At 48.0% G+C, this 144,179-nt stretch overlaps 1 protein-coding gene and 1 long non-coding RNA gene across 2 annotated transcripts; one reads left to right on the top strand and one right to left on the bottom strand.

Annotated features, from left to right (window-relative positions):
* Positions 1-30,820: 30,820 nt before the first annotated feature.
* On the top strand, positions 30,821-141,803 carry LOC148477368 (BOS complex subunit NCLN-like). The gene is made up of 16 exons (XM_088456850.1): positions 30,821-30,878; positions 31,417-31,566; positions 34,153-34,343; positions 36,245-36,387; positions 36,899-36,992; positions 38,679-38,762; positions 40,723-40,827; positions 46,759-46,846; positions 52,887-53,026; positions 55,122-55,297; positions 61,912-61,999; positions 63,777-63,815; positions 69,313-69,476; positions 123,988-124,041; positions 141,570-141,654; positions 141,744-141,803. The coding sequence occupies exons 1-16, from the start codon at positions 30,821-30,823 to the stop codon at positions 141,801-141,803; spliced, it is 1,719 nt and encodes a 572-aa protein (XP_088312976.1).
* On the bottom strand, positions 72,213-98,835 carry LOC148477369 (uncharacterized). The gene is made up of 4 exons (XR_015872518.1): positions 98,798-98,835; positions 97,413-97,508; positions 75,231-75,308; positions 72,213-72,705 (listed from the first exon to the last, which is right to left on the bottom strand). It is a non-coding gene; the product is annotated as an uncharacterized LOC148477369 (long non-coding RNA).
* Positions 141,804-144,179: the final 2,376 nt, after the last annotated feature.

The raw sequence follows: 144,179 nt of genomic DNA, 5'->3' as shown, positions 1-144,179 counted from the left end.
AACATCAGCCACAGCTCATCCAGCATAGAGACGCCCACTACTGCTATCTCACATCCATAATACCTCACAGTCCTGTGTATACATCTGTAACATCAGCCACAGCTCAGCCAGCATAGAGACACCCACTACTGCTATCTCACATCTGTAATACCTCACAGTCCTGTGTATACATCTGTATCAGCTACAGCTCAGCCAGCATAGAGACACCCACTACTGCTATCTCACATCTGTAATACCTCACAGTCCTGTGTATACATCTGTAACATCAGCCACAGCTCATCCAGCATTGAGACGCCTACTACTGCTTTCTCACATCCATAATACCTCACAGTCCTGTGTATACATCTGTAACATCAGCCACAGCTCATCCAGCATAGAGACGCCCACTACTGCTATCTCACATCTGTAATACCTCACATTCCTGTGTATACATCTGTAACATCAGCCACAGCACAGCCAACATAGAGACACCCACTACTGCTATCTCACATCTGTAATACCTCACAGTCCTGTGTATACATCTGTAACATCAGCCACAGCTCAGCCAGCATAGAGACGCCCACTACTGCTATCTCACATCTGTAATACCTCACAGTCCTGTGTATACATCTGTAACATCAGCCACAGCTCAGCCAGCATAGAGACACCCACTACTGCTATCTCACGTCTGTAATACCTCATAGTCCTGTGTATACATCTGTAACATCAGCCACAGCACAGCCAGCATAGAGATGCCCACTACTGCTTTCTCACATCTGTAATACCTCACAGTCCTGTGTATACATCAGTAACATCAGCCACAGCACAGCAAGTATAGAGACACCCACTACTGCTTTCTCACATCTGTAATACCTCACAGTCCTGTGTATACATCAGTAACATCAACCACAGCTCAGCCAGCATATAGACACACACTACTGCTATCTCAAATCTGTAATACCTCACAGTCCTGTGTATACATCTATAACATCAGCCACAACTCAGCCAGCATAGAGACACCCACTACTGCTATCTCACATCTGTAATACCTCACAGTCCTGTGTATACACCAGTAACATCAGCCACAGCACAGCCAGCAGAGAGACACCCACTACTACCATCTCACATCCGTAATACCTCACAGTCCTGTGTATACATCTGTAACATCAACCACAGCTCAGCCAGCATAGAGAAACACACACCTCTGCTGTCTCACTTCTGTAATACCTCACAGTCCTGTGTATACATCTGTAACATCAGCCACAGCTCAGCCAGCATAGAGACACCCACTACTGCTATCTCACATCTATAATACCTCACAGTCCTGTGTATACATCAGTAACATCAGCCACAGCTCAGCCAGCATAGAGACACCCACTACTGCTATCTCACATCTGTAATACCTCACAGTCCTGTGTATACATCTGTAACATCAGGCACAGCTCAGCCAGCATAGAGACACCCACTACTGCTATCTCACATCTGTAATACCTTACAGTCCTGTGTATACATCTGTAACATCAGCCACAGCTCAGCCAGCATAGAGACACCCACTACTGCTATCTCACATCTGTAATACCTCACAGTCCTGTGTATACATCTGTAACATCAGGCACAGCTCAGCCAGCATAGAGACACCCACTACTGCTATCTCACATCTGTAATACCTCACAGTCCTGTGTATACATCTATAACATCAGCCACAGCTCAGCCAGCATAGAGACACCCACTACTGCTATCTCACATCTGTAATACCTCACAGTCCTGTGTATACACCAGTAACATCAGCCACAGCTCAGCCAGCATAGAGACACCCACTACTGCTATCTCACATCTGTAATACCTCACAGTCCTGTGTATACATCAGTAATATCAGCCACAGCACAGGCAGCATAGAGACACCCACTACTGCTTTCTCACATCTGTAACACCTCACAGTCCTATGTATACATCTGTAACATCAGTCACAGCACAGGCAGCATAGAGACCCCCACTACTGCTATCTCACATCTGTAATACCTCACAGTCCTATGTATACATCTGTAACATCAGCCACAGCTCAGCCAGCATAGAGACACCCACTACTACTATCTCACATCTGTAATACCTCACAGTCCTGTGTATACATCTGTAACATCAGCCACAGCACAGCCAGCATAGTGACACACACTACTGCTATCTCACATCTGTAATACCTCACAGTCCTATGAATACATCTGTAACATCAGCCACAGCTCAGCCAGCATAGAGACACCCACTGCTGCTTTCTCACATCTGAAATACCTCTCAGTCCTGTGTATACATCTGTAACATCAGCCACAGCTCAGCCAGCATAGAGACACCCACTACTGCTATCTCACATCTGTAATACCTCACAGTCCTGTGTATACATCTGTAACATCAGCCACAGCTCATCCAGCATTGAGACGCCCACTACTGCTTTCTCACATCCATAATACCTCACAGTTCTGTGTATACATCTGTAACATCAGCCACAGCTCATCCAGCATAGAGACACCCACTACTGCTATCTCACATCTGTAATACCTCACATTCCTGTGTATACATCTGTAACATCAGCCACAGCACAGCCAGCATAGAGACACCCACTACTGCTATCTCACATCTGTAATACCTCACAGTCCTGTGTATACATCTGTAACATCAGCCACAGCTCAGAGAGCATAGAGACACCCACTACTGCTATCTCATATCTGTAATACCTCATAGTCCTGTGTATACATCTGTAACATCATCCACAGCTCAGCCAGCATAGAGACACCCACTACTGCTATCTCACATCGGTAATTCCTCACAGTCCTATGTATACATCTATAACATCAGCCACAGCTCAGCCAGCATAGAGACACCCACTACTGCTATCTCACCTCTGTAATACCTCACTGTCCTGTGTATACATCTGTAACATCAGCCACAGCTCAGCCAGCATAGAGACACCACTACTGCTATCTCACATCCGTAATACCTCACAGTCCTGTGTATACATCAGTAACATCAGCCACAGCTCAGCCAGCATAGAGACACCCACTACTGCTATCTCACATCTGTAATACCTCACAGTCCTGTGTATACATCTGTAATATCAGACACAGCACAGCCAGCATAGACGCCCACCATTGCTTTCTCACATCTGTAATACCTCACAGTCCTGTGTATACATCTGTAACATCAGCCACAGCACAGCCAGCATAGAGACGCCCACTACTGCTATCTCACATCTGTAATACCTCACAGTCCTGTGTATACATCAGTAACATCAGCCACAGCTCAGCCAGCATAGAGACCCCACTACTGCTATATCACATCTGTAATACCTCACAGTCCTGTGTATACATCTGTAACATCAGCCACCGCTCAGCCAGCATAGAGACGCCCACTACTGCTATCTCACATATGTAATACCTCACAGTCCTGTGTATACATCTGTAACATCAGCCACAGCTCATCCAGCATAGAGACGCCCACTACTGCTATCTCACATCCATAATACCTCACAGTCCTGTGTATACATCTGTAACATCAGCCACAGCTCAGCCAGCATAGAGACACCCACTACTGCTATCTCACATCTGTAATACCTCACAGTCCTGTGTATACATCTGTATCAGCTACAGCTCAGCCAGCATAGAGACACCCACTACTGCTATCTCACATCTGTAATACCTCACAGTCCTGTGTATACATCTGTAACATCAGCCACAGCTCATCCAGCATTGAGACGCCTACTACTGCTTTCTCACATCCATAATACCTCACAGTCCTGTGTATACATCTGTAACATCAGCCACAGCTCATCCAGCATAGAGACGCCCACTACTGCTATCTCACATCTGTAATACCTCACATTCCTGTGTATACATCTGTAACATCAGCCACAGCACAGCCAACATAGAGACACCCACTACTGCTATCTCACATCTGTAATACCTCACAGTCCTGTGTATACATCTGTAACATCAGCCACAGCTCAGCCAGCATAGAGACGCCCACTACTGCTATCTCACATCTGTAATACCTCACAGTCCTGTGTATACATCTGTAACATCAGCCACAGCTCAGCCAGCATAGAGACACCCACTACTGCTATCTCACGTCTGTAATACCTCATAGTCCTGTGTATACATCTGTAACATCAGCCACAGCACAGCCAGCATAGAGATGCCCACTACTGCTTTCTCACATCTGTAATACCTCACAGTCCTGTGTATACATCAGTAACATCAGCCACAGCACAGCAAGTATAGAGACACCCACTACTGCTTTCTCACATCTGTAATACCTCACAGTCCAGTGTATACATCAGTAACATCAACCACAGCTCAGCCAGCATATAGACACACACTACTGCTATCTCAAATCTGTAATACCTCACAGTCCTGTGTATACATCTATAACATCAGCCACAACTCAGCCAGCATAGAGACACCCACTACTGCTATCTCACATCTGTAATACCTCACAGTCCTGTGTATACACCAGTAACATCAGCCACAGCACAGCCAGCAGAGAGACACCCACTACTACCATCTCACATCCGTAATACCTCACAGTCCTGTGTATACATCTGTAACATCAACCACAGCTCAGCCAGCATAGAGAAACACACACCTCTGCTGTCTCACTTCTGTAATACCTCACAGTCCTGTGTATACATCTGTAACATCAGCCACAGCTCAGCCAGCATAGAGACACCCACTACTGCTATCTCACATCTATAATACCTCACAGTCCTGTGTATACATCAGTAACATCAGCCACAGCTCAGCCAGCATAGAGACACCCACTACTGCTATCTCACATCTGTAATACCTCACAGTCCTGTGTATACATCTGTAACATCAGGCACAGCTCAGCCAGCATAGAGACACCCACTACTGCTATCTCACATCTGTAATACCTTACAGTCCTGTGTATACATCTGTAACATCAGCCACAGCTCAGCCAGCATAGAGACACCCACTACTGCTATCTCACATCTGTAATACCTCACAGTCCTGTGTATACATCTGTAACATCAGGCACAGCTCAGCCAGCATAGAGACACCCACTACTGCTATCTCACATCTGTAATACCTCACAGTCCTGTGTATACATCTATAACATCAGCCACAGCTCAGCCAGCATAGAGACACCCACTACTGCTATTGGTGCATACACACGATCAGATTTTTTCTTCAGATATGGACGATAACGATTTAAAAATCGTTCAGTCGTTCATATCTGAAGGAAAATCGTTCATATCTGACATGCCTGAACGATGGACGATCAACGATGCGCGTTCCCGTTTGTCAGATAACGATATCTGACATCTGATGGGTTTGCAGTCAGACTTGGACGATTCCATTCATTTTAATGCAGTCAAAAATCGTTCAATCGTTCAAATCGTTCAAATCGTTCAAAACTTTGGTCAAATCGTCCACATCGTTCAAATCGTTTAATCGTTCAGTCGTTCATCTGACAAATCTGACAAGTCTGACAAATCTGACCGTGTGTACGCTCCATTTCTCACATCTGTAATACCTCACAGTCCTGTGTATACACCAGTAACATCAGCCACAGCTCAGCCAGCATAGAGACACCCACTACTGCTATCTCACATCTGTAATACCTCACAGTCCTGTGTATACATCAGTAATATCAGCCACAGCACAGGCAGCATAGAGACACCCACTACTGCTTTCTCAAATCTGTAACACCTCACAGTCCTATGTATACATCTGTAACATCAGTCACAGCACAGGCAGCATAGAGACCCCCACTACTGCTATCTCACATCTGTAATACCTCACAGTCCTGTGTATACATCTGTAACATCAGCCACAGCACAGCCAGCATAGAGATGCCCACTACTGCTTTCTAACATCTGTAATACCTCACAGTCCTGTGTATACATCAGTAACATCAGCCACAGCACAGCAAGTATAGAGACACCCACTACTGCTTTCTCACATCTGTAATACCTCACAGTCCTGTGTATACATCAGTAACATCAACCACAGCTCAGCCAGCATATAGACACACACTACTGCTATCTCAAATCTGTAATACCTCACAGTCCTGTGTATACATCTATAACATCAGCCACAACTCAGCCAGCATAGAGACACCCACTACTGCTATCTCACATCTGTAATACCTCACAGTCCTGTGTATACACCAGTAACATCAGCCACAGCACAGCCAGCAGAGAGACACCCACTACTACTATCTCACATCCGTAATACCTCACAGTCCTGTGTATACATCTGTAACATCAACCACAGCTCAGCCAGCATAGAGAAACACACACCTCTGCTGTCTCACTTCTGTAATACCTCACAGTCCTGTGTATACATCTGTAACATCAGCCACAGCTCAGCCAGCATAGAGACACCCACTACTGCTATCTCACATCTATAATACCTCACAGTCCTGTGTATACATCAGTAACATCAGCCACAGCTCAGCCAGCATAGAGACACCCACTACTGCTATCTCACATCTGTAATACCTCACAGTCCTGTGTATACATCTGTAACATCAGGCACAGCTCAGCCAGCATAGAGACACCCACTACTGCTATCTCACATCTGTAATACCTTACAGTCCTGTGTATACATCTGTAACATCAGCCACAGCTCAGCCAGCATAGAGACACCCACTACTGCTATCTCACATCTGTAATACCTCACAGTCCTGTGTATACATCTGTAACATCAGGCACAGCTCAGCCAGCATAGAGACACCCACTACTGCTATCTCACATCTGTAATACCTCACAGTCCTGTGTATACATCTATAACATCAGCCACAGCTCAGCCAGCATAGAGACACCCACTACTGCTATCTCACATCTGTAATACCTCACAGTCCTGTGTATACACCAGTAACATCAGCCACAGCTCAGCCAGCATAGAGACACCCACTACTGCTATCTCACATCTGTAATACCTCACAGTCCTGTGTATACATCAGTAATATCAGCCACAGCACAGGCAGCATAGAGACACCCACTACTGCTTTCTCACATCTGTAACACCTCACAGTCCTATGTATACATCTGTAACATCAGTCACAGCACAGGCAGCATAGAGACCCCCACTACTGCTATCTCACATCTGTAATACCTCACAGTCCTATGTATACATCTGTAACATCAGCCACAGCTCAGCCAGCATAGAGACACCCACTACTACTATCTCACATCTGTAATACCTCACAGTCCTGTGTATACATCTGTAACATCAGCCACAGCACAGCCAGCATAGTGACACACACTACTGCTATCTCACATCTGTAATACCTCACAGTCCTATGAATACATCTGTAACATCAGCCACAGCTCAGCCAGCATAGAGACACCCACTGCTGCTTTCTCACATCTGAAATACCTCTCAGTCCTGTGTATACATCTGTAACATCAGCCACAGCTCAGCCAGCATAGAGACACCCACTACTGCTATCTCACATCTGTAATACCTCACAGTCCTGTGTATACATCTGTAACATCAGCCACAGCTCATCCAGCATTGAGACGCCCACTACTGCTTTCTCACATCCATAATACCTCACAGTTCTGTGTATACATCTGTAACATCAGCCACAGCTCATCCAGCATAGAGACACCCACTACTGCTATCTCACATCTGTAATACCTCACATTCCTGTGTATACATCTGTAACATCAGCCACAGCACAGCCAGCATAGAGACACCCACTACTGCTATCTCACATCTGTAATACCTCACAGTCCTGTGTATACATCTGTAACATCAGCCACAGCTCAGAGAGCATAGAGACACCCACTACTGCTATCTCATATCTGTAATACCTCATAGTCCTGTGTATACATCTGTAACATCATCCACAGCTCAGCCAGCATAGAGACACCCACTACTGCTATCTCACATCTGTAATTCCTCACAGTCCTATGTATACATCTGTAACATCAGCCACAGCACAGCCAGCATAGAGATGCCCACTACTGCTTTCTCACATCTGTAATACCTCACAGTCCTGTGTATACATCTATAACATCAGCCACAGCTCAGCCAGCATAGAGACACCCACTACTGCTATTGGTGCATACACACGATCAGATTTTTTCTTCAGATATGGACGATAACGATTTAAAAATCGTTCAGTCGTTCATATCTGAAGGAAAATCGTTCATATCTGACATGCCTGAACGATGGACGATCAACGATGCGCGTTCCCGTTTGTCAGATAACGATATCTGACATCTGATGGGTTTGCAGTCAGACTTGGACGATTCCATTCATTTTAATGCAGTCAAAAATCGTTCAATCGTTCAAATCGTTCAAATCGTTCAAAACTTTGGTCAAATCGTCCACATCGTTCAAATCGTTTAATCGTTCAGTCGTTCATCTGACAAATCTGACAAGTCTGACAAATCTGACCGTGTGTACGCTCCATTTCTCACATCTGTAATACCTCACAGTCCTGTGTATACACCAGTAACATCAGCCACAGCTCAGCCAGCATAGAGACACCCACTACTGCTATCTCACATCTGTAATACCTCACAGTCCTGTGTATACATCAGTAATATCAGCCACAGCACAGGCAGCATAGAGACACCCACTACTGCTTTCTCAAATCTGTAACACCTCACAGTCCTGTGTATACATCTGTAACATCAGTCACAGCACAGGCAGCATAGAGACCCCCACTACTGCTATCTCACATCTGTAATACCTCACAGTCCTGTGTATACATCTGTAACATCAGCCACAGCACAGCCAGCATAGAGATGCCCACTACTGCTTTCTAACATCTGTAATACCTCACAGTCCTGTGTATACATCAGTAACATCAGCCACAGCACAGCAAGTATAGAGACACCCACTACTGCTTTCTCACATCTGTAATACCTCACAGTCCTGTGTATACATCAGTAACATCAACCACAGCTCAGCCAGCATATAGACACACACTACTGCTATCTCAAATCTGTAATACCTCACAGTCCTGTGTATACATCTATAACATCAGCCACAACTCAGCCAGCATAGAGACACCCACTACTGCTATCTCACATCTGTAATACCTCACAGTCCTGTGTATACACCAGTAACATCAGCCACAGCACAGCCAGCAGAGAGACACCCACTACTACTATCTCACATCCGTAATACCTCACAGTCCTGTGTATACATCTGTAACATCAACCACAGCTCAGCCAGCATAGAGAAACACACACCTCTGCTGTCTCACTTCTGTAATACCTCACAGTCCTGTGTATACATCTGTAACATCAGCCACAGCTCAGCCAGCATAGAGACACCCACTACTGCTATCTCACATCTATAATACCTCACAGTCCTGTGTATACACCAGTAACATCAGCCACAGCTCAACCAGCATAGAGACACCCACTACTGCTATCTCACATCTGTAATACCTCACAGTCCTGTGTATACATCTGTAACATCAGGCACAGCTCAGCCAGCATAGAGACACCCACTACTGCTATCTCACATCTGTAATACCTTACAGTCCTGTGTATACATCTGTAACATCAGCCACAGCTCAGCCAGCATAGAGACACCCACTACTGCTATCTCACATCTGTAATACCTCACAGTCCTGTGTATACATCTGTAACATCAGGCACAGCTCAGCCAGCATAGAGACACCCACTACTGCTATCTCACATCTGTAATACCTCACAGTCCTGTGTATACATCTATAACATCAGCCACAGCTCAGCCAGCATAGAGACACCCACTACTGCTATCTCACATCTGTAATACCTCACAGTCCTGTGTATACACCAGTAACATCAGCCACAGCTCAGCCAGCATAGAGACACCCACTACTGCTATCTCACATCTGTAATACCTCACAGTCCTGTGTATACATCAGTAATATCAGCCACAGCACAGGCAGCATAGAGACACCCACTACTGCTTTCTCACATCTGTAACACCTCACAGTCCTATGTATACATCTGTAACATCAGTCACAGCACAGGCAGCATAGAGACCCCCACTACTGCTATCTCACATCTGTAATACCTCACAGTCCTATGTATACATCTGTAACATCAGCCACAGCTCAGCCAGCATAGAGACACCCACTACTACTATCTCACATCTGTAATACCTCACAGTCCTGTGTATACATCTGTAACATCAGCCACAGCACAGCCAGCATAGTGACACACACTACTGCTATCTCACATCTGTAATACCTCACAGTCCTATGAATACATCTGTAACATCAGCCACAGCTCAGCCAGCATAGAGACACCCACTGCTGCTTTCTCACATCTGAAATACCTCTCAGTCCTGTGTATACATCTGTAACATCAGCCACAGCTCAGCCAGCATAGAGACACCCACTACTGCTATCTCACATCTGTAATACCTCACAGTCCTGTGTATACATCTGTAACATCAGCCACAGCTCATCCAGCATTGAGACGCCCACTACTGCTTTCTCACATCCATAATACCTCACAGTTCTGTGTATACATCTGTAACATCAGCCACAGCTCATCCAGCATAGAGACACCCACTACTGCTATCTCACATCTGTAATACCTCACATTCCTGTGTATACATCTGTAACATCAGCCACAGCACAGCCAGCATAGAGACACCCACTACTGCTATCTCACATCTGTAATACCTCACAGTCCTGTGTATACATCTGTAACATCAGCCACAGCTCAGAGAGCATAGAGACACCCACTACTGCTATCTCATATCTGTAATACCTCATAGTCCTGTGTATACATCTGTAACATCATCCACAGCTCAGCCAGCATAGAGACACCCACTACTGCTATCTCACATCTGTAATTCCTCACAGTCCTATGTATACATCTATAACATCAGCCACAGCTCAGCCAGCATAGAGACACCCACTACTGCTATCTCACCTCTGTAATACCTCACTGTCCTGTGTATACATCTGTAACATCAGCCACAGCTCAGCCAGCATAGAGACACCACTACTGCTATCTCACATCCGTAATACCTCACAGTCCTGTGTATACATCAGTAACATCAGCCACAGCTCAGCCAGCATAGAGACACCCACTACTGCTATCTCACATCTGTAATACCTCACAGTCCTGTGTATACATCTGTAATATCAGACACAGCACAGCCAGCATAGACGCCCACCATTGCTTTCTCACATCTGTAATACCTCACAGTCCTGTGTATACATCTGTAACATCAGCCACAGCACAGCCAGCATAGAGACGCCCACTACTGCTATCTCACATCTGTAATACCTCACAGTCCTGTGTATACATCAGTAACATCAGCCACAGCTCAGCCAGCATAGAGACCCCACTACTGCTATATCACATCTGTAATACCTCACAGTCCTGTGTATACATCTGTAACATCAGCCACCGCTCAGCCAGCATAGAGACGCCCACTACTGCTATCTCACATATGTAATACCTCACAGTCCTGTGTATACATCTGTAACATCAGCCACAGCTCATCCAGCATAGAGACGCCCACTACTGCTATCTCACATCCATAATACCTCACAGTCCTGTGTATACATCTGTAACATCAGCCACAGCTCAGCCAGCATAGAGACACCCACTACTGCTATCTCACATCTGTAATACCTCACAGTCCTGTGTATACATCTGTATCAGCTACAGCTCAGCCAGCATAGAGACGCCCACTACTGCTATCTCACATCTGTAATACCTCACAGTCCTGTGTATACATCTGTAACTTCAGCCACAGCTCAGCCAGCATAGAGACACCAATACTGCTATCTCACATCTGTAATACCTCACAGTCCTGTGCAGACATCTGTAACATCAGCTACAGCACAGCCTGCATAGAGACGCCCACTACTGCTATCTCACATCTGTAATACCTCATAGTCCTGTGTATACATCTGTAACATCAGCCACAGCACAGCAAGCATAGAGACACCCACTACTGCTTTCTCACATCTGTAATACCTCACAGTCCTGTGTATACATCTGTAACAGCCACAGCTCAGCCAGCATATAGACACCCACTACTGCTATCTCACATCTGTAATACCTCACAGTCCTGTGTATACATCTATAACATCAGCCACAGCTCAGCCAGCATAGAGACACCCACTACTGCTATCTCACATCTGTAATACCTCACAGTCCTGTGTATACACCAGTAACATCAGCCACAGCACAGCCAGCATAGAGACCCCCACTACTGCTATCTCACATCTGTAATACCTCATAGTCCTGTGTATACATCTGTAACATCAGCCACAGCACAGCCAGCATAGAGACACCCACTACTGCTATCTCACATCTGTAACACCTCACAGTCCTATGTATACATCTGTAACATCAGCCACAGCTCAGCCAGCATAGAGACGCCCACTACTGCTATCTCACATCTGAAATACCTCTCAGTCCTGTGTATACATCAGTAACATCAGCCACAGCTCAGCCAGCATAGAGACACCCACTGCTGCTTTCTCACATCTGAAATACCTCTCAGTCCTGTGTATACATCAGTAACATCAGCCACAGCTCAGCCAGCTTAGAGACCCGACTACTGCTATCTCACATCTGTAATACCTCACAGTCCTGTGTATACATCTGTAACATCAGCCACAGCACAGCCAGCATAGAGACACCCACTACTGCTATCTCACATCTGTAATACCTCTCAGTCCTGTGTATACATCTGTAACATCAGCCACAGCTCAGCCAGCATAGAGACACCCACTACTGCTTTCTCACATCTGTAACACCTCACAGTCCTATGTATACATCTGTAACATCAGTCACAGCACAGGCAGCATAGAGACCCCCACTACTGCTATCTCACATCTGTAATACCTCACAGTCCTATGTATACATCTGTAACATCAGCCACAGCTCAGCCAGCATAGAGACACCCACTACTACTATCTCACATCTGTAATACCTCACAGTCCTGTGAATACATCTGTAACATCAGCCACAGCACAGCCAGCATAGTGACACACACTACTGCTATCTCACATCTGTAATACCTCACAGTCCTATGTATACATCTGTAACATCAGCCACAGCTCAGCCAGCATAGAGACACCCACTGCTGCTTTCTCACATCTGAAATACCTCTCAGTCCTGTGTATACATCTGTAACATCAGCCACAGCTCAGCCAGCATAGAGACACCCACTACTGCTATCTCACATCTGTAATACCTCACAGTCCTGTGTATACATCTGTAACATCAGCCACAGCTCATCCAGCATTGAGACGCCCACTACTGCTTTCTCACATCCATAATACCTCACAGTCCTGTGTATACATCTGTAACATCAGCCACAGCTCAGCCAGCATAGAGACACCCACTACTGCTATCTCACATCTGTAATACCTCACAGTCCTGTGTATACATCAGTAATATCAGCCACAGCACAGCCAGCATAGAGATACCCACTGCTGCTAACTCACGTCTGTAATACCTCACAGTCCTGTGTATACATCTGTAACATCAGCCACAGCACAGCCAACATAGAGACACCCACTACTGCTATGTCACATCTGTAATACCTCACAGTCCTGTGTATACATCTGAAACATCAGCCACAGCTCAGCCAGCATAGAGACACCCACTACTGCTATCTCACATCTGTAACACCTCACAGTCCTATGTATACATCAGTAATATCAGCCACAGCACAGCCAGCTCAGAGATACCCACTACTGCTATCTCAAATCTGTAATACCTCACAGTCCTGTGTATACATCTGTAACATCAGCCACAACACAGCCAGCATAGAGACACCCACTACTGCTATGTCACATCTGTAATACCTCACAGTCCTGTGTATACATCTGTAACATCAGCCACAGCTCAGCCAGCATAGAGACACCCACTACTGCTATCTCACATCTGTAATACCTCACAGTCCTGTGTATACATCAGTAATATCAGCCACAGCACAGCCAGCATATAGACAACCACTACTGCTATCTCACATCTGTAATACCTCACAGTCCTGTGTATACATCTGTAACATCAGCCACAGCACAGCCAGCATAGAGATACCCACTACTGCTATCTCACATCTCTCATACCTCACAGTCCTGTGTATACATCTGTATCAGCCACAGCTCAGCCAGCATAGAGACGCCCACTACTACTATCTCACATCTGTAATACCTCACAGTCCTGTGTATACATCTGTAACATCAGCCACAGCTCAGCCAGCATAGAGACACCCACTACTGCTATCTCACATCTGTAATACCTCACAGTCCTGTGTATACATCTATAACATCAGCCACAGCTCAGCCAGCATAGAGACACCCACTACTGCTATCTCACATCTGTAATACCTCACAGTCCTGTGTATACACCAGTAACATCAGCCACAGCTCAGCCAGCATAGAGACACCCACTACTGCTATCTCACATCTGTAATACCTCACAGTCCTGTGTATACATCTGTAACATCAGCCACAGCTCAGCCAGCATAGAGACACCCACTGCTGCTTTCTCACATCTGAAATACCTCTCAGTCCTGTGTATACATCTGTAACATCAGCCACAGCTCAGCCAGCATAGAGACACCCACTACTGCTATCTCACATCTGTAATACCTCACAGTCCTGTGTATACATCTGTAACATCAGCCACAGCTCATCCAGCATTGAGACGCCCACTACTGCTTTCTCACATCCATAATACCTCACAGTCCTGTGTATACATCTGTAACATCAGCCACAGCTCATCCAGCATAGAGACGCCCACTACTGCTATCTCACATCTGTAATACCTCACATTCCTGTGTATACATCTGTAACATCAGCCACAGCACAGCCAGCATAGAGACACCCACTACTGCTATCTCACATCTGTAATACCTCACAGTCCTGTGTATACATCTGTAACATCAGCCACAGCTCAGCCAGCATAGAGACGCCCACTACTGCTATCTCACATCTGTAATACCTCACAGTCCTGTGTATACATCTGTAACATCAGCCACAGCTCAGCCAGCATAGAGACACCCACTACTGCTATCTCACGTCTGTAATACCTCATAGTCCTGTGTATACATCTGTAACATCAGCCACAGCACAGCCAGCATAGAGATGCCCACTACTGCTTTCTCACATCTGTAATACCTCACAGTCCTGTGTATACATCAGTAACATCAGCCACAGCACAGCAAGTATAGAGACACCCACTACTGCTTTCTCACATCTGTAATACCTCACAGTCCTGTGTATACATCAGTAACATCAACCACAGCTCAGCCAGCATATAGACACACACTACTGCTATCTCAAATCTGTAATACCTCACAGTCCTGTGTATACATCTATAACATCAGCCACAACTCAGCCAGCATAGACACCCACTACTGCTATCTCACATCTGTAATACCTCACAGTCCTGTGTATACACCAGTAACATCAGCCACAGCACAGCCAGCAGAGAGACACCCACTACTACTATCTCACATCCGTAATACCTCACAGTCCTGTGTATACATCTGTAACATCAACCACAGCTCAGCCAGCATAGAGAAACACACACCTCTGCTGTCTCACTTCTGTAATACCTCACAGTCCTGTGTATACATCTGTAACATCAGCCACAGCTCAGCCAGCATAGAGACACCCACTACTGCTATCTCACATCTATAATACCTCACAGTCCTGTGTATACATCAGTAACATCAGCCACAGCTCAGCCAGCATAGAGACACCCACTACTGCTATCTCACATCTGTAATACCTCACAGTCCTGTGTATACATCTGTAACATCAGGCACAGCTCAGCCAGCATAGAGACACCCACTACTGCTATCTCACATCTGTAATACCTTACAGTCCTGTGTATACATCTGTAACATCAGCCACAGCTCAGCCAGCATAGAGACACCCACTACTGCTATCTCACATCTGTAATACCTCACAGTCCTGTGTATACATCTGTAACATCAGGCACAGCTCAGCCAGCATAGAGACACCCACTACTGCTATCTCATATCTGTAATACCTCACAGTCCTGTGTATACATCTATAACATCAGCCACAGCTCAGCCAGCATAGAGACACCCACTACTGCTATCTCACATCTGTAATACCTCACAGTCCTGTGTATACACCAGTAACATCAGCCACAGCTCAGCCAGCATAGAGACACCCACTACTGCTATCTCACATCTGTAATACCTCACAGTCCTGTGTATACATCAGTAATATCAGCCACAGCACAGGCAGCATAGAGACACCCACTACTGCTTTCTCACATCTGTAACACCTCACAGTCCTATGTATACATCTGTAACATCAGTCACAGCACAGGCAGCATAGAGACCCCCACTACTGCTATCTCACATCTGTAATACCTCACAGTCCTATGTATACATCTGTAACATCAGCCACAGCTCAGCCAGCATAGAGACACCCACTACTACTATCTCACATCTGTAATACCTCACAGTCCTGTGTATACATCTGTAACATCAGCCACAGCACAGCCAGCATAGTGACACACACTACTGCTATCTCACATCTGTAATACCTCACAGTCCTATGTATACATCTGTAACATCAGCCACAGCTCAGCCAGCATAGAGACACCCACTGCTGCTTTCTCACATCTGAAATACCTCTCAGTCCTGTGTATACATCTGTAACATCAGCCACAGCTCAGCCAGCATAGAGACACCCACTACTGCTATCTCACATCTGTAATACCTCACAGTCCTGTGTATACATCTGTAACATCAGCCACAGCTCATCCAGCATTGAGACGCCCACTACTGCTTTCTCACATCCATAATACCTCACAGTCCTGTGTATACATCTGTAACATCAGCCACAGCTCATCCAGCATAGAGACGCCCACTACTGCTATCTCACATCTGTAATACCTCACATTCCTGTGTATACATCTGTAACATCAGCCACAGCACAGCCAGCATAGAGACACCCACTACTGCTATCTCACATCTGTAATACCTCACAGTCCTGTGTATACATCTGTAACATCAGCCACAGCTCAGCCAGCATAGAGACACCCACTGCTGCTTTCTCACATCTGAAATACCTCTCAGTCCTGTGTATACATCTGTAACATCAGCCACAGCTCAGCCAGCATAGAGACACCCACTACTGCTATCTCACATCTGTAATACCTCACAGTCCTGTGTATACATCTGTAACATCAGCCACAGCTCATCCAGCATTGAGACGCCCACTACTGCTTTCTCACATCCATAATACCTCACAGTCCTGTGTATACATCTGTAACATCAGCCACAGCTCATCCAGCATAGAGACGCCCACTACTGCTATCTCACATCTGTAATACCTCACATTCCTGTGTATACATCTGTAACATCAGCCACAGCACAGCCAGCATAGAGACACCCACTACTGCTATCTCACATCTGTAATACCTCACAGTCCTGTGTATACATCTGTAAAATCAGCCACAGCTCAGCCAGCATAGAGACGCCCACTACTGCTATCTCACATCTGTAATACCTCACAGTCCTGTGTATACATCTGTAACATCAGCCACAGCTCAGCCAGCATAGAGACACCCACTACTGCTATCTCACGTCTGTAATACCTCATAGTCCTGTGTATACATCTGTAACATCAGCCACAGCACAGCCAGCATAGAGATGCCCACTACTGCTTTCTCACATCTGTAATACCTCACAGTCCTGTGTATACATCAGTAACATCAGCCACAGCACAGCAAGTATAGAGACACCCACTACTGCTTTCTCACATCTTTAATACCTCACAGTCCTGTGTATACATCAGTAACATCAACCACAGCTCAGCCAGCATATAGACACACACTACTGCTATCTCAAATCTGTAATACCTCACAGTCCTGTGTATACATCTATAACATCAGCCACAACTCAGCCAGCATAGAGACACCCACTACTGCTATCTCACATCTGTAATACCTCACAGTCCTGTGTATACACCAGTAACATCAGCCACAGCACAGCCAGCAGAGAGACACCCACTACTACTATCTCACATCCGTAATACCTCACAGTCCTGTGTATACATCTGTAACATCAACCACAGCTCAGCCAGCATAGAGAAACACACACCTCTGCTGTCTCACTTCTGTAATACCTCACAGTCCTGTGTATACATCTGTAACATCAGCCACAGCTCAGCCAGCATAGAGACACCCACTACTGCTATCTCACATCTATAATACCTCACAGTCCTGTGTATACATCAGTAACATCAGCCACAGCTCAGCCAGCATAGAGACACCCACTACTGATATCTCACATCTGTAATACCTCACAGTCCTGTGTATACATCTGTAACAGGCACAGCTCAGCCAGCATAGAGACACCCACTACTGCTATCTCACATCTGTAATACCTTACAGTCCTGTGTATACATCTGTAACATCAGCCACAGCTCAGCCAGCATAGAGACACCCACTACTGCTATCTCACATCTGTAATACCTCACAGTCCTGTGTATACATCTATAACATCAGGCACAGCTCAGCCAGCATAGAGACACCCACTACTGCTATCTCACATCTGTAATACCTCACAGTCCTGTGTATACATCTATAACATCAGCCACAGCTCAGCCAGCATAGAGACACCCACTACTGCTATCTCACATCTGTAATACCTCACAGTCCTGTGTATACACCAGTAACATCAGCCACAGCTCAGCCAGCATAGAGACACCCACTACTGCTATCTCACATCTGTAATACCTCACAGTCCTGTCTATACATCAGTAATATCAGCCACAGCACAGGCAGCATAGAGACACCCACTACTGCTTTCTCACATCTGTAACACCTCACGGTCCTATGTATACATCTGTAACATCAGTCACAGCACAGGCAGCATAGAGACCCCCACTACTGCTATCTCACATCTGTAATACCTCACAGTCCTATGTATACATCTGTAACATCAGCCACAGCTCAGCCAGCATAGAGACACCCACTACTACTATCTCACATCTGTAATACCTCACAGTCCTGTGTATACATCTGTAACATCAGCCACAGCACAGCCAGCATAGTGACACACACTACTGCTATCTCACATCTGTAATACCTCACAGTCCTATGTATACATCTGTAACATCAGCCACAGCTCAGCCAGCATAGAGACACCCACTGCTGCTTTCTCACATCTGAAATACCTCTCAGTCCTGTGTATACATCTGTAACATCAGCCACAGCTCAGCCAGCATAGAGACACCCACTACTGCTATCTCACATCTGTAATACCTCACAGTCCTGTGTATACATCTGTAACATCAGCCACAGCTCATCCAGCATTGAGACGCCCACTACTGCTTTCTCACATCCATAATACCTCACAGTCCTGTGTATACATCTGTAACATCAGCCACAGCTCATCCAGCATAGAGACGCCCACTACTGCTATCTCACATCTGTAATACCTCACATTCCTGTGTATACATCTGTAACATCAGCCACAGCACAGCCAGCATAGAGACACCCACTACTGCTATCTCACCTCTTTAATACCTCACTGTCCTGTGTATACATCTGTAACATCAGCCACAGCTCAGCCAGCATAGAGACACCACTACTGCTATCTCACATCCGTAATACCTCACAGTCCTGTGTATACATCAGTAACATCAGCCACAGCTGAGCCAGCATAGAGACACCCACTACTGCTATCTCACATCTGTAATACCTCACAGTCCTGTGTATACATCTGTAATATCAGACACAGCACAGCCAGCATAGACGCCCACTATTGCTTTCTCACATCTGTAATACCTCACAGTCCTGTGTATACATCTGTAACATCAGCCACAGCACAGCCAGCATAGAGACGCCCACTACTGCTATCTCACATCTGTAATACCTCACAGTCCTGTGTATACATCAGTAACATCAGCCACAGCTCAGCCAGCATAGAGACCCCACTACTGCTATATCACATCTGTAATACCTCACAGTCCTGTGTATACATCTGTAACATCAGCCACCGCTCAGCCAGCATAGAGACGCCCACTACTGCTATCTCACATATGTAATACCTCACAGTCCTGTGTATACATCTGTAACATCAGCCACAGCTCATCCAGCATAGAGACGCCCACTACTGCTATCTCACATCCATAATACCTCACATTCCTGTGTATACATCTGTAACATCAGCCACAGCACAGCCAGCATAGAGACACCCACTACTGCTATCTCACATCTGTAATACCTCACAGTCCTGTGTATACATCTGTAACATCAGCCACAGCTCAGCCAGCATAGAGACGCCCACTACTGCTATCTCACATCTGTAATACCTCACAGTCCTGTGTATACATCTGTAACATCAGCCACAGCTCAGCCAGCATAGAGACACCCACTACTGCTATCTCACGTCTGTAATACCTCATAGTCCTGTGTATACATCTGTAACATCAGCCACAGCACAGCCAGCATAGAGATGCCCACTACTGCTTTCTCACATCTGTAATACCTCACAGTCCTGTGTATACATCAGTAACATCAGCCACAGCACAGCAAGTATAGAGACACCCACTACTGCTTTCTCACATCTGTAATACCTCACAGTCCTGTGTATACATCAGTAACATCAACCACAGCTCAGCCAGCATATAGACACACACTACTGCTATCTCAAATCTGTAATACCTCACAGTCCTGTGTATACATCTATAACATCAGCCACAACTCAGCCAGCATAGAGACACCCACTACTGCTATCTCACATCTGTAATATCTCACAGTCCTGTGTATACACCAGTAACATCAGCCACAGCACATCCAGCAGAGAGACACCCACTACTACTATCTCACATCCGTAATACCTCACAGTCCTGTGTATACATCTGTAACATCAACCACAGCTCAGCCAGCATAGAGAAACACACACCTCTGCTGTCTCACTTCTGTAATACCTCACAGTCCTGTGTATACATCTGTAACATCAGCCACAGCTCAGCCAGCATAGAGACACCCACTACTGCTATCTCACATCTATAATACCTCACAGTCCTGTGTATACATCAGTAACATCAGCCACAGCTCAGCCAGCATAGAGACACCCACTACTGCTATCTCACATCTGTAATACCTCACAGTCCTGTGTATACATCTGTAACATCAGGCACAGCTCAGCCAGCATAGAGACACCCACTACTGCTATCTCACATCTGTAATACCTCACAGTCCTGTGTATACATCTGTAACATCAGCCACAGCTCAGCCAGCATAGAGACACCCACTACTGCTATCTCACATCTGTAATACCTCACAGTCCTGTGTATACATCTGTAACATCAGGCACAGCTCAGCCAGCATAGAGACACCCACTACTGCTATCTCACATCTGTAATACCTCACAGTCCTGTGTATACATCTATAACATCAGCCACAGCTCAGCCAGCATAGAGACACCCACTACTGCTATCTCACATCTGTAATACCTCACAGTCCTGTGTATACACCAGTAACATCAGCCACAGCTCAGCCAGCATAGAGACACCCACTACTGCTATCTCACATCTGTAATACCTCACAGTCCTGTGTATACATCAGTAATATCAGCCACAGCACAGGCAGCATAGAGACACCCACTACTGCTTTCTCACATCTGTAACACCTCACAGTCCTATGTATACATCTGTAACATCAGTCACAGCACAGGCAGCATAGAGACCCCCACTACTGCTATCTCACATCTGTAATACCTCACAGTCCTATGTATACATCTGTAACATCAGCCACAGCTCAGCCAGCATAGAGACACCCACTACTACTATCTCACATCTGTAATACCTCACAGTCCTGTGTATACATCTGTAACATCAGCCACAGCACAGCCAGCATAGTGACACACACTACTGCTATCTCACATCTGTAATACCTCACAGTCCTATGTATACATCTGTAACATCAGCCACAGCTCAGCCAGCATAGAGACACCCACTGCTGCTTTCTCACATCTGAAATACCTCTCAGTCCTGTGTATACATCTGTAACATCAGCCACAGCTCAGCCAGCATAGAGACACCCACTACTGCTATCTCACATCTGTAATACCTCACAGTCCTGTGTATACATCTGTAACAGCAGCCACAGCTTATCCAGCATTGAGACGCCCACTACTGCTTTCTCACATCCATAATACCTCACAGTCCTGTGTATACATCTGTAACATCAGCCACAGCTCATCCAGCATAGAGACGCCCACTACTGCTATCTCACATCTGTAATACCTCACATTCCTGTGTATACATCTGTAACATCAGCCACAGCACAGCCAGCATAGAGACACCCACTACTGCTATCTCACATCTGTAATACCTCACAGTCCTGTGTATACATCTGTAACATCAGCCACAGCTCAGCCAGCATAGAGACACCACTACTGCTATCTCACATCCGTAATACCTCACAGTCCTGTGTATACATCAGTAACATCAGCCACAGCTCAGCCAGCATAGAGACACCCACTACTGCTATCTCACATCTGTAATACCTCATAGTCCTGTGTATACATCTGTAACATCATCCACAGCTCAGCCAGCATAGAGACACCCACTACTGCTATCTCACATCTGTAATTCCTCACAGTCCTATGTATACATCTATAACATCAGCCACAGCTCAGCCAGCATAGAGACACCCACTACTGCTATCTCACCTCTGTAATACCTCACTGTCCTGTGTATACATCTGTAACATCAGCCACAGCTCAGCCAGCATAGAGACACCACTACTGCTATCTCACATCCGTAATACCTCACAGTCCTGTGTATACATCAGTAACATCAGCCACAGCTCAGCCAGCATAGAGACACCCACTACTGCTATCTCACATCTGTAATACCTCACAGTCCTGTGTATACATCTGTAATATCAGACACAGCACAGCCAGCATAGACGCCCATTATTGCTTTCTCACATCTGTAATACCTCACAGTCCTGTGTATACATCTGTAACATCAGCCACAGCACAGCCAGCATAGAGACGCCCACTACTGCTATCTCACATCTGTAATACCTCACAGTCCTGTGTATACATCAGTAACATCAGCCACAGCTCAGCCAGCATAGAGACCCCACTACTGCTATATCACATCTGTAATACCTCACAGTCCTGTGTATACATCTGTAACATCAGCCACCGCTCAGCCAGCATAGAGAAGCCCACTACTGCTATCTCACATATGTAATACCTCACAGTCCTGTGTATACATCTGTAACATCAGCCACAGCTCATCCAGCATAGAGACGCCCACTACTGCTATCTCACATCCATAATACCTCACAGTCCTGTGTATACATCTGTAACATCAGCCACAGCTCAGCCAGCATAGAGACACCCACTACTGCTATCTCACATCTGTAATACCTCACAGTCCTGTGTATACATCTGTATCAGCCACAGCTCAGCCAGCATAGAGACGCCCACTACTGCTATCTCACATCTGTAATACCTCACAGTCCTGTGTATACATCTGTAACTTCAGCCACAGCTCAGCCAGCATAGAGACACCAATACTGCTATCTCACGTCTGTAATACCTCACAGTCCTGTGCATACATCTGTAACATCAGCTACAGCACAGCCAGCATAGAGACGCCCACTACTGCTATCTCACATCTGTAATACCTCATAGTCCTGTGTATACATCTGTAACATCAGCCACAGCACAGCAAGCATAGAGACACCCACTACTGCTATCTCACATCTGTAATACCTCACAGTCCTGTGTATACATCTGTAACATCAGCCACAGCTCAGCCAGCATATAGACACCCACTACTGCTATCTCACATCTGTAATACCTCACAGTCCTGTGTATACATCTATAACATCAGCCACAGCTCAGCCAGCATAGAGACACCCACTACTGCTATCTCACATCTGTAATACCTCACAGTCCTGTGTATACACCAGTAACATCAGCCACAGCACAGCCAGCATAGAGACCCCCACTACTGCTATCTCACATCTGTAATACCTCATAGTCCTGTGTATACATCTGTAACATCAGCCACAGCACAGCCAGCATAGAGACACCCACTACTGCTATCTCACATCTGTAACACCTCACAGTCCTATGTATACATCTGTAACATCAGCCACAGCTCAGCCAGCATAGAGACGCCCACTACTGCTATCTCACATCTGAAATACCTCTCAGTCCTGTGTATACATCAGTAACATCAGCCACAGCTCAGCCAGCATAGAGACACCCACTGCTGCTTTCTCACATCTGAAATACCTCTCAGTCCTGTGTATACATCAGTAACATCAGCCACAGCTCAACCAGCTTAGAGACCCGACTACTGCTATCTCACATCTGTAATACCTCACAGTCCTGTGTATACATCTGTAACATCAGCCACAGCACAGCCAGCATAGAGACACCCACTACTGCTATCTCACATCTGTAATACCTCTCAGTCCTGTGTATACATCTGTAACATCAGCCACAGCTCAGCCAGCATAGAGACACCCACTACTGCTTTCTCACATCTGTAACACCTCACAGTCCTATGTATACATCTGTAACATCAGTCACAGCACAGGCAGCATAGAGACCCCCACTACTGCTATCTCACATCTGTAATACCTCACAGTCCTATGTATACATCTGTAACATCAGCCACAGCTCAGCCAGCATAGAGACACCCACTACTACTATCTCACATCTGTAATACCTCACAGTCCTGTGAATACATCTGTAACATCAGCCACAGCACAGCCAGCATAGTGACACACACTACTGCTATCTCACATCTGTAATACCTCACAGTCCTATGTATACATCTGTAACATCAGCCACAGCTCAGCCAGCATAGAGACACCCACTGCTGCTTTCTCACATCTGAAATGCCTCTCAGTCCTGTGTATACATCTGTAACATCAGCCACAGCTCAGCCAGCATAGAGACACCCACTACTGCTATCTCACATCTGTAATACCTCACAGTCCTGTGTATACATCTGTAACATCAGCCACAGCTCATCCAGCATTGAGACGCCCACTACTGCTTTCTCACATCCATAATACCTCACAGTCCTGTGTATACATCTGTAACATCAGCCACAGCTCATCCAGCATAGAGACGCCCACTACTGCTATCTCACATCTGTAATACCTCACATTCCTGTGTATACATCTGTAACATCAGCCACAGCATAGCCAGCATAGAGACACCCACTACTGCTATCTCACATCTGTAATACCTCACAGTCCTGTGTATACATCTGTATCATCAGCCACAGCTCAGAGAGCATAGAGACACCCACTACTGCTATCTCATATCTGTAATACCTCATAGTCCTGTGTATACATCTGTAACATCATCCACAGCTCAGCCAGCATAGAGACACCCACTACTGCTATCTCACATCTGTAATTCCTCACAGTCCTATGTATACATCTATAACATCAGCCACAGCTCAGCCAGCATAGAGACACCCACTACTGCTATCTCACCTCTGTAATACCTCACTGTCCTGTGTATACATCTGTAACATCAGCCACAGCTCAGCCAGCATAGAGACACCACTACTGCTATCTCACATCCGTAATACCTCACAGTCCTGTGTATACATCAGTAACATCAGCCACAGCTCAGCCAGCATAGAGACACCCACTACTGCTATCTCACATCTGTAATACCTCACAGTCCTGTGTATACATCTGTAATATCAGACACAGCACAGCCAGCATAGACGCCCACTATTGCTTTCTCACATCTGTAATACCTCACAGTCCTGTGTATACATCTGTAACATCAGCCACAGCACAGCCAGCATAGAGACGCCCACTACTGCTATCTCACATCTGTAATACCTCACAGTCCTGTGTATACATCAGTAACATCAGCCACAGCTCAGCCAGCATAGAGACCCCACTACTGCTATCTCACATCTGTAATACCTCACAGTCCTGTGTATACATCTGTAACATCAGCCACCGCTCAGCCAGCATAGAGACGCCCACTACTGCTATCTCACATCTGTAACACCTCACAGTCCTATGTATACATCTGTAACATCAGCCACAGCTCAGCCAGCATAGAGACGCCCACTACTGCTATCTCACATCCGTAATACCTCACAGTCCTGTGTATACATCAGTAACATCAGCCACAGCTCAGCCAGCATAGAGACACCCACTACTGCTATCTCACATCTGTAATACCTCACAGTCCTGTGTATACATCAGTAATATCAGCCACAGCACAGCCAGCATAGAGATACCCACTACTGCTATCTCACGTCTGTAATACCTCACAGTCCTGTGTATACATCTGTAACATCAGCCACAGCACAGCCAGCATAGAGACACCCACTACTGCTATGTCACATCTGTAATACCTCACAGTCCTATGTATACATCAGTAATATCAGCCACAGCACAGCCAGCATAGAGATACCCACTACTGCTATCTCAAATCTGTAATACCTCACAGTCCTGTGTATACATCTGTAACATCAGCCACAGCACAGCCAGCATAGAGACACCCACTACTGCTATGTCACATCTGTAATACCTCACAGTCCTGTGTATACATCTGTAACATCAGCCACAGCTCAGCCAGCATAGAGACACCCACTACTGCTATCTCACATCTGTAATACCTCACAGTCCTGTGTATACATCAGTAATATCAGCCACAGCACAGCCAGCATATAGACACCCACTACTGCTATCTCACATCTGTAATACCTCACAGTCCTGTGTATACATCTGTAACATCAGCCACAGCACAGCCAGCATAGAGATACCCACTACTGCTATCTCACATCTCTAATACCTCACAGTCCTGTGTATACATCTGTATCAGCCACAGCTCAGCCAGCATAGAGACGCCCACTACTACTATCTCACATCTGTAATACCTCACAGTCCTGTGTATACATCTGTAACATCAGCCACAGCTCAGCCAGCATAGAGACACCCACTACTGCTATCTCACATCTGTAATACCTCACAGTCCTGTGTATACATCTATAACATCAGCCACAGCTCAGCCAGCATAGAGACACCCACTACTGCTATCTCACATCTGTAATACCTCACAGTCCTGTGTATACACCAGTAACATCAGCCACAGCTCAGCCAGCATAGAGACACCCACTACTGCTATCTCACATCTGTAATACCTCACAGTCCTGTGTATACATCAGTAATATCAGCCACAGCACAGGCAGCATAGAGACACCCACTACTGCTTTCTCACATCTGTAACACCTCACAGTCCTGTGTATACATCTATAACATCAGCCACAACTCAGCCAGCATAGAGACACCCACTACTGCTATCTCACATCTGTAATACCTCACAGTCCTGTGTATACACCAGTAACATCAGCCACAGCACAGCCAGCAGAGAGACACCCACTACTACTATCTCACATCCGTAATACCTCACAGTCCTGTGTATACATCTGTAACATCAACCACAGCTCAGCCAGCATAGAGAAACACACACCTCTGCTGTCTCACTTCTGTAATACCTCACAGTCCTGTGTATACATCTGTAACATCAGCCACCGCTCAGCCAGCATAGAGACACCCACTACTGCTATCTCACATCTATAATACCTCACAGTCCTGTGTATACATCAGTAACATCAGCCACAGCTCAGCCAGCATAGAGACACCCACTACTACTATCTCACATCTGTAATACCTCACAGTCCTGTGTATACATCTGTAACATCAGTCACAGCTCAGCCAGCATAGAGACACCCACTACTGCTATCTCACATCTGTAATACCTTACAGTCCTGTGTATACATCTGTAACATCAGCCACAGCTCAGCTAGCATAGAGACACCCACTACTGCTATCTCACATCTGTAATACCTCACAGTCCTGTGTATACATCTGTAACATCAGGCACAGCTCAGCCAGCATAGAGACACCCACTACTGCTATCTCACATCTGTAATACCTCACAGTCCTGTGTATACATCTATAACATCAGCCACAGCTCAGCCAGCATAGAGACACACACTACTGCTATCTCACATCTGTAATACCTCACAGTCCTGTGTATACACCAGTAACATCAGCCACAGCTCAGCCAGCATAGAGACACCCACTACTGCTATCTCACATCTGTAATACCTCACAGTCCTGTGTATACATCAGTAATATCAGCCACAGCACAGGCAGCATAGAGACACCCACTACTGCTTTCTCACATCGGTAACACCTCACAGTCCTATGTATACATCTGTAACATCAGTCACAGCACAGGCAGCATAGAGACCCCCACTACTGCTATCTCACATCTGTAATACCTCACAGTCCTATGTATACATCTGTAACATCAGCCACAGCTCAGCCAGCATAGAGACACCCACTACTACTATCTCACATCTGTAATACCTCACAGTCCTGTGTATACATCTGTAACATCAGCCACAGCACAGCCAGCATAGTGACACACACTACTGCTATCTCACATCTGTAATACCTCACAGTCCTGTGTATACATCTGTAACATCAGCCACAGCTCAGCCAGCATAGAGACACCCACTACTGCTATCTCACATCTGTAATACCTCACAGTCCTGTGTATACATCTGTAACATCAGCCACAGCTCATCCAGCATTGAGACGCCCACTACTGCTTTCTCACATCCATAATACCTCACAGTCCTGTGTATACATCTGTAACATCAGCCACAGCTCATCCAGCATAGAGACGCCCACTACTGCTATCTCACATCTGTAATACCTCACATTCCTGTGTATACATCTGTAACATCAGCCACAGCTCAGCCAGTATAGAGACACCCACTACTGCTATCTCACATCTGTAATACCTCACAGTCCTGTGTATACATCTGTAACATCAGCCACAGCTCAGCCAGCATAGAGACACCCACTACTGCTATCTCACATCTATAATACCTCACAGTCCTGTGTATACATCAGTAACATCAGCCACAGCTCAGCCAGCATAGAGACACCCACTACTGCTATCTCACATCTGTAATACCTCACAGTCCTGTGTATACATCTGTAACATCAGGCACAGCTCAGCCAGCATAGAGACACCCACTACTGCTATCTCACATCTGTAATACCTCACAGTCCTGTGTATACATCTGTAACATCAGCCACAGCTCAGCCAGCATAGAGAAACCCACTACTGCTATCTCACATCTGTAATACCTCACAGTCCTGTGTATACATCAGTAACATCAGCCACAGCTCAGCCAGCATAGAGACACCCACTACTGCTATCTCACATCTGTAATACCTCACAGTCCTGTGTATACATCTGTAACATCAGGCACAGCTCAGCCAGCATAGAGACACCCACTACTGCTATCTCACATCTGTAATACCTCACAGTCCTGTGTATACATCTGTAACATCAGCCACAGCTCAGCCAGCATAGAGAGCCCACTACTTCTATCTCACACCTGTAATACCTCACAGTCCTGTGTATACATCGGGAACATCGAGTAACATCAGACCCTCACGCACAATTACAGCAGGTTACTCAGAAATCGCTAATCTCGTCACACGCAGTGTACTCAGGCTGTGTATGCTGTCACAGTGGATAATTTATGTACGCCCCTGTAACGGCGTTCAAACGTACTGACACGCCTGCGTTTTGCGGTCCACCCCCCCATAAACACCCCAAATGCTCACTTCCTTTCAATCACTCTGCGATCGGTCTGCCTGGTCTCTGCAATCGCAGTACGATCGCTGTGGTGCCTTTGCGCAGTGCGATGCATGCAACAATTGGCCGTCTTCATGCGCAATAGCGACCCATAATGAATCAGACCCATTGTTACAATGTCATGGAGATACAATGTTATCAGTACTACATACATTCATACTACATACATACTATATACAACTACAAACATACTACACACTACATACATACATACTACATTTAAAGCCGCAATTACTTATGAGACTGGTGTTGCCTTAATCCCACTTCGCTGAAAACACAAAGATTCATCAAACTTAGGCCCTGATGCAGAGGCGCACGTGCGTTCTCTCTAAATGAGGGCGTCCCTTTTTTTTTTAAATTCCAGCCTCCAGGCCGCTCGCACAGCTGTGGGTGACCCTTATGGTAGGATCTCAGCACTCGCAATGTCAAGTGGACTTCCTGCTCTAATAGAGCAGGAAGTCCACTACTGACATCACGAATGTGGCCGCCCACAAACGGCAGGGGTTCCTTCGGGTATGCCTCCGTATGTAAAGCCATCCCCCCTCCCCGCCTACAAAACAGGGTGAGCTGTACCCTGTACCCTGTTTTGTTGCAAGCCACGGAGCGAGTGATTTCTCACTCGCTACAGGGCTTACGCATGCGCATTGGCCCACCATTGACCCACTTGCGAGCGCAATGAGCTCATGAGCGGTTCTGAATCAGGCCCCTAGAACCTATTACTAACCCCCAAAGTATTGAGCCAAATATAGTGGAGATAGCCCAGCCGTCCACCTGGGGGCGTAGAGTATTATATTAATTTGAGGCGAGGGTACAGCCAGTGCATTGTTCTGGTAGGTGCTATGGAGCTGTCACTATTGTGTTACTATAACCACATCTTGTATATACTGTCGCTGTACCATATACTGTACATGCCGAGATCACCAGGTGCTCACTCTCTGCGTCTCCATCATGGTGGGAAATGCTGAACAGTCAGAAAGCGTTTTCTCCAAATTACCTTCCGAGGGGTAATATTCACCTTTATTACTTCACACACTACTATGTACTCTACAAATAATTAATTCAGTCCTTACGCCCTACTGGCCCACCCTCCCGGCCGCGCACAGGGGCATACAAGTACATTTCCCTGAGTACGGATGGCCGATGGATCGCGTCAGCAGCGTGTACTGGACTACAGACACAGGTTGCTGACAGGTAAGAGGGATGGGGGGGGTGTACCTGCCCTCCCGTCTGACCCCTCCAACAAGCCCGGCCACGAGTTATTAGTACCCGGTCCCCCCCCCCCCCTTCGGTTTCATTGCAAGGTGTGCACATACATTATCTATGTTAGCATGCAGGGTAAATACTGGCTGCTGTTGCATGTAGCCCAGAAATGCTGGACAGCTTTATTTTTACACTGCAAATTAGATTTCAGTTTGGATGCCCTTCTCCCAAATCTAATCTCTGTGCTAACGTTACATCTACCCCCCTACAGTGCAGCCTGGTGTTACCAAGATGCTCAGTTACTGCTCAGTTTTGCTGTACTCCCACCTCAGACTTAGGTCCGGAGAGAACAGTTGTCTCTGTATATTATAAACAGCAGGAGCATTAATTACTGAGCTCTCTCTGAGCATTAAGGATCCTGGACAGGGTGACAGATTATCTCCGTTAGATCCAGACAGATTAGACACATGGTGTCGGTAGGACAGTGAGACAATGAGCTGACACTTTGTCATCTGTGTGTGAGGCCCAGCATTGTGGTCTTGTGCTCCCCATCGTAGCTCACTTGTGCGAAGGATATTGGAAGTTCTACTCCTATTACTGGTCCTCCCAGTCAGCATCGCTCCGCTGGAGTTCACCGTATACCGGATGCAGCAGTACAGCCTGGAGGGACACCAACATGGTGAGTGTATGGTGATCTGATCACCAACCATGGTATAATACCTGAGTTGACCCCCTGTCCTCCCAGCTGAGCCAGGTCCCGCTCTGGAATAGATCAGGTCTATGGTCCTTCATGGTGAGTGTCATATAAATACAGTATGTCTTCTGTATCCTATCATACTTATCTGATGTAACACTGGGGTACTGTGGGAGGGATGATGCATTTACCTGCTCTAACATGAGCTTAGGATCCCCTGTATGACAGATAGAATATGTGTCCTATCATACTATTATGATGTAACACTAGGGGCACTGTGGGAGGGATGATGCATTTACATGCTCTAACATGAGCTTAGGATCCCCTGTATGACAGACCATGGGTCTTATTATACTTATATGAATGTACATTGCCCCCCCCCCCAACAAGCCTGGGCCTGGGTACTTAGCACCCGCTCTCCTCCTCTTTCCCGAAAATTTGGGAGCCTCTCACAACTTCCGGGAGAGTAGGATAATATGGTTGTAAATGGACAGTCATATGAAAGGCAAAACCGGGTTAAATTATTGCTCCTTGAAAACATCAGACAGGCTTGCCATGAATTTGCTTATGCCTGCAAGCCGCAGACTATTACATTTACCCCATAAAGGGCCTGATTCTGAGATGGACGCATTGTCAATGCTGCGCGTGGTTGTTCAGTGTGTGAAGTCTGCATCTGCGTCGCACTGCACATGTGTCCTGATTGTCGGCGCTCAGAGACACAGTACATCATCTGACGCCAGCTCTGTGACTTTTAGTGGACACTCCCGGGGGTCGCTAAATGTGACTGCGTCCAAAGACGCACGCTGGGCGCCACGCTCAGACAGAGAAGCGGCACTTGCCATAGGGTGTCTAGAGATGCGCAGTGATGGAAATACACTGAGACAAGATGCTCAATAGTGTTATAGTATAACACTATATATATATATATATATATATATATATAGTATAACAATATATAGTATAACAGTATAACACTACATATAGTATAACAATATAACACTATATATATATATATATATATATATATATAGTATAACAATATAACACTATATATGTATATATATATAATATATATATATATATATATAGTATAACAATATAACACTATATAGTATAACAGTATAACACTACATATAGTATAACAATATAACACTATATATATATATAGTATAACAGTATAACACTGTATACATAGTATAACTATATATATCTATATATCTATATATATATATATATATTATAACACTATATGTATATAGTGTTATACTGATATACTATATATATAGTGTTATACTATATATATATAGTGTTATACAATATATAGTGTTATATTGTTATACGATATATAGTGTTATACTATATATAGCGTTATACTGTTATACTATATATAATGTTATACTATATATATATATAGTGTTACGCTGTTATACTATATATATGGTCATACCGTTATACTATATATAGTGTTATACTGTTATAGTATATATAATGTTATACTGTTATACTATATATAGTGTTATACTGTTATAGTATATATAATGTTATACTGTTATACTATATATAGTGTTATACTCTTATACTATATATAGTGTTATACTATATATAGTGTTATACTATATATAATGTTATACTATATATAGTGTTATACTGTTATACTATATATAGTGGTATACTCTTATACTATATATAGTGTTATACTCTTATACTATATATAGTGTTATACTTTATATAGCATTATACTCTTATACTATATATAGTGTTATACTATATTTAGGGTTCTACTGTTATGCTATATATAGTGTTATGCTGATATACTATATATAGTGTTATATTGTTATACTATATATAGTGTTATACTGTTATACTATATATAGTGTTATATTGTTATACTATATATAGTGTTATACTGTTATACTATATATAGTGTTATACTGTTATACTATATTTAGTGTTATACTGTTATACTATATAATGTTATGCTGTCATACTATATATAGTGTTATACTGTTATACTATATAATGTTATGCTGTTATACTATATATAGTGTTATACTGGTATACTATATAGTGTTATGCTGTTATACTATATATAGTGTTATACTATATAATGCTATGCTGTTATAATATATATAGTGTTATACTGTTATACTATATAGTATTTTACTGATCCAATGCCGACATCTGTACTCATACACATTGTCAGGGCCACATTCGGCCCTAGGCTCCTGCCTAGTGGTGGACAATCCTTAGAGGCATCACTTCCTTTCTACAGCACTCATCTAAACCAGGAAGACTTTGCAATTATTGGTAAATAAATACAGTAACTGAGGTGTGATATTAAAGTCACAAAATATTGTGAGACCACCTGGGGAAAATGAGATGATGGATAAATGAAGTTTGTTGTCTGGTGAGGCTGCAGCGGCCTCTGCAATGGGGGTGTTAGTTGGTGGGGAGGGTGCAGACTCTGTAGCATTACCTGAGTATGGTGTTTGTATAATGCTGGTAGAGTGTGACTTGTTGTGTCTCAGAGGTATCTGATGACTGAGCCCCCCAGTGTTATGTTCTCCGCAGGGTGCAGGGCGGTACAGGTGAACGCAGAGAGCAGAACCCTGGAGGCCGAGATGCTGACCCGTCGCTGTGTTATCATGAGAGTTACAGACTTCTCTATGGAGAAATGGACCCGGACCCTCTCCCAGTCAGCAGCCGCTGTGCTTATACTGGTCCCCCCAAATGTCTCCAGTGTGCTGCAAGACCCAGGGCAGGTAACGTGAGGCAGCCCGACACCACAGGTATATGGCGTAATAAAGCACATCGGATGGTATATATAGAGACACAGTGACGCAGGGAATGGCGAGTGCTTGTCAGGACACCACCACTTGGGGTCACTAACTTTGCTGGTGTAAATGGTGAAAAGGTAACAACATCTCTTCAGAGTCCAACTTACTATCAGTGCCTTAGTAATTACCCCTTTCACCATCTTCTCCTGCATCAGTGCTTGGTGGGATTCACGTTTTATTTCATTCCCTTTCACTATCCTTCTTATGAAAGGATAACTCTATTTAACAAGGATGTTTTCTGCCTTTACCAAATTTGGAAGCAAATTGTGGGCTGTGGGCCTGATTCAGAGCCGGACGCTATTTGCAGACGCTCGTTCAGAAAAGGGGCTGGCTATTTAAATTGAGCGCTCACGCCTCTATGTCTGAGCGAGCGTCCGAAACATGCGCTCGCTATTTTGTAAAGACGCCCCTTGGCCGCTCACATCATACGTCATCTCCGCTATTTATTTGATTAATCGAGTACATCGAAAGGCGTATGAACTGCTCGCAGTGCTTGTGGTAGCATTTTCCTACCAGGTAGAAAAGGAGGGGGATTTAACCCCCTATTGTACCTCAGCACACTGAATAATACCTGCAACAATATATGAAAACTATATGGTCATAGAAATTCAGAGATATTAGTTGCATGCATTTGCAAACACATGGGAGGCTGCTGGGCCACGTCACGGCTTCTCTGTTACCAGCAGTCCCTAACACTAAGAGGTTCACGTCCGGGGCGCAGTGCACCCCAAAAAACGTCCAGCCCAGGACCCCCCCAGGGCATCACACGAAAATGGAAAAAGAGTGACAGTGCAGTGTAAAGTATAGCTGTGTGTGAGTAATCATTAAGTGTGGCATGAGAGGTTAAAATATATGTGAAAAAATACATGAATAATAAACAAACATAAAAGGTGATGTGAAAAGCAACTGTGTGTATTAAGTGGTGATGCCCTGAGGAGGCCCAGCCAGACCAGTCCCGGAGTAGCATTTTCCTACCGCAATCATGCGAGCAGTTCAGGCTAAAAGACAACCAAGTGACGTGGTCGATGACGCTGCTTTGTTAATTATGCACACCCATTAAACGCCCGTTTTGACCGTTTGGCACGCCTGCGTTCTGATCTCCACTCCCCGTTTTCAAGCACCTTCCCCTGTTACCACCCACAAATGCCTCATCCTGTCACTCAAATTAGCAGGCACTCGCTATTTTGCGAGCACATGATTTCCGACCGCACTGACTGGTTGGCGCATGCGCAGATGTGCGAACATCGCTCGGAGCGAACGAGCGGCCGCTTACGAGCGGCTCTGAATCAGGCCCTGTGTTTCTTTATATATACAGAAGTTGCTAATGTACCTGCAGCCACCATGAGTTTCAGAGTCTTCAACAGACACTTTCAGGCAAATGTTCTACGTTATCCTTCTCGATCAGAAGTAACTTCTTTATATTAGCCACCATAACGATTATCATGGCCGTAGGGAGGGTGGTGCGGCCGGTGCCTCCCCACAGGGCGGAATCCTCCAGCGTCACCGGCCATGAACTGCCCAGCTCCAGAGGTCTGCAGGAAGGGATCTCTGCAGTGCTCCAGAAACGCAGATGAAGGTCCCCGCCCTCTTCTCACTCCCTAGAGGAAAAGCTATGCACTCAGGGGGAGGAAGGGGGCGATGGGGAGCGAGAGGGGCAGCTGTGCTGCACAGGGTGCACTGCCGTCCTGATAGCCGCTGACGATTATCATTAGGCCACATCAGTGATTAGTGGAGCTGCCATTAGTTACCACTCTTGCCTGGCTTGGTCAGGGTTATTGGGTTCATGTAATTGACATTCAGGCTGTTTCTTGCTGTTTCCTGTGCAGGGTTTTGTGGATATAGAGATGGAGATACTCGGGAAGGAAATCCTCCTTCCTGTCTACTTTGCTCTAGAGAATAAAGCTCTTCTAGAGATGTATGAGGAAAACAGAGCGGCTTCTGTGACATCATCCTCAGCCTTGGAAGGTGAGTCCTGAAGATCTGCAGCTGGTATCTGTATGAGGAACCTGGTGCTGCCCCCCTGATAACCCGCCCATATATTTTCTTTGAGCTAATGATGGCCATCGATGATTCATAATTAACGATGGTTTATGGCCAATGTTAAATGCTTTTACCATCGATGGGGGAGAACCAGATGGCTTAGCTCCATCGATGGCACAGCAAAACCAAATGTTTTTTTTTCTACAAGCTGCCGGGAACGGAGCATAACTCCGCCCCAACATCCGTGAAGTCAGTCAAAAACAGGGATTACTAGGTGAAACTATCGATTGTAATCCATTGCATAGTTGGTACCCATCGATGGCCATCAGTATTCCGAGCCCAGGTCTGGAATATTTGTCCTCATGTTACAGTTTATTTGTTGATATAAACCAATGTAGGTTCATGTGTGTCCTACTGTATACTGTGCTGTTATACCATATACCTCAGGTGTGACGTCTCTCAATCCAGGTGGGATTCAATGAAAGGTTCAGGTCCAAAAGGATTTATTTAATTTTTTTGGGAAGCGGCTTTCAGATGATGACCAGTGAGGTACAGAGTAAGCCCATCCGTACACCGGTTATTGCCACCCTGGAGGTAAGAAGCTGCCATTTTATTCTTTGTATGGAGCCTCGTTTAAAACTAATGTGTAGTCACGTTAAACAAAGACAATGGGGAAGGGGTGTAGTGTATTGTACAATTTACCTCCAGGTGAGCAGGGGAAGAGTAGTGATAAGTAGATGAGGAGGAGTGGTGAGCAGGAGAGGTGCACTGCTGAGCAGGGGAGGAGCAGTGGTGAGCAGGAGAGGTGCACTGCTGAGCAGGAGAGGTGCAGTGCTGAGCAGGGGAAGAGTAGTGATAAGTAGATGAGGAGGAGTGGTGAGCAGGAGAGGTGCACTGCTGAGCAGGGGAGGAGCAGTGGTGAGCAGGAGAGGTGCACTGCTGAGCAGGAGAGGTGCAGTGCTGAGCAGGGGAAGAGTAGTGATAAGTAGATGAGGAGGAGTGGTGAGCAGGAGAGGTGCACTGCTGAGCAGGGGAGGAGCAGTGGTGAGCAGGAGAGGTGCACTGCTGAGCAGGAGAGGTGCAGTGCTGAGCAGGGGAAGAGTAGTGATAAGTAGATGAGGAGGAGTGGTGAGCAGGAGAGGTGCACTGCTGAGCAGGGGAGGAGCAGTGGTGAGCAGGAGAGGTGCACTGCTGAGCAGGGGAGGAGCAGTGGTGAGCAGGAGAGGTGCACTGCTGAGCAGGGGAGGAGCAGTGGTGAGTAGAAGAGGTACACTTGCTGAGCAGAGAAAGAGCAGTGCTAAGCAGAGTAGGAGTAGTGGTGAGTATGAGAGGTACACAGCTGAGCAGGGAAGGAGCAGTGGTGAGTAGAAGAGGTGCACTCATGAACAGGACAGGAGCAGTGGTGAGCAGTAGAGGTGCACTGCTGAGCAGGGGAGGAGCAATACTGTGCAGGGGAGGATCATGTGAAAGAGGAATGCGGGGCAGGAGCAGTGCTGAGCAGGGGAGGAGCAATACTGTGCAGGGGAGGATCATGTCAAAGAGGAATGTGGGGCAGGAGCAGTGCTGAGCAGGGGAGGTGCAGTACTGTGCAGGGGAGGATCATGTGAAAGAGGAGTGTGGGGGAGGAGCAGTGCTGATGGCAAATACTCCCAATGACATGGCCTGTGGCATCACATGGACAGTGTGCTCCTGCAATGTAGTTCTATAAAATACATTATTCATGTCAGTAACCTGGACCTCGGTCAGTATCATGGTCGGACTGGCCCACAGGGGTACAGGGGAAATCCCCAGTGGGCCCCACCTCCTCTTCTAATGTCAGATTTCACACAGTGCACTTCAATACGTTGTTACTTCATTACAGAGTCACTTTGTTAGGTAAAGCAGGAACATGGATAAACAGGCCATGTAGTGTATCCATGCTGTCTACGAGCTACGTCCTTTTATAATTGTTATCCAAGTCTCTGTTCTGGATGGCCACACCGCTCTGGAGGCTGGCCACACCCTTTAAGCATGGGCCTCTACCACTACCTACCCCCGGTGGGCCCTTCATGCCCCTAGTCCAACACTGGTTGGTAATAATGTGGGTACTGACCCCTTTAATAATATACAATTTAACCTATTATAAAGGACGGATCTTAATTCTTTGCCATGTAATTCAATACATTAATTTTATGCTTCTTATAGACAGGAAATACATGTAGCAATGACTGTTCCCAGTATTGTCCTGTTATTAGCTGGGGGAGAGAGGGCGGGGACTCAGCTGTGTCTTCTCCTACGCAGGGGCAGCTATCGGGGCGCGGTGAGGTTGGCGAGCTCCTTACAGTCGTTGTTGTTGCCCATTATGACTCCTTCGGAGCAGCACCAGTAAGTGATCTATGATTTCCCTGCTATAAGCTCAGGCCCTATAGAGAGATCAGTTGTTACTGATACCAAAGAGGGAAATATCACCATTATTTTGGGAAAATGCTTCCCAAACGTGGTCCTCAAGGCCCCCTCCCCTATATGCCCTGCAGTGTCTGTATCTATCTCCCCCTATCTCCCTCTCCTACAGTATCCCCCGTAGTGTCTGTATCTATCTCCCTCTCCTATACCCTCCGCAGTGTCTGTGGGGTCTATTTACTAAGCAGTGTTAGGAGACAGAGTGAAAAGTGATAAGAAAGTGATAAGGTGCCAGCCAATCAGCTCCCAACTGTCATTTTTCAAACACAGCCTGTGAGATGACAGTTGGGAGCTGATTGGCTGGCACCTTATCACTTTTCACTCTGTCTCCTAACACTGCTTAGTAAATAGACCCCTCAGTGAGTATCTATCTCCCTCTCCTATATCCCCCACAGTGACTGTATCAATCTAACCCAATCTCCTGTATTTCCAACAGTGACGGTGTATCTAACCCATCTCCTGTATTCCCCAGTGGCTATGGGCCTGATTCACAGCGCTCGCAAGCGGCTTGATTTTTTCCCCCCTGCCGCATGCGCGAGCCCCGCCGAGCGACTGAACTTCAGTCGCTGCGGGGCGCGCTACAAGACAGGGAGGCTGTCGATGGTGAGTGACAGCTCGCCCCATTTTGTAGGCGGGGAGGGGGGGTGTCTGCACAAATTCAAGCGTTCCCTTAGGAATGCCTGGCGTTTGTGGGAGGCCCTACTGACATCATTACTGATGTCAGTAGTAGACTTCCTGCTCTATTAGAGCAGGAAGTCCACTTGGCCTTGCGGTAGCCGAGACCCTACCACAGGGTCTTGTCGCAAGGCCGATGATCGCGATAATCGCGACGGCCTTTTAGCCACTCGCACAAGCTGTGGGAGGTCTCCCACAGCTTAGCAAGTGGCCAGAGAAAAAAAAAAAAAAAACACGCCCATCAGACCTGCGAGCTGCCTCTGGCAGCGAGCGGATCTGAATATGGGCCTATGGCCCTCATTCAGAGCCGTACGCTCTGAGCAGAGCGCACGCTCTGAATGAGGGCCGGGCTCCATTTTCATGGCGCGTCCACCTGGACGCTCGTATAGCTGTGGGTCACCACCCACAGGCTATACGAGCGTGCATTGTGATGGCCGCGATGGTCGAGACCATCGCGACCATCGAAATTGCGAGCCGGAGCCTGCGGTTGAGGTTTTCAACCGCAAGCTCCGGAGTGATTTTGGCTCTATCAGAGCCAAAATCACTCCCACTGACATCACTAGTGATGTCAGTGGGCCGGCTTTTGACGGGAGGCGTTCCCGTGGGAACGCCCCCGTCAGGGAGGCACGCCCCCGGCACGCCCACCAAAGGGGGCGTGCTGTCAATCAACATTGACAGCACGCCCCCTTTGATCGGACACAACGAGCGAAGGACTTTCCTTCGCTCGTCGTGTCTGGCGCATGCGCACGACGGAGCTCCCTCCGTCGTGCGCATGCTCAGTCCATAACATCGACCCACTTGCAAGCGGACAGCCGCTCGCGAGTGGGTCTGAATCAGGCCCTATGTATCTAACCCTCTCTACTGTATACCCTACAGTTCCTCTATCTTCCACCTCTCCTATATCCCCGCAGTGTCTGTGTATCTAACCTCTCTCCTGTATCCCCCACAGTGGCTGTGTATCTAACCCCTCTCCTGTATTCTCACAGTGGCTGTGTAACTAACCCCTCTCCTGTATTCTCACAGTGGCTGTGTATCTAACCCATCTTCTGTATTCCCCACAGTGGCTGTGTATCTAACCCCTCTCCTGTATCCCCACAGTGGCTGTGTATCTAACCCCTCTCCTGTATCCCCGCAGTGGCTGTGTATCTAACCCCTCTTCTGTATCCCCACAGTGGCTGTGTATCTAACCCTTCTCCTGTATTCCCCACAGTGGTTGGCTTATGGGGCATATTCTAATGCCAGTGGGGTTTCTGTGCTTCTGGAAATTATTTGTCTCTTTCACTTACTGTACAATACCCCGCGGAGCCATGCCAGGTGAGTTTATCGTTACAGTTATCCTATTATTATTTTTTAAATGGTTCCTGTGACCGGATGACCTAGACCTAGCCACTCCCGATCACAGATTGGGGTTTTTGATCCCCACTGAGATTCCTGTTTACCATCAGTGATCACCTGTCACTGACTCCACCTACTACGCAGTGGGCGGGTATGTAGCTGCCACCACCAAACTCTACCATCGGCATTTGGAACCGTTTTATGTACACTCCTACCGCCGGCACCTGGAACCGCATCTGCTGTGTCGACTAACTGCGGCCACAACTCTTGAGTGCTGTTGGCTGTTTCCTCCTGATCCCTCACAATGGACCAGGCCCTGCACGGTAACTGGCAGAGTATTTGAATCTGGAGACACTTGGCTCAACCTAGAACTGCTGGAGAACGGAATGGCGTTTTGCACAATTCTGTTGGTCACAGGATGCAGATGCAATAGGCAAAGAGGTTTATTGCTCATGGTCTTTAAAAAGATCCTTCCCTCACCTTTAAGGAGTACAGTACACAGACATCTTACAGCAGTCTTGATCTTCAAAAGCTATACAAGGATGTACAATATTACCAGGAATGAAACCTTCTTTTATGCCACTTCAATACACATTATCAAAGGGAGTAAGTCCGTCCTCTAGTCACCAACCAATCACCTTAAGTGCATGACCTGTGCATGTGCTGGCCACATACACGTTTACCATTGTCCCCTATGGACAGTGGGAAGTGGTCACTCCCCTATGCCCGAGCCCACCTGGTGTTTTGGTCACCACCCAGTAGTTGGCTCATCTAGGGCCGAGGGAGGTTTCCCTCCAAAACGTACTTCCAGGAATCTGCTAAGGGACCAAGCCTGCCACCCCTGCCTGAATCTGAGCTCCAGTGGTGGTGGTGGGCATGGTTTCCTGGCCACGGAGGGGAAGCTTTTTGGAGCTCCCTAGAAATAATTAGCTGGCTGCCTTAGCCAGCTTCCTATGCACCCCCTCATACCCCTCTCAGGCATGAGGCTGCATAGGAGGGCAATTTATTTTTCTGGAAGGGGCTGGGGGACCCAGCAGCCCACTGAGGACTCTATATTCTGTATCCCCTGGCCGTCCAGAGATATCAAGTCCATTTTACATTTAAAATTTTACCTTTTACATACAATTTATATACATGAAAACATTTTATTTTACATTATGTACCTATGTGTGTTTACACTGTGTGCCCAGCGCTGGGCTTTACTAAATCAGCTTTTCCATGCTGGGACACTGGTAGCCAGGCTCCCAGTCCCCAGCATAGGGCTTTCGGCTCTGCAGCCTGGGACCATGCCCTGGTTACAGCAGCTTTACCTTACACCCAGCAGCGCTAAGCTGCTGCTCCCCTCTCAGTGCTGGGGTACAGGGAGCTGACTTTCCCTGACCACCAATGTGCGGCCACTCTGCTCAGTAGTGCTGGGGTGATGGGAGCCAGGCTCCCAGTCCCCAGTGCTCAGCTAGTTAACTAGTGGTGCACAGGAAGCCGGCTAGCCCGGTCCCCCTGTGTGCAGCACTTATCCCTGCCATCTGGGTGCAGGCCCGGGCTGTGCTCCATCTGCCCCCCCTCTCTCTGCATGGGGATATCGGGAGCCCCCCTCTCTCTGCATGAGCCCACCTCTCTCTGCATGAGGATATCGGGAGCCCCCTTGTGTGGCCAATCTATCTTGAAGAGCTGGGGGTCCCCAGCAGTCAGGGCACACTCCCTTCTGCTGCTGCACTGCACTGGGAGCTGTCTTCCCCGGTCTCCCAGTGTGCGGCCACCCAGCCCTGCCCTCCACTACATGGCCGCAGTAAGCAGCTGGCACAGAAGGACCAGCAGCGACCCTGTGGAGCTGGGGCGCCGGGAGGATCTTGGGCCCCAGCGTAGAACCCTTACTGCCGCATCAATGCAGCCGTCGGAGAGGATCCGGGGCTGCGACACCCACATACTGTCCCCACCCCCTGAATCCCGTACCACCACGCCCGCTGGAAAGGGTCTGGGCCGTGGCAGCATAAAAACACATTATTTAAACACTTGGCACCTAGCGCCTGTCACACATTTCAAAGATTTCGCCTACCGCCCACAACAGTTGAAAGATGGCGCCGTGGCACTGGATTAACCCCTTCAGTGCCACAGCTGCCATTAACCATTTGGAGGGTGTGGTTTGCTAGCTGTGGGACTGGGGGACCCGGCAACTGTTCCGATGTTCCCTCACTCTCATGATTTAAAACATACAGAGGCGACCATAATTTGGTTGTAGTCTGGTTTTAAAGATTATGGAGCGTACACACGGTCAGATTTGTCAGATGAACGATTAAACGATCTGAACGATTTGAACGATTTCACCAAAGTTTTGAACGATTTGAACGATTTGAACGATTGAACGATTTTTGACTGCATTAAAATGAATGGAATCGTCCAAGTCTGACTGCAAACCCATCAGATGTCAGATATCGTTATCTGACAAACGGGAACGCGCATCGTTGATCGTCCATCGTTCAGGCATGTCAGATATGAACGATTTTCCTTCAGATATGAACGACTGAACGATTTTTAAATCGTTATCGTTCATATCTGAAGGAAAAATCTGATCGTGTGTATGCACCATTAGAGTATTGCAGAAATTATAAAAATCATTTTGAATCCACAGTCCCACCAAACTACAGGGAAATGTATCTAATTCGGCCCAGACACCGGGACTGTCTGTATTACATGTGTCCTGAGAGTGAGGGGACACCGGGACTGTCTGTATTACATGTGTCCTGAGAGTGAGGGGACACCGGGACTGTCTGTATTACATGTGTCCTGAGAGTGAGGAGACACCGGGACTGTCTGTATTACATGTATCCTGGGAATGAGGGGACACCGGGACTGTCTGTATTACATGTATCCTGAGAGTGAGGGGACACCGGGACTGTCTGTATTACATGTGTCCTGAGAGTGAGGGGACACCGGGACTGTCTGTATTACATGTGTCCTGAGAGTGAGGGGACACCGGGACTGTCTGTATTACATGTGTCCTGAGAGTGAGGGGACAGCGGGACTGTCTGTATTACATGTGTCCTGAGAGTGAGGGGACACCGGGGCTGTCTGTATTACATGTATCCTGAGAGTGAGGGGACACCGGGACTGTCTGTATTACATGTGTCCTGGGAATGAGGAGACACCGGGACTGTCTGTATTACATGTGTCCTGAGAGTGAGGGGACACCGGGACTGTCTGTATTACATGTGTCCTGAGAGTGAGGGGACACCGGGACTGTCTGTATTACATGTGTCCTTAGAGTGAGGGGACACCGGGACTGTCTGTATTACAGAGTGAGGGGACACCGGGACTGTCTGTATTACATGTGTCCTGAGAGAGAGGGGACACCGGGACTGTCTGTATTACAGAGTGAGGGGACACCGGGACTGTCTGTATTATATGTGTCCTGAGAGAGAGGGGACACCGGGACTGTCTGTATTACATGTGTCCTGGGAATGAGGGGACACCAGGACTGTCTGTATTACGTGTGTCCTGAGAGTGAGGGGACACCGGGACTGTCTGTATTACATGTGTCCTGAGAGTGAGGGGACACCGGGACTGTCTGTATTACATGTGTCCTGAGAGTGAGGGGACACCGGGACTGTCTGTATTACATGTGTCCGGGGAATGAGGAGACACCGGGACTGTCTGTATTACATGTGTCCTGAGAGTGAGGGGACACCGGGACTGTCTGTATTACATGTGTCCTGAGAATGAGGAGACACCGAGACTTTCTGTATTACATGTGTCCTGAGAGTGAGGGGACACCGGGACTGTCTGTATTACATGTGTCCTGAGAGTGAGGGGACACCGGGGCTGTCTGTATTACATGTGTCCTGAGAGTGAGGGGACACCGGGACTGTCTGTATTACATGTGTCCTGAGAGAGAGGGGACACCGGGACTGTCTGTATTACAGAGTGAGGGGACACCGGGACTGTCTGTATTATATGTGTCCTGAGAGAGAGGGGACACCAGGACTGTCTGTATTACATGTGTCCTGGGAATGAGGGGACACCAGGACTGTCTGTATTACATGTGTCCTGAGAGTGAGGGGACACCGGGACTGTCTGTATTACATGTGTCCTGAGAATGAGGAGACACCGAGACTGTCTGTATTACATGTGTCCTGAGAGTGAGGGGACACCGGGACTGTCTGTATTACATGTGTCCTGAGAGAGAGGGGACACCGGGACTGTCTGTATTATATGTGTCCTGAGAGAGAGGGGACACCGGGACTGTCTATATTACATGTGCTTTGTGGGGATGGCTGGCTGGCTGCGCTTTGTGGGGATGGATGGCTGCGCTTTGTGGGGTTGGATGGCTGCGTTTTGTGGGGATGGCTGGCTGCGCTTTGTGGGGATGGCTGGCTGCGCTTTGTGGGGATGGCTGGCTGGCTGCGCTTTGTGGGGATGGATGGCTGCGCTTTGTGGGGATGGATGGCTGCGTTTTGTGGGGATGGCTGGCTGCGCTTTGTGGGGATGGCTGGCTGCTCTTTGTGGGGATGGATGGCTGCGCTTTGTGGGGATGGATGGCTGGCTGCGCTTTGTGGGGATGGCTGGCTGCGCTTTGTGGGGATGGCTGGCTGTGCTTTGTGGGGATGGCTGGCTGCGCTATGTGGGGATGGCTGGCTGCACTTTGTGGGGATGGCTGGCTGCGCTATGTGGGGATGGCTGGCTGCACTTTGTGGGGATGGCTGGCTGCGCTTTGTGGGGATGGCTGGCTGCGCTTTGTGGGGATTACTGGCTGGCTGCGCTTTGTGGGGATGGATGGCGGCGTTTTGTGGGGATGGCTGGCTGCGCTTTCTGGGGATGGATGGCTGGCTGCGCTGGATGGCTGGCTGCGCTTTCTGGGGATGGATGGCTGCGTTTTGTGGGGATGGCTGGCTGCACTTTCTGGGGATGGATGGCTGCGCTTTGTGGGGATGGATGGCTGCGCTTTGTGGGGATGGATGGCTGCGCTTTCTGGGGATGGATGGCTGGCTGCGCTTTGTGGGGATGGCTGGCTGCGCTTTGTGGGGATGGCTGGCTGCGCTTTGTGGGGATGGCTGGCTGTGCTTTGTGGGGATGGCTGGCTGCGCTTTGGGGGATGGCTGGCTGGCTGTGCTTTGTGGGGTTGGCTGGCTGGCTGCGCTTTGTGGGGATGGCTGGCTGCACTTTGTGGGGATGGCTGGCTGTGCTTTGTGGGGATGGCTGGCTGGCTGCGCTTTGTGGGAATGGCTGGCTGCTCTTTGTGGGGATGGCTGGCTGCGCATTGTAGGGATGGCTGGCTGCGCTTTGTGGGGATGGCTGGCTGGCTGTGCTTTGTGGGGATGGCTGGCTGGCTGCGCTTTGTGGGAATGGCTGGCTGCGCTTTGTGGGGATGGCTGGCTGCTCATTGTGGGGATGGCTGGCTGCGCTTTGTGGGGATGGCTGGCTGTGCTTTGTGGGGATGGCTGGCTGCGCTTTGTGGGAATGGCTGGCTGCGCTTTGTGGGGATGGCTGGCTGCGCATTGTGGGGATGGCTGGCTGCGCTTTGTGGGGATGGCTGGCTGGTATGCACAGCAGCCCTCCTCTAGCAGCCATTTTTGTTGCTGTCTGCTGTCCCTGCTGTCTCTACTTCCCGCTCCTGCTGCTGGCAGCTGTATGGGCTGAGAGCTCCGATTGCGGTAGGGTAGCCAGAGCAGAGCTGCTATCCGCCCGTCCAGGTCAGATGCCCCACAAACCACCGCCGGCCCTAGACTTGGAATGCCCCTAGCCTATTTGTCTATGCCTAGGGCCGGTTATGCATCAGCCCCATAATGTGCAGACCTTGTAGGTAGACAAATTCCATGTCTCTGAGACTAATCCTAGCTTATACACAATGTGAAGTATTACACCTGGAGATGTTGCTGTAGGGATGAGCATTATTATGTTTCTTGTCATCTCTTCCAATTATAACCTTCTGTTCTCACTCACCGGCGGAGGGAAGTTTAACTACCAAGGCAGCAAACGCTGGTTAGAGGAACATCTCGACCATTCCGGTAATGATACGAGGATCCAGTGACCGATCACTAACAGCTACAGCACCCTAACGAGGCAGGGGTCTATTTAATAAGCCTTGGGTGGAGATAAAGTACCAGCCAATCTGTCATTTTTCAAACACAGCCTGTGACATGGCAGCTAGGAGCTGATTGTCTGGTACTTTTTCTACATCCAAGGCTTAGTAAATAGTAAATACATCCCTAAGCCTTGGAGAGAAAGAAAGTGACCGGAGATACAGGACCAACCAATCAGCTCCTAATTGTCATTTTTCAAACACAGGGCCTGATTCAGACCCGCTCGCAAGCGGGTCAATGGCGAGGCACTGCGCATGCGTGGTGTGTGCGTGAGCCCCGGAGCGGAAATTCACTCGCTCCGGGGCTCGCTAAAAACAGGGCAGCTGTCAATGTTGATCGACAGCTCGTCCCATTTTGTAGGCGGGTGGGGGGGGGTGGCTGGACAAACGGAGGCGTTCCTGATGGAACGCCTACCGTTTGTGGGCGGCCCTACTGACCTAGAGCAGGAAGCTCACTGGGGCTTGCGGCAGACAAGACCCTACCACAAGGGTCTCGTCGCAAGCTTGATGGTCGCGACCATCGCAACCATCACCTGGCCGCTTGCAAAAGATGTGGGTGGTCACCCACAGCTTAGCGAGCGGCCAGGAGGCCAGATAAATAAATAAAAAAGCGGCCGCACTGATTCAGAGCGAACGCTCTTCTTTTGCGAGCGGCTCTGAATCAGGCCCAGAGGCCTCATTTATCAACGAGTTTTATCATTCACAAGGAGTGATAAAGTCATTGTGTATGGTAACGGTGCTCCAGCCAATCAGCTCCCAAGTGTCATTCATTTGAAAAACGACAGTTGGGAGCTGATTGGCTGGATCACCACCGTTTATCATACACAGCGAGTTTCATCACTCCTTCTGAATGATAAAACTCGCTAAATGAGCCCCTCTGTTTGACAAATGACAGTTAGGAGCCGATTGTTTGGTACTTTATCTCTCTCCAAGGCTTAATACATAGACCCCTTACACATACACAACAAGATAACGCTCTGCATAAAGTGACATTTACAGCTACATTCATCATCAGTCATAGAGGCACATGATATGAAACATACACGTCTGCAGTGTCCATGGGGTCTATTTTTTAAAAACGAATCTATCTGTCCTTAAAACGAATGGATGCGACTGTTTCCACATGTTAAAGGTAGAATTAAGAGTCATGTAAAATGATGGACACTTAAATAGCTGCGATCGCTGGTGCTCAGAGATATCTCCAGTTTCTAACAAGCTCGGAAACTCTCTCATTCCTCTCCGGTGAGCTGTACTAACTGCGATGGATTTATACACAACACATGGGTGACCAGATTATTATTATCCTTTATTTGTATGGTGCCACAAATGGTGAACTGGGACAGGTGACCCATATCGCTGCAGGCCGGTATCACTGGGACAGGTGACCCATATCACTGCAGGCCAGTATCACTGGGACAGGTGACCCATATCGCTGCAGGCCGGTATCACTGGGACAGGTGTCCCATATCGCTGCAGGCCGGTATCACTGGGACAAGTGACCCCTATCGCTGCAGGCCGGTATCACTGGGACAGGTGACCGATATCGCTGCAGGCTGGTATCACTGGGACAAGTGACCCCTATAGCTGCAGGCCGGTATCACTGGGATAAGTGACCCCTATAGCTGCAGGCCAGTATCACTGGGACAGGTGAACCCTATAGCTGCAGGCCGGTATCACTGGGAAAGGTGACCCATATCACTGCAGGCCAGTATCACTGGGACAGGTGTCCCATATCGCTGCAGGCCGGTATCACTGGGACAAGTGACCCCTATAGCTGCAGGCCGGTATCACTGGGACAGGTGACCCATATCGCTGCAGGCCGGTATCACTGGGACAGGTGACCGATATCGCTGCAGGCTGGTATCACTGGGACAGGTGACCGATATCGCTGCAGGCCTTTATCACTGGGACAAGTGACCCCTATAGCTGCAGGTCGGTATCACTGGGATAAGTGACCCCTATAGCTGCAGGCCGGTATCACTGGGACAGGTGACCGATATCGCTGCAGGCCGGTATCACTGGGACAGGTGACCCACATCGCTGCAGGCCGGTATCGCTGGGACAGGTGACCCCTATCGCTGCAGACCGGTATCACTGGGACAGGTGACCCCTATCGCTGCAGGCCGGTATCACTGGGACAGGTGACCCCTATCGCTGCAGGCGGGTATCACTGGGACAAGTGACCCATATCGCTGCAGGCCGGTATCACTGGGACAAGTGACCCATATCGCTGCAGACCGGTATCACTGGGACAGGTGACCCATATCGCTGCAGGCCGGTATCACTGGGACAGGTGACCCATATCGCTGCAGGCCGGTATCACTGGGACAGGTGACCCCTATCGCTGCAGGCCGGTATCACTGGGACAGGTGACCCCTATCGCTGCAGGCCGGCATCACTGGGACAGGTGACCCCTATCGCTGCAGGCGGGTATCACTGGGACAGGTGTCCGATATCGCTGCAGGCCGGTATCACTGGGACAGGTGTCCGATATCGCTGCAGGCCGGTATCACTGGGACAGGTGACCCATATCGCTGCAGGCCGGTATCACTGGGACAGGTGACCCATATCGCTGCAGGCCGGTATCACTGAGACAAGTGACCCATATCGCAGCAGGCCGGTATCACTGGGACAGGTGACCCATATCGCTGCAGGCTGGTATCACTGGGGCAGATGACCCATATCACTGCAGGCCAGTATCACTGGCACAGGTGACACATATCACTGCAAGCCGGTATCACTGAGACAGGTGACCCTTATCGCTGCAGGCCAGTATCACTGGGACAGGTGACCCATATCACTGCAGGCCGGTATCACTGGGACAAGTGACCCATATTGCTGCAGGCCGGTACCACTGGGACAGGTGACCCATATTGTGACAGGTGCACCTCTGTTCTCCTGTCTCCCATTGCCCACCAGTGTGCCTCTATTTCTGTCTAACATCCCCATCATTGTGCCTCTTTTCCCTATCTCATCCCCCACCAGTATCCCTCTATTCCCCCCGTCTCCCATCCCTCGATGACTCTGATCCTGTGTGTTCACCCAGTTGTCGGGTGCAGGATCACTGAAAGGTGATTTACTACCTACGTGTTGCCCCAAATGAATTCTCATTACTTGCTTTTACCAGCCATAATGTCACCCCCAGTAACTCCACCACCCTGCGTTTGGGAGCATCATTTTGTTGTAGTTATTTTTTGATGTACAGTTAATCCACGTGTGCGCTGTACATACCTTGTAGTGCTATATAAATAAAAGATACTAACAATAATTTAAATTCTTTGTCAACAGACTTCGTATAATCACTGTATACATTGCCGGCTGGTAATAATTTCCCATCACTGCATACATTGCCGGATGGTAATAATTTCCCATCACTGCATACATTGCTGGCTGGTAATAATTTCCCATCACTGCATACATTGCCGGCTGGTAATAACTTCCCATCACTGCATACATTGCCGGCTGGTAATAATTTCCCATCACTGCATACATTGCCGGCTGGTAATAACTTCCCATCACTGCATACTTTGCCAGCTGGTAATAATTTCCCATCACTGCATACATTGCGGCTGGTAATAATTTCCCATCACTGCATACTTTGCCGGCTGGTAATAATTTCCCATCACTGCATACATTGCCGGCTGGTAATAATTTCCCATCACTGCATACATTGCTGGCTGGTAATAATTTCCCATCACTGTATACATTGCCGGCTGGTAATAATTTCCCATCACTGCATACATTGCCGGCTGGTAATAATTTCCCATCACTGCATACATTGCCGGCTGGTAATAAATTCCCATCACTGCATACATTGCCAGCTGGTAATAATTTCCCATCACTGTATACATTGCCGGCTGGTAATAATTTCCCATAACTGCATACATTGCGGCTGGTAATAATTTCCCGTCACTGCATACATGCCGGCTGGTAATAATTTCCCATCACTGTATACATTGCCGGCTGGTAATAATTTCCCATCACTGCATACATTGCCGGCTGGTAATAATTTCCCATCACTGCATACATTGCCGGCTGGTAATAACTTCCCATCACTGCATACATTGCCGGCTGGTAATAACTTCCCATCACTGCATACATTGCCGGCTGGAATAACTTCCCATCACTGCATACATTGCCGGCTGGTAATAACTTCCCATCACTGCATACATTGCCGGCTGGTAATAATTTCCCATCACTGTATACATTGCCGGCTGGTAATAATTTCCCATCACTGTATACATTGCCGGCTGGTAATAATTTCCCATCACTGCATACATTGCGGCTGGTAATAATTTCCCATCATTGCATACATTGCCGGCTGGTAATAATTTCCCATCACTGTATACATTGCCGGATGGTAATAATTTCCCATCACTGCATACATTGTGGGCTGGTAATAATTTCCCATCACTGCATTCTTTGCCGGCTGGTAATAATTTCCCATCACTGCATACATTGCCGGCTGGTAATAATTTCCCATCACTGCATATATTGCCGGCTGGTAATAATTTCCCATCACTGCATACATTGCGGCTGGTAATAATTTCCCATCATTGCATACATTGCCGGCTGGTAATAATTTCCCATCACTGTATACATTGCCGGATGGTAATAATTTCCCATCACTGCATACATTGTGGGCTGGTAATAATTTCCCATCACTGCATACATTGCCGGCTGGTAATAACTTCCCATCACTGCATACATTGTCGGCTGGTAATAATTTCCCATCACTGCATACATTGCCGGCTGGTAATAACTTCCCATCACTGCATACATTGCCGGCTGGTAATAATTTCCCATCACTGTATACATTGCCGGCTGGTAATAATTTCCCATCACTGCATACATTGCCGGCTGGTAATAATTTCCCATCACTGCATACATTGCCGGCTGGTAATAAATTCCCATCACTGCATACATTGCCGGCTGGTAATAATTTCCCATCACTGTATACATTGCCGGCTGGTAATAATTTCCCATAACTGCATACATTGCGGCTGGTAATAATTTCCCATCACTGCATACATTGCGGCTGGTAATAATTTCCCGTCACTGCATACATGCCGGCTGGTAATAATTTCCCATCACTGTATACATTGCCGGCTGGTAATAATTTCCCATCACTGTATACATTGCCGGCTGGTAATAATTTCCCATCACTGCATACATTGCCGGCTGGTAATAATTTCCCATCACTGCATACATTGCCGGCTGGTAATAACTTCCCATCACTGCATACATTGCCAGCTGGAATAACTTCCCATCACTGCATATATTGCCGGCTGGTAATAATTTCCCATCACTGCATACATTGCGGCTGGTAATAATTTCCCATCATTGCATACATTGCCGGCTGGTAATAATTTCCCATCACTGTATACATTGCCGGATGGTAATAATTTCCCATCACTGCATACATTGTGGGCTGGTAATAATTTCCCATCACTGCATACATTGCCGGATGGTAATAATTTCCCATCACTGCATACATTGCCGGCTGGTAATAATTTTCCATCACTGCATACATTGCCGGCTGGTAATAATTTCCCATCACTGCATACATTGCTGGCTGGTAATAATTTCCCATCACTGCATACATTGCCGGCTGGTAATAATTTCCTATCACTGCATACATTGCGGCTGGTAATAATTTCCCATCATTGCATATATTGCCGGCTGGTAATAATTTCCCATCACTGTATACATTGCCGGATGGTAATAATTTCACATCACTGCATACATTGTGGGCTGGTAATAATTTCCCATCACTGCATACATTGCCGGCTGGTAATAACTTCCCATCACTGCATACATTGTCGGCTGGTAATAATTTCCCATCACTGCATACATTGCCGGATGGTAATAATTTCCCATCACTGCATACATTGCCGGCTGGTAATAACTTCCCATCACTGCATACATTGCCGGCTGGTAATAATTTCCCATCACTGTCCTTGCAGAGACCAGTGTTCTTCATGAGAACGTGGACTTCATCCTGTGTCTGGACACTCTAGCCAATGGGGACGCTCTTCACCTTCACGTCTCACGGCCACCACTGGAAGGGACCACGCAGTGGGAATTCATGCGGCAGCTCCAGGCGGTATGTCATCACTAGAGAATGGCCAATATTTCCATGTGTGCAGAAGTTTGACTTGTACATACTGTATGTGTGATAATGTATATTACCAGAATCTGATGTATCTCACCAGAAGGGTCGTAGGCACCAACCATTAGAACTATACAGTAGTGTATTTAAGTATAATAGGAAAATACTGTATTAACTTCATGGTAAAATATTTGCAACAAAGTAAAACATTTCAGCTTATATATATATATAAAACTCTATGGGGCATATTCAATTGTGTGCGAGAATAGCAAAAAACCCGCACCTGTGAGGTTTTTCCTGCAGGTGCAGGATTTTTGCTATTCTATTAGGTGCGTGGTTTTTTTAATAACACGCGCCGGGAGGTATTTTTTTTGTGCGCCTCCTGAGCAAGCCTGATTTTTCCTAAAATCGATGATTTAAGGAAAAATCCCCGGGACTTGCTCTGACACCCCGCAGCACCCCCCCCTGAGGACTAATTAAGCAATTGGAAGTATCCAATTAGCTTAATTAGTCCTTAATTACTCACCTTCCTCAGCGCTGTCTTCTGCATCTTCTTCGTCATCCAGCGTCGGGAGCCGGCTCTTCTGCAGCAGGGTGAGTATGTCAGTGTGTATGAGTGACTGTGTGTGTGTGTGTGTGCTGTATGTAAGTGTGTATCAGTGTGTGTGCTGTATGTAAGTGTGTATCAGTGTGTGTGCTGTATGTAAGTGTGTATCAGTGTGTGTGCTGTATGTAAGTGTGTATCAGTGTGTGTGTATCAGTGTGTGTGCTGTATGTAAGTGTGTATCAGTGTGTGTGTATCAGTGTGTGTGCTGTATGTAAGTGTGTATCAGTGTGTGTGCTGTATGTAAGTGTGTATCAGTGTGTGTGCTGTATGTAAGTGTGTATCAGTGTGTGTGCTGTATGTAAGTGTGTATCAGTGTGTGTGTATCAGTGTGTGTGCTGTATGTAAGTGTGTATCAGTGTGTGTGCTGTATGTAAGTGTGTATCAGTGTGTGTGTATCAGTGTGTGTGCTGTATGTAAGTGTGTATCAGTGTGTGTGTATCAGTGTGTGTGCTGTATGTAAGTGTGTATCAGTGTGTGTGCTGTATGTAAGTGTGTATCAGTGTGTGTGCTGTATGTAAGTGTGTATCAGTGTGTGTGCTGTATGTAAGTGTGTATCAGTGTGTGTGTATCAGTGTGTGTGCTGTATGTAAGTGTGTATCAGTGTGTGTGTATCAGTGTGTGTGCTGTATGTAAGTGTGTATCAGTGTGTGTGCTGTATGTAAGTGTGTATCAGTGTGTGTGCTGTATGTAAGTGTGTATCAGTGTGTGTGCTGTATGTAAGTGTGTATCAGTGTGTGTGTATCAGTGTGTGTGCTGTATGTAAGTGTGTATCAGTGTGTGTGCTGTATGTAAGTGTGTATCAGTGTGTGTGTATCAGTGTGTGTGCTGTATGTAAGTGTGTATCAGTGTGTGTGCTGTATGTAAGTGTGTATCAGTGTGTGTGTATCAGTGTGTGTGCTGTATGTAAGTGTGTATCAGTGTGTGTGCTGTATGTAAGTGTGTATCAGTGTGTGTGCTGTATGTGTGTATGAGTGAGTGACTGTGTGTGTGTGTGACCCCCGGTGCGGTGTGTGTGTATGAGTGAGTGTGTGTGTGAGACCCCCGGTGCGGTGTGTGTGGCGCCCCCGGAATGGGCACTGGGATAACTACATCTCCCAGCAGTCCTTACTCCTCCCATCAGCCCCCAGGACTCCCAGCAGCCCCCTCTCCAGTAAGAAGAGAGAGGAGAAGCCACTGGGAGCCGCGGAGACCCCCTGCCAGGTAGGTGTATATATATTTTTATATATATTTTACACGGCACGGGGTTTTCAGCTCTATTTGTTAAATTGAATACCGTGGGTAGCGGGAGCGCGCATACCCACGGTATTCCAGAATTGGGCGCGAGGTTTTTAACTTGCTTAATCTCGCGCCCAATTGTATATGCCCCTTAGTATTATGTCAAAAATTCACCGTGCAGATCGGCCAACAGAGGCAAAACCTCACTGGAAGCAAAGTCATTGTCTACATATCAATGGGTGGTAATATGCGTTTGCTGTGTCCTAGGTCACAGAGTCGCCCCCTTTCCGTGGTGTTACGTTCTCTCTTGTTCACAAGAAGATTAATTTGGGAGAAAACCTTTTGGCCTGGGAACATGAGCAGTTTGGCCTCCGCCGTCTCCCGGCCTTCACAGTGTCACACCTGGACAGTCACCGGCTGAAGAAGACCATCCTAGACACCAGGTAACCTGCCCATAGCAGGAGGGCGACGAGGGTCCTTGTGTTATACACTGGGAGGGGGGACTGCTTGTGGCTTACACAGATGTGTCACAGACGTGCAATAAGCTTTATATTCCTTATATACTCCGGTGACTGTGGTGGGGAGAGGATTATAGACACTATTATCTGCTGCATTTACACTGTGGTCTATGGGGCCGCGTCATTTACCACTTTATACTACTGCGAGGGGCCGCTCCACCCATTGTTTGTACGTTCACATCCATAAATTTCATCAGTATTACCGTGTTTCCTCGATATTAAGACACTATCTTATTTTATTTTATGTTTTTTAAAAACCCCATAGGGCTTATTTTCGGGGTAGGGCTTATAGAAATCAACATTTTTTTAATATCTCCCCCTCCCTGTTGAATGCGCCCCATTTCCCCACTCACCTTTACCTTCCTCCACGGTCCACAGCTCTTGATCCGTTGCTCCTCCGACGTCGACCTCGCCCTTCAGAGTCGCGCCGTGACGTCATGACGTCACGTGCGCTGACTCCAAACAAGCTTTATTGAAAGCTTCTTTTAGAGTCTGACTACCGGATCTCACTGTAAGCTGGTGGAGGAGCGGGCCGGGCAGCCTCCTGCAGCTGTAGCATTTAGTAAGGGACCGGGTCGGCGGGCGGTAGCAGCGGCGGCCGGGCCTCCTTTCCCCCCTGGCGGCATCCATTTCATGCGGGGGGCGGAGCTGGGGGCATTTTAGTGTAGGACCGGACAAAATGGGGATTTAGGTAGGGCTTATTTTGGACCGGGTTTCAAAAGTAGGGGTAGGGCTTAATTTCGGGGTAGGTCTTATTATCGGGGAAACACGGTACTATCAGCACCTCTACCAGCCCCATGCTGGGTGCACGATATCCGCACACTCGCCGTCCACTTCATAACCAAAATGGCCATTTCACACAAAGCAAGATCCAGCAAAGATCCGTCTGACTTAGAATAGGACAAATATGCGAAAACGCGTATAAACGCTTCTGCGTACCCTATATGCTACAACTCGCTATTTCCAATGCAAGAAAAGAACACAGGGATTACAGACTTTCAGGCTGATTCTGGGGCTGTCATCTTCTGTGCGATTGTCAGTTTACACAGCGAGACATGTAACGTAAGAATGTAAGCTCTTGTGATCAGGGCTCTCGCACGTTGTCTTACAGTAAGTACGCATTCTGCATGCTGGGATTATGGGCCCATTTCTCCTTGGAGAGACACAGGAGTGAAGTTACACCTTTTTGCGTCTCTACGTGCGTATTTGAGTTGAAGGATATTGGACGGTTCTCTCTTTAGGGGAAGATGTATTACAGCCTTGGAGAGTGATAAAGTGGAAAAAGATAAAGTACCTTCTAATCAGCTACTGTCATTTTTCAACCAGCCTGTAGCATGACAGTTAGGAGCTGATTGGTTGGTACTTTCTCCGTCTACTTTAACTCTCTCCAAGGCTTAGTGCATCTAACGTGAAATGGGCATTTTTGTGCTGCAACGTTGCGGTCACATGCAGGAGATCTGTCATGCGGGAGGGCTGTGGGTGTGTAGCTAGAGCACCGTGTGCTTCTGAGTCCTGCGTACGGGAACAGACGCCTGTCTCTGACCGTCCTTGTGCACACAGCATGGGGCTAGCGCATGTGCCGATACTAATAATAACGACTGCGGCGGCTGTAGAGGGAAAGCAGTGGGCGGAGCAGCTTCTCGCTTGTATCTGCACAGATCCTGGCAATCTCAACATTGTGCTTTTGAAATTATTTAGGTTATGTCATGAATCTCAGAGAATATTCACAATGAAATCATACCCGGGTAAGGGGGCATGGCCACACCCCCTTCAAGGAAAAACAAAACAAAAAACAAGTTTTGCAGCGGCGTGAAGCGGTGCTGCGTGCTGGTGAGGGGGCGCTCTGAACCCCCTCAGCCCGGCGCATAACCAGTTGGGGTCGCGATCAGCTTGATCGCTCTCCCCACAGGCATAGAAGACTGATGTGGCTGCTTCATTGCAGCCGCGAGCAGTCTCCCAGTGCAGCCCAGCACACAGCAGCGTGTGCTGGGCTGCTGCGATGTAAGAGGGGGGGGAGCGGTGCCGGACCCGGGCCCCTCATGCAAGCTCGGGCCTGGGCAATTTGTACCCGCTCCCCCCCGCTCTCAGCACCCCTGGATATATGCTTGGTTGGTTGCAGCCTTGAGAGCTGGTATGCACTTGGCTAGTTGCAGCCTGAATAGCTGGTATGCACTTGGCTAGTTGCAGTCTTGAGGACTGGTATGCACTTGGCTAGTTGCAGCCTGAATAGCTTGTATGGGGGGCAGGGAGGGCAGCTGCTTACGTTCCATTGTTATATTGTATAATATATTGGAGTTGATCAGACATATATAGAACTCATTGGCTCCATCTTCATCTACTATATAGAACCCATTGAATCCATCTTCAGTTACTATATAGAACCCATTGGATCCATCTACTACATAGAACCCATTGGATCCATCTTCATCTACTATATATAACCTATTGGATCCATCTTCATCTACTATATTAAAACCATTGGATCCATCTCCATTTACTATATAGAACTCATGGGATCCATCTCCATTTACTATATAGAACTCATTGGATCCATCTCCATTTACTACATAGAACTCATTGGATCCATCTCCATTTACTATATAGAACTCATGGCAACCATCTCCATTTACTATATAGAACTCATGGCATCCATCTCCATTTACTATATAGAACTCATGGGATCCATCTCCATTTACTATATAGAACTCATGGGATCCATCTCCATTTACTATATAGAACTCATGGGATCCATCTCCATTTATTATATAGAACTCATGGGATCCATCTCCATTTACTATATAGAACTCATGGGATCCATCTCCATTTATTATATAGAACTCATGGGATCCATCTCCATTTATTAAATAGAACTCATGGGATCCATCTCCATTTATTATATAGAACTCATTGGATTCATCTCCATTTATTATATAGAACTCATGGCATCCATCTCCGTTTACTATATAGAACTCATGGGATCCATCTCCATTTATTATATAGAACTCATGGGATCCATCTCCATTTATTATATAGAACTCATTGGATTCATCTCCATTTATTATATAGAACTCATGGGATCCATCTCCATTTATTATATAGAACTCATGGGATCCATCTCCATTTACTATATAGAACTCATTGGATTCATCTCCATTTATTATATAGAACTCATGGGATCCATCTCCATTTATTATATAGAACTCATGGGATCCATCTCCATTTACTATATAGAACTCATTGGATCCATCTCCATTTATTATATAGAACTCATGGGATCCATCTCCATTTACTATATAGAACTCATGGGATCCATCTCCATTACCTATATAGAACTCATGGGATCCATCTCCATTTACTATATAGAACTCATGGGATCCATCTCCATTTACTATATAGAACTCATGGGATCCATCTCCATTTACTATATAGAACTCATGGGATCCAACTCCATTTACTATATAGAACTCATGGCATCCATCTCCATTTACTATATAGAACTCATGGGATCCATTTCCATTTACTATAGAGAACTCATTGGATCCATCTCCATTTACTATATAGAACTCATTGGATCCATCTCCGTTTACTATATAGAACTCATGGGATCCATCTCCATTTATTATATAGAACTCATTGGATCCATCTCCGTTTACTATATAGAGCTCATTGGATCCATCTCCATTTACTATATAGAACTCATGGGATCCATCTCCATTTACTATATAGAATTCATGGGATCCATTTCCATTTACTATATAGAACTCATGGGATCCATCTCCATTTATTATATAGAACTCATTGGATCCATCTCCATTTACTATTTAGAACTCATGGGATCCATCTCCATTTATTATATAGAAATCATTGGATCCATCTCCATTTACTATATAGAATTCATGGGATTCATCTCCATTTACTATATAGAACTCATTGGATCCATCTTAATCTACTATATAGAACCCATTGGATCCATCCTCATCTATTGGTCATACCCAAGGGAGAGACATTGATGTGGAAAGTCGGTCAGTGTTTTGTTACAAAGGTTGTGCATATAAAATGGGGACAGTTGGGAGGGAAGAAAACACCGGGGGCTCATTTATCATTAACTATTTGCAGCATATTCCCTGTAAAACACCCGTTTTCGGTGATATCCGCAAATATTTCATTTACCTGTAATGTATTATGGAAGGATCTCGGCGTATATTCCCAATATCTGCTGCTGTCCCTCCACTTCCGACAGCATCACATCCCCTATAGAAACCTCTGGGGGCTGCAGCTGCTGTCAGATTTACCAAGCTCCATAATGTGAAAAGATGGCACTGTGTCGCTGTAGCCTATGGGCTAGATACCGCGTACCCTCCCCCGGCATTGGCTGCTGCGCATGCATGGTCTGTAGAATGCGCATGTGCAGGATCCCCGACACAGGAGTGAGGAGAACGTGGACGCAGTCACTTCAGTCCAAGCACATCACAGGGATGGGCCCCTTTCAGAGCCCCTCTCCCTCCAGGTGCTCTGTGATCCTGTACATTTGGCCGATAAGATTGAATACTGCCATGCGATCATGGGTGCTTATATCGTGCCAAGTTCACATTATGTATGTGATCATTGTATATCATTATGGGACACATTTATCAGTCAGCAGCAGATGGTGCCAGGTTTTCTACCTACTTCCAAAGCAGTAGAACATAGAGCAAGGGGGACACATTCCGAGCTATTCCCCTCTCTGTGACTTTCATCCTTGTGTAGCCCTGGTATCTAGAGGAGCAAACGCATAAGTATAGTGACCTTAGGTTTCTCCATTACTGCGTTTAATCTGTGGCGTGCTGGACATCAGTCTGTGAGGTGTGGAGGCCACATAACAAGCATGATTAGGTCCCGACTAAGTACCTATAGAAAGCTAACCAGGCCAGGCCCACCTGATAGACCGTGTTAATAGTTACCAGGACTCCAGTATAGACGACCAGAACAAGTACTAAATGACACAATGTCTGATCTTCCCATTGTCCCAGCCCATTTTCCTCATCACTCAGGTCCCAGACATAACCCAGCTAGTGTGAGTGGCAGCTCCTGCACACTGGCAAGAGGCCCAGACAGCCTGTTGCATATGGTGAGACCAGGTTCTGTCACATCACTCTATATAAGAGAGGAATAAGGCTGAATGAGTCTCTGGCACCAATTAGTTATGAAAAATAGGAAAGTTATGGTGCATGGAAGTACAGGGGTGCCATGCACGACAATGTAGACTGGCACAATTCAGGGATGTTAGGGCACAAAGGTGGCATCACCTTAGCTAATCAGACCCTTACCACACATTTCTCCAAGGAGCTGGGCTATGCTGGTCCATGCACTGTGTGTAAAATACAGCTCCAATCCTTGAGAGGTTTCCGTCCTGCAATAATACAAGATGTAGCAGAATCGTCCCCTCCATACTATACAGTATACAGGTGTTCTGTGTCCACCACATCCAGATACGTCCTCTGCGTTGTGTCGCCTGAGATTGGCTGAGTTTCTTTATCTGATATTAGTAGAAGAGCCATTCATCAATCTGCGGACAACAAAGGTCACCCAGCTACAAGAGTCCCTGCCGGACCCCTTCATAGCAACTTAGTCAGCCCCTGCCCAGGTTTATGCATTCTGTGCTCATGATGATGCCACACATGGCTGTTAGACGCTGATTATCCCATATTAGAGCCTGGAGATGTTGTCTATCTCCTGACTTTCCCTCACACCCATTAGAACATCTGACTGCTGCCGACCGGCATGGGAAACATTCCAGCAGATTTCTTGTCTACATTTAGCTGCAGTTGAACCCTCTGTAAGGTGAACATTGAGGGAGGGGAGGGGGTGGTATTTGGTAATATTTATTATAACCATGATAGATTTGTTTAGCGCCAGTACAAAACAGTAATAGAATGAGACTGGGTAATAGCAGACAGACAGAGGTACATTGGGTATGGTCGGAGCAGATCTGAGTGAGGTTTGGGTGGATTGGGCATGGTTGGGGCAGATATGAGTGAGGTTTGGGTGGATTGGGCAAGATTGGGGCAGATATGAGTGAGGTTTGGGTGGATTGGGCATGGTTGGGGCAGATATGAGTGAGGTTTGGGTGGATTGGGCATGGTTGGGGCAGATATGAGTGATGTATGGGTGAATTGCGCATGGTTGGGGCAGCTATGAGTGATCTAGAGATGACCAGTGTAATCTGCTTGGTTGCTATTGGTTACTGTACATCATTGCTGTTGCACCATCATATTAAATAAGCCCCATTACATGCAGAGAACCATGTAGTAATTAATGTTCCACGGTGCAGTCCGCAAGTTACCCACTGCTGCGTTATATACTGCATCACACGGAGCCTGGGCCTCGGGAACATGAGCTCAGTCTATAATGACAGCAGGGCAAACTAATGGTCTAGATTCAGCTGAGTATGTTAAACAAGGATATACTGAAAACAGTCGCTGCTGGCAGATCCCGAGGAAGCAGATGCAGCAGAGAAAGCAACGATGTAACTGAGCTAACGATTTTCTTCTGTGTTACAGATCTCAGGTAGATATAACGCGGCTGAGAAGGAACACGGAGATCCTGTGTGAAGCTCTGGCCAGGTTCTTATACAAGGACACTATGGAGGTAAGATGACCTCTCTGGTCCAACTCTACAAGCAGCAGCTCCATAACCAACTCAGCTGCTGGAGGAGGCTACTAGGGGACAAACAAGGCCCCAGGTCCAGCAGTAACATAAAGTCGTTGCTATACATTCACTAATCTCCTAATATAAGTCGGGGATTTATAAATAAAGGTTAATAATAGTAATATTACTAATGGCCGAGATAAGGACATCTGCATCTACTGTCCTGCCAGGGACATCTGCCCCTATTTCGGGTAATTAGAAATGAATACAAGTTTCTGGCCTGAACTTTCTATCTAGAGATTCGCAGCTCTGGAAATCACAATTATTTATACAATTTCACATTTCTCTCATTAAAAAGCCGCTTTGTGCTGTAAGTGGCCGCAGAGTAATGAACAGACCCGACGTTAAGGGAGATTATAAAGAGTCTTCTGTCATTATCTCGGTCACCGTCTTCTGAAGTAGGAAATGAGTCTATTAAAGTACTATGAGGCTGGAAATGGTGAGGATGAGACATCCTGGTCCCATTATATGGAGATGGTCACCTCTGGCCTCAGTGATGGCATAATAAGGACACTATGGCCTCGGGCAGATGCGGGTGCAGCGCTCAGTGGGTTTGGTCGCACTAAGATAAGACCTAAGTGATTCTTCTGTAGACATTCTGCATAAATCAGTATAAAGGGGTCATTCTGTGTTACGGACGGAGCTTGCGGTATTTGCACTGCGTCTGCTGCATAGTGAAACGCACGGATCTACAGGACATTCAGAGTCGTGCGCATTTCAGTCTCATCTCCACTTGTAGCCTAACTGGGTGGTAGGTGGGCGTTCACACATGGGCCGAAATTTAGAGAGGGCGTGTTAACGCAATTGGCAGGTAGGCAGAGTTGCGCGCACATCCACATGTAGATCTGTTGGAAGCATGCGTGGCTATTTATGTAAGAATATGGACGCGGGTGTATAGACACAACGAAGCAGGTGGTTGAAGACCCGCAAAAAGGTCCATGCCCACACTGCGAGGGAAATTGCGCCCGACTTGACACCAAGAATCAGCGATTTTGATTATTTTGTTTTGTGGGATTTATAAAGAATCTGTGTGGATGATTACAGTTGATATTTATTCTATTATTTAGACTCAATGTGCAGAAGGAGCGATACATAGATGCATTAATTCATTTCTGTTATCTGAACCGTTGCTGATTGGGCTTTTTCTCAGAGTGTGCAGGATTGTATCATGGGATGGACTTCACAGTAAATGTAGCAGCAGGCAGTGAGCAATTTGTAAATGAATAAATGCAACAATGCAATCATTCCATGGAAAAATATCACTGCAATTTACCCTCAAATATTATGTATAATAGGTATTTTGTATGGAACCATCTAAATGTTGTGCATTAATTGGATAATGCCATGTTTTGGACTAATGAACTAAGGCTGCATATAACAATACATCTGTAATTAGGGATGAAAATAATAAAATGTGCAAAGTAGTGGGATAGTGAGTATATTTGAGGTAGAAAGTGTTTTATGTACATTAGATCTATGCTGTATGTTTTCCTGGCTGTTATCACCTTGAAAAATCCAGCACAAAATCTTAAACTCCCATGAGCCTATGTGCAGCAGTTTGTGAAGATGATAACTGTGTTCTGCTATATCCAACATTAATATAAGATTTGCAGGATTACATTGGCTGACACTATGGTGCAGTTATCCCTGTCTAACGCTGCCCCCTAGTGTTCATTTTCCAGTATGCATGACACTGTCGGCTGCGCTTTCGTTTCAGAAAATGCCTGAGAACCTACAACTATTTCAAGGAGAACTGGTATGTAGTGCATTAACATTTGTCATATGGAGGCGTATTAATGGGTACAATACATACAGCATACACTAGAATATAGGTTTTATACATTGGTGAACAATATAGTGAACAATATTTGCAGGATTTTCCCCAAAACACAACTATTTTCGGGAGGTACGCAGCAAATATTAAGGATCCCCAGGATTTAAGAAGGAAGGATCAAAGCAGATATCTGCCTCAGTCCCTCCATTTACGACTGCAAAGCAGTCCACATAGTTTCTATGGAAGCTGCAGTCAGGAGGCTGATGAATCCCACTGTATAGCAAAGCATTCTGTAGTTTGGTGTTAGCCTATGTGCTACTACCACTATGCAAATGTAACCAATGAGACCTCCCAGATGATGCATAAGCCAATCAATGGCCGCACAAGCACATTAGCCGTGGAGCACCCAAACCAGGAAAAGGTCTGATCCCATCTCTTCACCAGGACGGTTCCTACAAGAGATTCTTACTCATTTGTGTGTAGATATAAATTTTTAGGTTGTGAATTTGTGTAAATATTTTTGATCACACCTGCATTAAAAAATGCGACCTCTGATAAACAGGGTCCCCAGCCTACAGATAACATGGAAACTACAGTGTCTGGGCCCCTTTATAAATATATGTAGAAAATACAGATTGTGCTGTAGTATGATGTACCAGATTATGCACGGTAGTTATTACACCACAGTCCTGGGAATGCAGCATAATCTATACTAATATTATAAGAACGTGGCACACAGTGACATTGGTGTGAGTGGTGGGTGAAGGCGCTGCTGGTTACGTTGGTCACTCCAGCGACAGAGCCCCCATGTAAAGCAATACAACTAGAGCACCTCAAATGAAAAAAACATTGGCCCTCATTCAGAGCCGCACGCTCTGCATGAGGGCCGGGCTCCTTTTTCATGGAGCGTCCTCCTGGACGCTCGTATAGCTGTGGGTCACCACCCACAGGCTATACGAGCGTGCATTTTGATGGCCGCGATGGTCGAGACCATCGCGACCATCGAAATTGCGAGCCGGAGCCTGCGGTTGAGGTTTTCAACCGCAAGCTCCGGAGTGATTTTGGCTCTATCAGAGCCAAAATCACTCCCACTGACATCACTAGTGATGTCAGTGGGCCGGCTTCTGACGGGAGGCGTTCCCGTGGGAACGCCCCCGTCAGGGAGGCACGCCCCCGGCACGCCCACCAAAGGGGGCGTGCTGTCAATCAACATTGACAGCACGCCCCCTTTGATCGGACACAACGAGCGAAGGAAAGTCCTTCGCTCGTCGTGTCTGGCGCATGCGCACGACGGAGCTCCCTCCGTCGTGCGCATGCTCAGTGCAGACCATCGACCCACTTGCGAGCGTACAGCCGCTCGCGAGTGGGTCTGAATCAGGCCCATTGTCAGAAGCGATTTCAACGTGGGCGAAGCCGCGGGCAACAGCCAGTGTAACATACGTATAATAATGAAGCTTATGATGGTGACCCTGTTAATGCACGCTACGTATGATAGGGGACCTCCATACACACCAACCAGTGTATTACACTCAGTGAGAGCTACATTAGGTCTAGTAAAGGCAACATACTGTACATGCCACTGCAAAAAGGAAGTGACCTCTGTGAGGATTTAAATTGTTGGTTACTTTTTACAACTACATTCTTAGGGGTTCTTAGGGGTTTATTTATCAAGCAGTGAAAAACTTAGTAAAGTGGACCAGTGGCCAATCATCAATCAGCTTTGAAGTAACATTTATTAAGTACAGTCTATAAAATAATAGGTAGGAGCTGATTGGTTGCCATGGGCAACCTCTCCACTGGTCCACTTCCCTAAGTTTTTCACTACTTGATAAATAAACCTGTTAGTTTGCAATATGCTATTTTCACAAAAGAAAACATTAGATCTGTAACCCAACTGCTAATGTTGAGGGCGAATCTTGGTGTAATATCTATAGTAACAAACCCAACCCCACGTTCATCCATGTTCCTACTCTGCCAGGCAACTGACCCTCTAATACAGGAACAATGTATAATGCCATTGCATGGTCTGGACCCTGACATTAGGGAAAGGGGTGGGGCCTCCAGGCAGTGGGGTCCACCAATGATCTCCCCCCTACTCCTGTGGGCCAGTCTGCCCCTGACTTCAGCTCATCGGTGACATCAATGAAGCTTTTTTTTACTCATTTTTAGTTATTGCTCAGCCAAAAAGCAGAGGCATTTTAGGAGAGGAGGGGGCTGGTGTGAAGTGTCTGAGACCCTCCCCATCCACTTGCACTAACGCATGAGGAGCGTGACCCAAATCTACTGTGCATGCGCAGATCTCTGGGAAAACGCCAACATCGCCATTTTCCCAGAGATTTCATCTGATTCGGCAACACCCCAGAAGAACGTTTATTGAATGGGTGTAGGGTGTCCACATCTAGCTCCCATTACACGGTAGGTACACCACTGTCAAAAAGCCCCGTCTCTAATGAACATGGATGTCAGATTGCAAAGTGTGGTCAATGCAAAGTGGATATTATATTTATAAAGCATTTTCCATTTGTGGTTACTATTATATTTAAATATAATTTTTTTTTTATATATACTAAGTCTGGGCTTTCAGGTACACCGAGCGTGCATGGGCTGGCATACAGAAGTCAACGTGCCATGTATGAACAAATGCCGTCATATTTCTATAAATGGAAACACTTTACTGTATATGAAGTTATGAACGTGACTTCCTTACACAGCGCTTCATTCCCCATCGCTGAGCGCCATTAGAAGCGTTTTATCATTGACCTATCCTCGCTCAAGTACATGTTACAGAGTCACCAGATCTCATTTCATCATGTGCGCTGCAGTTCAGAAGGACCTTGTTGCACTATAATCACCAGCATGATACATTTACTTGGTTATAACTCCCATAGACAAATATATAAAACTGGGGACTGTCTGCACAGACAAATACAGAATGTATATAAATTCACATACATAATTACAGCTGGAATAATTATGTATAGGAGACAAAGGGGAGAGGGGCTTGCTCATATAAGCTTACAATCTATATGGTATATTGGTGGACAAGACAGGGAGGAGAGGGCACTTATGAAGGCTGGAAGGTTGGATGAAAGACTAACGGGGCAAGAGAGGGCATTTCAGGTGATGGGAGCAGCCCGGGATAAACCCTAAATGTGAGCGTGGGAAGTGGTAATCAGGGAGGAAGTGAGGCAGCAATCACTAGCAGCGTGAAGAGGGCGGATGGGAGTGTGTGAGGGGATAAGGGAGGCTGGAGGTGCAGGGAGGAGAGGTGAGGAAATGAGGCTGGAGATGTAGAGAGGAGCAATGAGGGAATGAGGCTGGAGGTGCATGGAGAAGAGGTGAGGGAATGAGGCTGGAGGTGCAGGGAGGAGAGGTGAGGGAATGAGGCTGGGGGTGCAGAGAGGAGAGGTGAGGAAATGAGGCTGGAGGTGCATGGAGAAGAATTGAGGGAATGAGGCTGGTGCATGAAGAAGAGTTGAGGGAATGAGGCTGGTGCATGAAGAAGAGTTGAGGGAATGAGGCTGGTGCATGAAGAAGAGGTGAGGGAATGAGGCTGGAGATGTAGAGAGGGGGGGGGGGTGAGGGAATGAGGCTGGAGGTGCATGGAGAAGAGGTGAGGCTGGAGATGCAGAGAGGAGCAGTGACTGAATGAGGCTGGAGGTGTATGGGGAAGAGGTGATGGAATGAGGCTGGAGGTGCATGGAGAAGAGGTGACAGAATGAGGCTGAGGTGTATGGAGAAGAGGTGATGGAATGAGGCTGGAGGTGTATGGAGAAGAGGTGAGGGAATGAGGCCGGAGATGCAGAGAGGAGTGGTGAGGGAATGAGGCTGGAGGTGCATGGAGAAGAGGTGAGCGAATGAGGCTGGAGTGCATGGAGAAGAGGTGAGGGAATGAGGCTGGAGGTGCATGGAGAAGAGGTGAGGGAATGAGGCTGGAGGTGTAGAGAGGACGGGTGAGGGAATGAGGCTGGAGGTGTAGACAGGACGGGTGAGGGAATGAGGCTGGAGATGCAGAGAGGAGTGGTGAGGGAATGAGGCTGGAGGTGCATGGAGAAGAGGTGAGGGAATGAGGCTGGAGGTGCATGGAGAAGAGGTGACGGAATGAGGCTGGAGATGCAGAGAGGAGCAGTGACTGAATGAGGCTGGAGGTGTATGGGGAAGAGGTGATGGAAGGAGGCTGAGGTGTATGGAGAAGAGGTGATGGAATGAGGCTGGAGGAGTATGGAGAAGAGGTGAGGGAATGAGGCTGGAGGTGCATGCAGAAGAGGTGACAGAATGAGGCTGGAGGTGTATGGAGAAGAGGTGACGGAATGAGGCTGGTGGTGCATGGAGAAGAGGTGACGGAATGAGGCTGGAGGTGTAGAGAGGACGCGTGAGGGAATGAGGCTGGAGATGCAGAGAGGAGTGGTGAGGGAATGAGGCTGGAGGTGCATGGAGGAGAGGTGAGGGAATGAGGCTGGAGGTGCAGGGAGGAGAGGTGAGGAAATGAGGCTGGAGGTGCATGGAGAAGAGTTGAGGGAATGAGGCTGGTGCATGAAGAAGAGTTGAAGGAATGAGGCTGGTGCATGAAGAAGAGGGGAGGGAATGAGGCTGGAGATGTAGAGGGGGGGGGTGAGGGAATGAGGCTGGAGGTGCATGGAGAAGAGGTGAGGCTGGAGATGCAGAGAGGAGCAGTGACTGAATGAGGCTGGAGGTGTATGGAGAAGAGGTGATGGAATGAGGCTGGAGGTGTATGGAGAAGAGGTGAGGGAATGAGGCTGGAGGTGCATGGAGAAGAGGTGACGGAATGAGGCTGGAGGTGTAGAGAGGATGGGTGAGGGAATGAGGCTGGAGATGCAGAGAGGAGTGGTGAGGGAATGAGGCTGGAGGTACATGGAGAAGAGGTGACGGAATGAGGCTGGAGGTGTAGAGAGGACGGGTGAGGGAATGAGGCTGGAGATGTAGAGAGGAGTGGTGAGGGAATGAGGCTGGAGGTGTAGAGAGGAGTGGTGAGGGAATGAGGCTGGAGATGTAGAGAGGAGTGGTGAGGGAATGAGGCTGGAGGTGTAGAGAGGAGGGGTGAGGGAATGAGGCTGGAGGTGTAGAGAGGAGGGGTGAGGGAATGAGGCTGGAGGTGTAGAGAGGATGGGTGAGGGAATGAGGCTGGAGGTGCATGGAGAAGAGGTGACGGAATGAGGCTGGAGATGTAGAGAGGAGTGGTGAGGGAATGAGGCTGGAGGTGTAGAGAGGAGTGGTGAGGGAATGAGGCTGGAGGTGTAGAGAGGAGGGGTGAGGGTGTGTAGGTGAGAGAAGGAAGTAGGACTACAGTATAATTGGAGGATATAGGGGAAAAGATCATGCAATTCTTGTATTGTGAAATGTGTTATACAATTGCATGATTTTTCTTTTTTGCTTGTAGTGAAGTCATGGACTTTCTTCTATTTCATATACTTTTTGCCATGGATTTGCTTTGTTAACCCCTGACTATTTGTTATTGCAGGACGTGCAGGAGGAGCGGCTGTCGGCCATTATGGACTGGCTGGTTTCCCACCCCCGTGCTGCCCAGCTAATGGAGAGGAACCACCCAATTCTGTCCACTTTGGAGCATCTCTGCAGGAGGCACCTGAAGGACGTTAAGCTCCATGTGTTCAAGCTAGACGACAGGTACGAATCTGCCCCTATTCCCCATCTGACATCGCAAATCCTCATGCAACGCAGTGCGATACATAATGCAGTGAGCGACATAAACACACAGATCTCAGTCAGAGAACTTCCACAGATAAACTACGTTTCCCAGTACGAGCACACGCGTGTTCTGTCGTGTTGCCCTTTGCTTGAGCTGTGTTCAGGTGAATGTAGATCAAACAGAACCCAAAACGATGCCCCTATGTGGATCCCTATAAGGGCCGATCACGTGCTGCTCAGGGAAATCATGGCTAATAATACACAGTGATACATGTTACTATAAAATCTGTCCTACGTTTCGGCTCAGTGGCACATGCAGGGGGGGCTTCCTGAGTACCCAGAAACCCAACTCAGACCCGCTCGCAAGATGCGATCACTTGCTGGCAAAAAGGGGCCGGATATTTAAATTAAGCGCTTGCACTGCGTCGCGTAAGTATGCTCACTGTGTGTTAGCGAGCTACGGCAAAGTGCGCTCGCAAGTGTCTGAAGATGCCACCTTGCCACTCGCAACACACGTCATCTCTGGGAGATGTATGATTAATCGGGACCTTCATGAGCCATCGGAGCAGCTCACAGCCCTTGCGGTTGCCTTTCCCTGCCGCAAGCACTGCGATCAGCGCTGGCTGAAATACATGCAGGTGACGTGTACAATGACGCTACTTTGCTAATTATGCACGCCCTTTAAACTGCGTTTTGGTGAGCAGACACGCCTGCATTCACAATACCACTCCCCCGTTCACAAGCACCTTCCCCATCTTGTGAAGTATAATTAGGCCACAGTTCATAGCAGAGGAGTTTAAGACATTCATGAAGAGAAACGTATACTGTACGTCACGTCACTTCTGCGCCATATTCACCCGCATCAAACAGACGAGCTGAACGCTTTGTGCTGACACACAAGCAATCATAGTGTGCTATGGCCAAGGGTCCAGGTACATGCACTCTACATGTGGGGAGGGGGTTGCCCATGTGGGATCTAGGATAAGGGTGGGTGGGGAAGAGATAAAATAAAACTATATGACACTGAAGGGGGGAGAAGGGGGTAAAAGAATAATAAAAAAGATTAAACTGGTCACAGGGTAGGAGGAGGGGGGCTGAAAATTTTGAATTTTTACAAGAGGTGGGGTTATAAAACAGGGATTTTTTTTCTTTTACTATTAAGGGGGGAGTGGGGAATTTATTACCTAAGCTATGCCCCCCCCCTCCCCTCCCATTGCCAATGGGGGGTGGGAAGTTATTTTATAATGGGGTCTATGGACACTGAGGGAAGGGGGGAATGCAAAACACCCCCTAGGTATATATTTTTAAAATTACATTTAAATATATATATTATTAAAAATACTTTTAATTCACAAACTAGCATCACGCAATACGTGCCGTATCTGTATACTCCTTACACTCTCATTACATTTTGTTTTTGTTATTGATTCGTTTTATCTTGGTGGATGGAGATGAGACAAAGGACCTGATTCAGACCCGCTCGCTGTGAGCAATTTTCGCCCATCTGCGCATGAGTATAATTCGCAGTGCGCGTGTGCAAGCCATTCGTTACGATCTGATTTTGGTAGCTCATAAGCCACTATCAGGTCACTGCTTGGAGTGACAGATGGTGCCGTTTGGGCTTTTGGTTCATGGATTGATCAATGCATTTAAGCCTGCAGCCCTTATCACGGGATGATGCCTTGCCTTTAATAGCCATTAGCTGGCAGGTGAGCTTTAAACCAGGTAACATTTTTTCAGTTTAAACTCTGTGATAGCAGCTACCAGGTTTCCATAAGTATGATAGATAGTGTAGGACCTGCAGAGAAAAGGGGTCCCGTGATGAGGGCTGCAGGCTTAAATGCATTGATCAATCCATGAACCAAAACCCCATTATTTATTTATATATTATTGTGAGTGATTTAACAATGGTGAGTGCTGAGTTTTCTGTTTTCATTTATTTAAGCAATGTGGTCACAAGCCACTTGCACCCCATGCCTAGGAATGGCGAGTGCAGGTCTGCACCCCAAATCTGGGAGTGGCGAGTGCAGTGGATTTCTGACTTTGTATATATATGTATATATATCTATCTATATATATATATATATATATTCAGGGTGTGCATTTTCTATGTAATTATAAGCTTCAACAAGAGAGTATGAAGGAAAGAAGTGCAAATCTACCATGTAAACCTGTTAAATCCCTGGAAAGAGAGCGCTACTCAGCTCCCACCCTCCTGTAACACATCCCCAGTTTCCACCATCCTGCAGCTCACCTCCAGCTCCCACCCTCCTGCAGCTCACCTTCAGCTCTCACACCCCTGTACCTCATCCCCAGTACCCACCTCCTGCTCCTACCCTCCTGTACCTCATTACCGGTTCCACCCTCCTGCACCCCACCTCCAGCTCCTACCCTCCTGCACCCCACACCCAGCTCTCTCCCTCCTGTACCTCATCCCCAGTACCCACCCTCCTGCACCCTACCTCCAGTTCTCACCCTCCTGCACCCCACCTCCAGTTCTCACCCTCCTGCACCCCACCCCCAGCTCTTTCCCTCCTGCACCCCACCCCCAGCTCCTGCACCCCACCCCCAGCTCTCCCCCTCCTGCACCCCACCCCCAGCTCTCTCCCTCCTGCATCCCACCTCCAGTTCCCACCCTACTGCACCCACCTCCAGCTCCCACCCTCCAATAGTCAAAGTGGTTAATGATATTCAGATATTATTATTATTGTCCTTTATTTATATGGTGCCACAAGTGTTCCGCAGCGCCTTACATAGTACATAAACAAATAACTGAATAAGATACCAGTGACATACAGTACAATACAATGCAGGACAAGGACAGGGTTATACACATTGCTGCATTAGTGATCATAACACTCATATAAACAGCAGAGAGTCAGCAACAAGGGATAGGTGCCATAGTGGGGAGTGAGGAGTAGAAGAAAGTTTAAGTAAGGAAAAGCACATGAGGGAAGAGGGCCCTGCTCGTGAAAGCTTACATTGTAATAAAACTATTGTTGTTTATTGAGGTTTTATTACAGTATTTGTTACAGATGCAAAGAATACAATAAACTGATCTTCTCTCCATCTTTTCATTTAGAAGCCAGCTTACAGCAGCGAGCCGACGTCCAGTCTATGTCACTGCACCGACAGTGACATTGAGTGTCTGAGCGGATGTCCCACGAGCCGCAGGCCATGCCACAGGAGCAGGAAGTGGCGATGTAACCTGGGGAAGATAGGAAAGATCATGGAGGCCATAATACAATTACAGTATAGTAATAGAGGTGCATCACTGAGTACTGAGTACAGCTGCTCTGAGACTCGTTTCCCCCTATTCACAAGGAATCCATCCTCAGCCGGTGTTGGCCATGTGAGTGCTCAGCTGACACTGAGGGTATAATCAGTTTGGGGAGGTTTAGCAAGGTAAAAAACCTCACACCCAATGTTGGATTACGGCGGGTATGTGCGCATCTGATACCCGTGGTATCCAATAACAAAATACTCACTTGTTTGGGGGAGTCCGGTGGTCTCTGCAGCTCCCGGGAGCCTCCCCTCCATCTTGTCACTGGGAATGGGGCTGCTGGGAGGCTCCAGTGGCTGCAGTGAGGCGCAACTCCCACTGGGAGATGTAGTTCTCCCAGCATCCGTTACAGGGGAGTATACACTCACACATGGGAGGGGGATCACACACACACTCACTCATTCACCCTGCTGCAGGAGACCCGGCACCCGACACTGGATGAAGAAGGTGAGTAATTAAGGACTGCTGCCGGGTGCTGCTGCCGGGGTCTCAGAGCAAGTCCCACTGATTTTTACCTTACTTTAATTAACAACTTTAGGATAAATCAGACTTGCTCTGGATGTGCGAGAAAAAAGATTTTAATCTTCACGCCTGCAATTAATTCCCCCCTGACTGTCTGCTCTGCCGTCTCCTGTTACAGGCTGTAATTATCTGCCTGTGTTACTGTCACACTCTCTGCAGGACCATATCCGCATTACATGGTGAGTGGAGGATGACCACTCCCCAGTGACAGCTCTCACAGGAGCCACCAGGAGGTCTACATAAAGGGGGGGAGGCATGGAGAATGGATTGTGGGTATGAATCTGTATGATGATGTCTTCGTTGTCTGTATAGACAAAGCCTGAGGTGTACTAGTCCTCAGCCGTGTAATGTTATGGGACTTGTCTTCCATTGTCACCACTCACACTCCATGTCTTACACTGGGGGAGAGTTTGGGCTTCTGTGATCACCCCCATCCTGACATCACCTATAGAAAGTACAGTATAGTACTATATACATGTGTAGCTGCCTATACATGGAGAATATTGCTTCAAAAATAAGCTTCATTTTAAGGCATTATGGGGCTCATGTATGAATGATCGCACTGGCAATGCGATCTGCGCAGGATACCAATTATATTATTGCAAAATGCGATCACAGCGCCGATATGTATCATCCGAGACACACGCAAGCACAGGGGCACCGAAAGGAGCTCGTTCCTGCGATGTGCCCTGAGTGCTACCTGGGCTGCGGCACATGCTCAGAGCCACTGACTGTACATGCACGCCCGCCATTGCCGGGGGAGGCTTCCCTCTCGCGGTTTATTATGTGATGTGTAGAGTTAGCTGCGGGGGTTAATATCAGGAATTTCATTTTGGATGTTGGTAAATGGGGGCAGCATCGCTTCCTCCTTAAAAACCTATGCGGTATGCGTCTGTCTGTGGGAATGGAGGGATCGGAGTTATCTGCTGTGGTCCCTGCTTCATACATCTGAGGGGCTACTTATTATTTGAGGTTAATCACTGAAAATAGGTGTTTTCTTGGTTTAAGTCACAAATATACAATGATAAATGGGCCCCTTTGTGTCTGTGCCCCATTACTGAGAGTGTGATATTATATTCTACTAATGCATTTTAGATGACTGTTATTAATAATAGTAATAATAATAATAATAGTAATAATAACAATAGTAGTAATAATAATATTAATAGTAATAATAATTAATAATAGTAGTAATATTAAAAGTAATAGTTATTATTATTATTATTATTATTATTATCATAACAACAACAACAATAATAGTAGTAATAATAATATTAGTAGTAATAATAATAGTAATAATAGTAATAATAATAGTAATAATAATAATAACAATAATAGTAGTAATAATAATATTAGTAGTAATAATAATAGTAATAATAGTAATAATAATAATAATAATAATAATAATGATAGTAGTAATATTAAAAGTAATAATAGTAATGATAATAATAGTAATAATAATAACAATAATAGTAGTAATATTAATATTAGTAGTAATAATAATAGTAATAATAATAATAGTAATAGTAATAATAATAATTATAACAATAATAGTAGTAATAATAATATTAGTAGTAATAATAATAATAGTAATAGTAATAATAATAATAATGATAGTAGTAATATTAAAAGTAATAATAGTAATGATAATAATAGTAATAATAATAATAATATTAGTAGTAATAATAATAGTAATAATAATAATAGTAATAGTAATAATAATAATTATAACAATAATAGTAGTAATAATAATATTAGTAGTAATAATAATAATAGTAATAGTAATAATAATAGTTATGATAATAATAGTAATAATAATAATAATAACAACAATAATAGTAGTAATAATAATATTAGTAGTAATAATAATAGTAATAATAGTAATAGTAATAGTAATAATAATAATAATACTAGCTAGAAGAACTTACTTTCGGGACAAGAAACCAAATCCCCCTTGGTGCGAACGCTGGTACATGTGATCTTGACTTTACCCAGGATCTCAGATGCTGGAATATGACGACATGTGAGTGAATATACAGATCTGAGAGGTGACAGTGTAGAGATCATTTCACCCCTGAGCGGATGACATCACCAGTACATGGCCCATCCTCACCAGTGACATCACTCACATGTCCTGGCACATGTCTCTCCCCACTTCATCCATCCCCAGCATCATGGCAGGATCTCTTATTGCTCCACCTCTTACAACCTACTCTGCCAATCCCTACACTGGCTCCCTGTTCCCTACAAAGGAGTCTACCACCAACTTGTATGACCCCACTGTGCTTCCTGCTCCTGTCCCTCTCCAAACTGCCAATGAGCTGTGCCCTTGCCCAGCTATAGAACATACCTCCACATTCCCATTCTTCACCAGCCTTCAACATGGTAAATGCTCTAGAAAATCCAGCTATTTATTAAACCCTTCGGGTCTCCTCCCTAATACCCCTTCACTACTTCACCCTGCTCTGACTCACATTCACTCCACCACCCATTTCTCTAATACAGCTTTCACATCGCAAATGCCAGGTCGCTCAACCCTCTCTTCCCAGTGGCCGGCAGCCGACTGACGCAGCTGGCCAGCCACCGGAGCATTAGTGGGCTCCGGGCACTAGAGTGTGCCCAGAGTCTACTGCGCATGCGCACAACACCGGAAAAATGGCCGTGGCAGGCATTTTCCGGTGTTCTGAGCAGCGCTGACACCCGCCGCGGGACCACGGACAGGTAAGTTTAAAATAATATGGGTGCAGGGTGTGCGGAGCAGGGCCCCCCTGCCCCGCACACACTGCACCCATTATAGATACGCCACTGCCCTTCCTGTTAAATTGTAAGCTCATGTGAGCAAGGCCCTCTCTGCTGATGTCTGCTCCATCCTCATCTACCTGTGCTTCCAACTGTTTTACCTCCTGCATCTTCTGTCCTATACATTGTTATGTTTATGTATTATACTTAACATCATAGTATTATTACATTACTCATCTTCTGTATTTTGCCTATGCTTGTTCTTTATTTTGCTTGTTAAAACTCTGCTCTTCATGTCCTAAACGATGTGCTAGCGCACATGTATACAGAGAGAATGATAGGAGCACTTGATTAGAATTTATAAAGTCCAGTGAATTACTTGACACATCCTTAACACAGCTGACTGCGCCATTGCGGCACTCTGGAAGAACGTAGACCCCTTCTCTTCAGCTCTACACAACTCAATTGGCACGTTCACCATTTAGAACATATCACTCACTACCTGTTTACATGAGTGCCCACGCAAATTCACTGACATCTGGTCTCCCCAGATGTTTTATCATTAGGTTATACTTGACAATCTGAAGGTAATGTGCTGCCAATACTCCTACAAGCTTCAAGAAATTGAGGAGGAGGCGGGACTGGCCTAAGAGGGGGTGAGGCCAAATGGATGGAGGTGACCCAGTATTTGGTGAAAACAGATTGGTTATGGATAGCCAGCGCTCGGGATCAAGGTGGTCAGAATCCTGACGCCGGAATCCTGACAGGGTTAGGATGCCGACACAATTTGTAAGTATCCTAACCCTATCCCTAAACCTAACCATCCTTTCCTGCATCGTAAACCTAACCTCCCCCCCACACAGCATAAACCTAACCTCCCTCTCTAAACCCTCGAAGCCTAAACCTAACCTCCCCCTAGTGCCTAAACCTAACCTCCCCCCTCACAGCCTAAACCTAACCTCCCTCTCTTGACCCTCAAAGCCTAAACCTAACCATCCCCTAGAGCCTAAACCTAACCTCCCCCTAACAGCCTAAACCTAACCTCTCCCCTCACAGCCTAAACCTAACCTCTCCCATCACAGCCTAAACCTAACCTCTCCCCTCACAGCCTAAACCTAACCTCCCCCTCATAGAATAAACTTAACCTCTCCCCTCGCAGCCTAAACCTAACATCCCCTCACAGCCTAAATCTAACCTCCCCCCTCACAGCCTAAACCTAACATCTCCCCTCACAGTCTAAACCTAACCTCCCCCCTAACAGCCTAAACCTAACCTCCCCCTAACAGCCTAAACCTAATCTCCCCCCTCACAGCCTAAACCTAACCTCTCCCCTCACAACCTAAACCTAATCTCCCTCCTAGTGCCTAAACCTAACCTCCCCCCTCACAGACTAAACCTAACCTCCCGCCAAGTGCCTAACCATAACCTCCCCCCTCACAACCTAAACCTAACCTCCCTCCTAGTGCCTAAACCTAACCCCCCTCACAACCTAAACCTAACCCCCCTCACAGCCTTAACCTAACCTCCCTCCTAGTGCCTAAACCTAACCTCCAGCCTCTTAGCATAAACCTAACCTCCCCCTTCACAGCCTAAACCTAACCTCCCCCTAGTGCCTAACCTTAACCTCCCCCTCACAGCCTAAACCTAACCTCCCCCCTCACAGCCTTAACCTAAACTCCCACCCCTTGCAGACTAAACCTAACCTCCCCCCTCACAGCCTCCCCCTCACAGTCTAAACCTAACCTCCCCTCTAGTGCCTAACCCTAACCTCCCCCCTCACAGCCTAAACTTAAACCTCCCCTCCCAGCCTAAACTTAACCTCCCCAGAGCCTAAACTTAACCTTCCCTCTCGCAGCCTTAACCTAACCTCCCTCCTCACAGCCTAAACCTAACCTCACCCTCACAACCTAAACCTAACCTCCCCCCTAGTGCCTAACCTTAACCTCCCCCTCACAGCCTTAACCTAACCTCCCACGCTTGCAGACTAAACCTAACCTCCCCCCTCACAGCCTCCCCCCTCACAGCCTCCCCCCTCACAGCCTAAACCTAACCTCCCGTCTAGTGCCTAACCCTAACCTCCCCCCTCCCAGCCTAAACTTAACCTCCCCAGAGCCTAAACTTAACCTCCCCTCTCGCAGCCTTAACCTAACCTCCCTCCTCACAGCCTAAACCTAACCTCCCCCTCACAAACTAAACCTAACCTCCCCCCTCACAGCCTAAACCTAACCTCCCCCCTCACAACCTAAACCTAACCTCTCCCCTCACAGCCTAAACCTAACCTCCCCCCTCACAGACTAAACCTAACCTCCCCCCTCACAGCCTAAACCTAATCTCATCCCTCACAGCCTAAACCTAATCTCATCCCTCACAGCCTAAACCTAACCTACCCCCTCACAGCCTAAACCTAACCCCCTCCAAGTGCCTAACTGTAACCTCCCCCCTCAAAACCTAAACCTAACCTCTCCCCTCACAACCTAAACCTAACCTCCCTCCTAGTGCCTAAACCTAAGCTCCCCCCTCACAGACTAAACCTAACCTCCCACTTCACAGCCTAAACCTAACCTCCCCCAGTGCCTAACCCTAACCTCCCCCTCACAACCTAAACCTAACATCTCCCCTCACAGTCTAAACCTAACCTCCCCCCTAACAGCCTAAACCTAACCTCCCCCCTAACAGCCTAAACCGAACCTCTCCCCTCACAGCCTAAACCTAACCTCCCCCAGTGCCTAAACCTAACCTCCCCCTCACAACCTAAACCTAACATGCCCCTCCACAGCCTAAACCTAACCTCTCCCCTCACAGCCTAAACCTAACCTCTCCCCTAGTGCCTAAACCTAACCTCTCCCCTCACAGCCTAAACCTAACCTCTCCCCTAGTGCTTAAACCTAACCTCCCCCTCACAGCCTAAACCTAACATGCCCCTCCACAGCCTAAACCTAACCTCTCCCCTCACAGCCTAAACCTAACCTCTCCCCTCACAGCCTAAACCGAACCTCTCCCCTCACAGCCTAAACCTAACCTCCCCCTCACAGAATAAGCTTAACCTCTCCCCTCGCAGCCTAAATCTAACCTCCCCTCACAGCCTAAACCTAACCTCCCCCCTCACAGCCTAAACCTAACCTCCCCCCTCACAGCCTAAACCTAACCTCCCCCCTCACAGCCTAAACCTAACCCCCCCTCACAGCCTAAACCTAACCCCCACCCTCACTGCCTTAACCTAACCTCCCCCCCTTGCATACTAAACCTAACCTCCCCCTCAGAGCCTAAACCTAACCTCCCCCCTCACAGCCTAAAACTAACCTCCCCCCAAGTGCTTAACCCTAAGCTCCCCCCTAACAGCCTAAACCTTACCTCCCCTCTCGCAGCCTTAACCTAACCTCCCTCCTCACAGCCTAAACCTAACCTCCCCCCTCACAACCTAAACCTAACCTCCCCCCTCACTGCCTAAACCTAACCTTCCCCCTCAGACTAAACCTAATATCCCTCCTAGTGCCTAAACCTAACCTCTCCCCTCACAACCTAAACCTAATCTCCCTCCTAGTGCCTAAACCTAACCTCCCCCCTCACAGACTAAACCTAACCTCCCGCCAAGTGCCTAACCATAACCTCCCCCCTCACAACCTAAACCTAACCTCCCTCCTAGTGCCTAAACCTAACCCCCCTCACAACCTAAACCTAACCCCCCTCACAGCCTTAACCTAACCTCCCTCCTAGTGCCTAAACCTAACCTCTCCCACCTCACACCCTAAACCTAACCTCCCTCTTAGTGCCTAAACCTAACCTCCAGCCTCTTAGCATAAACCTAACCTCCCCCTTCACAGCCTAAACCTAACCTCCCCCTAGTGCCTAACCTTAACCTCCCCCTCACAGCCTAAACCTAACCTCCCCCCTCACAGCCTTAACCTAACCTCCCACCCGTTGCAGACTAAACCTAACCTCCCCCCTCACAGCCTCCCCCCTCACAGCCTAAACCTAACCTCCCGTCTAGTGCCTAACCCTAACCTCCCCCCTCCCAGCCTAAACTTAACCTCCCCAGAGCCTAAACTTAACCTCCCCTCTCGCAGCCTTAACCTAACCTCCCTCCTCACAGCCTAAACCTAACCTACCCCTCACAAACTAAACCTAACCTCCCCCCTCACAGCCTAAACCTAACCTCCCCCCTCACAACCTAAACCTAACCTCTCCCCTCACAGCCTAAACCTAACCTCCCCCCTCACAGACTAAACCTAATCTCATCCCTCACAGCCTAAACCTAACCTACCCCCTCACAGCCTAAACCTAACCCCCTCCAAGTGCCTAACTGTAACCTCCCCCCTCACAACCTAAACCTAACCTCTCCCCTCACAACCTAAACCTAACCTCCCTCCTAGTGCCTAAACCTAAGCTCCCCCCTCACAGACTAAACCTAACCTCCCACTTCACAGCCTAAACCTAACCTCCCCCAGTGCCTAACCCTAACCTCCCCCTCACAACCTAAACCTAACCTCCCCCCTAACAGCCTAAACCTAACCTCCCCCCTAACAGCCTAAACCTAACCTCCCCCCTAACAGCCTAAACCGAACCTCTCCCCTCACAGCCTAAACCTAACCTCCCCCAGAGCCTAACCCTAACCTCCCCCTCACAACCTAAACGTAACATGCCCCTCCACAGCCTAAACCTAACCTCTCCCCTCACAGCCTAAACCTAACCTCTCCCCTAGTGCCTAAACCTAACCTCTCCCCTCACAGCCTAAACCTAACCTCTCCCCTAGTGCCTAAACCTAACCTCCCCCTCACAGCCTAAACCTAACATGCCCCTCCACAGCCTAAACCTAACCTCTCCCCTCACAGCCTAAACCTAACCTCTCCCATCACAGCCTAAACCGAACCTCTCCCCTCACAGCCTAAACCTAACCTCCCCCTCACAGAATAAGCTTAACCTCTCCCCTCGCAGCCTAAATCTAACCTCCCCTCACAGCCTAAACCTAACCTCCCCCCTCACAGCCTAAACCTAACCTCCCCCTCACAGCCTAAACCTAACCTCCCCCTCACAGCCTAAACCTAATCTCCCCCCTCACAGCCTACACCTAACCTCCCCCCTCACAGCCTAAACTTAAACTTGCCCCTCTCGCAGCCCAAACCTAACCTCTCCCCACGCAACCTAAACCTATCCTTGCCCCCCTTGCAGCCTAAATCTAACCTCCCCTCTCACAGCCTAAACCTAACCTCCCCCCTCACAGCCTAAACCTTACCTTCCCCCTAATGCCTAAACCTAACCTCCCCCCTAGTGCCTAAAACTAACCTTCCCCCTCGCAGCCTATCCTCCCCCCTTGCAACCTAAACTTAACCTTGCCCCCTCACAGCCTAAACCGAACCTCCCCTCAAAAATCTAAACCTAACCTCCCCCTCACAGCCTAAACCTAACCTCCCTCCGAGTGCCTAAACCTAACCTCCCTCCTAGTGCCTAAACCTAACCTCCCTCCTAGTGCCTAAACCTAACCCCCCTCACAGCCTAAACCTAACCCCCACCCTCACTGCCTTAACCTAACCACCCCCCTTGCATACTAAACCTAACCTCCCCCCTCAGAGCCTAAACCTAACCTCCCCCCTCACAGCCTAAAACTAACCTCCCCCAAGTGCTGAACCCTAAGCTCCCCCCTCACAGCCTAAACCTAACCTCCCCCCTCACAGCCTAAACCTAACCTCCCCCCTCACAGCCTAAACCTAACCTCGCCCCTCACAGCCTACACCTAACCTTCCCCCTCAGACTAAACCTAATATCCCTCCTAGTTCCTAAACCTAACCTCCACCTCACAACCTAAACCTAATCTCCCTCCTAGTGCCTAAACCTAACCTCCCCCCTCACAGCCTAAACCTAACCTCACCCCTCACAGACTAAACCTAACCTCCCCCTCACAGCCTAAACCTAACCTCCCCCTCACAGCCTAAACCTAATCTCCCCCCTCACAGCCTACACCTAACCTCCCCCCTAGTGCCTAAAACTAACCTTCCCCCTCGCAGCCTATCCTCCCCCCTTGCAACCTAAACTTAACCTTGCCCCCCTCACAGCCTAAACCGAACCTCCCCTCAAAAATCTAAACCTAACCTCCCCCTCACAGCCTAAACCTAACCTCCCTCCGAGTGCCTAAACCTAACCTCCCTCCTAGTGCCTAAACCTAACCTCCCTCCTAGTGCCTAAACCTAACCCCCCTCACAGCCTAAACCTAACCCCCACCCTCACTGCCTTAACCTAACCACCCCCCTTGCATACTAAACCTAACCTCCCCCCTCAGAGCCTAAACCTAACCTCCCCCCTCAGAGCCTAAACCTAACCTCCCCCCTCACAGCCTAAAACTAACCTCCCCCAAGTGCTGAACCCTAAGCTCCCCCTCACAGCCTAAACCTAACCTCCCCCCTCACAGCCTAAACCTAACCTCCCCCCTCACAGCCTAAACCTAACCTCCCCCCTCACAGCCTACACCTAACCTTCCCCCTCAGACTAAACCTAATATCCCTCCTAGTTCCTAAACCTAACCTCCACCTCACAACCTAAACCTAATCTCCCTCCTAGTGCCTAAACCTAACCTCCCCCCTCACAGCCTAAACCTAACCTCACCCCTCACAGACTAAACCTAACCTCCCGCCAAGTGCCTAACCATAACCTCCCCCCCTCACAACCTAACCTAACCTCCCTCCTAGTGTCTAAACCTAACCCCCCTCACAACCTAAACCTAGCCTCCCTCCTAGTGCCTAAACTTAACCCCCCTCACAGCCTTAACCTAACCTCCCTCCTAGTACCTAAACCTAACCTCACCCACCTCACACCCTAAACCTAACCTCCCTCCTAGTGCCTAAACCTAACCTCCAGCCTCTTAGCATAAACCTAACCTCCCCCTTCACAGCCTAAACCTAGCCTCCCCCTAGTGCCTAACCCTAACCTCCCCCCTCACAGACTTAACCTAACCTCCCACCCTTGCAGACTAAACCTAACCTCCCCCCTCACAGCCTAAACCTAACCTCCCCTCTAGTGCCTAACCCTAACCTCCCCCCTCCCAGCCTAAACTTAAACCTCCCCTCCCAGCCTAAACTTAACCTCCCCTCTCGCAGCCTTAACCTAACCTCCCTCCTCACAGCCTAAACCTAACCTCCCCCTCACAACCTAAACCTAACCTCCCCCCAGTGCCTAAAAATAACCTCCCCTCTTGCAGCCTTAACCTAACCTCCCTCCTCACAACCTAAACCTAACCTCCCCCCCTCACAGCCTAAACCTAACCTCCCTCCAAGTGCCTAACTGTAACCACCCCCCTCACAACCTAAACTTAACCTCCTTTCTAGTGCCTAAACCTAACCTCCCCCCTCACAACCTAAACCTAACCTCCCTCCTAGTGCCTAAACATAACCTCCCCCCTCACAACCTAAACCTAACCTACCCCTCACAGCCTTAAGCTAAATTCCCCCCTCACAGTCTAAACCTAACCTCCTGCCTCTTAGCATAAACCTATCCTACCCCCCCTCACAGCCTAAACCTAATGTGGCCGGAGGCAGGCCACACAGGGTTAATGGCTGCCACAGCACTGGAGGGGTTAACCCCAGTGCTGTGCCGCCATTTTTAAAAGGACAAAAAGGCGCCAGGCGCCCATTGTAAATGTATACTCTGCGCTACGCGCTGAGTGTTGATAAGTGTGTTTTTAATGTTCTATATGCCGCGGCCTGGACTTGATGCACTGGGAGAGTGTAGGTAGAGTTTGTCATGGCCGCTGCGGGACAGGGTGAGCAAGCTCCCACTGTGACCAGTGCTGAAACAGTTACGGTCCCAGTGAGGACACAGTTTAAAAGCACACTGCACATGGTTTATGATAAACTGTATTAAAATATATTAGGGGTGAGCGGGTTCGGATTTCTGAAATCCGAACCCCCCCGAGCCCCCCTGATCCGAGTCCGATCCAAGTCAGGCTCGACTTTTCCCGCCTGACTCGGATCTGAAATCGAGGCAAAACGTCATCATCCCGCCTTCCGAGTCTCGCGGGTTTTGGATCCTATATAAGGTACCCGCGTCGGCGCCATTTTCTCACTCGGCTGTGGACAGTGAAGAGGGAGGGTGGGAGTTAGGGCTGGCTGGGCTGTGTAGTGTAGTGTAGTGTAGTGCTGCTGTTGTCCACTACTTCAAAGTCCATAGGGGCTGGCTGTGTTGTGCTGTGCTGCTGTTGTTAATAGGGGCTGTGTCCACTACTTCAAAGTCCATAGGGGCTGGCTGGACTGTGTTGTGCAGTCAGTTCTCCATAGGGGCTGTGTCCACTCCAAAGTCCTGTGCAGTGTCCCAGTCCTAAAGGGGTGCTGTAGTGTTGTCCAGGGGGTGCACTGTCCATCAGGGGTGCTCCCCCCAAGTGCTAAAAAAATAATATATTTTCTGTGTTTGTGAATTGTGTGCGCAGTAGCCGCACGTGCATCAACCAAGTAGTGCCAAGCGTGCGCCTGTGTCATAAGTAAAGGGCCGGCTGGCTTGACCGTTAAGGGTGCTGTAACCCCCGAAAGTACACTCCAGTCCAAACCAGAAAATTTTTTTTTTCTGTGTTTGTGAATTGTGTGTGCAGTAGCCGCACGTGCATCAACAAAGTAGTGCCAAGCGTGCGCCTGTGTCATAAGTAAAGGGCCGGCTGGCTTGACCGTTAAGGGTGCTGTAACCCCCGAAAGTACACTCCAGTCCAAACCCCCAAAAAAATTATTTTCTGTGTTTGTGAATTGTGTGCGCAGTAGCCGCACGTGCATCAACAAAGTAGTGCCAAGCGTGCGCCTGTGTCATAAGTAAAGGGCCGGCTGGCTTGACCGTTAAGGGTGCTGTAACCCCCGAAAGTACACTCCAGTCCAAACCAAAAAAAAATTTTTTTTCTGTGTTTGTGAATTGTGTGCGCAGTAGCCGCACGTGCATCAACAAAGTAGTGCCAAGCGTGCGCCTGTGTCATAAGTAAAGGGCCGGCTGGCTTGACCGTTAAAGGGTGCTGTAACCCCCGAAAGTACACTCCAGTCCAAACCAAAAAAAAAATTATTTTCTGTGTTTGTGAATTGTGTGCGCAGTAGCCGCATGTACATCAACAAAGTAGTGCCAAGCGTGCACCTGTGTCATAAGTAAAGGGCCGGCTGGCTTGACCGTTAAGGGTGCTGTAACCCCCGAAAGTACACTCCAGTCCAAACCAAAAAAAAATTATTTTCTGTGTTTGTGAATTGTGTGCGCAGTAGCCGCACGTGCATCAACAAAGTAGTGCCAAGCGTGCGCCTGTGTCATAAGTAAAGGGCCGGCTGGCTTGACCGTTAAAGGGTGCTGTAACCCCCAAAAGTACACTCCAGTCCAAACCAAAAAAAAAATTATTTTCTGTTTGTGAATTGTGTGCGCAGTAGCCGCACGTGCATCAACAAAGTAGTGCCAAGCGTGCGCCTGTGTCATAAGTAAAGGGCCGGCTGGCTTGACTGTTAAGGGTGCTGTAACCCCCGAAAGTACACTCCAGTCCAAACCAAAAAAAAAATTATTTTCTGTGTTTAACCGCACGTATATATCAAATTGATATAACATAAATGGAGGACCAAACTTTCTCCGATAAAAATAAAATAGAGAAAGATCAAGAACCACTTCCTCCTAGTGCTGAAGCTGCTGCCACTAGTCATGACATAGACAATAACATGCCATCAACGTCGTCTGCCAAGGCCGATGCCCAATGTCATAGTAGAGGGCACATACAATCCCAAATGGCAAAGTTAAGGAAAATGACCTTGAAAAAGACATTTAAATCAGCTGAAGAGAAACGTAAACTTGCCAATATGCCATTTACGACACGGAGTGGCAAGGAACGGCTAAGGTCAATCCCTAGTATGTTCATGACTAGTGGTTCAGCTTCACATGACGATGGAAGCCCTCCTCCCACTAAAAAAATCAAAAGAGTTAAGCTGGCAAAAGCACAGCGAAGAACTGTGCTTTCTAAGAAGATATCACAAATCCCCAAGGAGAGTCCAAGTGTGGTGGTGGTTGCGATGCCTGACCTTCCCAGCACTGGACGGGAAGAGGTGGCTCTTTCCACCATTTGCACACCCCCTGCAAGTGCTGAGAGGAGCACCCACAGTCCACTTGCTGATATGCAAATTGAAGATGTCACTGTTGAAGTACAACAGGATGAGGATACTGGTGTAGCTGGCGCTGAGGAGGAAGTTGGCGAGGAGGATTCTGATGGTGATGTGGTTTGTTTAAATCAGGCTCCGGGGGAGACAGTTGTTGTCCGTGGGATGAAAAAGCCCATCACGGTCATGCCTGGGCAGAAGACCAAACATTCCACCTCTTTGGTCTGGCAATATTTCTATCCAAATCCGGACAACAACTGTCTTGCCATATGTACCATATGTAAAGGTGAAATAAGTAGGGGTAGGGACGTCAACCACCTAGGAACATCCTCCCTTATACGGCACCTGCAGCGCGTTCATAAAAAGTTACTGTCAAGTTCAGAAACTTTGGCTAAGACCATAAGCAGTCCAGGGACACCTAAATCCCGTTGTCCTGTTGTATCCAAGCGCCTGCAAACCACACCGTCAACTCCCTCCTCGTCAATTTCCTCCTTAGTCAGGATCGGAAGTAGTCCTGCAGGCCATGTCACTGGCATGACTGACTCTCCTATCCAGGATTCCTCCGGAGGATCCTGCATTGCTACGCCTACTGCTGCTGTTGCTGCTGCTGGGAGTCGTTCATCATCCCAGAGAGGAAGTAGGAACACCACTACTTTTACTAAACAATTGACCCTCCAACAGTCCTTAGCGAGGAGGATGAAGTACGACAGCAGTCATCCTGAAGCAAAACGTATAACTGAGGCCTTGACTGCTATGTTGGTGTTAGACGTGCGTCCGGTATCCGCCATTAGTGCAGTGGGATTTAGACAATTGATGGAGGTAGTGTGTCCCCGGTTCCAAATCCCATCTAGATTCCACTTCACTAGGCAGGCGATACCGAGACTGTACAGAAACGTCAGAAAAAGTGTCCTCAGTGTCCTGAAAAATGCCGTTGTACACAATGTCCACTTAACCACGGACATGTGGACAAGTGGAACAGGGCAGACTAAGGACTATATGACTGTGACAGCCCACTGGGTAGATGTATCACCTTACGCAGCAACAGCAGCAGCGTCACCAGTAGCAGCATCTCAGAAACGCCAGCTCGTTACAAGGCAGGCTACGCTGTGTATCACCGGTTTCAGTAAGAGGCACACCGCCGACAACCTCTTAGAGAAACTGAGGGAAATCATCGCCCAGTGGCTTACCCCACTTAGACTCTCCTGGGGATTTGTGATATCTGACAACGCCACCAATATTGTGCGGGCATTACATCTGGGCAAATTCCAGCACGTCCCATGTTTTGCTCACACAAACTTGGTGGTGCAGAATTTTCTGAAAAGCGACAGGGGCGTGCAGGAGACGCTTTGGGTGGCCCGAAAAGTTTCTGGCCACTTTCGCCATTCAGCGACTGCGTGCCAAAGACTGGAGCGCCAGCAAACACTCTTGAACCTGCCCCGCCATCACCTGAAGCAAGAGGTTGTGACGCGGTGGAAGTCAACCCTCTATATGCTTCAGAGGATGGAGGAGCAGCAAAAGGCCATACAAGCCTATACATCCACCTATGACATAGGCAAAGGAGGGGGTATGCACCTGACTCAAGTGCAGTGGAGAATGATTTCCGTGTTGTGCAAGGTTCTCCAGCCCTTCGAACTTGCCACACGTGAAGTCAGTTCAGACACTGCCAGCTTGAGTCAGGTCAGTCCCCTCATCAGGCTTTTGCAGAAGCAGCTGGAGAAAGTGAAGGAGGAGCTAAGACGGAGCGATTCCGCTCGGCATGTGGGACTTGTGGATGAAGCCCTTCATTCGCTTTGCCAGGATTCCAGGGTGGTCAATCTGTTGAAATCAAACCACTACATTTTGGCCACCGTGCTCGATCCTAGGTTTAAAGCCTATGTGGTGTCTCTCTTTCCGGCCAACACAAGCCTGCAGAGGTGCAAAGACCTGCTGGTGAACACACTGTCAGCTGAAGCGGAACGTGACACGTCAACGGCTCCTTCTTCATTTTCTCCCGCAACTGGGGCTGCCAGGAAAAAACTTAGGTATCCTAAGCAACCCGCTGGCGGTGATGCAGGGCAGGCAGGACCAAGTTTGGACATCTGGTCCGGACTGAAGGACCTGGCAACAATTTCTGACATGTCTACTGTCACTGCATATGATACTGTCACCATTGACAGAATGGTGGAGGATTACATCGGTGACAGCATCCAAGTAGGCATGTCAGACAGTCCATACCTGTACTGGCAGGAAAAAGAGGCAATTTGGAGGCCCCTGTACAAACTGGCTCTATTTTACCTGAGTTGCCCCCCCTCCAGTGTGTACTCCGAAAGAGTGTTTAGTGCAGCCGGGAACCTTGTCAGCGAAAGGCGTAGGAGGTTGCTTCCACAGAATGTGGAGAAGATGATGTTCATCAAAATTAATTATCAGCTCTTCCAGGGAGACCAGCCTCCAGAAGGTACAGAGGGACCTGTGGTGGTGGATTCAAGTGGGGACGAGTTAATACTTTGTGAGGATGAGGATGTACACACTGAAGAGGGTGAGGAATCGGTGGATGAGGAGGATGAGGATGACATCTTGCCTCCGTAGAGCCAGTTTGTACAGGGACACATTAATTGCCAGCTTGTTTTGTGGGGGCCCAAACGAACCAATCATTTCAGCCACAGTTGTGTGGCAGACCCTGGCGCTGAAATGATTGGTTTGTTAAAGTGTGCATGTCCTGTTTATACAACATAAGGGTGGGTGGGAGGGCCCAAGGACAATTCCATCTTGCACCTCTTTTTTTTCTTTGCATTATGTACAGTTTGGGGCCTAGTGTTTCTAACTGCCATCCTGTCTGCCACTGCAGTGTCACTACTAGATGGGTCACGTGTTTGTGCCGCCCACTCGTGTCGCTTAGCATAGTCATCCAGCTACCTCGGTGCAACCTTTTGGACATAAAAACACTATTGTGAGGTGTGAGGTGTTCAGAATAGACTGGAAATGAGTGGAAATTAAGGTTATTGAGGTTAATAATAGCATAGGAGCAGAAAAACCTACAAATTCTGTGATTTTAGCTGTTTTTATGCTTTTTTTAAAAAAAATACAGATCCAAAACACAAAACCCAGAACCCAAAACACGGAAGGGTGGTTTTGGCAAAACCAATCCAGATCCAAAACACGAAGAAAGATCCAGATCCAAAACACGAAAAGTGGCCGGTGCACACCCCTAAAATATATATGTATTTCTGTAATGTACTGCAGCTGATCTGCAATGCATTAGTGCATGAAGCAGAGTATATTTAATAGGCTATGCACTATATGGTAAATGTATATTTTGTAGAGAAAATGCACTTATTGAATATATACCTGTATATGACATGACCAGCCTCTGTGTCTGCAGATACTAACAGGAGGTGTGATGAATAGGGTGACTGGAAGTTCTCTGTGTGAAGGTGTCATATAGCCAAACACTACATGTACAGAACTTCCTTTGAAAAGACAATTTGTTGTTAAGAACCTTTTGGATGTCACTGAATGTGTTAAGGTTGGAAATGCCAAACTGATAAGGAATCAGGATGAACGTCATTTACTATTTCCTGTGAAATGTTATACCAACATTCTAGGAGAGAGTATAATGTATGATAAATCAGTTTGTGTTGGTGGATTAAGAAGGAGGATATTGAGAGACTCCTTTGAAATGTAATATGTTGTTTAATTTATGTTTTCTGAGATAGCCTGATTAGCTGGAAGGAGCACAGGGTGGATTTGCGCCCCTGTGATGTTGTGTGTAAGAATGACATAAAAAGAGGGACTGTGAGCCCTGTATGTGTACAACCCTGTAACTTCTGTGTGGAGGAGACCTGCTCTATGATTCCTGTAACATCTTGTATGCTGATATTCCCCTTCAATCTGAAGGGAGGGTCTTTTTTAAGACTTTGAGCAATAAACACCTTGCCTGACTTCAATTGTGCCTCAATCCTGCGACCAACAGAATTGCGCAAACCGCTATTCCGTTCTCCTGCTGTTCTGGGTAAGAGCTCCGTGTCTCCAAGTTCAAGCCCTCTGCCAAGCTACCGTGCAGACCTGGTCCATTGCGAGGGATCAGGTGGGAACAGCTGACACCAAACTGGAGGTGTGTCTGCAGTTAATCAAACGCATACGCAGCAGAAGCGGTTCCAGGTTCCAAGGCAGGAGCCTGAGTGTACCTAATAAGCGGTTCCAAACGCCGATGGTAGAGTTTGGTGGTGGCAGCATCGTTACACACCCACGGCGCAGTGGGCGGAGTCAGTGACAGGTGGTCACTGACGGTGAGTGGGAGTCCAAAAGCGCCAACCCGTGACCAGGGACGGCCTAGGCGAAAGGCGTCCGGTCACATCTGGTGGCATAGCGGTGGAATAATCCCAGGCGGCTTTTCGGTCACCCGACGAGAGAAGCCGAGTTACTCAGGAGAGGAGTAACTGTAGTTCAGGAGAAGGCGCAGGATGACTGATAACAGCGGAATTGAGTTGCATCAGACGGAGGTGGAAAATGCAGGCAGCGTAACAATGGACGCCCCTCAGAACGTGGTGAGAGCAACAAGTCCCGCCCCCTGTCGCAGCAGTTATGTTTCCCAGCATTCCCCAGCATGGCAGGGATCCCAACGTCCCAGGGGGGACAGAATGGATTCCCTAGCAGAGCGCCTAGCGGAATTGGGAGAAAAGGCAACGGAGCAGGAGCGTCTGCTAATCATTCGGATGTGGCATGACGAGCGGGCACCACTGGCTGTGGTACCCCAAGCACCGTTGCAGACTTCTGTACCGGGATCAGAATGTATACAGTTTGCCAAGTTTGCAGACAGTGATGGGAACATTGATGATCATTTGCAAGTATTTGAAAGGACTTGTAAACTACACAATTTACCCAAGCAGGACTGGGTCAGACACCTGCCCACACTGCACGGAGAGGCCCTGGAGGCCTATCGAGGAGTGGCCACCGAGGACTGCGGTAACTATGATGAAGTCGTACGGGCCCTCCTACAGCAATACTTTGTCACTCCTGAGTCCTACAGGAAAAAGTTCCGGGACTTGCCCAAGAACGCTACCAGCACCCATGAGCAGTTCGCCACCCAGCTGAGGCAGTACGTGGTGAAGTGGGTGAAGGGATCTGGTGCCACTACCTGGGATGCACTGATTGATCTGCTATGTCAAGAGCAGTTCTACCGCAGGTGTGCCCTAGAGGTGAAGGAGTGGGTGCTAGACCGGGAGCCACCCAGCTTGAAGATGGCGGCCCATTTAGCGGACAAGTATGTGGCAATTCGGCCACAAGGGCAGAAGTGCCTGACTAGCAGCAGACCCCAATGGACTGTACAACCATGGGAACACTCCTCTTCTGCTCATCACCCCCCAAAGCAAGCATCCTCCAACCCGGGTGCTCTTGGCCAGCATTCGCCCCGCCCTGTCCCTGCAAATAATCAGAGACCACCGGGGCCCCGACTGGACAAGAAGTGTTATGACTGTGGGAAAATCGGACATCTGAGGATGAACTGTCCCACACCCCAAGCACCCCAGACTCGTGCCCCAAATCCGAGTGCTGGAGCCCGGCTTGCTTGCCTGACCCGGGGAGGTGAGCCCAAAGAGACTGTTCCTACTCCAGACAGTCCAATGGAGTGTGGGGAGAATCAGGTGGACTCTACGGAGAGAGTCACCTGCATGGCCAAGGGGCCACCCCAAAATATGTGGCAGCACCTGCAGACGGTCCAAGTGGGGCCCCTGCAGGGACAAGGATTAAGAGACTCTGGGGCCTCAATCACTGTTGTGAGCCCCTACCATATTGATCCTGCCACAGTACTGCCAGGTCACACTGCCAAGGTGACCGTGGCAGGCGGAATGGAGCAAGAGGTACCTGTGGCGAGAGTCTACCTGGACTGGGGAGCTGGCCCAGAGTTGAGGGATGTTGCCATCATGGATGGCCTACCAACCGATGTAGTCCTGGGGAATGACCTTGGTGGTGGAATCGTTACCACATTTGCTGACGCCATCACCCGGAGTCAAGTTTCCGGATCACAGTCTACATCAACTGCACCAGCACAGCCCAGCCCAGAGGAAAAGACTACAGTGGCTAGATCAGCACATCTACCCAGCATGCCTTTTGCCTCTGGTATGCCTACGTCCCCTAGCAACGCAGAGGATGTTGGTTCCGGCTAGTTGGATCCTGTGAGGGTGCCCAGTGATGCTCCTGTCCCTAGTGGTTTGCCAACTCTGGCGGTGAGTATGAATGACCACACTGACTTCCCTTTGCCTGACCTCAACCAGACTGACCCTAGTGATCCCAACCCATATCCCCCTGTAGACTGTCCCTACTTAGAAGGAAGTGAGGGCCCCAGACAGGAATTCAGGGAAGCTCAGCTTGCTGAACCACATCTGGAAGGCATATCGTGCCAAGCTGGCAGCGGCCTTTCAGGGATAGCGGCAGTGAGTTTGACCTGGCGGGGAGGGTTAAGGTACAGGGTAGCCAGGAAGGTAGAAGGGGATAGGCCAGTTAGGGAGAAAGGTCCCCTGCTTGTGCCAAGTAGATCGGGGAAGACACGCAGCCTACCCGTGGTGGATTCCACACGGAGCTCAGAGGCTGGTGATCTGTCCGTCACTGTGGAACAGGTAGCGGACAAGGTGGTGAGAGAAGGCCTAGGTGACAGGGTAGGTTCCCCTAGTCATAGGTCATTGGAGGAGGATGGTAGGGCAGGTCTGACAGGTAGCGCAGACAGATGCCAGGTGGAGATGACAGAGGTGCAGTGCCCAGGGTATAGAGTGGGGGGAGACAGTGGTAGGCCCAGACCAGTGGGGGTGGAGACAATCAGAAACTGTCCCCGGCCCACAACCCCAAGACAGGTACTGACCTCAGGAACTGTAAGGCCCTACGGACAAGTTGTCCCTGACTGTAGTACTGTAGTGACACCCCATACAGAGTTGACCAGGGAGGGACTTCCCAAGTCAGTGGACTGGATACCCGCTTGTGAGTTGGCATTCCAGTCATTGAAGGAGGCTCTGGTACCAGCTCCAGTGCAGATGGCGCAATTTCAGGACCAGGACATTGTGGTACGAACTAATGCGTCATTGCACGGACTGGGAGCAGTACGGAGCCAGGAGCAGCCATATGGGCAGGAGCACCCTGTGGCTTGTTTGAGCAGGATACTGCTATGGTGGGAGGTGGGGTATGCCACAATTGGAAGACAGTGGTTGGCAATTGTTTGGGCATTGGACCACCTTCAGCACTATGTGTGCGACCGGCCCCCCAAAAGGGAAACTGACAGACTGTTGTGTTGGAGCCTTGGACTTCAGTGTGACTATTTGGACATTGTGCACAGACAAGGAAAGGCCCACTGCAATATGGATGAACTGTCAAGGCCGGAGCCGAAGCCCCCCAGGTAGTTTTCCTGAACTCCCCAAGAGACTGCGGGACCAGGAGCCAAATTGTTGGGACATGGCCCTCTGGTGGCCCGCTTGAGAGGGGGGGAGAAGTGTGGCCGGAGGCAAGCCACACAGGGTTAATGGCTGCCACAGCACTGAAGGGGTTAACCCCAGTCCTGTGCCGACATTTTTAAAAGGACAAAAAGGTGCCAGGCGCCCATTGTAAATGTATACTCTGCGCTACGCGCTGAGTGTTGATAAGTGTGTTTTTAATGTTCTATATGCTGCGGCCTGGACTTGATGCACTGGGGGAGTGTAGGTAGAGTGTGTCATGGCCGCTGTGGGACAGGGAGAGCCAGATCCCACTGCGACCAGCGCTGAAACAGTTACGGTCCCAGTGAGGACACAGTTTAAAAGCACACTGCACATGGTTTATGATAAACTGTATTAAAATATATATGTATTTCTGTAATGCACTGCAGCTGATCTGCAATGCATTAGTGCATGAAGCAGAGTATATTTAATAGGCTATGCACTATATGGTAAATGTATATTTTGTAGAGAAAATGCACTTATTGAATATATACCTGTATATGACATGACCAGCCTCTGTGTCTGCAGATACTAGATGCTGATTGTGATTCCCTTAGCAGGAGGTCTGATGAATAGGGTGACTGGAAGGTCTCTGTGTAAAGGTGTGAATGGTGTCATATAGCCAAACACTACATGTACAGAACTTCCTTTGAAAAGACAATTTGTTGTTAAGAACCTTTTGGATGTCACTGAATGTGTTAAGGTTGGAAATGCCAAACTGATAAGGAATCAGGATGAACGTCATTTACTATTTCCTGTGAAATGTTATACCAACATTCTAGGAGAGAGTATAATGTATGATAAATCAGTTTGTGTTGGTGGATTAGGAAGGAGGATATTGAGAGACTCCTTTGAAATGTAATATGTTGTTTACTTTATGTTTTCTGAGATAGCCTGATTGGCTGGAAGGAGCACAGGGTGGATTTGCCCCCCTGTGATGTTGTGTGTAAGAATGACATAAAAAGAGGGACTGTGAGCCCTGTATGTGTACAACCCTGTAACTTCTGTGTGGAGGAGACCTGCTGATAAGATTCCTGTAACATCTTGTATGCTGATATTCCCCTTCAATCTGAAGGGAGGGTCTTTTTTAAGACTTTGAGCAATAAACACCTTGCCTGACTTCAATTGTGCCTCAATCCTGCGACCAACAGAATTGCGCAAACCGCTATTCCGTTCTCCTGCTGTTCTAGGTAAGAGCTCCGTGTCTCCAAGTTCAAGCCCTCTGCCAAGCTACTGTGCAGACCTGGTCCATTGCGAGGGATCAGGTGGGAACAGCCGACACCAAACAGGAGGTGTGTCTGCAGTTAATCAAACGCATACGCAGCAGAAGCGGTTCCAGGTTCCAAGGCAGGAGCCTGAGTGTACCTAATAAGCGGTTCCAAACGCCGATGGTAGAGTTTGGTGGTGGCAGCATCATTACACACCCACGGCGCAGTGGGCGGAGTCAGTGACAGGTGGTCACTGACGGTGAGTGGGAGTCCAAAAGCGCTAACCCGTGACCTGGGATGGCCTAGGCGAAAGGCGTCCGGTCACACCTAACCTACCCCCTCATAGCCTTAACCTAACCTTCCCCCTCAAAGCCTAAACCTAACCTCCCGCCTCTTAGCATAAACCTAACCTCCCCTTCAAAGCCTAAACCTAACCTCCCTCCGAGTACCTAACCTCCCCCCCTCACAGCCTAAAACCTAACTTGTCGCCTCTTAGCATAAACCTAACCTCCCCCTTCACAGCCTAAACCTAACCTCCCCCTAGTGCCTAACCCTAAACTCCCCCTCACAACCTAAACCTAACCTCCCTCCTAGTGCCTAAACCTAAGCTCCCCCCTCACAGACTAAACCTAACCTCCCCCTTCACAGCCTAAACCTAACCTCCCCCAGTGCCTAACCCTAACCTCCCCCTCACAACCTAAACCTAACCTCCCCTCTCGCAGCCTTAACCTAACCTCCCCCCTCGCTGCCTAAACCTAACCTCTCCCCTCAGCCTAAACCTAACCTCACCCCTCACAGCCTAAACCTAACCTCTCCCCTAGTGCCTAAACCTAACCTCCCCCCTAGTGCCTAAACCTAACCTCCCCCCTCGCAACCTAAGCCTAACCTCCCCCCTCGCAACCTAAGCCTAACCTCCCCCCTAGTGCCTAAACCTAACTTCCCCCTCAACCCAAGCCTAAACTCCCCCCTAGTGCTTAAACCTAACCTCCCCCTCGCAGCCTAAACCTAACCTCCCCCCTCACAACCTAAACCTAACCTCCCCCTAGTGTCTAAACTTAAGCTCCCCCCTCACAGCCTAAACCTAACCTCTCCCCTAGTGCCTAAACCTAACCTCCTCCTCACAACCTAAACCTAACCTTCCCCCTCACAACCTAAACCTAACCTTCCCCCTCACAGCCTAAACCTAACCTCCCCTCACAGTTTAAACCTAGCCTCTCCCCTCACAGCCTAAACCTAACCTCCCCCCTCACAGCCTAAACCTAACCTCCCCCCTCACAGCCTAAACCTAACCTTTCCCCTCACATCCTAAACCTAACCTTTCCCCTCACATCCTAAACCTAACCTCCCCTCACAGCCTAAACCTAACCCCTCCCTCACACCCTAAACCTACCCTCTCCCCTCACAGCCTAAACCTAACCTCTCCCCTCACGGCCTAAACCTAACCTCTCCCCTCATGGCCTAAACCTAACCTCTCCCCTCACGGCCTAAACCTAACCTCTCCCCTCACGGCCTAAACCTAACCTCTCCCCTCACGGCCTAAACCTAACCTCTCCCCTCACGGCCTAAACCTAACCTCTCCCCTCATGGCCTAAACCTAACCTCTCCCCTCACGGCCTAAACCTAACCTCTCCCCTCACGGCCTAAACCTAACCTCTCCCCCCACGGCCTAAACCTAACCTCCACCCCACGGCCTAAACCTAACCTCTCCCCTCACAGCCTAAACCTAACCTCCCCTCTTACAGCCTAAACCTACCCCCCCTCACAGCCTAAACCTAGCCCCCCTCACAGCCTAAACCTAACCTCTCCCCTCACAGCCTAAACCTAACCTCCCCCTTAGTGCCTAGCCCTAACCATTAACCCTAACCTTCCCCTTAACCCCACTACTTACTTTTTTAAGGCTGGTGCCAGCATCCCACTTGCCTGGATTATGACATCCTGGTGAAAACGTGCGCATTGTATCAGATACTGTAACCTATACAGCAGCCAGAGTTGTATGAAATAGTCTCTGGAGGACATGTAATATCCCTACAATGCACTCAGTGTATATCATCCTGTACGGAAAGACTTCCGCTTGTATTTAGCAGCTCAGATATCATCACCTACCTCTAGCATCTGGGTGACATTTCCTGTATATTAGTATAATAATAAGCCCCATTATGGACGGTAGGGCGCAGATACAGTGCTGCTGCCCATAATTACTGTCACTGTGTTTTATACTTTCTATGTGACCGCAGCGCCACTATCCTTACGCTTTGTTACAGCTGCCATCATTATCAGCGCACTTACAGTAGCTCTGTCCTTGGTGTATAGCATGCAATGCTCTCTACACACCAATAACACGCCCTCTCTAACCTCTGCCTACGTGTGCACTGCCCATTGCCACCTGGCTGTGTCCCTTTAGCCGCAAGTGGAGATGCCCGGAGATAAACTGCGTAGATTACTAGGAGTCACTATGTGCAGCCATATACAGAGCTGTGTCCAAATGAGGCCCTGAGAGCGCAGCTGAGGATCCCAGAGACAGGTGGAGAACCTAGGAGCATTATGAAGTGTCCTGCTGGGACCTATGGATGTGTAAAGATGGAACGCCAGCTATTTACTGACAGACTTAATGTAAGTACTAAGGCCCAGTAAGTCAGTGAGGTCACAACCTGTGGGACTGCCATGGGTGACAGCAGAGACCAGGACCAGGGCAACGAGTGGCAGAAACAGCTTCATTCTCCTGATGGCAGCGATGAGTCAGAGACCTGTAAGATAAATACACATTACTGCCCCACTACCTGGCTCATAGGTCCTGGAAATGCTGAAAGTACCACACACTGGAGGCAGAACCAGTAGCCATGCTATGGGTTTATTAGCCCCTTAGGTGTTATGGTTCATGGTATTGGTTTAGGAACCCAAATTGGCTGCGTCCACTGTGTGTATGTTACAGGTGCACTCCCAGGTTATCCTCTGTCAGTAACCATACAGGAAAGAGCCACAGGAGGTCTGGAGGCAGCTTATGGGTGACATATACATGATGCACAGTAAGTGATGTGTCCTTGGCCCCCACATGGTATAGTAGGTGGGTCTCTGCTACTCACCCTCCTGTAGCCATGTGCGTGGTGTGATCTCATGGGGTGAGAGAAGCGGCAGGTTGGGGAATGTGACATGTAGCCATGTATTTGGTGTGATCTCATGGGGTGAGTGAAGCGGCAGTTTGGGGAATGTGACATGTAGCCATGTATGTGGTGTGATCCCATGGGGTGAGAGAAGCGGCAGGTTGGGGAATGTGACATGTAGCCATGTATGTGGTGTGATCTCATGGGGTGAGAGAAGCAGTGGGTTGGGGAATGTGACATGTAGCCATGTATGTGGTGTGATCTCATGGGGTGAGAGAAGCGGCAGGTTGGGGAATGTGACATGTAGCCATGTATGTGGTGTGATCCCATGGGGTGAGAGAAACGGCAGGTTGGGGAATGTGACATGTAGCCATGTATGTGGTGTGATCCCATGGGGTGAGAGAAACGGCAGGTTGGGGAATGTGACATGTAGCCATGTATGTGGTGTGATCTCATGAGGTGAGAGAAGCGGCAGGTTGGGGAATGTGACATGTAGCCATGTATGTGGTGTGATCCCATGGGGTGAGAGAAGCGGCAGGTTGGGGAATGTGACATGTAGCCATGTATGTGGTGTGATCTCATGGGGTGAGAGAAGCGGCAGGTTGGGGAATGTGACATGTAGCCATGTATGTGGTGTGATCTCATGGGGTGAGAGAAGCGGCAGGTTGGGGAATGTGACATGTAGCCATGTATGTGGTGTGATCTCATGGGGTGAGAGAAGCGGCAGGTTGGGGAATGTGACATGTTGCCATGTATGTGGTGTGATCCCATGGGGTGAGAGAAGCGGCAGGTTGGGGAATGTGACATGTAGCCATGTATGTGGTGTGATCCCATGGGGTGAGAGAAGCGGCAGGTTGGGGAATGTGACATGTAGCAGAACACAAAACTATGGGTGGGATAAGAGTAATGTTCAACAATAGTTTTAGAATGATTACCTTTTATCTGTAATGTGCCACAACTGGTTCGCAGTGCTGTACATATGGGATATAGAGAGAACATATGTTAGTGTTGTACCAGGATCAGCCAATGATTATCACATAATTACATATACATAAATATGCAATGACCAGTCAACACAAATGTGACAGATTATAAACAGAACATTGCAGATGCAGCTACTGATGGGACAACCGTGTGAGGTCAGCCACTGCTCAGGAGCTAGGGAAAGTGTGAGACAGGGGTACAGAGATAGGAAGAAAAGCACATGGGATAGGGGCCCTGCTCGTGTGAGCTTACATCCTACATCTCTCCAAACGCTCTTCATCTGCCTCCCCTCTCCTACAAGCCCTCCACTGGCTCCCCTTCCCCTTCAGAACCCAATTCAAGGTTCTCACACTCGCTTACAAAGCTCTCACATACTCCTCTCTCATTTACATCTCTGACCTCATCTCCCTTCACTCTCCTGTCTGCCCTCTTTGTTTGCATGCTGCCTCTCATGCCAACTGATTACTCCCTCCCAATCCTGTCTCCAAGACTTTGCCCGTGCTGCTCCCCACCTCTGGAACTCTCTCCCTCTCCCCATCAGACTCTCCACCTCTCTACAATCCTTCAAACGGGCTCTCAAGACCCACTACTTCATCAATGCTTTCCTGCTCTCATCCTAACTTGCTGCTTCATGCTACCTCTTCCCTCTTTTCCCCATCTGTATCATGCCCGTCTATCTGCCCCTCCCCTTGAGAATGTAAGGTCTTGCGAGCAGGGCCCTCTACCCTCTTGTGCTTCTCCTTACTTTATTTTCATCTACTTCTTACTCACCACTAGGACACCTAACACTTGGTGCTTATGCTCTGTTGCTTAATTGGATGTTATGCCACCAAAGTATCAATGTATATTATCCATGTCCTTGTCCTGCATTTTATTGTATTGTACTGTAAGTCACTTTTTTGGTTATGTAGTTTGTAAGGCGCTGCGGAACACTTGTGGCGCCATATAAATAAACGATAATAATAATCCTACAGGGAAGGGCAGACACAGCTATGGTGTCACTAAGTGGGGAGCAGAGATGGCAGCACAGGGGTTGGAGTTGGCAGTGCTGATAGGCTTGAACATTTGAAACCTTGGAGACTGCAGCTAATCTAATTTGTCGTGGAAGTGGGTTCCGTAGGATGGGAGCAGCATCTTGTAGGATAGATTCAAAAGTGGTGAGGTTACAATAATTAACAGAGAGTAAAGGAGAGTTTGATTTGCTTTTAAAGGGAGAAAGGGACCTATCCTGGCAATGTTACGTAGGGATGGGTGAGGCAGGAGTCAAGGATAACTGGTGACAAAGAGGTGATGGACGGAAAAGAGACCCTCAAACTCGGAACAGGTTAGAGAGTGTCAGGGCTCATTTTTAAGAAGAGAGAATTTGTAGTGAAAGATATCTGCATGAGAGCGTAACTTTCTCCATAAGCTGGGGGTGAGTGAGCTGCGCCATATTTGGAGTGGGGACAGAATAAGGTGCAAAGTGCAAGATGAGCTACAAGAGTCAAGAGCAGAAGTGTGCCACTAAAGAAGGATACAGACTCTTTGGTGCAAGAAACGATGGTGATAGGAAAAGATGCAACTGTGCTCTGACAGGAAATGATTTGGGCTTATTTCCATGTTTAGTCTGTTAATGGATTTACATTCTAGTGACCACTATACAATACCTATAGGCATATAATGACTGCTGCACCTTACAGAGAACTTCCCAATGACCACCATACAATACAGAGAACATCATGGTGACCACTATTCCATATCTATAGGCATAATAGTGATTGTCACACCTGATAGAGAACTTCCTGATGACCACCATACAATACAGAGAACATCCTAGTGACCACTATACAATACATATAAGCATAACAGTGACTGTCACACCTTACAGAGAACATCCTAATGACCACTATACAATACATATAAGCATAACAGTGACTGTCACACCTTAGAGAAAGCATCCTAGTGACCACTATACAATACATATAAGCATAACAGTGACTGTCACACCTTACAGAGAACAATCCAGTGACCACCATATAATACAGAGAATGTCCTATTGACCAGTAAATTACATATAGGCATAACGAGGGAGAAGAGGCAATGGCATCAGTGAGGGGGTGGATTGGAGGAGAGATAACAGCAATACAGGCAATGACATAGCCAGTTAGGGGGATGCAACAAAGTACTGAGCTGGTGGTCTTGTACATGCATAGTACTGGCATCTGTCCTTTATATTTCAGCTATAATCCAAACTATTACCAAACAAGCACATCTTTGTTTAAATAACAGACATATTTAGCTGCTGGCACCAGCATAAATCATTTATCTCCAATACTCCAAATACATGGCAGCTCCCATTTATACTACATCACACCCCACCGGTAACAATATCTGGATAAAACGGTTATATTTCTGCGCTCTTCCTCTTTCCTACTGCACACAGGCAGAGGCCCCTACGTATTCCCCTGCTGTAGCATTGGCACTAAGCTGTTATGTGTCCTGTATTATTAGCTGCAGGGTAGTTGGTACTGTAGGCCTGATTCAGCAAGGATCGCTATTCTGCTAATGCACATGCAATGCAGTTGCTAATAGCAGCGGTGATATGCAAATGCATTGTGATCGCAGTATAACATTGCTATCACAGCCTCATATAAGTACGCCCCACTTTCCCTTGTCTCACATCCGTAATACTTAGCAATATAGCAAAACAATCGGTAACATCGGACCCATACGCACACTTGCACAAGCTCAGACCTTACTCAGAAATTGCTAACAGGCATGCATGCTATCAGTGCTATGGCTGCTTATGGCCATGCAGTGGCTAATTTATGCACGCCCCTGTAACAGCATTGCAATGCACTTGCACACCTGCATTTGCACGACCATCCCCAGTCATCACCCACAAATGGCACTTCCTGTCAATCACCCTGCGATGGGTCTGCAAGCACCAGTGGCATAAGTATGGCAGGTTTTCCGAGGCTTGTGCCCTGGGCACCATGGGACCAGCATTGCGAGGATGTGTATCTGTTACAAAGTGCCGATGGCCATGGTCCAGGTCCGCCAGTAAAGTCAGTCGTGTAGACCGCAGAGAGAGTGGTCCACTCTGCACAGTAACACACACATCGCGGCCGATGCTGGGTAGTAAACTCGGACTATCTGGCAGTAGTATCTGTGTTTCAGCAGCCAATGAGAGTCAGACAGACCTCATTGGCTGCTGCGCCCACTGCCGGAGCCAGGCTGGAGGTCACTCATGAGATCTGCCTTCCGGCTCCTGCAGCGGGTGATGGGAGAAACGTCTCTCCCATAGTACCGAGCGGGACCGAGGGGGAGGACAGAAAAGTGCACAGTGGAGGGCGCAAGGATTCAGCTAAGTGTTTTGTGTGTGTTATGTAAGGGGCACTACTGGCCAAGGGCACTATATAGTGACACTGTATCACTACTGGGGGCACTGAATAGGGAGGACCACTACTGGGGGAACTGTATAAGGGGCATTGCATAGGGGGGATCACAACTTGGGGCACTGCATAGGGGGATCACTACTGGGAGCACAGTATAAAGGGCACTAATGGGGGCACTGCATAAGAGGGACCACTACTGGGGGCACAGCATAAGAGGCACTACTTGGGGCCTGCATAAGGGGGACCACTACTGGAGGCATTGTATAAAGGGCACTGTTGCCGGAGGCAGGCCACACAGGGTTAATGGCTGCCACTGCACTGCAGGGGTTAACCCCCGTGCTGTGCCGCCATTTTTAAAAGGACAAAAAGGCACCAGGCGCCCGTTGTAAATGTATACTCTGCGCTACGCGCTGAGTGTTAAGTGTGTTTTTAATGTTCTATATGCCGCGGCCTGGACTTGCTGCACTGGGGGAGTGTAGGTAGAGTGTGTCATGGCCGCTGCGGGACAGGGAGAGCCAGCTCCCACTGCGACCAGCGCTGACACAGTTAAAGTGGACAGTTTAAAAGCACACTGCACATGGTTTATAATAAACTGTATTAAAGTATATATGTATTGCTGTAATGCACTGCAGCTGATCTGCAATGCATTAGTGCATGATGCAGAGTATATTTAATAGGCTGTGCACTATATGGTTTAAATGTATATTTTGTAGAGAAAATGCACTTATAAGGAATGTATAAGTTGTTTGTGTTAGAAGGCTGTAACATATAAGTGAAATGGTTATGAGACCTTCTCACCTCCTGACATAGGAAGTGATATGTTAATCATCCTGACCTATGATAGTGGCCAGAGCCATTGTGTAACAAAGCTTTCTATGTAGTGCATCCAAGTGACCTCTGGCTGGAAGGTCTCTGTGTGAAGGTGTGAATGGTGTCATATAGCCAAACACTTCACATACAGAACTTACTTTTGAAAAGACAATTCATTTGTTTTTAAGAAGATCCTTGTGGATGCCACTTCTAAAAGCTGAATGTGTTAAGGTTGGAAATGCCAAACTGATAAGGATGAAAGTCATTTACCATTTCCTGTGACATGTTATATCAACATTATAGGAGACAGTATAATGTATGATAAATCAGTTTGTGTTGGTGGATTAGGAAGGAGGATATTGAGAGACTCCTTTGAAATGTAATATGTTGTTAATTTATGTTTTCTGAGCTAGAATGATTGGCTAGAAGGAACACATGGTGGATTTGCCCCCCTGTGATGATGTGTGTTAGAGTGACATAAAAAGAGGGACTGTGAGCCCTGTATGTGTACAACCCTGTAACTTCTGTGTGGAGGAGACCTGCTGATAAGATTCCTGTATGTGGTACATCTTTGAAAATCCTTTGTGGAGAATTGCTGTTTGATTTCTGTGTGATATTCCCCTTCAGACGGAAGGGAGGGTCTTCTTTAAGACATTGAGCAAATAAACACCGTTTGCCTTTACCAATTGCCTCAATCTTGCGACCAACAGAATTGCGCCAAAACGCTATTCCGTTCTCCTGCTGTTCTGGGTAAGAGCTCCGTGTCTCCAAGTTCAAGCCCTCTGCCAAGCTACCGTGCAGACCTGGTCCATTGCGAGGGATCAGGTGGGAACAGCCGACACCAAACAGGAGGTGTGTCCGCAGTTAGTCAAACGCATACGCAGCAGAAGCGGTTCCGGGTTCCGAGGCAGGAGCCTGAGTGTACCTTATAAGCGGTTCCAAACGCCGATGGTAGAGTTTGGTGGTGGCAGCATCGTTACACGCCCAGGTGCAGTGGGCGGAGTCAGTGACAGGTGGTCACTGACGGTGAGTGGGAGTCCAAAAGCGCTAACCCGTGACTAGGGACGGCCTAGGCGAAAGGCGTCCGGTCACAGGCACTAATGGGTGCACTGCTACTGGAGACATTGCATAAGGGGCACTACTATAGTGGGCATTGCAAGAGGGGCACTACTACTGGGGGCATTAAGATGCATATGGAAAGGAATGTTCCCAGAGTGACGAGACAGGGGTGTGTGTCATGTTGACATGCCCCATTTTTCAGTGGCCACGCCCCATAGGGGTCTGGGGGGGGCTCCTTTTTTAATCTTGCCCTGGTCTCCAAATACCCTAGTTACGCCACTGGCAAGCACACTGCGATCGCAAAAGCTGATTCGTGCATGCGCACTACGCAACAATCTGACAATTTTGTGCGTATTAGCAACTGTAATCCTTGGTGAATCAGGCCGTGTATCTCCTGTGCCCAGCGCTGTGTATGATATCATTGTGTATAGTTTACTGGTTCTATTTAGTGTATTTAGCTCAATGTTTTGTTATCTGTGTTTGGCGATATCATAGTCTTATCAAAATTAAAATAAAATATACAAAATGCATAACATTTTTGGAGCGATAGCTGAATATATTCTCTTTCTCTGTATTAGAAAAGCTCTTTGCTGCTGTATTTATTTATTGTAATGAGCAGAGAGTTATAGTGCTGGGAACTCCTGACTGCAGTAACATTAGCCGACGTTTGTCAGTGTAAGCTACCCCATGTATTATGTCGGCACTTGTACCGACCCCATACCTATACTGATCACACTCTTATCATCACTAAAATGCTGGAGGAGTCTGATGGCACAAAAGATGCATATGGACTGTTCTGGGGGCAAAAAAGAGGTATATGGGGGTCTGATGAACTAAAGATGCACATGAAGTGGTCTGGGGGCACAAAAGGAGCATATGGAGTGGTTTGGGGGCACAAATGGGGCACATGGATGGTCTGGGGACACAAAAGGGGCACATGCAGGAGTCAGATCGCACATAAGGTTCATGTGGGGGGTCTGATGGGCCTTATAAGGGGTGTGATACTTGGGGTAATTAGCTTGGTAGACTAGTGTCAGTGGTGCAGTGATTAGGTGCAGAATCAGACCCCACACATGGCATTCCAGTAAAACAAATGAACGTGGTGCTTTACTTCCAGCATTATCAGGAAACAAACAGAAAATAATAAATGCCTAGCCCTCTCTTAGGGCACTAGCTCACTTCTTGAACCCTCTCTACAGAAGCAGCTACTCTGCATGAAAGTCTCTCACAGTCTCTGAGATTGGTGGTCCTTCCTGCCACATGCAGAACTGGACACTGGCCTGCTGGCCTGGTATAGCTTCCTTACCTTGTTGGCTGCCGCCTCTCACAGTCTGGCCTGCTTCCTTGCAGGTACCATAGCTCAGTCCCAGAGTTGGATAGCCCTCCCTGTATCTCACAGGTCTAGGCTCAGGCCTCCTGGCCCTCACTGGCTCGCTAGCAGTGAGCTCTGTCTGACTGGTCTGCCTCAGTCCTACCTGGACTGAGTTCACTCAGCAGCCCTTACACCTATTCCCAGAATCCTTTTCTTCTCTGTGTGGGCGGATCTCTCCTGCCCCACACAGAATCTGCTGCTCACCAGCGCCATCTCTGGTGATACTGCCACAGGGGTTTGTGGGAAATACCTGTGTGTGGAAAGCCTATATTTCCATGTTCGCTCATCATGCCACTGAGTACAGGCAGTAGAGAGTACGGGCAGTAGAGAGTACGGGCAGTAGCGAGTACGGGCAGTAGCGAGTACGGGCAGTAGCGAGTACGGGCAGTAGCGAGTACGGGCAGTAGCGAGTACGGGCAGTAGCGAGTACGGGCAGTAGCGAGTACGGGCAGTAGCGAGTACGGGCAGTAGCGAGTACGGGCAGTAGCGAGTACGGGCAGTAGCGAGTACGGGCAGTAGCGAGTACGGGCAGTAGAGAGTACGGGCAGTAGAGAGTACGGGCAGTAGAGAGTACGGGCAGTAGAGAGTACGGGCAGTAGAGAGTACGGGCAGTAGCGAGTACGGGCAGTAGCGAGTACGGGCAGTAGAGAGTACGGGCAGTAGAGAGTACAGACAGCAGTGAGTAACTCAGCGAGTGTGATAGTGACAATGTGATAAAACATCAGCACAGTAACACTGTAATACAGTGCCGGAGTAATAAGGTGACAATTACACTCCAGCACCAGGAATGAAGTCAGTGGAGAGATGTTACGGATACAATAGATAGATGCGCAGTAGTGACCGGAGGAGTCATTGGTAAAAAGGAACATTAATGAGAGACTGTAAAAGTTATAGGTAAATATTGGTGAGACATGAACATGAGCGAATGCAGGAGGGTGTGAGAGGTAAGTAGCACATGTACTGTAGGAGGGTGTTAGAGGTAAGTAGCACATGTACTGTAGGAGGGGGTGACTGGTAAGTAGCACATGTACTGTAGGAGGGTGTTAGAGGTAAGTAGCACATGTACTGTAGGAGGGTGTGAGAGGTAAGTAGTACATGTACTGTAGCAGAGTTTGAGAGGAAAGTAGTACATGTACTGTAGGAGGGGGTGACTGGTAAGTAGCGCATGTACTGTAGGAGGGTGTGAGAGGTAAGTAGCACATGTACTGTAGCAGAGTGTGTGAGGTAAGTAGCACATGTACTGTAGGAGGGTGTGAGAGGTAAGTAGTACATGTACTGTAGCAGAGTTTGAGAGGAAAGTAGTACATGTACTGTAGGAGGGGGTGACTGGTAAGTAGCGCATGTACTGTAGGAGGGTGTGAGAGGTAAGTAGCACATGTACTGTAGCAGAGTGTGTGAGGTAAGTAGCACATGTACTGTAGGAGGGTGTGAGAGGTAAGTAGCACATGTACTGTAGCAGAGTGTGTGAGGTAAGTAGCACATGTACTGTAGGAGGGTGTTAGAGGTAAGTAGCACATGTACTGTAGGAGGGGGTGACTGGTAAGTAGCACATGCACTGTAGGAGGGTGTGAGAGGTAAATAGCACATGTACTATAGGAGGGTGTCAGAGCCTGAGGTAAATAGCACATGTACTGTAGGATGGTGTCAGAGCCTGAGGTAAGTGGGACATGTACTGTAGGATGGTGTCAGAGCCTGAGGTAAGTAGCACATATACTGTAGGAGGGTGTGAGAGGTAAGTAGCACATGTACTGTAGGAGGGTGTCAGAGCCTGTGGTAAGAAGGACATGTACTGTAGGAGGGGGTCAGAGCCTGAGGTAAGTAGGACATGTACTGTAGGAGGGTGTGAGAGGCAAGTAGCACATGTACTGTAGGAGGGTGTGAGAGCCTGAGGTAAGTAGGACATGTACTGTAGGAGGGTGTCAGAGTCTGAGGTAAGAAGGACATGTACTGTAGGAGGGTATCAGAGCCTGAGGTAAGTAGGACATGTACTATAGGAGGGTGTCAGAGCCTGAGGTAAGTAGGACATGTACTGTAGGAGGGTGTCAGAGCCTGAGGTAAGTAGGACATGTACTGTAGGAGGGTGTGAGAGGCAAGTAGCACATGTACTGTAGGAGGGTGTGAGAGCCTGAGGTAAGTACCACATGTAATGTAGGAGGGTGTGAGAGCCTGAGGTAAGTAGAACATGTACTGTAGGAGGGTGTGAGAGCCTGAGGTAATTAGCACATGTACTGTAGGAGGGTGTGAGAGCCTGAGGTAAGTAGCACATGTACTGTAGGAGGGTGTGAGAGCCTTAGGTATGTAGCACATGTACTGTAGGAGGGTGTGAGAGGTAAGTAGCACATGTACTGTAGGAGGGTGTTAGAGGTAAGTAGCACATGGACTGTAGGAAGGTGTGAGAGCCTGAGGTAAATATCACATGTACTACTAGGAGGGTGTGAGAGTCTGAGGTAAGTAGCACATGTACTGTAGGAGGGGGTGACTGGTAAGTAGCATATGTACTGTAGGAGGGTGTGAGAGGTAAGTAGCACATGTACTGTAGGAGGGGGTGACTGGTAAGTAGCATATGTACTGTAGCAGGGTGTGAGAGGTAAGTAGTACATGAGCTGTAGGAGGGTGTCAGAGACTGAGGTAAGTAGCACATGTACTGTAGGAGGGTGTGAGAGGTAAGTAGTACATGTACTGTAGCAGAGTGTGTGAGGTAAGTAGCACATGTACTGTAGCAGAGTGTGTGAGGTAAGTAGCACATGTACTGTAGGAGGGTGTGAGAGGTAAGTAGCACATGTGCTGTAGGAGGGGGTGACTGGTAAGTAGCACATGTATTGTAGGAGGGTGTGAGAGGTAATTAGCACATGGACTGTAGGAAGGTGTGAGAGCCTGAGGTAAATATCACATGTACTGTAGAAGGGTGTGAGAGGTAAGTAGGACATGTACTGTAGGAGAGTGTCAGAGTCTGAGGTAAGTAGCACATGTACTGTAGGAGGAGGTGACTGGTAAGTAGCATATGTACTGTAGGAGGGTGTGAGAGGTAAGTAGCACATGTACTGTAGCAGAGTGTGTGAGGTAAGTAGCACATGTGCTGTAGGAGGGGGTGAGAGGTAAGTAGCACATGTGCTGTAGGAGGGTGTGAGAGGTAAATAGCACATGTACTGTAGGAGGGTGTCAGAGCCTGTGGTAAGTAGCACATGTACTGTAGTTGGTTGTGAGAGGTAAGTAGCACATGTACTGTAGGATGGTGTCAGAGCCTGAGGTAAGTAGCACATGTACTGTAGGAGGGTGTCAGAATCTGAGGTAAGTAGCTCATGTACTTTAGGAGGGTGTCAGAGCCTGAGGTAAGTAGGACATTTACTGTAGGAGGGTGTCAGAGCCTGAGGTAAGTAGGACATGTACTGTAGGAGGGTGTCAGAGCCTGAGGTAAGTAGGACATGTACTGTAGGAGGGTGTCAGAGCCTGAGGTAAGTAGGACATGTACTGTAATAGCGTGTCAGAGCCTGAGGTAAGTAGGATATGTACTGTAGGAGGGTATCGGAGCCTGAGGTAAGTAGGACATGTACTGTAGGAGGGTGTCAGAGCCTGAGGTAAGTAGGACATGTACTGTAGGAGGGTGTCAGAGCCTGAGGTAAGTAGGACATGTACTGTAGGAGGGTATCAGAGCCTGAGGTAAGTAGGACATGTACAATAGGAGGGTGTCAGAGCCTGAGGTAAGTAGGACATGTACTGTAGGAGGGTGTCCGAGCCTGAGGTAAGTAGGACATGTACTGTAGGAGGGTGTCAGAGCCTGAGGTAAGTAGGACATGTACTGTAGGAGGGTATCAGAGCCTGAGGTAAGTAGGACATGTACAATAGGAGGGTGTCAGAGCCTGAGGTAAGTAGGACATGTACTGTAGGAGGGTGTCCGAGCCTGAGGTAAGTAGGACATGTACTGTAGGAGGGTGTGAGAGGTAAATAGCACATGTACTGTAGGAGGGTGTCAGAGCCTGTGGTAAGTAGCACATGTACTGTAGTTGGTTGTGAGAGGTAAGTAGCACATGTACTGTAGGATGGTGTCAGAGCCTGAGGTAAGTAGCACATGTACTGTAGGAGGGTGTCAGAGCATGAGGTAAGTAGCACATGTACTGTAGGAGGGTGTGAGAGGTAAGTAGCACATGTACTGTAGCAGAGTGTGTGAGGTAAGTAGCACATGTACTGTAGGAGGGGGTGACTGGTAAGTAGCACATGTACTGTAGGAGGGTGTGAGAGGTAATTAGCACATGTACTGTAGGAGGGTGTGTGAGGTAAGTAGCACATGTACTGTAGGAGGGTGTGAGAGCCTGAGGTAATTAGCACATGGACTGTAGGAAGGTGTGAGAGCCTGAGGTAAGTAGCACATGTACTGTAGAAGGGTGTGAGAGGTAAGTAGCACATGTACTGTAGCAGAGTGTGTGAGGTAAGTAGCACATGTACTGTAGGAGGGGGTGACTGGTAAGTAGCATATGTACTGTAGGAGGGTGTGAGAGGTAAGTAGCACATGTACTGTAGCAGAGTGTGTGAGGTAAGTAGCACATGTGCTGTAGGAGGGGGTGAGAGGTAAGTAGCACATGTGCTGTAGGAGGGTGTGAGAGGTAAATAGCACATGTACTGTAGGAGGGTGTCAGAGCCTGTGGTAAGTAGCACATGTACTGTAGTTGGTTGTGAGAGGTAAGTAGCACATGTACTGTAGGATGGTGTCAGAGCCTGAGGTAAGTAGCACATGTACTGTAGGAGGGTGTCAGAATCTGAGGTAAGTAGCTCATGTACTTTAGGAGGGTGTCAGAGCCTGAGGTAAGTAGGACATTTACTGTAGGAGGGTGTCAGAGCCTGAGGTAAGTAGGACATGTACTGTAGGAGGGTGTCAGAGCCTGAGGTAAGTAGGACATGTACTGTAGGAGGGTGTCAGAGCCTGAGGTAAGTAGGACATGTACTGTAATAGCGTGTCAGAGCCTGAGGTAAGTAGGATATGTACTGTAGGAGGGTATCGGAGCCTGAGGTAAGTAGGACATGTACTGTAGGAGGGTGTCAGAGCCTGAGGTAAGTAGGACATGTACTGTAGGAGGGTGTCAGAGCCTGAGGTAAGTAGGACATGTACTGTAGGAGGGTATCAGAGCCTGAGGTAAGTAGGACATGTACAATAGGAGGGTGTCAGAGCCTGAGGTAAGTAGGACATGTACTGTAGGAGGGTGTCCGAGCCTGAGGTAAGTAGGACATGTACTGTAGGAGGGTGTCAGAGCCTGAGGTAAGTAGGACATGTACTGTAGGAGGGTATCAGAGCCTGAGGTAAGTAGGACATGTACAATAGGAGGGTGTCAGAGCCTGAGGTAAGTAGGACATGTACTGTAGGAGGGTGTCCGAGCCTGAGGTAAGTAGGACATGTACTGTAGGAGGGTGTGAGAGGTAAATAGCACATGTACTGTAGGAGGGTGTCAGAGCCTGTGGTAAGTAGCACATGTACTGTAGTTGGTTGTGAGAGGTAAGTAGCACATGTACTGTAGGATGGTGTCAGAGCCTGAGGTAAGTAGCACATGTACTGTAGGAGGGTGTCAGAGCATGAGGTAAGTAGCACATGTACTGTAGGAGGGTGTGAGAGGTAAGTAGCACATGTACTGTAGCAGAGTGTGTGAGGTAAGTAGCACATGTACTGTAGGAGGGGGTGACTGGTAAGTAGCACATGTACTGTAGGAGGGTGTGAGAGGTAATTAGCACATGTACTGTAGGAGGGTGTGTGAGGTAAGAAGCACATGTACTGTAGGAGGGTGTGAGAGCCTGAGGTAAGTAGCACATGTACTGTAGGAGGGTGTGAGAGCCTGAGGTAAGTACCACATGTAATGTAGGAGGGTGTGAGAGCCTGAGGTAAGTAGAACATGTACTGTAGGAGTGTGTGAGAGCCTGAGATAATTAGCACATGTACTGTAGGAGGGTGTGAGAGCCTCAGGTAAGTAGCACATGTACTGTAGGAGGGTGTGAGAGCCTTAGGTATGTAGCACATGTACTGTAGGAGGGTGTTAGAGGTAAGTAGCACATGTACTGTAGCAGAGTTTGAGAGGAAAGTAGTACATGTACTGTAGGAGTGGCTTACTGGTAAGTAGCACATGTACTGTAGGAGGGTGTGAGAGGTAATTAGCACATGTACTGTAGGAGGGTGTGAGAGCCTGAGGTAAAAATCACATGGACTGTAGGAGGGTGTGAGAGTCTGAGGTAAGTAGCACATGTACTACTAGGAGGGGGTTACTGGTAAGTAGCACATGTACTGTAGGAAGGTGTGAGAGGTAATTAGCACATGTACTGTAGGAGGGTGAGAGAGGTAAGTAGCACATTAGCTGTAGGAGGGTGTCAGAGCATGAGGTAAGTAGCACATGTACTGTAGGAGGGTGTGAGAGGTAAGTAGCACATGTACTGTAGCAGAGTGTGTGAGGTAAGTAGCACATGTACTGTAGGAGGGGGTGACTGGTAAGTAGCACATGTACTGTAGCAGAGTGTGTGAGGTAAGTAGCACATGTACTGTAGGAGGGGGTGACTGGTAAGTAGCATATGTACTGTAGGAGGGTGTGAGAGGCAAGTAGCACATGTACTGTAGGAGGGTGTGAGAGCCTGAGGTAAGTAGCACATGTACTGTAGGAGGGTGTGAGAGCCTGAGGTAAGTAGCACATGTACTGTAGGAGGGTGTGAGAGCCTGAGGTAAGTACCACATGTAATGTAGGAGGGTGTGAGAGCCTGAAGTAAGTAGAACATGTACTGTAGGAGGGTGTGAGAGCCTGAGGTAATTAGCACATGTACTGTAGGAGGGTGTGAGAGCCTGAGGTAAGTAGCACATGTACTGTAGGAGGGTGTGAGAGCCTGAGGTAAGTAGCACATGTACTGTAGGAGGGTGTGAGAGCCTTAGGTATGTAGCACATGTTCTGTAGGAGGGTGTGAGGGGTAAGTAGAACATGCACTGTAGGAGGGTGTGAGAGGAAAGTAGTACATGTACTGTAGGAGGGTGTGAGAGCCTGAGGTAAATATCACATGTACTGTTGGAGGGTGTGAGCGTCTGAGGTAAGTAGCACATGTACTGTAGGAGGGGGTGACTGGTAAGTAGCATATGTACTGTAGGAGGGTGTGAGAGGTAAGTAGCATATGTACTGTAGGAGGGTGTGAGAAGTAAGTAGCACATGTACTGTAGCAGAGTGTGTGAGGTAAGTAGCACATGTACTGTAGGAGGGGGGTGACTGGTAAGTAGCACATGTGCTGTAGGAGCGTGTGAGAGGTAAGTAGCACATGTGCTGTAGGAGGGTGTTAGAGGTAAGTAGCACATGTACTGTAGGAGGGTGTGAGAGGTAAATACCACATGTACTGTAGGAGGGTGTCAGAGCCTGTGGTAAGTAGCACATGTACTGTAGGAGGGTGTCAGAGCCTGAGGAAAGTAGGACATGTACTGTAGGAGGGTGTCAGAGCCTGAGGTAAGTAGCACATGTACTGTAGGAGGGTGTCAGAGCCTGAGGGAAGTAGGACATGTACTGTATGAGGGTGTCAGAGCCTGAGGTAAGTAGCACATGTACTGTAGGAGGGTGTCAGAATCTGAGGTAAGTAGCACATGTACTGTAATAGCATGTCAGAGCCTGAGGTAAGTAGGACATGTACTGTAGGAGGGTGTGAGAGGTAAGTAGCACATGTACTGTAGGAGGGGGTGACTGGTAAGTAGCACATGTACTGTAGGAGGGTGTGAGAGGTAATTAGCACATGTACTGTAGGAGGGGGTGACTGGTAAGTAGCACATGTACTGTAGGAGGGTGTGAGAGGTAAGTAGCACATGTACTGTAGGAGGGTGTGAGAGGTAAGTAGCACATGTACTGTAGGAGGGGGTGACTGGTAAGTAGCATATGTACTGTAGGAGGGTGTGAGAAGTAAGTAGCACATGTGCTGTAGGAGGGTGTGAGAGGTAAATACCACATGTACTGTAGGAGGGTGTCAGAGCCTGTGGTAAGTAGCATATGTACTGTAGAAGGTTGTGAGAGGTAAGTAGCACATGTACTGTAGGAGGGTGTCAGAATCTGAGGTAAGTAGCACATGTACTGTAGGAGGGTGTCAGAGCCTGAGGTAAGTAGCACATGTACTGTAGGAGGGTGTCAGAATCTGAGGTAAGTAGCACATGTACTGTAGGAGGGTGTCAGAGCCTTAGGTAAGTAGGACATGTACTGTAGTAGGGTATCGGAGCCTGAGGTAAGTAGGACATGTACTGTAGTAGGGTATCGGAGCCTGAGGTAAGTAGGACATGTACTGTAGTAGGGTATCGGAGCCTGAGGTAAGTAGGACATGTACTGCAGGAGGGTGTCAGAGCCTGAGGTAAGTAGGACATGTACAGTAGGAGGGTGTCAGAGCCTGAGGTAAGTAGGAGATGTACTGTAGGAGGGTATCAGAGCCTGAGGTAAGTAGGACATGTACTGTAGGAGGGTGTCAGAGCCTGAGGTAAGTAGCACATGTACTTTAGGAGGGTGTCAGAGCCTGAGGTAAGTAGGACATTTACTGTAGGAGGGTGTCAGAGCCTGAGGTAAGTAGCACATGTACTGTAGGAGGGTGTCAGAGCCTTAGGTAAGTAGGACATGTACTGTAGTAGGGTATCGGAGCCTGAGGTAAGTAGGACATGTACTGTAGTAGGGTATCGGAGCCTGAGGTAAGTAGGACATGTACTGCAGGAGGGTGTCAGAGCCTGAGGTAAGTAGGACATGTACAGTAGGAGGGTGTCAGAGCCTGAGGTAAGTAGGACATGTGGTATATAACGAGATAACATAGAATATTATAGTAAGATGCTGAATCCCAGTAAGGCACAACCAGCCCCATTCCCTGAGTAGACACAAACAATGTCTCAAGGTGCATACACACACAACGATTTTTTTAATGATTATCGTTAACGATATCGTTTATCGTTCAATCGTTGAAAAAATCATTCATTTTCTGAGAGAAAACGATGAACGATTATCATTCATGCGCGTTTACGTTTGTAGTTTGTAGTTCAAAAAAATTGTTCATTACATTTAGTAAGTGAATGATTTTTGTAAATGATTTTCGTTCATTTTTCCCTTGAAAAAATGAACGAAAATCGTTTACTAAAATCGTTCATTTACAAAATCGTTGTGTGTGTACGCAGCTTTACACTCACCTCTCTCTCCTGTGATGCAGATGAGGCACATCCACAGCTGGGCTCCATTATATACCTCTGTAACGCCCTCCGCTGACTCATCCTAAAGGCCGGAATTTGTTGCGTGACAACAGGGAGAAACCCAGAAGATTATTGTGACATTTTACATGAGGCAAAAATGTGCTTGTGGTGATTATAATCCACAGATAAGGTTACAGTGCAGATATTAGCACACAGGGGGCTGATCTGCATCACATACACATGTCGCAATGCGCACGGCTCTGGCGGATCTCAGCTTACTGCGCATGTGCCAAAGACAGAAATCAATTTCTGCGCATGAGCCGGATGAGGTATTCACACAGACGGGTATGTGGGGGGTCTGGTGGCACAAAAGAGGCAAATGTACTCATCTGGGGGCACACAAGGGGCATGTGCAGGAGTCAGATGGTGCATGTGGGGGGTCTGGGGGCACACAAGGGGCATGTGGAGAAGTCTGATGGTGCATGTGGGGAGTCTGGGGGAACACAAGGGGCATGTGCAGGAGTCAGATGGTGCATGTGGGGGGTCTGGGAGCACACAAGGGCATGTGCAGGAGTCAGATGGTGCATGTGGGGGGTCTGGGGGGACACAAGGGCATGTGCAGTGGTCAGATGGTGCATGTGGGGGGTCTGGGGGCACAAAAGGGCATGTGGAGAAGTCTGATGGTGCATGTGGGGAGTCTGGGGGCACACAAGGGGCATGTGCAGGAGTCAGATGGTGCATGTGGGGGGGGTCTGGGGGCACACAAGGCAATGTGCAGTGGTCAGATGGTGCATGTGGGGGGTCTGGGGGCACACAAGGGGCTCTGGCAGATCTCAGCTTACTGCGCATGTGCCAAAAACAAAAGTCAATTTCTGCACATGCGCCGGATGAGGTATCTGCACAGACGGGTATGTGGGGGGGGGGTCTGGTGGCACAAAGGAGGCAAATGTACTGGTCTGGGGGCACAAAAGGGGCATGTGCAGGAGTAAGATGGGGCATGTGGAGTAGTCTGATGGCACATAAGGGGCAGGTGGAAGAGTCTGATGGCACATAAGGGCAGGTGGAGGAGTCTGATGGCACATAAGGGGCATGTGGAGGAGTCTGATGGGGCATGTGTAGGAGGATGGGGACACAAAAGGGTCATGTGGAGGAGCCTGATGGCACATAAGGGGCATGTGGAGGAGTCTGACAGCATATAGGGGGCAGGTGGAGGAGTCTGATGGCATATAGGGGCAGGTGGAGGAGTCTGATGGCACATAAGGGGCAGGTGGAGGAGTCTGATGGCACAAAGAGGCAGGTGGAGGAGTCTGATGGCACATAAGGGACAGGTGGAGGAGTATGATGGCACAAAGGGGCAGGTGGAGAAGTCTGATGGCACATAAGGTGCAGGTGGAGGAGTCTGATGGCACATAAGGGGCATGTGGAGGAGTCTGATGGCATATAAGTAGCAGGTGGAGGAGTCTGATGGCACATAAGGGGCAGGTGGAGGAGTCTGATGGCACATAAGGGGCAGGTGGAGGAGTCTGATGGCACATAAGGGGCAGGTGGAGGAGTCTGATGGCACATAAGGGGCAGGTGGAGGAGTCTGATGGCACAAAGAGGCAGGTGGAGGAGTCTTATGGCACAAAGAGGCAGGTGGAGGAGTCTGATGGCACATAAGGGACAGGTGGAGGAGTATGATGGCACAAAGGGGCAGGTGGAGAAGTCTGATGGCACATAAGGTGCAGGTGGAGGAGTCTGATGGCACATAAGGGGCATGTGGAGGAGTCTGATGGCATATAAGTAGCAGGTGGAGGAGTCTGATGGCACATAAGGGGCAGGTGGAGGAGTTTGATTGCACATAAGGGGCAGGTGGTGGAGTCTGATGGCACATAAAGGGCAGGTGGTGGAGTCTGATGGCATATAAGGGGCATGTGGAGAAGTCTGATGGCACATAAGGGGCAGGTGGAGTAGTCTGATGGCATATAAGGGGCAGGTGGAGGAGTCTGATGGCACATAAGGGGCAGGTGGAGGAGTCTGATGACACATAAGGGGCAGGTGGAGGAGTCGGATTGCACATAAGGGACAGGTGGAGGAGTCTGATGGCACATAAGGGGCAGGTGGAGGAGTCTGATGGCACATAAGGGGCAGGTGGAGGAGTCTGATGGCACATATGGTTTCAGCACACTATGCATGTGGCAAAGAAAGACATTTCTGTGTATGTGCCGGATCAGGTCCGGCACACGGATGGAGATTGCTAGTTGCCTATAGATATATTTGCCTGTTGACTGACCACACTATGCTTGAAATAGCAGGGTCCATGCGGTAACAAGGCGGCGACCATGTTACGGGAGTAATCGCAATGGAATCGCTGTGTGCAGTCCGGTTTTTGTACATTCGCAATAACAAACAATCGCTCCATCTGCGAACACAGCATTTTGAAAGTCTCTGAACAGGCCCTATGACGCTGTCCGACGGGGCAGACATGGAAGTAGATTCCCTAATTCCCCATGTTGTACATTCATAGTTCTACTAAGTGTCTCATCAATTAATTTATCAAGTATGCAGATTTCAACCTATTTTCTGTGCTCATTGCCAGGGCGGTGGAGACACACCATGGGCCTGGGTGATACAGGAGGCGTGGCCACGCCCTGTTAGAGAAAAGAATAGGAAACTACAATTCATGTTGCATCGAAGCAGCAATGGGTGTCATTCAGAGGAATAAGTCTCCTCCTCCAAAGCTCTCTTGGTCCCCACCGGACCCTTGTGCAATGCTGAGCATGGGTTAATAGAACCCTCCCCCCTCTCAACCATCTTAATCACTCCAGATAATCTGTGATCGGACGCCTTTCGCCTAGGCCGTCCCTGGTCATGGGTTCGCGCTTTTGGACTCCCACTCACCGTCAGTGACCTCCTGTCACTGACTCCGCCCACTGCACCGTGGGCTTTTAACGATGCTGCCACCACCAAACTCTACCATCGGCGTTTGGAACCGCTTTTTACGTACAATCAGGCTGCTACGTCGCCACCTGGAACCGCCTCTGCTGCGTTTGCGTTTGACTAACTGCGGACACACCTCCTGTTTGGAGTCGGCTGTTCCCACCTGATCCCTCGTAATGGACCAGGTCTGCACGGTAGCTGGCAGAGGGCTTGAACTTGGAGACACGGAGCTCTTACCCAGAACAGCAGGAGAACGGAATAGCGTTTTGCGCAATTCTGTTGGTCGCAGGATTGAGATACCATTGAAGTCAGGCAAGGTGTTTATTGCTCAAAGTCTTAAAAAAGACCCTCCCTTCAGATTGAAGGGGAATATCAGCATACAAGATGTTACAGGAATCATACAGCAGGTATTACCATATCCATCCCTAGGCAAGGATGTCTAACCAGCAGTTTGTCTCCAAAGGTCAGGACATGTTACATTTCTATAAGTACATTTACACCCATATTACATATAAAAATATATTCACACATGTCATAGACTATACTACTTTACTTTATACACCAATGCATTGCAGATGCAGTGCTCTACCGCACAATGGGGGTCATTCAGACCCACTCGCGAGCGGCAGTACGCTCGCAAGTGGGTCGATGTTCCCCACTGCGCATGCGCACGATGGAGGGAGCTCCGTCGTGCGCATACGCGAGACCCGGCGAGCGAAGGACTTTCCATCGCTCCGGGTCTCGCACCAAAGGGGGCGTGCTGTCGATGTTGATTGACAGCACGCCCCCTTTGGTGGGCGTGCCGGCCAGACGGAGGCATTCCCATGGGAACGCCTACCGTCTGAAGCCGGCCCCACTGACATCACTAGTGATGTCAGTGGGAGTGATTTTGGCTCTGATAGAGCCAAAATCACTCCAGGGCTTGCGGTTGAGAAACCCGACCACAGGGTTTCACTCGCAAGTCCGATGGTCGCGATGGTCAAGACCATCGCGACCATCTTGTTGGACGCTCGTATATGCTGTGGGTGGTGACCCACAGCTATACGAGCGTCCAGGAGGACGCTCCATTTTCAATGGAGATGGGCCCTGATTCAGAGCGAGCGCTCTGGTCAGAGCGTCCGGCTCTGAATCAGGGCCAATATGTGTATATTAATACAGTTTGCTATGAACCATGTGCAGTGTGCTTTTATACTGTATCCACTTTAACTGTTTCAGCGCTGGTCGCAGTAGGAGCTGGATCTCCCTGTCCCGCAGCGGCAATGACACACTCTACCTACACTTCCCCAGTGCAGCAAGTCCAGGCCGCGGCATATAGAACATTAAAAACACTTATCAACACTCAGCGCCTAGCGCAGAGTATACATTTACAATGGGCGCCTGGTGCCTTTTTGTCCTTTTAAAAATGGCGGCACAGCACTAAGGTTAACCCCTTCAGTGCTGTGGCAGCCATTAACCCCGTGTGGCCTGCCTCCGGCCACATAATCTTTGAACATTTCTCTGCCTGAGTCCTTTATTTCTTACACTCATCCTTAGTCATTTGTCTTAGGCCCATCCTTGCTTCCAATTCAGGGACGTTACTAGGCATTTGCGAGGTGTGCTGTCGCACAGGGGGGCTGATTCAGCAGAGAACTGAGTTGCAAATGTCCTATCGTGGTTTACCGGTAATTTAATCTACTGAAGTGGTCGAAGTGGGAATTTTGAAGGGGGGCATATGGAATATGTAAAAAGGGCTAGTATGAAAATGAGTGCCCGTCTCTGCCACACAAATAAATTGGTATGGCCACTTCAAACGGGGGCATGTCAGCATGACAGGTCACCTGTTTCTTGTCAGTCTGGAAGCATTCCTCACCTGTTTCTGGTCAGTCTACCAGTGTTCCTTACCCGTTTCTTGTCAGTCTGGGAGCGTTCCTCACCTATTTCTTGTCAGTCTGGGAGCGTTCCTCACCCGTTTCTTGTCAGTCTGGGAGCATTCCTCACCCATTTCTTGTCAGTCTGGGAGCGTTCCTCATCCATTTCTTGTCAGTCTGGGAGATTCCTCACCCATTTCTTGTCAGTCTGGGAGCGTTCCTCACCGTTTTCTTGTCAGTGTGGGAGCGTTCCTCACCCATTTCTTGTCAGTCTGGGAGCGTTACTCATCCGTTTCTTGTCAGTCTGGGAGCGTTACTCATCCGTTTCTTGTCAGCCTAGGAGCGTTCCTCATCGGTTTTTTGTCAGACTGGGAGCTTTGCTCACTTGTTTCTTGCCAGTCTGGGAGTGTTCCTCACCCGTTTCTTGTCAGTCTAGGAGCGTTGCTCACCCATTTCTTGTCAGTCTGGGAGTGTTGCTCACCCATTTCTTGTCAGTCTGGGAGCATTCCTCACCCATTTCTTGTCAGTCTGGGAGCGTTCCTCACCCTCTTCTTGTCAGTCTGTGAGAGTTCCTCACCCGTTTCTTGTCAGTATGGGAGCGTACCTCATCTGTTTCTAGTCAGTGTGGGAGCGTTCCTCACCCTCTTCTTGTCAGTCTGGGAGCGTTTATCACTCTCTTCTTGTCAGTGTGGGAGCGTTCCTCACCCATTTCTTGTCAGTCTGGGAGCTTTCCTCACCTGTTTCTTGTCAGTCTGGGAGCGTTCCACACCCTTTTCTTGTCAGTCTGGGAGCATTCCTCACCCATTTTTTCAGTCTGGGATTGTTCCTCACCCGTTTCTTGTCAGTCTGAGAGCATTCCTCACCCGTTTCTTGTCAGTCTGGGAGTGTTGCTCACCCGTTTCTTGTCAGTCTGGGAGCGTTCTTCACCTTTTTCTTGTCAGTGTGAGAGCATTCTTCACCTTTTTCTTGTCAGTCTGTGAGAGTTCCCCACCTGTTTCTTGCCAGTCTGGGAGCGTTCCTAACCTGTTTCTTGTCAGTCTGGGAGTGTTCCTCACCCGTTTCTTGTCTGTCTGTGAGCACTCCTCTCTCGTTTCTTGTCAGTCTGTGAGCGTTCCTCACCCATTTCTTGTCAGTCTGGGAGCGTTCCTCACCCATTTCTTGTCAGTCTGGGAGCATTCCTCACCCATTTCTTGTCAGTATGGGAGCATTACTCACCCATTTCTTGTCAGTCTGGGAGCGTTCCTCACCCATTTCTTGTCAGTCTGGGAGTGTTCCTCACCCATTTCTTGTCAGTCTGGGAGCGTTCCTCACCCGTTTCTCGTCAGTCTGGGAGCGTTCCTCACCCGTTTCTTGTCAGTCTGGGAGCGTTCCTCACCCTTTTCTTGTCAGTCTGGGAGCATTCCTCACCCATTTCTTGTCAGTCTGGGAGTGTTCCTCACCCATCTCTTGTCAGTCTGGCAGCGTACGACACCCATTTCTTGTCAGTCTGGGAGCGTTCCTCACCCTTTTCTTGCCAGTCTGGGAGTGTTCCTCACCCTTTTCTTGTCAGTCTGGGAGCATTCCCCACCCTTTTCTTGTCAGTCTGGTAGCGTTCCTTACCCAATTGTCAGTCTGGGAGCATTCCTCACCTGTTTCTTGTCTGTCTGGGAGCGTTCCTCATCCTTTTCTTGTTAGTCTGTGAGCACTCCTCACCCATTTCTTGTCAGTCTGGGAGTGTTCCTCACTCTTTTCTTGTCAGTCTGGGAGTGTTCCTCTCTAGTTTCTTGTCAGTCTGGGAGCGTTCATCACCCGTTTCTTGTCAGTCTGATAGCATTCCTCACCCATTTTTTGTCAGTCTGGGAGTGTTCCTCACCCGTTTATTGTCAGTCTGGGAGCGTTCCGGAAGCCCAGTTTTACCACACAGATTCCTCGACACTTCTATGATATGTCCTTTGGTCGTGGATGTGATTATGAAAATATCTGGCTATATCAAACAAGTGTCACTATCACCAAAAACATGGCTCTCACGGAACGGCCGAGCAAAGTCTACCTGCACCCATTGCCAGGAAGTAGACGGTCAAACCCAGGGATGCAAGTGCACAGATGCAGGCATGTTCTCTGTATGTGCCGACAGCCTGGGCATACTTTGGCAACATCTTGCAGCTACTGATCTATACCAGGCCACCAAACAAAACCTCTGCCCAGAACTTTCATTGTGACCACTCCCAGGTGCCTTATATGTAACTCCTCTGTAGGTCTCTCTCTCAGTAAAGCATAATAATTCTCATTGCCACACAGAAGACATCCGGAATCAATAGTTAATTCACCCTTTTTCCGTGATGGTGAGCCAGAATTTGGTCTCTGGCGGTCTCACATTGTATTAGACGAGCTTAGAAGAGAGAGGGGAGGCCAGGAGATGCTGGGGATAAAAGGAGGAAGCTACAAGTGAGAATGAGGTGGCTTGCCTTAGGACCAGGGAGAAGCTGAATGCCCAGAGTGTCCTATAGAAGCCTCACGTGGTGGCTCTTTAGGCTGCAGGGTTTCATTCTAGGCACCCTGCATGCCAAATACAGATGCCAAAAAGCTGTGTCGCCCCCTAGGCCCTGCACTGTGGGCAGCAGCAAGATTGCACCCCCCTAGTTACGGCCCTGTGTGTGCCTTTACTTCCTGGTGACAGTTTGGTGCAATGATACAAATAGTACAAAAAAAAATCCTAAGCGTTAATGGCGGATGTACTGAGCATGACAATGGGGCTAACACTCAGAACATGCAGTTTTCGGAGTTTTTGCCACATTTCCATGTGTACCAAGCTCCGGCATGTGATACCAACTGGGTCCAAGCTCCAGATTGCAATGCCATCTTCAGATGGCATTACCCAATAGAAGCCTATTCGCAATTCGTTTGATAGGGATCCCTCCCGATGTCCCCTGTGGTGGCGCCTGCTGTTCTGAGCATGCCTAGAGGGACTTCTGGGTATTAAACACGGAAGACCCTCTATCCGAGTCTATTGCAAAGGACAGCTCTTAGCGGGAGAGCTGTCCTTAGAAATGCGATTCAAATTGCAAAGTACATACCTGCGTAGTTTACCCCGGTATGTACATAAGTGGTGGATGTACTACATTGTGGTTTCTTAGTACATCCCACCCTAAGAGCATCCTTATGTTGTGGTGCGACGGCATAGCGATCGCTATGGATGAGCATATCATCGCAGCGAGACTGCAGTTGTGATCGGTACTGGATCAGACCCTAAGTGAGGGATCTGTGCGGAGAGAGGGGTGTGATGCAGGGAGGGTGAGGGATCTGTGCGGAGAGAGGGGTGTGATGCAGGGAGGGTGAGGGATCTGTACGGAGAGAGGGGTGTGATACGGGGGGGTGAGGGATCTGTACGGAGAGAGGGGTGTGATGCAGGGGGGTGAGGGATCTGTGCGGAGAGAGGGGTGTGATGCAGGGGGGGGTGAGGGATCTGTACGGAGAGAGGGGTGTGATACAGGGGGGGTGAGGGATCTGTACGGAGAGAGGGGTGTGATGCAGGGAGGGTGAGGGATCTGTACGGAGAGAGGGGTGTGATACAGGGGGGGTGAGGGATCTGTACGGAGAGAGGGGTGTGATGCAGGGGGGTGAGGGATCTGTGCGGAGAGAGGGGTGTGATGCAGGGGGGGGTGAGGGATCTGTGCGGAGAGAGGGGTGTGATGCAGGGGGGGGTGAGGGATCTGTACGGAGAGAGGGGTGTGATGCAGGGTGGGGTGAGGGATCTGTACGGAGAGAGGGGTATGATGCAGGGGGGGTGAGGGATCTGTACGGATAGAGGGGTGTGATGCAGGGGGGGTGAGGGATCTGTACGGAGAGAGGGGTGTGATGCAGGGGGGGTGAGGGATCCGTACGGAGAGAGGGGTGTGATGCAGGGTGGGGTGAGGGATCCGTACGGAGAGAGGGGTGTGATGCAGGGGGGGGGTGAGGGATCTGTGCGGAGAGAGGGGTATGATGCAGGGGGGGTGAGGGATCCGTACGGAGAGAGGGGTGTGATGCAGGGGGGGGTGAGGGATCTGTGCGGAGAGAGGGGTGTGATACAGGGGGGGGTGAGGGATCCGTACGGAGAGAGGGGTGTGATGCAGGGGGGGGTGAGGGATCTGTACGGAGAGAGGGGTGTGATGCAGGGGGGGGTGAGGGATCTGTGCGGAGAGAGGGGTGTGATGCAGGGGGGGGTGAGGGATCTGTACGGAGAGAGGGGTGTGATGCAGGGTGGGGTGAGGGATCTGTACGGAGAGAGGGGTGTGATGCAGGGTGGGGTGAGGGATCTGTACGGAGAGAGGGGTGTGATGCAGGGTGGGGTGAGGGATCTGTACGGAGAGAGGGGTGTGATGCAGGGTGGGGTGAGGGATCTGTACGGAGAGAGGGGTGTGATGCAGGGTGGGGGGTGAGGGATCCGTACGGAGAGAGGGGTGTGATACAGGGGGGTGAGGAATGTTAGAGCCCTGGAGATAACATATTTAGGCAGAATCTAACCCTTCCAAGAGTATTTTTCTCTATTTTCAGTATTCAGATCTATATAATCAGCTATAATACAACCAGAACCCTCCCCCGATAACAGCTATACTATAACTTGTGTCCTCATCACGTTATTATCTATCTGCAGATATCCCGAGTTTGTGTTCTATGATCAGATGAAACAGACAATGACATCACACAGGTAAACCTACATATATGTTGTATGACATCCAACATGTTTTATAGCATTATACATGTAAACCTACATATGTTATGTGACACAATGCGGTGTATGACTAACATCACACAAGTAGGTATATGATATAGGACATGTTTGTGCTGTACATGTACCCGGTTATATGCCACATGCAGAAAACTGGAGTTATACCATAACTACATACTGTTATACCATAACTACCATACTGTTATACCATAACTGCCATACTGTTATACTATAACTACCATACTGTTATACCATAACTACCATACTGTTATACCATAACTACCATACTGTTATACCATAACTACCATACTGTTATACCATAACTACCATACTGTTATACCATAACTACCATACTGTTATACCATAACTACCATACTGTTATACCATAACTACCATACTGTTATACTATAACAGTATGGTAGTTATACTATAACAGTATGGTAGTTATACTATAACAGTATGGTAGTTATACTATAACAGTATGGTAGTTATACTATAACAGTATGGTATACTATAACAGTATGGTAGTTGATGGCCATGCCATCAAAGCCAGCCAAGGTAAATCTGGATATAGGCAGGCACCCTGCACTAATGAAACTGGTCATAACGGCAGTGGAAGTGGACTGTCTATGGATATGCAAACCAATGTGTCCTGGGCCAGGCAGGAGCTATTTGTATTATCCTTCTGCCTTCCTGCTGTAACTTTCTGACCACCCTTGGGAGGAGGGAGATTGAGGAAACAGGTATGCCAACCAGAAGTCCCACCTCACCACCAGAGCATCCACGTAGGCAGCTGAGGGGTCCCTTGTTCTGGACCCCAACCTGGGGCCCTTGTGGTTGTGACATGATGCCATGAGGTCTACGTACGGTAATCCCCACCTGTCCACCAGGATTTCAAAGATGTCCAGATGAAGAGTCCATTCTCCGGCATGTATGTCCTGATGACTTAGAAAGTCCTCTTCCCAGTTGACAACTCCTGGGATGAATATTGCCGAGATTGCTGGAAGATGGCATTCTGCCCATAGCAGAATGTTTGCCACTTTCCTCATGGCTGCCGGACTTCGTGTGCCTCCTTGATGGTTGATATATGCCACTGCAGTCGCATTGTCAAACTGAATTGGACAGGCCTGCCGTGAAGGAAGTCCTGTGCCAGAATGAGTGCTCTGTGCACTGCATGAAGCTCCAAAACATTTATCTGTAGGTGACTTTCCTGAGCAGTCCACCTTCCTTGAAAGGTGTGATGACCTGTCACCGCTCCCCATCCTCGCAGACTTGCATCCATGGTGAGGAGTACCCAATATTGGACCCATAAAGGGTGACCCTTGTCTAGACGAGTCGCCTGCAACCACCAGGCGAGGGAGAGCCGGACCTCTGGTGAAATGTGGATCATCTGAGACTTTATCCGATGATACAGACCATTTCAATGAGACAGAATCCATTGTTGCAGGGACCTGGAGTGGAACTGGGCATAAGGCACAATGTCAAATGTGGATACCATGGAGCCCAGCACCTGCATTGCCAAGTGAACTGACACTTCTTGCTTGCAAAGTAGACTGTGCACATGGTGTAGTGCCATAATCTTGTCCTCTGGTAGAAGAATCATCTGACCCAGAGAGTCCAGCAGTGTCCCTAAGAGCACCATTTGCTGAGTTGGAGAAAGAGAAGACTTTTTCCAATTTATTATCCAGCCGTGCTCTTGTAGGCAGAATATGGTCATCTGAAGATGACATTGTAATATCTCCAGAGATTGTGCCAATATCAGGAGGTCATCCAAATATGGCAGTATCCTGACTCCTTGCATCTTAGATGAGCTGTCATGACAGCCATTATCTTGGTAAATACCCAAATGGGCTGTGGCCAGCCCAAAGGGTAGAGTCTGAAATTGGTAATGTTACTGATCTACCACCAATCTCAGAAATCCTTGGTGAGATTGTGCAATAGGAACATGCAGATATGCATCCTGTATGTCCAGGGAGACCATGAAATCTCCGGGCTCCTTTTCCAGCATAATTGACTGTAGGGTTTCAATACGGAATTTGGGCACATTGCTGAGTCTGTTGAGATACTTCAGATTCAAGATAGGGTGATGTGACCCATTTGGTTTCTGAATCAAATTAGTCAGTTGTTCAGACTGAGAAAAATAATCTCTAGCCACCTTTGGACGCCTAAAGACCAGAGTCTTAGATTTTGGTGGAACGTCCTCTTCCTTCCTCTATACTGAGGACAGATCAAACCACTCTCACCAGAGAGAGACATCCACAGAGGATTGATGGTCTTCTTCCACTGAGTAAGACCCCGAACTCTGAGTATGAGAGTGTGTAGAAGAGGTTGAGTCAGAATCCTGAGGCAATGTCTGCAGATAGCCTCTCTTATGACCCTACTTTACTGCCACTGGTCTATTCTCCTGCACCTGCTGAGGGGCTATAGATGGCAGCATACTCTGACTAGAGTGAGCAGAAGAATAAAACCAACAGGGATTCATGGGGGACATATACATAAAAGGATGCAAATGCTGTGGGTACCCCATAGCAGAAGGCAGTATCGTAGCAGGAGCATGCGTCGCTGCGGCCCTGTCCACCAAATGCGACAAAACCTGAGACCAAGAAGCCACCCCGGGTAGTTCATGTTCTGGTGCAGGTGTACAAGATAAAAAAGGTGGCTATTTACAACAGACACTACACAACCCATCTTGCACAAAATCCTGCTCAGACAGGCCTGCACAACAGGATTTACATGACTTCAGCACAGGAAGCTTATCCTTCTCTCCTTTACCTTTAAGACATGGCAATGTGTAACAGGTATAAGGTATAAATGCAATGTGACTTAACACAAATGAAAAAACCCTGCACACCTTCATAGGGATGAGGAGAAACAGTGATAGATTTCTGACAGTTTTGAAAACAAAAAGGCAGTATAAATACAGCAGCAAGCATCACAGTCACATACAATGCACAAATATAATCAAATGCTAATGCAAATGGACTCTGAATCAACTGACCAGCCCCTCAGTGGTATTGGTAGGACATAGAGTGCTATATACTGCCCCAGGGGAGAGATATACAGGGAGATAGACCTAACCTCTGAGACCAACAGCTTTCAGCAGCACACCCAAGGTGGACTGTGGGCGTCTCACACACGAGGTGGTCAGAAGTAGCAAACCAGACATGGGAATCCACAACAGGAAGTTGTGTCTGGGTTGGGAGAGGAGCGGCCTGGGCAGTGTCTATCTCCCCTAAGCTGCGATTTTGATGGCACGGGTACGCTGGCCTCACAGTAGTTGATGCTACCTAGTGCCCTCTAGTGTGTCTTCTACCCGTCCCTGGTGACAGACGATATGGCCCCAGCCACCTTAGTGAGGACACTATAAATGAGACCTTCACCTGCAGCTGCCTCCAATGCGTCTCCTACCCCGGAGGCCTGGCCTGCTTTGCGCATGATTCCCCACATGAGGAATCATCTTACCTGCCATCTCCATGAATCCGATCGCAGTCCGGACCCCAATGATGCCACTAGCTGAGCCATGCTGAGGCCCGCCACAATCCCCAGGGCATATAGCGGTACTAGCGTTTCGGCATCGGCAGAGGGAGTCGCAATATAAGTGTCATATTCGGCGCCTAATACCGATATAAAAACGAAGGTAAATAAAAAAAAAGATAAGCCTGGGACTGCCTAGGCAGTCCAGCTAATAAAATGGTGCGTCTGGATACTTGCCGCGCACCAAACAAAAATACTTAATGCCTGTGGTTGGGGGGGCGGTATATAGGGAGGATGACCTGTGCATGCTGGGAGCTAGAAAGCAGTTTGGTGCAATGGATTACTCCAACTACATACCCCAAGGTAGATCCTGTGGACCCTGAAGAAGAAATAAGAATTTGTATTGTAGGATGAGGTTATATAAATGAGATTCATAGAAGTGGAAGGGTCATTCTAAGGGGTCATTTCCTGATTTACAGAAAGCTGCAGAGTAATTTTCTACCTGCAGGAGACAGAAAGATTCTGCTTACACAAGGGGGCGAATTCTGCATTATACAATCTCACTTTACTAATCTGCTCATCTTGCTAAAAAGAAATCTGAACAACTCGCGCAATTCAATTAGAAACATAAGGTCAGTTACTGCACCAGTCTCACGTGGTAAATCTGCAGTGTGAGAACTATGTGACATGTATGATGAGTGGGCACCCCAATCATCCTGCACCCCAAATAAGATGGCTCTAAGGACAGCATAGAAACCGTTTAGTGACCATAAGAACAGATTAGGAGGCTGTGAGTGGCCATTAGGACAGCATGGGAGGCTGTGAGTGGCCATTAGGACAGCATAGGAGGCTGTGAGTGGCCGTAAGGACAGCATAGGAGGCTGTGAGTGGCCGTAAAGACAGCATAGGAGGCTGTGAGTGGGCATAAGGACAGCGTAGGAGGCTGTGAGTGGCCATAAGGACAGCGTAGGAGGCTGTGAGTGGCCTTAAGGACAGCGTAGGAGGCTGTGAGTGGCCATAAGGACAGCGTAGGAGGCTGTGAGTGGCCATAAGGACAGCGTAGGAGGCTGTGAGTGGCCATAAGGACAGCGTAGGAGGCTATTAGTGGCCATAAGGACAGCGTTGGAGAGTGTTAGTGGCCATAAGGACAGCGTAGGAGGCTATTAGTTGCCATAAGGACAGTGTAGGAGGCTGTGAGTGGCCATAAGGACAGCGTAGGAGGCTGTGAGTGGCCATAACGACAGTGTAGGAGGCCATTAGTGGCCATAAGGACAGCGTTGGAGAGTGTTAGTGGCCATAAGGACAGCATAGGAGGCTATTAGTTGCCATAAGGACAGCGTAGGAGGCTGTGAGTGGCCATAAGGACAGCGTAGGAGGCTGTGAGTGGCCATAAGGACAGCGTAGGAGGCTGTGAGTGGCCATAAGGACAGCGTAGGAGGCTATTAGTGGCCATAAGGACAGCGTTGGAGAGTGTTAGTGGCCATAAGGACAGCGTAGGAGGCTATTAGTTGCCATAAGGACAGCGTAGGAGGCTGTGAGTGGCCATAAGGACAGTGTAGGAGGCTGTGAGTGGCCATAAGGACAGCGTAGGAGGCTGTGAGTGGCCATAAGGACAGCGTAGGAGGCTGTGAGTGGCCATAAGGACAGCGTAGGAGGCTGTGAGTGGCCATAAGGACAGCGTAGGAGGCTGTGAGTGGCCATAACGACAGTGTAGGAGGCTATTAGTGGCCATAAGGACAGTGTAGGAGGCTATTAGTGGCCATAAGGACAGCGTTGGAGAGTGTTAGTGGCCATAAGGACAGCATAGGAGGCTATTAGTTGCCATAAGGACAGCGTAGGAGGCTGTGAGTGGCCATAAGGACAGCGTAGGAGGCTGTGAGTGGCCATAAGGACAGCGTAGGAGGCTGTGAGTGGCCATAAGGACAGCGTAGGAGGCTGTGAGTGGCCATAAGGACAGCGTAGGAGGCTGTGAGTGGCCATAAGGACAGCGTAGGAGGCTGTGAGTGGCCATAACGACAGCGTAGGAGGCTATTAGTTGCCATAAGGACAGCGTAGGAGGCTATTAGTTGCCATAAGGACAGTGTATGAGGCTGTGAGTGGCCATAACGACAGCGTAGGAGGCTGTGAGTGGCCATAAGGACAGTGTAGGAGGCTATTAGTTGCCATAAGGACAGTGTAGGAGGCTATTAGTGGCCATAAGGACAGTGTAGGAGGCTATTAGTGGCCATAAGGACAGTGTAGGAGGCTATTAGTGGCCATAAGGACAGTGTAGGAGGCTATTAGTGGCCATAAGGACAGTGTAGGAGGCTATTAGTGGCCATAAGGACAGTGTAGGAGGTTCAGAGATGAATTCTACAAGATTTATTAATGAATGATAAAAGATAGCGAGCAATTGTATTTCAACAAATAAAAGTGCACATTTTGGGGCACATTTAAATGTACATTTTGTGATTTATAAATGTGTATGTACAAGTTAGTAAAATATTGGGTATAAAAACACTTGCAACTGCCATCTGCAAGTCAAGCACACTTACCACCAATATATTACCTCGACATACCTGTCCCACATCATTTACACCACTATATACCTCTTCCCATCATTTACACCACTATATACCTCTCCATCATTTACACCACTATATACCTCTTCCCATCATTTACACCACTATATACCTCTTCCCATCATTTACACCACTATATACCTGTTCCACATCATTTACACCACTATATATCTGTTCCCATCATTTACACCACTATATACCTGTCCCACATCATTTATACCACTATATACCTGTCCCCATCATTTACACCACTATATACCTGTTCCCATCATTTACACCACTATATACCTGTCCCACATCATTTACACCACTATATACCTGTCCCACATCATTTACACCACTATATACCTGTCCCACATCATTTACACCACTATATACCTGTTCCCATCATTTACACCACTATATACCTGTTCCCATCATTTACACCACTATATACCTGTCCCACATAATTTACACCACTATATACCTGTTCCCATCATTTACACCACTATATACCTGTCCCACATCATTTACACCACTATATACCTGTCCCACATAATTTACACCACTATATACCTGTTCCCATCATTTACACCACTATATACCTGTCCCCCATCATTTACACCACTATATACCTGTCCCCCATCATTTACACCTCAACATACCTGTCCCCCATCATTTACACCTCCGCATACCTGTCCCACATCATTTACACCTCCACATACCTGTCCCCCATCATTTACACCTCCACATACCTGTCCCCATCATTTACACCTCCACATACCTGTCCCCCATCATTTACACCTCCACATACCTGTCCCCCATCATTTACACCTTACAGCTGCTGTAACACTGTAACATAGCATTTCGCATGTAGATGCAGATGCACAGAGAACATGCTGCATATCATTTTAATCAGCAGAAGCTGCTTATGCTAGCTGTTTGCATCACTGTGTGAATAAGACACATTTGAAGGTAAAAAGACGCACAAAAATATGCTCGGCGCTACCGAGTCACACCATGGCAGGGCGTGATTTGAAGGGTTGTTTAACGCGCAAGGAGGCTAGATGTATGAGGACATAATCTGTACATGTAAGTTTGCTATGTATATGCAACTTAAGCGGGAAAGACTGTGGAAAGTAACAGTAGATCCAGGTGACAGTCCAAGCCCATATGATGTAGAGAACTATGAGTACCATAGGCTTGAGTGTGGCACTACATGTATACTCCATAATTCATGGGAAAATGTCAGATAGACACATGTGGACAACACTGCAAGAGGCATATCAGGATGGAGGTGTCATGAGAGAATACATTTAAGATGTATTGTATCAAACTAATGTTTGATATGTTGATGTTCTTTTATATGTCACCTTCTTACAGATTGCTACATGAAAGCTTCAATTGTGAGTTCATGTAACAGAGAAGCTTGTAGTAAGGGGGTGTTAGTATAGGAGAGCATTACTGCACAGTCTTCAATACTGTATGTCTCCTCCGGGGATTCCCCTACCAAGATGGCCATCAAACTCTACTACTGTGCATGTGTAGTGCCCTTTCCACTGTGTATGAGCAACATAGTGGGAGACTAATGTCTCCCCATATGCTATTGAGACCTACGACATTACCCGCAATACCTCTATTGCAGTGCCTGCACCACTTCCAGAAGACAGTTACCCCCATTCCGTTAAAAGCTCTGCTTCATTCTCTTCATCCAGTGTAACAGTGAGTACAACTGTACGTTCATTTGCTCAATAAACACCACTGCATAGTTAAGCTACACTGGACTTACCCTTGTGTCAATCATACATTTCGCTGGTGTGTATAGAAAGGGGTATATTCAATTGGGCGCGAGAATAGCAAAAAACCTGCACCTGCGGGTTTTTTGCTATTCTATTAGGTGTTTTTTTTTCTTTTGTGCACGCCGGAGGTTTTTATTCTCGCACCTCCAGAGCAAGCGTGATTTGTCCTAAAATCATCGATTTTAGGATAAATCACCGGGACTTGCTGTGGCTCCCCCCCCTGAGGACTAATTAAGCAATTGGAAGTTTCCAATTAGCTTAATTAGTCCTTACTTACCTTCGGCAGCGCTGTCTTCTTCATCCTGCATGTGTATGGTGTTTATAAGTGTGTATGAGTGTGTGTGTCCCGGTGTCAGTGTGCCCCCCCCCAGTGTCACTGTGGCCCCCCTGGAATGGGCACTGGTAGAACTACATCTCCAGTCAGCCCTTGCCCCTCCCACCAGCCCTTGGAGCCTCCCAGGAGCCCCCAGGACTCCCTGCAGCCCCCTCTCCAGTAAGAAGAGAGAGGGGAAGCAACCGAAAGCTGCAGCGACCACCGGAGACCCCCCGGGGCAGGTAAGTGACTTTTTTTAAGTGATGAAAACCCAGCATCACTATTTTTTTAATTGGATCCTGTGGTTATCAGGAGCGCACATACCCGCAGGATTCCAAAATTGGGCGCAAAGTTTTAACCTTGCTAAACCTCGTGCCCAACTGAATAAACCCCTAAGTCGGCCAAATCATCATCTGTACACATTTCCAACTATTTTAACATTAAAATAAGGACAAAGTTATCACCTACAGTGCTCTGGATGTGAAAACTAAAAGCCATGATTTCTCCCTTTAGGGAATATCTTTTAACATTATTTTTACAAAAATAATGTGAAAACGGGTGTATTTTAGTTTCACGTGAATGTAATACAGGGCAATTAGAGTAGAATTTGCAAAATTCGACTCCAAACCCTAATTACCACATATTTTTAGTAAGTAGATTGTATTTCACAAATGGGAATATGATCTGCTCAGATTTACTTAAAATATGTTGTGTAAAAATACCAGGGGAAGCCCTGTGATAATAACGTCACCTTCAGATGGCGCTATTAGGGCTTTTCCCCGTTTCCGCAACTCCTACTCTGCTCTGAGAGGCAGCTCAGAGCTGGGAGCCGGCCCCTATGATCAGCATTGTGGTCTAAATAGACTGCAAGCTGATGTGGCCGGGTTTCAGTCCTACTGCACGCACCCCTCTCCTCGTTGTTAATGGCGGACGTGGCAATGAAGGGGTTAACCCCTTGCTGTGGGTTATAGGTGCCAGGTGCCCATTTAAATGTAATAGCGGCGCTAGGTGCCATCTGCTTAAATGAAATGTTTTGCATGCTTTAGCTGACGCGGGCCGGACCGTCTGCAGTTGGCCGCAGCAGGGCGAGGTACTACCCCCCCTCCCCTGGGAGATTGTTACTAAGTGCCACAGCTTCCGGAGATGGCCTCTGATGGATGCGGTGGTAAGGGCTGTTAATCCCTGGTACGCCGCACCAGGGGGGATATGGTGCAGGGAGCCTCTCTGCGCTCCCACCTAGGGACCGGTAGCCTGGCTACCGGTGCACCAGCTCCACAGGCTTTCCGGCTGCTTACAGTGGCCATGCAGCAGAGTACAGGTCTGAATGCCGACCTCTGGGGGCTGGGAGCTCTGCTCTCAGCGCCCCAGCACTACCGGGACATGAGTCGCCGCATGTTGAGGGACATGGAGAACCAGCTCCTTGTACCTCTGGCTCTGGGGGAGGCAGGACACCATTGCAGCCAGGACAAATGCCCCATGACTGCTGGGCTGGCAGCCACACATGAGGGGACCGGGCTAACCTCACTGTGCAGCGCTAGTTAGGATGGCATGCTGACCACTGTGAACCGGGAGTTTAGCTTCTGACACGCCAGCACTCCAAGGTGGATTGGCTGCACACTGGGGGCAGGGAGAGTCAGCTCCATGTAACCCCAGAGCTGAAAGGGGAACAGCAGCTGAGCACTGCTGGGTGTAAGGTAAAGCTGCTGCAGCCAGGGTGTGGTTCCAGACTGCAGAGTTGAGAGCCCTATGCTGGGGACTGGGAGCTTGGCTGGTTTAGTAGAGCCCAGTGCTGAGCACAGGGCACAGAGTAAAAAACACAAGAATATACAATGTTAAATAAAATGTATATATTCAATGTATGTAGTAAATGTAAAGTGCACTTAACTTGATTTATCTGGATGGCCAGGGGATACTTAGTCCTCAGTGGGCTGCTGGATCCTCCAGACACTTCCAGAGAAATACAAATTCCACCTATGCAGCCTCATGCCGGAGAGGGGTATGATGAGTTGCATAGGGAGCTGGCTAATGCAGCCAGCTAATTATGTTTAAAAGCTTCCACTCTGTGGCCAGGAAACCCTGCCCAGGGACTCTGCTTGGCCACCTCTGGAGCTCAGATTCAGGCAGAGATGGCAGGCTTGGTCCCTTAGCAGATTCCTGGAAGTCCGTTTTGGAGGGAAACTTTTTTCCTTGCAAACAGGACAGAGCTGAGAGTGGTCACTCCCCACTGTCCATAGGGGACAGTGTTAAAGGTGCATGTGGGCAGCACAGGCACTTAAGGTGATTGGTTACAAACCACAGGGTGGACTTACCCCCTGTGGTAATCTGTATTGGAGTGGCATAAAAGAAGGGCATGTGAGCCCTGTATGTGTACATCTTTGTATATCTTTGGAAGATAAAGACTGCATCTATGTATGCTGTACCCCTTTATGCTGAAGGGAAGAGTCTTTTTCAACATTATAAGCAATAAACCTCTTTGCCTATTCAACTGCATCTACATCCTGTGACCAACAGAATTGCGCAAAACACTATTCCTTTCTCCTGCTGTTCTGGATTGAGCCAAGCGTCTCCAAAGCTCAAGCCCTCTGCCAGCTACCATGCAGAGCCTGGTCCATTGTGAGGGATCAGGAGGAAATGGCCAACACCAATCATGGGGTGTGGCCACAGCTAGTCAAAGCATATGCAGCAGAAGTGGTTCCAGGTGCCGGAGGTAGGAGCCTGTGTACATAAGCGGTTCCAAATGCCAATTGTAGAGTTTGGTGGTGGAAGCATCATTACATGCCCACGGTGCAGTGGGCAGAGTCAGTGACAGGCGGGTACTGACAGTAAGTGGGAATCACTGAAACCCCAAGAACTAGTGGGGATCAAACACAATCTGTGATCGAGTGTCGAGTTGAGGCCATCCAGTCACAGATATTGGCGGCATAGTGGTGGGATAATCCCAGGCAGCTTTTCGGTAACCCGACGGGAAAAGCAGAGTTACTCTGGAGAGGACTAACTGCAGTTCAGGAGAAAGCGCAGGATGGCTGATTACAGCGGAGCATCTAAGGACGATCTGGAAATGGTGTGCCAAGGAAAGGGCATTCAACTCCCTTACAACGCAACCATAAGCAACATGAAGGAGGTGCTCAGGGGCTGGGAGATGAACCAGACAGAGATGGGAGATGCTGCAGGTGGTAGCACCAATGAGGACGACCTAACAGTGGACAATCCTCAGGATCGGGTGAGATCTCCAAGTCCCTCCCCCTCACCCAAGTTACCTTTCCCAGCATTCCACAGTATAGCAGGAATCCCAATGTCCCAGGGGGGGCGGAACGGATACCCTAGCAGATCGGATAGTGGAATTGGGAGAAAGGGCAACTGAGGAATGCATACTCATCATCCAGCTATGGCATAGCAAACAGGTACCACCTGCCATGGTACCCCTAGAACTGTTGCCAGCTTCTCTACCCAGATCTGGATGTATACAGTTTGCAGACAGTGATGGGGATATTGATGGACATTTACAAGTATTTGAAAGGACTTGCAAACTCCATGATTTACCCAAGCAGTAGTGGGTCAGACACCTAGTGCCCACACTGCAAGGAGAAGCACTGGAGGCCTATTGAGATGTGGCCACCGAGGACTTTGGTGACTATGACAAAGTCGTAAGGGCCCTCCTACAGCGATATTTCATCACTCTACAGTCCTACAGGAAGTAGTTCTGGGACTTGCCCAAAAACCCTACCAGCACCCATGAGCAGTTCACCACCCAGCTGAGGCAGGATGTGGTGAAATGGGTGAATGGATCTGGTGCCACTACCTGGGATGCACTGATTGATCTGCTGTGCCAAGAGCTGTTCTACCGCAGGTAGTGAAGGAGTGGGTGCTAGACCGAAAGCCAACCAGCTTGAAGATGGCAGCCCAGCTAGTGGACAAATATGTGGCAATTTGTCCACAAAGGCAGAAGCAGCCAACTCCAAAAGACTGTACAACTAGGGAGACACCTCTCTTCTGCTTATCGACCCCCAAAGCAAGCATCCCCCAACCCGGGTGCTCTTGGCCAGAAACTGCCATGTCCTGTCCCTGCAAATCATCAGAGACCACCGGGGCCCCGACTGGACAAGTGTCATGGCTGTGGGAAAATTGGCCATCTGAGGATGAACTGTCCCGAACCCCAAGCACCCCAGTCAGTCCTATGGAGTGTGGTGCACAGCAGGAAGATTCTGTGGAAAAAGTCACCTGCATAGCCAAGAGGCCATGACAAAATATGTGGTGGCACCTGCAGCCGGTCCAAGTGAGGTCCCTGCAGGAAGAAGGCCTAATAGACTTGGGGGCCTTAATCACAGGGGTGAGCCCCCTTCTTATTGACCCTGCTGCAGTCCTGAAGGATCAAACTGCCAAGGTGACCGTTGCAGATGGGCTGGAATGAGAGGTACCTATGGTGAGAGTCTACCTGGACTGGGGAGCTGGCGAAGACTTGAGAGATGTTGCCATCATGGATGGCCTCCCAACTGATGTACTATAGTCCTAAGGAATGATCTTGGTGGTGGAATCATTACTGCCTTTGCTAACGCCATCACCCAAAGTCAAGCAGCCCGACTACAGTCCTCATCAATCCCAACACAGCCCAGCGGAAAAGTCCACTGCTTCTAGACAACTGCCATACACAGCATCAACCAGCCCAGAGGAAAAGAACACAGCTGCCAGATATTCACATCTACCCAGCATGCCTTTTGCCTCTGGCATGCCTACGTCCCCTAGCAATGCAGAGGATGTTGGTTCTGTCTCATTGGATCCTGTGGGGGTGCCCAGTGATGCTCCTTGTCCCAAGTGGTTTGCCAACTCCGGCAGTATGAGTGACCACAATGACCTCCCTTTGACTGAACCTAGTAATCAAAACCTAGACCCCTCCTGTAGACTGTCCCAACTTAGTAGAAGGTGAGGGCCACAGACAGGAGTTTAGGGAGGCTCAGCTCTCCAATCCATCCCTGGAAGGCATAAGGAGCCAAGCTGGTAGCAGCATCCCTGGAAGGCATGAGGAGCCAAGCTTACAGCGGCCTTTCTTGCATGGGGGCGGGGAGAGTGACCTGGTGGAAAGGGTCACTGTACCAGGTAGGCAAGGTAGAAGGGGATAAGCCAGTTAGGGAGCAAGTTCAACTGGTGGTTTCCTGGAGCTTTCAAGCACCACTGATGTCAGTGGAGCACAAAATTCCTTTGGCTAGATACCAGGGGAGGGACCAAACACTGAAGCGCCTGGCCTGGAATGTTGGATGACTAAGTCCTGTGATGTTTGTCAGTGCCCTTAGGTCTTTGCCAATAGTCAGGGTAGCTTTCCAATGAGTGGCCATGGACATAATAGGTCCGCTACCTGTGCCCAGTAGACAGGGAAGAGATACATCCTCAGATCTCAGATCGGTTAGAGAATCTCATGGGGCTTGCGCTTGGGCCCGGGTCTTTGAAGTAGGGCTGAAGTTGCTGGTTTTTGTGCCCATATGCCAAAACAAGCTCCAGGCTGCCTAGGCAGGACCATACATGGTCTCAAAATGCCTAAGTGACATCACCTATGTGGTAATATTTGACAGTGATGGTAGGAGGCAGCGTACCTACCATGTAAATATGTTGAAGGCATATCACGAGTGTGTGGAGTCGGTGGTGCCAGAGGTGAGGGTGGTGTAGAGGAAGTAAGCTGGTGCCAGGAATTTGGTAACCTCAAAAGGGAGCAGCTTGAGTCAGTGCTGTGGTCCTTTGAGGCCCTGTTCAGTAGAAAGCCCAGCCTCACTTCCTGGCAGGCACACCATGTAGACACTGGTGAGCATAAGCCAATTCGGCAACCCGCGTATTTGGGTCTCACCAGAGGCAAGTATCTACAATGAGGTGCAGGAGATGTTAGCGCTAGGCATAATTACACGCTCCAACAGTCCCTGTGCTGCCTCTGTTGTATTGGTTCCCAAGAAGGATCATACAATGAGGTTGTGCTTAGATTACCGCTGGTTGAACAAGGTAACCAAATTTGATGCCTATCCCTTGCCCTGCATTGATGCATTGTTAGATGAGTTGGCAGGGGCAAAATACATCTTGAATTTTGACTTGAGCAAAGGATATTGGCAGATACCTATGACCCATGAGGCTCAAGAGCGATCTGCTTTCATCACCTCATTTGGCTTGTTCGAGTTCAAGACTATGCCTTTTGGGATGAAGAATGTGCCAGCCACTTTCCAGAACATTGTCGATGACATGCTGAAGGGATACCGAGATTTTGCTCAGGCCTACTTGGATAACCTGGCCATCTTCAGCCGATCTTGGGAAGATCACCTGAGGCATGTGGGACTGGTGTTAGAGAGGATTCGGTGGGCAGGTCTGACCATCAGGGCAAACAAGTGCCAAATGGGGATGTCAGAGGTACAGTACATGGGGCACTGTGTGGGGGAGGTAAGGTGAAGCCTGAACCAGCAAAAGGTAGAGGCAATCAGAGACTGGTCCCAGCCCGCAATGTAGAGACAGGTCCTGGCCTTCTTAGGAATCACAGGGTACTACAGACACTCTGTCCCTGACTTCCATGCTGTGGCCAAACCCCTGACGGATTTGATTAAGAAGAGACTCCACAAGGTAGTTGACTGGACACCGGTTTGTGAGTTGTGATGGTGCCGGACTACAGTAAAAACTTTGGGCCTGATTCAGAGCCGTTCGCTATTTGCGGTCGTTCGTTCAAAAACAAGGGGTGGCTATTCAAATGATCCGTTCGCACCTCTAAGTCTGAACGAGCGAGCAAAACATTCGCTCGTTTATTTGATAAAAACGCCCCCTGGCCGCTCGCACCATACGTCATGTCCGCTATTTATTAGATTAATCGAGTACATCGTACAGCGTATGAACTGCTCGCTATTCTTGTGGTTGGTTTTTTCAACCGCTATTTTGCGAGCAGTTCTGAGTTAAAAAAAAAACAAGTGACGTGGTCAATGACGCTGCTGTATTAATTATGCACTCCCTTAAAACGCCCGTTTTGACCTTTAAGCACGCCTGCGTTCGAATTCCACGCACCTTCCCCTGTTACCACCCACATACGCCTCATTCTGTCACTCAAAATAGCAGGCACTCGCTATATAGCGTACAAACGATTTTCGGCCGCACTGACTGGTTCGCGCATGCGTACTAAAAACCGTACGCATGCGCAGATGTGCGAACATCGCTCGGAACGAGCGTACTGCCGCTAGTTGTACAGACTGATGCATCACAGCATGGACTGGGAGCAGTACTGAGGCAGGAGGGGCCAGATGGGCAGGAACACCCTGTGGCCTATTTGGGCAGGAAACTGCTACAGCGGGAGGTGAGGTATGCCACATTTGGGGAGGAGCATTTGGCCATTGTTTGGGCTGTGAAGAAGCTCCAGCCCTATTTGTATGGCTGACATTTCACTGTGGTGACTGATCACAATCCTTTAAAATGGCTACAACACACCATGGGGGAAAATGGCAGACACTTGCGGTGGAGCCTTGCACTTCAGATTTATGACTTTCATAAAAATCCACAAGCAAGGCAAGGCTCACAGCAATGCAGATTGACTTTCGCGCCAGAAAGAGCCTGAACCTACCGGGAACTCTCAGTAACCCCAAAGGACTGCGGGACCAGGAGCCAAATTGTTGGGACATGGCCCCTGGTGTCCCAGCACTGCAGGGCTGGTTTAGTAAAGCCCAGCGCTGAGCACAGAGTAAAAACACAAGAATACACAATATGAAATAAATAAAAATTTATATTCAATGTATGTATTTTAGATGTATATTGTAAATGTAAAGTGCACTTACCTTGATTTCTCTGGATGGCCAGGGGATACAGAATCCTCAGTGGACTGTTGGATCCTCCAGCCACTTCCAGAGAAATAAACGTTCCACCTATGCAGCCTCATGCCGGAGAGGGGTATGATAAGGTGCATAGGGAGCTGGCTAATGCAGCCAGCTAATTATGTTTAGGGAGCTCCAAAAAGCTTCCATTCTGTGGCCAGTAAACCCTGCCCAGGGACCCTGCTTACCCAACTCTGGAGCTCAGATTCAGGCAGAGATGGCAGGCTTGGTCCCTTAGCAGATTCCTGGAAGTATGTTTTGGAGGGAAACCTTTTTCCCTTACAGACGGGACAAAGCCGTGGGTGTGCCGAGCTCTGTGGGTGGGTTCAGGCACAGGGGAGTGACCACTCCCCACTGTGCAGCACATGCACAGCACAGGCACTTAAGGTGATCGGTTACAAACCACAGGGCGGACTTACCCCCTGTGGTAATGTGTATTGGAATGGCATAAAAGAAGGGCATGTGAGCCCTGTATGTGTACATCTTTGTATATCTTTGGAAGATCAAGACTGATGTATCATCTGCTGTACCCCCTTGATGCTAAAAGGAAGAGTACTTTTCAAGGCTGTGAGCAACAAACCTCTTTGCCTATTCGACTGCATCTGCATCCTGTGACCAACAGAATTGCGCAAAATGCTATTCTGTTCTCCTGCTGTTCTGGATTGAGTCAAGCATCTCCAAAGCTCAAGCCCTCTGCCAGCTACCATGCAGAGCCGTGTTCATTGCGAGTGATCAGGAGGAAACAACCATCACCAATCAGGGGGTGTGGCCACAGCTAGTCGACGCATATGCAGCAGCAGCTGTTCCAGGTGCCAGAGGTTGGAGCCTGAGTACATAAGCGGTTCCAAATGCCGATTGTAGAGTTTGGTAGTGGCAGCATTGCTAAACGGTGCAGTGGGCGGAGTCAGTGACAGGTGGTCACTGACAGTAAGCGGGAATCCATGTTACCCCAAGCACCAGTGGGGCTCAAACCCAATCTGTGAAAGAGTATCAAGTTGAGGTCGTCCGGTCACAACTGTAAAGAAAATTTTTTTTACCGGCATCCAGGGACCGATGCTCCGGTGAGGTGCTCTGGGACCATGGTCAGCTGGTCTCTGACCCTGGTCAGCTGCTGCATAGAGGACCTCACCAGAGCACCAATCTCAAAAAGTAGCAGCTGCAGGTTTTGCCACTGTAGAAAGCAGCGTGAGCTACTGTAGTTTGCAGCTAGTTGAATCTAGACCATAGACACCACTTGCACTTTATATAGGAAATTGCATTTCTTGGAGATCAACAGAAAAAAAAACAAATACTGTACATAATGATTGCACATAAGACAAACCAATAGCCTTTCACTCCAATCGTTAATTTAAGCCATAAATAGAGTGAAGTGGAACTGTATATTAGAAGAATAAAAGTCTAATATGCAGAAAGTGGTGGAGGGTTGAACATTCTGGTTATTTTCCCTGCCCGTTAGCTCCTCTGTTAATGAAGGTACACATACAGCAACTTCAACAACTATATAATTAGACACAGAAAGATCATAAAATGCTTAGAAGAAACCTCAGCTCATTTCCTTCTCTTACAGGGTGAAACCAGCAGTGTTTGACCTGTTTATGGCTCTAATTATTACTGCCTACCTGGGCATCATACATCATGCCATTCAGGGGAGGGCTCAGCACAGGAGAACTGCACAATAAAATCAAACTCTGTTACTGTATTTAGCAAGATTCAACTAACATCTCATCTTCTTCTCTTCCAGAATTTCAGCTCCATGTATAATATGTTTGTATGGCTAATTACAAAGCAGAAGAGTAAATAAATAAAATGTAATTGTCAAGATCTACAGCCCGGACCTTGAGCCACCTAAACAGCCAATAAACAAAGATCAATATCCGGGTGCCATGGTCAGAATATTGTATTGGACGGGAGAGCTTCAGGCAGATTATTTGGAAAAGGAGAAAGAAAAATCTCAAAACATAAGACATATATGTGCTAGATGAGACACCACCATGATAACACCAGATAACATATTACAGATCCAGGTGTGCACACGACGATTTCTGAGCAGGTCATGTGCCTTCAGTAATAATATGGGGGAGGTCATGTGCCTTCAGTAATAATGTGGGGGAGGTCATGTGCCTTCAGTAATAATATGGGGGAGGTCATGTGCCTTCAGTAATAATATGGGGGAGATCATGTGCCTTCAGTAATAATATGGGGGAGGTCATGTGCCTTCAGTAATAATATGGGGGAGGTCATGTGCCTTCAGTAATAATGTGGGGGAGGTCATATGTCTTCAGTAATAATATGGGGGAGGCCACGTGCCTTCAGTAATAATATGGGTGAGGTCATGTGTCTTCAGTAATAATATGGGTGAGGTCATGTGTCTTCAGTAATAATATGAGGGAGGCCATGTGTCTTCAGTAATAATATGGAGGAGGCCTTGTGCCCTCAGTAATAATATGGGGGAGGCCATATGTCTTTGCTAATAATATGGGGGAGGCCATGTGCCTTCTGTAATAATATGGGGGAAGCCATGTGCCTTCAGTAATAATATGGGGGAGGTCATGTGCCTTCTGTAATAATATGGGGGAAGCCATGTGCCTTCAGTAATGATATGGGGGAGGCCATGTGTCTTCAGTAATAGTATGGGGAGGCCATGTGCCTTCAGTAATAATATGGGGAAGACCATGTGCCTTCAGTAACCATGTATAAAAGATTGTGTGTAGAGACCGTTACACTGTCAGAAACATTACTGCAGTCTGTCCAGTGTCACTTCTCTGAGGAGCACTTACTAAACCCACAGTCTCCACCAACCAAAGCAGATTTCAATTTCTCTTCCCACAAAATATACGAGAAAGCCCAGATCCACCCAGCTGCTCCCAATAGCTGGAGAACAGAAATATCCCCTCAGTCAGAACCTTGGAATCCATCTACTCCATATGTTTACCCATAGACTATCACATAATGTCACATACAGGACCAGTTTCTTTCTAAACTTACAGATATTAACAGCAATAATCCCCCACGTGTTTAATACTGGGTCTTTTCTGGCCAGACCGCAATAATTCCCCATACAGGCAATATTGGGGCTTTTCTGGCCAGACTGCAATAATTCCCCATACAGGCAATATTGGTGATTTTCTGGCCAGACTGCAATAATCCCCCATACAGGCAATATTGGGGCTTTTCTGGTCAGACTGCAGTAATCCCCCATGCAGGCAATATTGGGGCTTTTCTGGTAAGGCCACAATATCCCCCATGTGGGCAATATTGGGGCTTTTCTGGCCAGGCAGCTATAATCCCCCATACAGGCAATATTGGGGCTTTTCTGGTCAGACCACAATAATCCCCCATATGGGCAATATTGGGGCTTCTCTGGCCAGACCACAATAATCCCCCATGCGGGCAATATTGGGGCTTTTCTGGTAAGGCCACAATATCCCCATGTGGAAAATATTGGGGCTTTTCTGGTCAGACTGCAGTAATCCCCCATGAGGGCAATATTGGGGCTTTTCTAACTATCTCTGAATGGTATAGTAGAAATTAAGCAGCTACTTGTTAAATCACGATATTAAGCAAGTAACCATTTACGGTGAGTGAAAAGAAACTGCTCTGTCCTGAGATGCACTGGATACTCCTGAGAGATGGGTAATAATTTGATATTGACACAGTGAGACTCCTGATGTGCACCATAGTGCCCACATTCCGCAACATTGTAGGTACTAATTACAAGGATAACCGTTTGTCACTGTACCCATTGCATGACAATGCCCAACCATCAGATACCCAACTGAAATTTCCCCCAGGCCCCATTGCCAGAAACGATCTGTTTGCTTGATGTGTGAGGTTCCCTTATGTGATGATCCCCCTTTTTGCCTGCATGGGGATCACACAGAATAGTTACCTGGACAACTGCAGGAGCCTTTCAGTAATCTGCATTGTGTGGGCAAATACCTTGGTTCTTAAATTACACCCAGTGACAAGGAGAACTCTCTCCTGCCTTTTATTCACTCCTAGCCCAGCCCCCACCTCAGGAACACGGGCTCGCCATAAACTATACACAGTCACCAGCCCAGCAGGGGGTCCCAGCAGCTCAGGGAAATTTACATCTGGGGATTCAAAATCCACCCAATCTCTGCACAGGACAGGGGGGATAAAAAGGGTCTATAGCTGGGCTTCTGGGGTCTTTGTT

This window comes from Taudactylus pleione, unplaced genomic scaffold (assembly GCF_031769625.1).
Source record: "Taudactylus pleione unplaced genomic scaffold, aTauple2 ptg000722l, whole genome shotgun sequence".
Classification (NCBI taxonomy): domain Eukaryota; kingdom Metazoa; phylum Chordata; class Amphibia; order Anura; family Myobatrachidae; genus Taudactylus; species Taudactylus pleione.
The sequence above is the reverse complement of the archived record's forward strand: the minus strand, read 5'-3'. Positions and strand labels throughout refer to the sequence as shown.

Excerpts from the sequence above, each read along its gene's own strand:
- LOC148477368 (XM_088456850.1), top strand. The coding sequence starts at position 30,821 with ATGGCCGATGGATCGCGTCAGCAGCGTGTACTGGACTACAGACACAGG. Across the intron at positions 36,993-38,678 it reads CGGTTATTGCCACCCTGGAG|GGGCAGCTATCGGGGCGCGG; the intron begins GTAAGAAGCTGC and ends TCTCCTACGCAG. Across the intron at positions 38,763-40,722 it reads ACTCCTTCGGAGCAGCACCA|TGGTTGGCTTATGGGGCATA; the intron begins GTAAGTGATCTA and ends TATTCCCCACAG.